Below are 144,179 nucleotides of genomic sequence, written 5' to 3'. Positions count from 1 at the left end.
CCCTAAGCATATGATTCTTGTCTTTGAATTTTCTCATCCTACTACTCCCCCTTTGGCATCAATGACAAAGGTTTAGTAGAGTTTGTAGTTATACCAGTCCATATCCTCAACCTTGTAGTTGGGTAGTTATTATCTAAAAAAGATCACCCATAATTAAGTTTATACTATCCATAAAATTTTTGCTATCTTTTATTGTTGTTTCATTCCTCTTCACAGTGTCGGTGAGATGCTACAATTGTTCTGCTGGTGTTTTACTTCCTAGTGTTAATGCCTCTAAGATTTCCTTCCATAGAGATGCTAGATAGTCCAATCTTGGACTCAGTTTAGATATCAAGTGTTTTGCCTTATTTATTATTGTCTCTTTCTCTTTCTCCTGTTTAAGTAATTCTACCTCAAAATTTGCTAACTTATCTTCAAAAACAGATAGTGAATCCGATGAGTTGACAAAATTGTCTGCAAGCTTGTTTATCTCTTCCTATGTCTTGCTTATTTTCTTGTCTATATCTACAGTCAGGAAGTTTTTTTTGCATGTGTCTTTGTATAGGGTTTTGTACTCTTTTAACAAACTACACAGTTTTGGTAGAAGTGTGTCAAAGTCTTTGTTACACTTCTTAATTTCTTCCTCAAAAATTTTTTGTTTCTCCTTTTCTACAATGTCCTTTACAGATTCTACCTTTATTTTCTCAATATTTCCAGAGATGTATTTACATAATGTATCCAACTATCCTAAAGAATCTTTATTATCTATATTACAATTAGGAGCGATTATCTTCAAAATTGGTATTGAATCATCTATTGCTTTATAAGCTTGTGAACTATAGTCAGTTATTTTCTTGATGGATTCAAGTAATACCTCAGTCGCATTTGTTGACTTTGATGGTGACCCAACAAACTGAGTACTAGTGGAAGTGACCATGCTTGTATTAACCTCTGGTAGGTTAGTTTGTGTCTGCATTTCCTTTAGCACTGGTTTTCCTGCTTCATTGCTTACCGGTGGCATCTGTTCTAGAGCCTTTAGCTCTGTCGATTTCTCTGATTGTGCCTCAAATTCCATCTTTTCCTTTGTATCCTCTATCGGTTGTTCTGTATTTCCTATTACCAGAGGCTCTTTAGCCATATCTAATTTTTCACTTGAGTCTTTATCAACTATTATGTTGATCTTTTGGGTATCAACATTTACAGTGAATAGGACTTCAGGATTTGTATTGCTATCCTCTTCATCCATGCTTTCAGCTGCCGGTTGGTTTTTAAGGATTGTAATTTTTATAGGTGGAGGTAGGTTATCTTTAACCTTTATGCTTGGAGGTCCACCAATTTTCCCTTTCCCTTTGTCCTTATCCTTTTGATATACCTTAATAGGCTTGGGATTCCTATATTCTTCTTGTTTCTCTTTTTCAACCAAAAATATGTCCCAGCCATCTTCTATTTCCTCTGAAACCTCTGTAACTCTTCCTACCATCAGTGAAATATGCCGGTGTGCAGTGGAAAAAACTATCCAGTTGGCCTAAGCTATCAGATCATCAATTTCTTTTGGGGAGTTTACCGGATATACAACAAGTAGTTTTTCTATTTTTATTTTCTTGTCTAGTTCAATTACTCCTTGCCTTCTAGCCTCAAGTCTTTTGTATAAGTCATCAAGAATTTCATTTATGACTTCCATCAAGACCTTTTTAAACATGTCCATGTGTAGTATTACACTCTCCTCAACTTTCCCTTTCTCATCAACCAATAGAGTGTCATAAATTTTCCTTATGTTCTTCAGTTTTCCTTCCTCTGTGATCTCATTTAACAAAATTTCTAGAGGTGCCAAGTCAGTTTTTGCCTTTTTCTTTTTCTTAGGAGTCAGCTTCTTTTCAGGTGTGACCTTTCTGACCGGAGATCTCATAGCTTGTTGCTTCTGCCTTGTCCTTCTAGGTGAAGGAGTGGTTGCCGATGAGGGATCTCTTTTCCTAACAACTCTAAAGGTTGTTGGCATATCTCCTTCTGAAGAAGTACCTACGGGTGATAGATGAGCTTCAGGTTGTGGGGCTGCCAACTCATCTTCAGTTATGCTGGTTTTCTTTAATACATCTTCCTTAATGGCTTTTGCTTATCTGGATCCTTTCCTCACAACTACCTCAACCTTTTTCACTCTTTTCTTTGATTGAATTTGGCTTTCTATGGTTTCAACACTACCAAATATTTCTTCTTTAGGTTCATTGGGGGCTTCCAAAAGTGCTTTGGCATAAGTTTCAACTATGTGGTCATCTATTTCATAGCCCATTTCTATTACCCAGATTGTCCTAGGGATGACTACTTCCATCCATATTTCATCCTTTTTGATAACAAAGCATATATCATCTTTGTATTTGTCTACAATCTTCTGTGATAACCTTATCCTTTTCTTCATTTTGGTCTTTAATGCTTGGAAAAAGTCATTAATATAGTTTTCCTTATTCTCACCCATGGTATTGAATAGTTCTATCAGTTGCTTTCCTACCGGTATGTCATATCCAAATTCTTTGTAACCTATGTCGGGAACCTATTTTGTTATGTGTAGCATTAGACATACTAACATATTTCCAAATTTGAAAGTTCCTTTCTTGTCCTTCTTTATCTTTCCAAGGTTGTCAATTTTTGCATTGTCTTTGACCATGTCATAAGCACTCTTAATGCATAAACTTGAAACTGAATTAAGTCTATTAGCATGAGTAGCTTTATAACCTAATATCATGCTTATGAATCTCAAATTGATATCTTTTACATCATTAACCCTTAAAGATCTTTTATTAGATGTTGCACATGTTAGGTCTATGACTAAATCATTTGAAACTTTCTTGTTTTTGTCTGGTCTTTTACCGGTGGCTGGTAACCCTATGACAGCCTTTATTGCTTGTTTGGTGATTTTATGAATTGCATCTAACCAGAAAAATTCTCCATGAACTCTACTTAACACTATCCTAATCACATCCTTAGGAAATTCAGGAAACTAAGGATTTCTATGAATCCTAGGGTTTCAATGATTTTGTGTTCAGCTTTGATATTGCCGGTATCATCACATATCTCGGTTTTGTACATGGTTTTGATTTTCTCATCTCCTAGCTCTTCAATATTGCAGTGAATATACATTCTAGGGTCTTCAACATATACAACACCTTTAGGGATTTGAGAGAATGCACCTAAGGTATCATCCTTCTTTGCTATTTCAGGGACCAACTGAAATACAGGCCTAAGTCTTTTAATTACTTCCACAATAGTAGGGTTCACTATGTATTCAATTGCAGAGGTGGATGCCATGATAAAATACCTTTTTCTGTCTTGGATAAATGATTGCCTGGAGTGTGCTTGCTTCTTGCTCAAAATGCCTTAGCTCAGAAATCTTCGCGCTCTCTGAAAGTTTGAAATCATGGTGAAATGAAATGGAGCCAAAGACTTATTTTATAAAGTCTTTTTCGCTACCTACCACATTAATTGTATGTTGGTTATGTATTCACTTAGCTTTATTTGCCGATAATAAGTGATTTTCAACTTCTTTTCTCTAACCAAGGGAATAATAGCACATGTGTCATTAGATTGCCAAACCCTCAAGACAATTTTCTTCAATTAGATGAAGAACTTCTTTCTTGTGGAGCATTGCTCAGTCCTGCTGGTGGAGCATCACTTTGTCCTGCTTGTGGAGCATCACTTTTTCCTGCCGGTGGAGGAGTATTCCCAATATTTAGATCAGTTTTTCTAATCCATTGCTTTGAGAATTATTGCTTAACCTCCTCAATTTTTTCTTTACCTTTCAAGCTAGCATTTTTGTTGTCTACCGGTGTACCTTTACTTCTACAAAATTTAGCAATATGCCCAATCTTGTTACATGCATAACAAGTTACATTATTTTTCTGAATAGCTTTCCCATAACCTATGCCGGTTTGTGTTCTACATTGATTTGATAGATGTCTAAATCTTCCACAAACATAACATCTTACATTCATTCTACAGTTTTTAGAGTTATGACCAACTTTTTTGCATTTGGAGCATTGACCGGTGGGAGGATTGATATTCTAATAATTCCTAGATCTACATTCATTTGCCCTATGACCATATTTATTACAGTTAAAGCATTTTCCATTGAATTTATAAGTATTAGGTGGTCTTACCAGTTTGCTGTGATCCTGAGTATTTGCAGTATCAGAACTTTCTCCAACTTCAAATCCAATTCCAGAAGTGTTACCTTTGGGTTTTTGATTCTTCAATAAGGTACCAAGTTCTTTTGAGCTTTTCTTGAGTTTTTATTTATGTTGATTTGTAGTTTCCAATTCTCTTTCCAAGATTTCTTTTTGTCTCATTAGTTCGTTTGAGTCATTCTGAGTATGCATCAGATCTGTCTTCAACATGTCATTTTCATAGCTAAGTCTTGTGTTCTCATTTGCTGCATCACTTAGTATTTTGGTCAATTCTTCTTCATTCTTCTTTTTGTCCTCGATCTCTTTGCAAAATCTCATAGTCATATCCTGCATTTCATTTTTTGTTGTCATGATCTCTTGTTTTAACTTGCTTATCATATCATTAAGTGATTCCTTTTCATCATTCTCATTTTGAAATTTTTCACAAAGTTCTCTTCTCTTATTTCTTGTAACAGTAAGATTTTCTTGAAATGCCTGAATGATATCCTGAGCTGCTTTTAAATCATCTTCTAATTTGATATTTTTCAACTTCTCTGCATCATAGTCAGTAAGAGCTCCTTCAAGTTGCTTCATCAGATTTTCCATCTTTACCGGTGTCAAGATCTTCCTCAAGCTGTTAGGCTTCTAAAAATAGAGGACCAAGCTTTGATACCAATTGTTAGGGTTCCCATAGATACTGAGAGGGGGGGTGAATCAGTATTTGACCGGTATTCAAATTTTCTTAAGATAAAACATGCAGAACATAAAGTAGCAGTGTACCGATATGCAAGAATTAATGTAATAAACAAAATCAAAAACATCCACATGAAAAGAACACCATAACACAAGATGTTTAACGAGGAAACCTGATGTGGGAAAAACCTTGGTGGGATTTGTGACCCACAATATTCACTTACTGGCCAATAAGAGAATATTACTTACAATAGGGGCCTACACATGCAGGAAGGCCAATTGCCTAGAGCTCACTACTCAATGAGAAGTCGCACTGACTTACAATAAGGATTATACTAATCCAATGACTTGTACTACTCTACAATAGCATCTCCAATGCTAGATTCAGTATTGGTTCTTCCTCTGATCTTTACATATACCCTTAACCTATATTTTGCACATTAGGTCTGCCTAATAATTTTCCTTTTTGTTCGCTTGCTTACTTACACTTTAAAATGTTTGCAATGATCTCTTTTATATACAAGAGTCATTTTACAATTTGCCAAGTCGGCTTGCAATAATAATCAAACTATTACATATCAAAAATCCTATCAGCCTTTGTGCCAGTATACATCTTTTCTTCTGTGTCGGTCCCGGTGCTAGTGTAGAGTGATCTTGTTGATGCTGGTGCACTATCTTGCTTGAATAGTGCTTTGCCGGTATGATGTCTTGCCAGTGCCATAGGATTGCAAGGATGCCATCAATGAAAAAACCTTCAATCACACACAATGTCTCATTGGAGTTTCCATATGCCAACAAAGGCAACGTGGTACTTTTAATCATTATTTCTAATGACCTTTCTACCTTTTTTGATGCAGGGCTTGCTTGAAGATAATGAGCTATTAAATAGGTGTCATATCATTATTATTTGGCATGGATTATGGGTTCTCTTACAGAATAACCACAGAAACCAGAGGAAAAGTTATCAAAATGAGAGAAGGCATTGCAAGGAAGGTGCTGGAAAAATGCGAGGTAACAAGAAGAGATTTGAACCTACTTCCTGCTCTGAATGGAGAAAGAATGAAGAAGTCTGGGGTATCCTTCAGTAGGGGGGTCTCAATGTTTTCATGGAATGACTAAATGGGAAGGACCCCACAATCATCAATTATTTCATCAAGAACTGGAAAAATGGAAAAATTCTAATTGGATCACATATGATGAATGTAGATGAAGAGGTTACCACTAAGGCCACGGGGATGACTACCGAGGGTATGAAATTTTATAGGGACAAAGGGATATCAGATAAAGCAGCAAACAAGTTTCCTATTACGGATGGTGAGAGAAGAAAGATGATCAAAATTGACAACTCCTACCACTCCCTGAAGATAATTTGCAGGCCATGGAGGTTTGTCTTATTTGCTTCTATTGAATATATTACCTTAGATGGTAGGTTTACCAGGGCATATGGGCATCACTTCGTCCTTCTCAACCATTTCTATCATGGAGAAAGGGTTAGCCTTCCCTATTACCTTGCCTGTTCAATGGATCATACTATAAAGGAGATCTAGAAGGACCCTAAAGGTGATCATGCCCTCCACTAGGGGCTTATGGTCTTGGTTTATAAAATGCTAAAGGGGAAGTGCATTGAAAAGCCTATTAAAGGCAAAAATGCTAGAGATGAGACTACTGAAAGTAAGGATAGTGGTTTCAACTTTGATTAAGAGATCGAGGGAGAGTCGGAAGAAACTAGCAAAAAAGGGAGGATTAGGGCCAAGAAGAGGAGGATTATTGTGGAATCTGAAATGTCAGATTCTGAAACTGAATCCCTTGAGGGAAAACCTATTAAAAAGGGGAAATAGAAAGCCTCTAGAAAGAAGGCTCAGAAAAGAACACTAAAAAGGGTAGCAATTCTGATTTTAATTATGTTTTGGTTGAATCTAAGGAGGAGGATGATGAAAATAAGAGGATCAATAGTCAGGACAAAGAAGGGGAGGGTAACCGTAGTAAGGATAATTTGGAGACCGTGAATACCACTAGTCTGCATAATGAGGAAAAAGGGGGTCAAAGTGATAGTGGTGACAAAGATACTATTAAGGCTTTCTATGAGACCATTGCTACTATGGTGAAGAATATTAATAGTTTGAAAATTGATAAATAGGCCATGGCAGGTATTACAGTTGGTGACAAGCCCTTGGCGGAGCATGTTAAAGAGTTAGTCTCTGTTCTGCATAATGCACAAGCTATTGAATGTATGGTTGGAAAAATCTTAGCAATGGAAAAAAAGGTCAATGAGATGGGAGATAGAAAGGAAATGGAAAACAAACTAAAAGATTTTGGCAGTAGAATTGACAAGCTAGAGCACAATGTCAAGCAGATTGCGGATCAAATTTTCCAAATCCTCAAATCTTCGGTGGACAACATGAACATCTTTATCAATAGGTTTGAGAATAATGCAAAGAAGGATGGTGATAAAGAGCAGGTGAACAAGAAGGGTCATGAAAGGAGAACCAGACCTAACATAAAGAATATGGTCGACATCGATGGTCGTGAGCTGGAGGATATGAAGACCTCAGCGAACAACATGAAACAAATGGTTGTTCATGCCAAGGAAATTCTGAATGGTATTTAGTTCCAGTTGTTATTCTTGGTTCTGTCTCTTTCCTGTCTTTGTGCTTTCCTTTTGCTGTCTGTTTTGAGTTTTTAATGTAATGATGTATTAAGTTGTGCCCTTTTGGTGGGTTCATTTTGTCTTTTTGAAGTGATCAGGCACTTTTTTTAGCATTTTTGTTTTCCTGGCTTGTAAAAGGTTCGGGTACCTTTCAAATACCTACTTTTACTTAATCAAAACATTAGACCAGAAAAAAGTAAAAATAAAGGATGCATCTAATGGTGAAAACCTCCTTGAGGCACAAAAAGATGGGAGATTTGACACTTTACCTAAGCATTATCAAGAAAGGTCATCCATCTTGATCGAACCAACAGAGGCAATCAACATTGGCACAACAAAGCAACCAAAGATTCTTCATCTAGCAACATCTTTATTAGAGGTAGAAATGCAACAACATGTGGAATTCTTCAAATAAAGGCAAAACAATTTCACCTGGTCATATGCAAACATGCCAGGGTTAGATCCAGAGCTTATTATGCTTCACTTGAATGTTAGCCCAGGAGCTAAACCAGTCAAATAGAAGTTAAGGAAAATTCATCCGCATATTGCTATTTTAGTCAAGGCAGAACTAAAGAAATTATTGGATGTAGGATTCATCAGACCTGTAGCATATCCTTAATGGGTATCCAACATTGTTCTTGTTTCAAAACCAAAAAAAAGCATCAGAATGTGCACATACTTTAGAGATCTTAATAAAGCATGTCCAAAGGATGAATTTCCTTTGCCTAACATCGACATCATTGTAGATTTAACTATAGGAAACTCCATGTTTTCTCTAATGGATGGTTTCTCTAGATACAATCAAATCAAAATAGCACCCAAAGATCAAGAAAAGATAGCTTTTACATGCCCATGGGGTACTTTCTGCTGGAACGTCATGCCTTTTGGATTAAAGAACATAGGTGCTACATATCAGAGAGCTATGACAACTATATTTCATGACATGATGCATACATTCATGGAAGACTATGTGGATGACATATTAGCTAAATCATACAACAAAGAAGAACATATAGAGATACTTGAAAAGATCTTTGATAGGTTAGAACAATACAACCTAAGGCTAAACCCTAAGAAATGTGCCTTTGGTGTTACTTAAGGAAAGCTATTGGGATACATTATTTCAGCAAGAGGAATCGAAGTAGATCCAGCTAAGGTTAAAGCAATCATGGAAATGGCATCTCCCAAGAATATTAGTCAACAAAGATCCTTACAAGGAAGACTCCAGTCAATCAGAAGATTTGAGTCTCAATTAGCAGATAAATGTCAACCATTTACTCACCTATTGCACAAACATGTTAATTTCAAATGGGACCATCAATGTGAAGAAGCATTCAACAAGATCAAGGCATATCTCATGCAACCACCTGTTCTAGTGTCACCAATTCCAAGAAAACCATTATTACTCTATGTATCAACTACCAAAGCATCATTAGGAGTTTTACTCACACAAGAGGATAAGGAAGGAAAACAATGAGCTATCTACTACATCAATAGAACACTAGTGGGATATGAGGTCAACTATTCATCAATAGAAAAAGCATGCTTGGCAGTAGTTTTTTCTTCTCAAAAAATATGACACTATCTACTATCTCACTCCATCAAGTTGATAGCCAAAATCGATCCTCTAAAGTATTTGCTCAGCAAAGCCACATTGATAGGATGACCAACAAAATGGATCATGATTCTAAGTGAGTTTGATATCAAATATGTTGACAGAAAAGCTATCAAGGGACAAGTTATCGCATATCAACTAGCAGAAACACCACTTCAAGATGACAATCCTCTACAGATTGAATTTCCTGATGTTGATATCTTAACCATTACAACAAAATCATGGCAACTATACTTTGATGGTACATATACACAACATGGATCAGGAGCAGGAATTCTATTCATCACACCACAAGGTCATACAGTACCAGAAGCATACAAGTTAAGCTTTATGTGTACAAATGATATAGTAGAGTATGAAGCATTAGTAACAAGTATCAAAATGGTTGTAGAATGGAACATTAAACAACTTCAAGTCCTTGGAGACTCTCAACTCATCATTAATCAAATCAATTATGACTATCAAACAAAAGATGATAAACTCATGCCTTACAAAAAGATGGTGGATGATTTCAAGAAGTACTTTGTGGAAATAACTTTTTAACAGATCCCAAGAAATGACAACAAAGAAATAGACGCCATGGCTACACTTGCTTCTCTATTGCAGACATAGGAAAATCAACAATGTTATGAATTCCTGGTTGAAGAGTTGTTTCATCCTGCCTATAATTGTCCCGATTCCTGAACCATCTATCAACTTATTAGACATGATTCCTCCTACTATGGCCAAACTTACACATACCTAAAAGATAACATCTTACCTCCAGATTTATCAAATAACCAAAAGCGAAACTTTATTCGTCAATCCTCTCATTTTACTCTCGTCGCAGATACCTTATTTAAACGAGGTCTAGATGGTACTCTCTTAAGATGTCTCAAACAAGAAGAATCTGAGAAATCCTTACATGAAGTCCATAATGACATTTGTGGCACTCATTCAAGTGGTCTTACCCTTTTGAAAAAACTCATATGCTTGGGCTACTATTGGTCGACTACAGATCGAGATTCTTTTAAGATAGCAAGAACATGCAAACAATGTCAAATCCATGGGAACTTGATCCATGCACTAGCACAAGAACTACATGCTTTAGCAACATCTTGGCCTTTTTTGTCAATGGGGACTTGATCTAGTAGGAAAGATAAATCCTTCCTCATCTAATCGACACAAATTCATTCTTGTAGCTACTAAATATTTCATAAAATGGATTGAAGCAGCACCTCTCATCAATATCACAGAAAAACAAATTGTTGCATTTATCTTGAATTACATCATCTATCGCTATGAAATGCCAATGACCATTATCATTGATAATGGGCGACCATTCAAGAATCAGGATGTACAAGAGCTATGTGAGAAGTTAAAAATCCAACATAGATTCTCCACACCATATTATCCATAGGGAAATGGGCAGGCAAAAGCATCTAACAAAACTATTCTAAAAATCCTTAAAAAGATAGTGAACGATGCTGGGAAAGATTGGCATATTAAATTAAACCCTGCTCTATGGGCTTACCATACTAATATCTGCACACCGATAGGTGCCACACCTTTCTCTCTTGTACATGGATTAGAAGCCATATTGCCAATCAAAGTAGAGATACCCTCTCTACGTGTATCACTAAAAGGATTCATCCCAGATGAAGAACAAAGAGTATCTAGACTACAAGAGTTAGAACTGATCCATGAACGAAGACAAAATTCCTTTGATCATCTAAAGGTATATCAGCAAAGAATGTGTCAGAGCTGTAATCATAAGGTCAAACCATGAATCTTTCAAGTGGGAGAACTAGTGCTAAAGGAAAATCCATGCAACCAGGTAGATTGAGAAAAGAAAGGAAAGTTTGAACAAAACTGGTTAGGCCCGTTTGTGGTCACAATAGTATTTGGGTTAGGAGCATATTAGCTATCAACACAAGATAGGGATTAGCTTGAGAAACCTATCAATAGCATGCACTTGAAAAAGTTCTATGTGTGAAAAAAATAAAAATAGTGAAAAATCAGAAAAATAAAAAATAATGAAAAATCAGAAAAATCAAAAACAGGGAAAAATCAGAAAAAATCAAAAATAGTAAAAAAGCAGAAAAATTCTAAAAAAAAGAAAAAGAAAAAGAAAGAAAAAAATCAAATATAAAAAAAAGTGCAATAAAAACAGATGGTGAAAACCTGGCAAATAGGCGCTATCTGTCAGCTAGCTCTTCCATCTATTAGTTCATGCATTTTTTTTTGCTTGCATTCATCTTCCATCAGTGCTAACCATCATAAAGAATTTGTACATACTCAGGCATCACAGCTGCTCTCTCACCATGGTTTGGATAATTGGATATATCATAACAACTTTGTTTCTAAGATTGGGGCAAAATCCTGCACCTAGCTGGGGGCAAAACTCTTGATCATTTTGAGGTTAATCAAATAGGTAGAACAAACAGTTAGACAACACTTAACAAGTAAAAACTGAGACACATCCAACATTGAACATGAGATCAAACTATCAACTATCAAGCTATCATGAAATCAATCAAAGCACATCACACACTTTTCAGTGGAATAATATCTTTTGGATAATGATTTTAACATAATTGTTCAAATTTTCTATATTTCTTTTCGCTATCATGATTTCTGAGTGACTCTAGGATGTCTTTGACTAGAGGAACAAGGAAGGAACATGACATTTTTCTTGTCTGCTGTCTGAAAATTAATCATTAATATGTGCAAATTCGTCTCGGGACATGATCATCAGAATATCATTGAAGAGATTTTTGTTTTGCATATTGAAATGATTAATGTTGCTTGTTTTATGCAAGCAACACTTAGGTCATCTTGGTTCAATTATACCTTGATGCTTGTGCTAACTTGCTATATCAAAATCCAGGAAAGTAGTTCTTAGGTCATCATGGTTTAATTATACCATCGATGTTTGCACTCACTTCCCATATTTCAAAAATCTCAATGATGACAAAAATGCAAAATAATCCAGTGACTGGTTTAATCATTCCTTTACATTTCATTCTTGAATTTCATTCTTGCATGGGATCATAAAGACTCCTTTTATCCAAGGTTAAATATATCACAGGAATCATCAAAGTATCATCACAAGTGTATACGCAATCAAAATAATGACTCATATCTCTCTCATGATATTATCAACCTAGCCCAAATCTTATGCTATCTCTCTCAACAGAATCAACATCAGCATATCAACATATTTCTGCATCTTGATATCAACAAAATGTTAGTTTTTTATCTAATCAACCTTATCAAATCAAATCAATCAATCAAACCTAATTGATCCTATCATGTCTTATATAGGATGTATCCTTCTTGAAACCAGACATTTTGATCATGTCTTATACAAGATGTATCCTTCCTGAAACCAGACGCTTTGATCATAGTTGTCTTATATAGGATGAATCCTTCTTGAACCAGACTGAATCTCTATCTTATCAATCTAATCGATCAAGGTTTTTCAATCTTATCAATCTAAACAATCAAGCTAATTGAAGAACTCGCATTTTCATCAACCAGAGTTACAGAAATCAAATCAAATCTATCAGGACATCAATCTCGCAAAAACTCCAAAGATCAATTATCTCAATTGATCTCCTCAGGGGGCATCATCATACTGGAATTTAGCAATCAAGAGCTGGGGCATCCTATCAGACCAATATTAGCATCAAAATGAGATTATTCTTTGAATCAATGCGTCATCACACTTCGCTTCAAAGAGCGGCAAAATGTATCCACCTAAAAATGGTTTGAAGATAATTAATTAAATAAGCAATTATTTAATTAATATCCCTTCCTAATTTAATTGAATTCACTAAGCAATTTGATTAAATTTCCCCTTTAATCTACTTATTAATAAATCTAAGGATTTATTTAATAGGTACATTTTATCCCCTTTAATTAATTAATTCCCTGCATCAAATTCATTTCTTCTAAATCCTTTAATTAATTAAAACAAATCAATCATGAGTTGTTGAGATTAATTAGCCTTTTCATATTATTTGAATTTTTAAATTCTAATTCTCCTAACTTCTACCACTCCTAAACCTAACCACTCCTAAACTTAACCCATTCTACCTACCATCATGTCCTCTTTTATCCAACATCTTCTAGAACCTTGTGACACCTATCTCTAAGTGTTCCCTTTCATACTAATCCTTCTAGAAGCCTCTTGACACTTGTCACTGCTGGTATTTTGGTATGTTTTGTCATTGATGTCAACACCTACTAAAGCACTAGTACTCTGGAGATCCAACAACATTCACCGGAAAACAAGTAACTATTGCACAGTTACTGGTATATGGTTCACTCGCAGGATATAATGATCACCAACACTTGGAATGATATGGAAGACACTTGGTAATGTCAAAGACATTGTGTGGACACTTTGTTTTGAAGAATTAATCATTTGTATAATCATATTTGCATATTTTCTTTTACCGACAAATAGGTCCAGGGTTACCTAGGGTTACACCAACAGGTTTATCTTTTCCAGATCAGCATGGCACACTATGGAGATGATTTATTATTGTTTTAAATGCTTTAAGCCGACATGTTTAATCAGATATTGCATTGGATATTATATTATTTGTAAAATGTTTTATTGTAATATCTTGTAGAGCTGTTCTACTAAAATTGGTCTTAGGTTATGGTATAAATGTAAGATCTTATTTGTAAGATCTAATGTGGGAATGCGAAAAAGAACTAAGTAAAGGTATATGCGAGATTAAGAAGAGCTATACACAAAGACATCATTTGAAGGAGAAGCTAGGTTTTTGTGGAAGCATATCAGCATTACACTGGTACTAAATCTAGCATATGAAGATGCTATTTTGTGCAATACATTCTTATTGGATTTAATCATCCAATTGTAGTCAGTGTGACTCCCATTTTTTGATTGAGTAGTGAGCTCTAGGCTATTGGCCTTTCTGCATGTGTAGACCCCATTTATGTACACTTACTATCTGTAGTAGTATCATCTGATTGTGGGTAAGGTTTCCCACCATGGTTTTTCCCCTTACATGGTTTCCACGTACAAATATTTGTGTTATGTGTTGTGGATGACTTTGCATTTATGTTTCATGCATTAATCTTTACCGGTATAGCAATTAACTGTTAACACTATCTACCGAAATACTTAACTAGTTTACCAGTATTAAGCATTAAGTTGGTTGAGTTGTTTTTGGTTTGATTTTATTAGACAACTGATTCATCCCCTCCCTCTCAATTGTCTTCGGGACCTAATAGTCACCATAGAGATGATAGATGTTCCCTTTAATTCAACCCCCTTTGCCATCCTCCTCCAATTTAACCATTGATTCTTGCCACCTCACCCCTAGCCTTGGGAAATCCTATAAATAGACCTCATTTTGGAGCTTAAAGGGTCCCAATTTCATATGATTTTTGCATATCATTTGCATTCAATCATTATTACTATAGGCATCTAGTTTATAGCTTATCATTTCAAGCATTGTTATCATGTTCAAATCTTAGCTTAATTGCTTCTTCATTCTAGCCTATTTTCTAGAATTATCATGAAATCATGTAGCTTAATCATGCTATTCTTTCTAGATCATGCATTTTCTTCATTCAAATCCTCCATCTAAGTGTATTCAATTCACTGGAATTTGCATAATAAGATCTAAGAGAAAAATTCATACTCGCATTTACTAGGAGGCAATAAGTAGATTAGCTATGGTTTTGTCTTTCATTGTTTCAATTTTCTAACCATGCTTGTAATGATTTATTGAGTGCATTGTGTTTGCAGATACAAGTACACTTCATAGAGCACGACACTAATTATGTTAGGATAGTCCTAATGCATCTATGACTGTCCTAATTAAGCATATGTTAAAATGGATATATGAAATTGAAATTATTTCATGTATTCCTTTTTTAAATTATTTCATAAGATCTTAAAAAGGATGTATGAAATTGCAAATTTTGTTTTAAACCACTAAACAAATAATTTTCTTGTGCAACTTCCTTCAAATGCATTGTTAAATCTAATGTAAATCTAATAGGATTATAATCAATTTTGACTCTTTATTTTAACATTTAAACAAAATAACACTTAATAAGTATTTGAATTCTAAAAACAAGAAAATATTACCTCAATTATTCAAAGTTGATTAAAAAAAACTATGTTCTTCCTCTTTGACGTTACCAAATGAAAAAAAAGGTGGTGGAGAGCTGATGGAATGTATAAAATAACCTTGCATAAAATGTCAATACCATGCAAAAAGCATTCTTTTGTCTAATCATGTGTAGAAAGAAGACAAAATAAGAGAATGTGGGCTTGGATCACGGGTCAAGGGTCCCATATAACCATTTTTTAGTGCAGCTCATTTGGCTAGCACCAAATATGGCGCTAGCCAAATGACTTCCATTGAAATTTTTTAACCTTTGATAAATTTCTACTCTATACCCTATAATCTATACTCTATACCCTATAGTTTGATAGCCACAACCATAAAAATTAAACCATTTCAAACCTATAACAAATACCCTAGATTGTATGACCAAATATGCTAAATCCTCGACCCTTTGGCGCTAACCAAATGACTTCCATTGAAATTTTTTAACCTTTGATAAATTTCTACTCTATACCCTATAATCTATACTCTATACCCTATAGTTTGATAGCCACAACCATAAAAATTAAACCATTTCAAACCTATAACAAATACCCTAGATCGTATGACCAAATATGCTAAATCCTCGACCCTATACAATAACCATGGCCCCAATAACCCAATATGCTAAACCATATGAGGTCGTTATGGGTCATATGGTGTCCTAAGGGTTCATATGGTGTCCTATGGGATCATAGGACACCATATGACCCCTTAGGTGTCATTAGGGATCATATTGTATCTTAACGGGTCATATGGTGTGTTATGACCCCTTAAGACACCTAATGACCACGTAGGACACCATATGACCCATAATACCATATGGTGTCCTAAGGGGACATATAGTGTCCTAAGGGGTCATAGGACACCATATGAGCCCTTAGGACACAATGTGAACCCTAATGACATGTAAGGGGTTATATGGTGTTTTAAGGGGTCATAGGACACTATATGACATGTTAAGACACCATATGACCCCTTAGGACACCATATGACCCATAACAACACTATATGGTGATCTAAGGGGTCACGTGGTGTCCTAAGGGGTCATATTGTGTCCTATGACCCCTTAGGACACTATATGACCCCTTATAACATAACATGGTGTTGTTATGGGTCGTATGGTGTCGTAAGGGGTCATATGGTGTCCTATGGGGTCATAAGACACCATATGACCCCTTAGGTGTTGTTAGGGCTCATATTGTGTCTTAATGGGTCATATGGTGTGTTATGACCCCTTAAGACACCATATAACCCCTTAGGACACCATATGAGGGATAATGACACCATATGGTGTCCTAAGGAGTCATCTAGTGTCCTAAGGGGTCATATTGTGTCCTATGACACCTTAGGACACCATATGACCCCTTAGGACACAATATGGTGTTATTATGGGTTGTATGGTGTCATAAGGGGTCATATGGTGTCCTATGGGGTCATAAGACACCATATGACCCCTTAGGTATCATTAGGGATCATATTGTGTCTTAATAGGTCATACGGTGTGTTATAACCCCTTAAGACACAATATGACCCCTTAGGACACCTTTTGTTGTGATTATGGGTCATATGGTGTCCTAAAGGGGTCATATGGTGTCCTAAGGGATCATAAGACACCTAATGACCACTTAGGACACCATATGACCCATAATGACACCATATGGTGTCCTAAGGGGTCATATAGTGTCCTAAGGGGTCATAGGACACCATATGGCCCCTTACGACACAATGTGAACCCTAATGTCACGTAAGGGGTTATATGGTATCCTAAGGGGTCATAGGACACTATATGACTAGTTAGGACACCATATGACCCCTTAAGACACCATATGACCCATAATGACACTATATGGTGTTCTAAGGGGTCACATGGTGTCCTAAGGGGTCATATTGTGTCCTATGACCCCTTAGGACACCATATGACCCCTTAGGACACAATATGGTGTCGTTATGGGTTGTATGGTGTCGTAAGGGGTCATATGGTGTCTTATGACCCATTAGGACACTATATGACCCCTTAGGACACAATATGGTGTCGTTATGGGTCGTATGGTGTCCTAAGTGGTCATATGGTGTCCTATGACCCATTAGGACACTATATGACCCCTTAGGACACAATATGGTATTGTTATGGGTCATATGGTGTCCTAAGTGGTCATATGGTGTCCTATGGAGCCATAAGACACCATATGACGCCTTAGGTGTGCTTAGGAATCATATTATGTCTTAACGGGTCATATGGTGTGTTATGACCCCTTAACACACCATATGACCCCTTAGGACAGCATACAACCCATAATGACACCATATGGTGTCCTAAGGGGTCATATGACATCATATGACCCCTTAGGACACAATGTGAACCCTAACAACATGTAAGGGGTTCTATGATATCCTAAGGGGTCATAGGACACTGTATAACATGTTAGGACACCATATGACCCCTTAGGACACCATATGATCCATAACGACACTATATGGTGTTCTAAGGGGTCACATGGTGTTGTAAGAGGTCATATGATGTCCTATGACCCCTTAGGACACCATGTGACTCCTAAGGACAAAATATGGTGTTGTTATGGGTCGTATGGTGTCCTAAGGGGTCATATGGTGTCCTATGGGGTCATAGGACACCATATGAGCCCTTAGGTGTTGTTAGGGATCATATTATGTCTTAACGGGTCATATGGTGTGTTATGACCCCTTAAGACACCATATGACCCCTTAGAAAACCATACAACCCATAATGACACCATATGGTGTCCTAAGGGGTCATATAATGTCCTAAGGGGTCATAGGACACTATATGATCCCTTAGGACACAATGTGAACCCTAACAACATGTAAGGAGTTATATGGTGTCCTAAGGGGTCATAAGATACTATATGACCCATTAGGACACCATATGACCCCTTAGGACACCATATGACCCATAATGACACTATATGGTGTTCTAAGGGGTCACATGGTGTCTTAAGGGGTCATCTAGTGTCCTATGACCCCTTAGGACACCATATGACCCCTTATGACACAATAGGGGGTTGTTAAGTGTCATAGTGTCGTCAGGGGTCATATTTTGTGTTATGACCCCTTAGGACACCATATGACACCTTATAACACAATATGGTTTTGTTATGGGTTGTATGGTGTCCCAAGGGGTCATATGGTGTCCTATGAACCCTTAGGATATCATATGATCCCTTAGGTGTCATTAGGGATCATATTGTGTCTTAACGAGTCATATGGTTTGTTATGACCCCTTAGGACACCTTATGTTGTCATTATGGGTCATATGATGTCCTAAGGGGTCATATGGTGTCCTATGGGATCATAAGACACCTAATGACCACTTAGGACACCATACGACCCATAATGACACCATACGGTGTCCTAAGGGGTCATATAGTGTCCTAAGGGGTCATAGGCCACCATATGACCCCTTAGGACACAATGTGAACCCTAACAACATGTAAGGGGTTATATGGTATTTGAAGGGGTCATAGGACACTATATGACCCATTAGTATACCATACGACCCCTTAGGACACCTTATGACCCATAACAACACTATATGGTGTTCTAAGGGGTCACATGGTGTCCTAAGGGGCCATCTAGTGTTATATGACCCCTTAGGACACAATATGGTGTTGTTATGGGTTGTATGGTGTCATAAGGGGTCATATGGTGTCCTATGACCACTTAGGACACCATATGACCCCTTAGGACACAATATGGTTTTGTTGTGGGTCGTAAGGTTTCCTAAGGGGTCATATGGCATCTTATGGTGTCATAGGACACCATATGACCCCTTAGGTGTTGTTAGGGATCATATTGTGTCTTAACGGGTCATATGGTGTGTTATGACCCCTTAGGACACCTTATGTTTTCATTATGGGTTGTATGGTGTCCTAAGGGGTCATATGGTGTCCTAAGGGATCATCGCACACCATAAGACCATAATGATCCCATATGGTATACTAGGGGCTCATATGGTGTCCTAAGGGGTCATAGGACACCATACAAACCATACTGACACCATATGGTGTACTAAGGGGTAATATGGTGTCCTAAGGGGTCATAGGACACCATATAAACCCTTAGGACACAATATGACCCCTAATGACACCTAAGGGGTCATATGGTGTCCTATGACCTATTAAGACACCATATGGTGTCATTATGGGTTGTATGGTGTCCTAAGGGGTCATATGGTATTCTATGACCACTTAAGACAACATATGGTGTCGTTATGGGTCCTATGGTAACCTAAGAGGTCATATGGTGTCCTATGACCCCTTGGGACACCATATGACCCCTTAGGTGTCATTAGGGGTCATATTGTGTCCTAAGGGGTAATATGGTGTCCTATGACCCCTTAGGACCTAGAGAGAGGAGGGAGTGAGGAAGAAACTGAGGGAAAGAGGTGAGAGAGGGAATTAGATGGGTGTAAGGATGGAGAGGGAGATATCTCGAGGGTTAGGAGAATAAGTGAATTGTGAGAGCTAGAGAGGGGAGGGACAAAGAAGAGTTTGTATCTGTAGCGTCCTAAAATTGCGACACTTGCAATTTCGACTGCATTTCAGTCTTCACGATGGCGACGCAACACGCACCCTGAATGGAGACCCCGAAGCTTGCTCACGACACCAAAAACTGCATTTTTCAAGTACCCTGGCCTGAACCTCCTTGCACCCTGATGTCCCGGGAGGTGGGACCAGAGCTCCCAGCGCCCTGGTCCCCAGGACCATGGTGCCCAGCGCCCTGGTCCCTGGGTCCTATTTTGGGCCTGGTCTCCTAAGGGGTCTCGGGTCTTTTTGTTTGCAATTTGGAAATTATCTTTCCTGGTCGGCCTAAGGTTGGGAAAATCAGTCTATCAGCCCTAATTGACAAGTATATAAACTACATTTTTCTCTCTCATTTGGAGATAACACAGACATGATGAAAAAGGCGTGGAAACTATACTCAAGCATTCAAGCATTCAAGCATTCCTTCTAAGTCTCCATTCAAGGCTAAGTGTTGCATTCAAGACAAGGATTCAACCATTGAAGAGGAGATCACTTACTACATACTACTACAACATACAACATACAACATCTAAACCTTCGCACATAAGGATACAAACATCCTTAGAACAAGGTATTAGTACTTGTTTTACAGTCATTTACATTTACAGCTCTTGCTCATTTCTTGGTTAATTCCAAAACTGGGGTTTGACCTAAAGGCAAACCCCTAATCCCTAACCCCCCAATCGTCTTCGCTTTTCTGTGTGTAGGTTGCAGGTATGCGGCTGAGATTGAAGATCTGGAATCCTTGTGCAGAGAAGAACAGATCCCCCTTCGTTTCGCGGATTTTTCGAGGGACCGTGGCGCCGGGCGCCATCGTCCTGACAACTTTTGCTCAAATTTGCAGGACAGCGCCGTATCGACATTTTACTGCTAATTCCAGGTCCGCAGCTTCATACTATATTCCTATCTCAGTTTATAAGTGAATCTTTGTCACTTTCTATGCATTCCTAGCTCAATTCTTCTATGCACATTCTTTACAAAAGAGGGTAGCCTTGCTTTCTTAACCCTTGAAATTCATTTAGCATCCAATCTTGCATTGCGTGGGATTGGATCTTGTGGGTTTCAACCCCTCTTTTGAATGTAAAGTCTCCCCCCTAAGTGAAAACCATCGAATCCTAGCGAACCTCCCTTCTCTCTCCTTGGAGTTGGAAGAGGGGAGAGCAACTAGGGCTCAATCGTGATTTTTCCGCTTTACATTTTGGTGAACCCGACTTGAACATCCTTTCTGATTTTTCATGCTTAGATCTGAAAAAATTGATTACATTTCCATGTTTGATCTTTTGCAAAATTTTAGAGGTGATTGCATAAAAACCCTAAAATTTCTTTTTAGTAATTAAACTTGTGAAATATTTAATGGTTAATGCTTGTTTCAGATCTGTCCTTCTATTACAAATTATCAATTCATATCTATGCTTTAATTTTGAAAATTAAGTGGTTAAGTGTCAAAACCCTAATTTTTGAAACCCTCTTGATTCAACCTTTGTTCGACAATTTCACTGATCAAAACATCTCCAAATCAGCTGTAACTTTGGATTCCGCAATAAAATCACAATATCTTTCATCCCTGAAAATTTGGAAAAAAGTTGCGAGGACCGTGGCGCCGAGCGCCATCATCCCCGACATTTTTTCTGAAATTTCGGGAGCGAGATCTTACTGTATTTTTTTGCTAAAATCCAAAATTTTGGCTGATTTTATCAATTTTAACACCTTCAAAATTACAGTCAAAGTTGGTCTTGTGATTGCTTGGATTAAGGCTTTTAAACATTTAAAAATCATTGAAACTAAAATTTTGTGTCAAAATTGTGTTCTTACTGTCCTAAATCTGAAAAGTGTGTTTGCATTCATTAAAAATTTCAGTGCTTTATTCAAATTCTTGCATTTTGTGACTTTTGAAATTAAGTGCTTAATTACAACAACTTTGATTTCCGCTTTCAAAATTGAATTTTGCGTGAAATTGAGTCAATTTTTAAATTTCAAAATTTGCATTGCTCTTAACATTCCCTCTAAAATCATAAAATTCAAAATTTCAGTTTCCCTCTCTTTTTCAAAATTCAAATTTTGCATTTTTCGACAATCTGGGTAGGGTTCAATTTTGAGATTGCAACTTTAATTTGGCCTATCTACAGATCGTAAAATCACTCAATTTTTTCAGATTGGCTTTAAAATCATCATACCTTTCATCCCTACAAATTTCGAAAAAAGTTGCAAGGACCGTGTTGCACTCCGAGCGCCACGGTCCCGGACATTTTTTCCGAAATTTTGGGAGACTGTCGTGATTGCATTTAACAGCTTAAATCCAGAAGATTGGCTGATTTTACTGAAAATAGCTACCTCTAAAATCAAAATTTTCTCTCCTTCTCTAGTGCATGAGTTTTACAACAATAAGCCCTACTTACACTATTCCCGTTAGACGAAGCCGTAGAATTAAGTCTTTCTGAGGTTTAACTACTGAGGAGATGGAACCTAATTTGAATAGCCTTTTTAACGAAGACATGGGTAATTCCTCTAATCCTCCTAATGATGAAGAAGCTCTCCATGAGGTTTCTGAAGAACAAATTTTGAAATTGGATAACCAATTTGACGATTTTCACCAATGGATGTCTCATGAGTACCCTGATAGTCAAGCTCTTCCTTTAATTGAGGGTCTAAAACATATGCTTCAAAGTGATAAGAATGGAATTGATATTTTGCGTGGTATTTCACATATTGTGGATTCGAACGTGATGCCTATGAAGAGTTGTGCCGAAACTTTAGGTTATACACAACCTCCTACACAAGTCAATCATTCTATTCCTTTGATGACTTCTATTGCTAGCATACCTACCTTTACATCAAACATAATGGCTACTTCTACACAAGAAATTCCTCCTGTGATCACTAGTCATGGGGGCAATCCTTCCTTTTCAATTAACCCTCTTCCTTCATTCAATCCGACTTCTTCATTCATTCCTTCAATGAGTGTTCCTATTACATCTTCACAAATGAACATGACGCAAGGGGGCAATTCATTTAATCATTCCATTCCTCCTTGTAGTGTTCCTCCTATCCAACCATCTCCTATGACTAATTATCATAGGGTCCCACCACCTTACTCTTTACCTTCTTTCAATAACATAACACCTCCATCTCAATCTAACACATCTAATATGAACTCTTCGACTGAAGCGACCATTAACAATCTTGCACAAACTGTCTCTTCTTTACAGCAACAAATTGCCTCTATGAATCAATCTAAGTTTAGTGTGCGGACATTTGATGTTGCGAGCCCACTTTCTCTTGACATTGTTCGAGCTATTCCCCCTAAACATGTTGAAATTCCACATTTGGAACTTTATAATGGTAAAGGTGATCCTCTAACACATGTTAAGACTTTTCAAACAATATGTACTGATTTTGCTTATGACCCAAGGTTGCTTGCAAAACTATTCACGAGAACATTAAGAGACAAAGCCCTACAATGGTATTGCTCGTTGCCTTCTTATTCTATTACTTCTTTCGAACAACTTGCAAATGCTTTCATTCAACAATTTCAAAACAATATAAGTCCTAAAGTTACTTTGATTGATTTAATGCATTGTAAACAAGGTGTTAAAGAAAAAGTGACTGATTTCATTGGTAGATATAAGCATTTGTATGCTCAAATTTCTTTTCCAGTGCCTGACAATGATATTCAAAGAATCTTTATTTCTAATTTACAAAAAGATATTCGAGACAAACTTCTGTTTTCTGAGTTTACTTCTTTCCAACAGTTGTGTGCCACTCTTCACAATTATCAACTGGCTGTGAGTCAAATGGAACAATCACATCCTATGGCTCCGAGTGATAAGGGTGATAGCAGTCAACAACCATTTGGGAAGTTTAAACCGAACAGAGACTCCATCAAATTCAATGAAAACATCATCAACAACAATGTGAATGCAGCATCAGGTGTGCCTCCTATTTCTAAATTTTTCAAGAAAGAAAGAAAGTATACTCCTTTGAATGAATCATTACATAGTATTATGAATAAATTATTGGAACAAAATGTGCTTATTCTTCCTCCTATAAGACAAATTGATCCTGCAAAGATTACTTCACCTTATTTTGATAACAAAGCCTTTTGTCAATTTCATCGTCAGCCTGGGCATGATACTGAAAAATGTTTTTCTTTAAAGGGTAAAATTCAAGATTTGATTGATAATAATACTATCTCTATTTCTGGAGTGAATGATAAAGGCAATACATCTGTAGCTCCTCCTAATCAAAATCTTCAGATTTTCACTGATCCATTACCTTCTCATACCTCTAATGCGGTTGAGACTAATGATTCCTCTCTTTCATCTGATGGTCTTGTGTCTATGACTCCAAATGTGATTAACTTTGTAGAGCAGCAAGAAAACCCTAAAGAACCTTCCATCACATTTGATTCCAATGAAACCATTAGGGCACCTGATGGTCCTTTATACATAGTTGCAAAAGTCAAAAATACACCTTGCCGTGGAGTGCTTATTGATCCTTCGTGCATGGTTAATGTTATTACTGAAGAATTTCTTTTTACTTTGCAATTGAATCAGGTGATTTATGACAAAACAGATGTGATTGTGAAACTATTTGATGCATTTTCTTCTCCCGCAATTGGTTCTATTACATTGCCTATTGAGGTCCATAACAAATCCCTTGATGTGAACTTTGCTATTATTCCATCTTCCGAACAATTTCATGTGAAGCTTGGCTATCCTTGGCTATCTTCCATGAAAGCTATTGCTTCTCCTATTCATAAGTGTTTGAATTTTCCCATAATGGTGAAATTGTTACTGTCAATCATAGCCTCTTTAAACCAGCTGAAAGAACCTCTAGTGTTCCTCTTGATTACTTTTGGCCTAAACAATTCCAATCCCTTCCTCCGCGAAGTGATCATCTTTTCAAATCTTATCAAAAGTGGAAAACAGATATGATCCTATCTTTAAGTGAACCTAGAACACCTAAACTTGACATTCCTATCATTCTTGAGAAGGAAGTTCTTCCTTTGAAAGATAAAACTAATGTCTTTCCTCAAGAAGATTCCCAACCCATCCCTATGGATGTGACTATGTCTATGTCTAATAAACTTCCTACAAGTAGACCTATACCTCCTCGTCATGATGGACTTGGTCTTCTTCCTAAACCAAAAATTCCTCCTTTATATGGAGCGGTTCCTCCTCCTTCCTTTTATAGAGAGAAGAGACCTTCTTCTTCTCCTATTATTCAGCCTAAGAGACCACAACCTAAACACCCAAGTGATAGGGATGAGAACATTCCTTCTCCTCAATCTTCTTCACTTCCTACTAAGACTAGACGAAATCGTTCTGCACGTGAACGCCGACGAAAGCGTTGTCTTAGAGCTCAAGCAGTTGCTTCTCAAACTTTTCCATCTCCAAAAACACCTTCAACGAGCATTATTCCATTTTCTCCTCAGCTGGACATTGAGCCTAAATCTCCTAAACATAAGATGCAGGATGGTCTTGATCCTGTGCGAGTTAAAGATCCTATTTTTATAAATCTTGATGATGATATAGATGAAAATGTTATTCATGATGACAATATTACTTCTCTTGCTTCTGATAATGAATATGAACTTGTTGATATTGATAACCATTTATCTAATGAATTTTCTAAAGCACTTATCCTAGCTCCTAGACAAGAACAACGTGGCTCGGAACATGAACATAGCCCTTGTTTGGATCTTGTGATAGCTCCATCTGCTGTGTTGAATGTTCCTCCTCTAGCGTGTTCCCTGCCTTCCCAAAACATTGATCAGCAAGATCGGGGGGTAGATGACGTGCTAGACTAGTTACATTAGCATAGTAGATTCTCTCCTCCTCTCTTGTGTTACTTCTTCTATATGTTATTCTCATTCTTCTATTTGTTTTCCTTAGTGTTGTCTACTTGAGGACGATGCAAAGCATTGAGATCTCTCGATCTCTCTCATGTTGACTCAAAAGACACATGTGTTCCCTTCTTCTAGGTGACCTTCCTTGATTGGGGAATGAAGAACAATTATGCATACATACATATGATATATATACATGACTTATCATATAGCATACTGACCCCAAGGAAAGCGAAGTCACCTCGTGCTTTGTGTTTTGTGTCTATTATCCTTGGGCTTATCTCACATTTGGGGGCTAAATCCTTGCGTTAACGTGCTCCTTTCCCTTCTTATGTGTATCACTACGTTAAAACAATCACCCCCGGTGAGGCGTGTGCGATCGCTTTAACGTAGGGGGGCATACATCCCGTTCATATCTTTTCAAGATACTCGAAAATTTCTTGACAAATTTAACCTTGCCTTGAAAATTTTTGATATCTTTCTTGCATGACTCATAGTGAGGGAACCTTACTACTGACAGTCATGGTTCTCCCTCGTGATCTTCCCTTTTACTTTGTCAATCGAAGTCGTAAGATCCTTAGTCCACTGGGGGCTTGGTGTGTCTTGCCTCCTTGACGTGGTGAAAGTCTTTCAATGTTGTTTCCTTGTACTTTATCGGAAGTATGAGCATACATACTCCCGCTAAAGTGGGGGCTAAATGTAGCGTCCTAAAATTGTGACACTTGCAATTTCGACTGCATTTCGGTCTTCACGATGGCGACGCAACACGCAACCTCAATGGAGACCCCGAAGCTTGCTCACGACACCAAAAACTGCATTTTTCAAGTACCCTGGCCTGAACCTCCTTGCACCCTGATGTCCCGGGAGGTGGGACCAGAGCACCCAGCGCCCTGGTCCCTCAGGACCAGGGCGCCCAGCGCCCTGGTCCCCAGGACCATGGCGCCCAACGCCCTGGTCCCTAGGTCCTATTTTGGGCCCGGTCTCCTAGGGGGTCTCGGGTCTTTTTGTTTGCAATTTGGAAATTATCTTTCCTAGTCGGCCTAAGGTCGGGAAAATCAGTCTATCAACCCTAATTGACAAGTATATAAACTACATTTTTCTCTCTCATTTGGAGATAACACAGACATGATGAAAAAGGCGTGGAAACTATACTCAAGCATTCAAGCATTCAAGCATTCCTTCTAAGTCTCCATTCAAGGCTAAGTGTTGCATTCAAGACAAGGATTCAACCATTGAAGAGGAGATCACTTACTACATACTACTACAACATACAACATACAACATCTAAACCTTCGCACATAAGGATACAAACATCCTTAGAACAAGGTATTAGTACTTGTTTTACAATCATTTACATTTACAGCTCTTGCTCATTTCTTGGTTAATTCCAAAACCGGGGTTTGACCTAAAGGCAAACCCCTAATCCCTAACCCCCCAATCGTCTTCGCTTTTCTGTGTGTAGGTTGCAGGTACGCGGCTGAGATTGAAGATCTGGAATCCTTGTGCAGAGACGAACAGATCCCCCTTCGTTTCGCGGATTTTTCGGAGGACCGTGGCGCCAGGCGCCATCGTCCCGACAACTTTTGCTCAAATTTGCAGGAGAGCGCCGTATCGACATTTTACTGCTAATTCCAGGTCCGCAGCTTCATACTGTATTCCTATCTCAGTTTATAAGCGAATCTTTGTCACTTTCTATGCATTCCTAGCTCAATTCTTCTATGCACATTCTTTACAAAAGAGGGTAGCCTTGCTTTCTTAACCCTTGAAATTCATTTAGCATCCAATCTTACATTGCGTGGGATTGGATCTTGTGGGTTTCAATCCCTCTTTTGAATGTAAAGTCTCCCCCCTAAGTGAAAACCATCGAATCCTAGCAAACCTCCCTTCTCTCTCCTTGGAGTTGGAAGAGGGGAGAGCAACTAGGGCTCGATCGCGATTTTTCCGCTTTACAGTATCTATAAGAATGAAGAGCCTGAGAAGAGGTAAGGGGAGAGAGAATATGAGATCTATTTCATAGAGAGAGATGGAACTGTGAGGGAAGGGAGATAAAGAAGGGAGAGGTGAGATGGGGGTTTCTATGTACACATTTGGCGCTCTCCCTATTTGGCGTGTGCCAAATGGAAAAATCCATTCATCACATTTGGCGAACTCCAAATAGGGCGATCGCCATATTTGGCACTTGCCAAATGACCCACTTTGGGAAACATCAAACCTATGGGTTGGATTTACCTTAGGCATCCAAACCAAAGGTTTGGATGACCATTTTAGGGTAGAGATGTGTTTTTATCAGAACATTGAAAATTTTGACATATTTTTGGTCATGCTCTCCATTAGGTATGCACGTGTTTCAATGAAGTTAAAATAAATATTGTGGTAAATTTGAGCTCCCTCTTAGCTATCCAACAATGTAATTTATTTCAAATTTTGATTTCGTTAAGTCTTTCATCTATAATTTCTTTTGTCAGTGTGTCCATCTTTTGTCAAAAACCAACATGCACTATTTTGGGTATATATTTCTACAAGTTCATCAGATTTTGAAAAAACTTACATTTTTAGAAACTAGACTCCATTGTACACAGTTTAAATTTTTTTTTTTTGATTTTTGATTAGTTTTCAATGATTTTAGGGGGGAGCATCCTCAAATTTTTGTTTTTCAATTTGTGTCCACTTCGAAAATTAGTAAAAAATTATATACTCATTAAAAAATTAGCTGAAAAATCTGGCATAAACTACAAGGTGTTAGCTAATTTCTCACTGAAGCGATTTTAAAAATTCAAAAAAGAAGTGAACATTTTAGGGGGGCCACAACAGACACTATGTTATGTTTTTTTTCATAAAAGCAAGACCGCTCTTTGTGGCCCCCCTTTTTGAAGCCCTTAATCTCCACCATTTTCAAAAAAAAAATAGTAGTTTAGAAAGTAGACTCGAAGCACTCTGACTCTTGTTCTTGTTGCATCTTCAAATTTGGAGTGTAACTATCTTCAATTTGTTGTTGAAGTTCAGACTTTGCTGATTTCAGAAAGAGAGAGAGAAAAAAAAAAAGAAAAAAAAGAAGTGGCATCTTAAGACCTCCTTTTGGTACCACAACTTGGTGCACATACCCTTTAGTGTCTCTTGTCACTTGTATAAGTCTATTTGATTGTGGTCACAATGTTTTCATTCACAAAAGGATAGATAACACTGAACCATAATGTTGTCTGAGTTTGTTGAAAGATTTGATTTGTCGAAGCTCATTGTTGTTGTCGTGTCTCATCTGAAACTGACCGAATCCATGAAAGTGATACTTTATTGTGGAGAAGATGAAACTTTATTGTGGATTTTTGATGCAAGTGTTGCTTTATTGTGGATTGTGCATGGATAGATTGAAGAAAACTGGAAGAAATTATACTCCACGGAACATTTGATGCTCATAGTTCCACACCCATCACTAGACGTAGGATTTGCCTTAGCCACAGATAGGAGCTAATTTATTATGGATGGAAAGGGGTAAAAGGAAGTTTTATTATGAATGGCTAACCAATCTTAGGTAGATCAATAACAAGCCATGATGGGAATGGGTAAGTTTATTATGGATGGATAGGGGTGTGAGTGTGTGCAAAGTGAAGGAGGAAATGGAACCCTAAAGGAGGGAGGAGAAATGTCTCTACACATGGTGCCAGTGACTTGTTTTTCACCAGGGTACTTTCCCAGGGCACCACTGAAGTGGTTTTCACCATTGGACGAATTTATTTCTCTTTACTTTTTTTTCAATTTTTTAATTTTTTTTGTATTTTTTAATTTTTTGATTTTTTTTGTATTTTTTAATTTTTTTAATTTTTTTTGTATTTTTGATATTATGATATGCTGAAGAGGTATGTATAAAACTTGCAAAGGTGCATTCTATTGATAGGATCTTCCAAAGGTTCGCCATCTGGAGTGGAAAGCTGATATGTACCAGATCCATAGGCTATTGTAATGATGTAAGGACCAAGCCAATTTGGTTTGAACTTGCCCTTCTTCTCTTTGTCTTGCTGATTCTTAGGATTTTCTTTTAGAACTAAGTCACCTACCTCAAATGTGTGAGGGTTCACCTTGTGATTGTAACTGTGACTCATTCATTGTTGATAAGCCTTGAGATGATTAAAAGTAGTTTATCTTCATTCCTCCAATAGTTCTAGTTCTTGCAAGCGAGAGACCCTATAGTCTTCATCACTGATAATGTTTTGCAAAGAGACTCATAAAGATGGTAACTCAACCTCAATAGGCAAGATAGCTTTAGTGCCATAGACAAGTGAATAAGGTGTGGCTCCTATAGGGGTGCGAACACTTGTGTGATAAGCCCAAAGTGCAAGATTAAGTTGGATATGCTAATTGTAGCCAACATCATCGACTATCTTTTTTAGGATTTTAAGAATGGTTTTATTAGATTCCTCAGCTTGACCGTTACCTTGGGGGTAATAGGGCATGGATAAACAATGAGTAATATGGAAGTGATCACAAAGTTCATGAACATCTTGATTTTTGAAGGGATGTTTGTTAATAGTAATGATGGAAATAGGAATACCGTACCAACAAATGATATAGTTGAGAATGAATGTAGCAATCTATTTTCCAGTGACTTGTGTAAGGGGCATGACTTAAATCCATTTTGTGAAATACTCTATGGCAGTGATGATGAATTTGTGGCCATTGGAAGGAGGGTGAATCTTACCTATGAGATCGAGTCCCCACTGACAAAAGAGCCAAGGAGTCGCAATCGGTTGAAGTTCTTATGTTGGTGCATAAATAAGGTCTCCATGAATTTGACATTGCTTACATTTATTAAGAAATTGATATGAGTCTTTTTCCATATTGGGCCAGTAATATCCAGTGCTGATAGGTTTCTTGGCTAAGGTAGGACCACTAGAATGTGGACCACATATCCCTTCATGAACTTTGTGTAACACAATCTAAGCTTTGTCCCTTTCTAAACATCTAAGAAGAGTGTCATCTAGACCTTGACGATATAATATATCGGCTAAAATGATGTATTGAGAAGATTGGTGAATGAAAGTGTGACATTGGTTGTTGGATAAGTCAGGAGGAAGGGTATTATGATGAAGGTATGTGAAAATGGAACCATATAACTGGGAATTAGGACCAATGGCACATATCATCTCAGTAGGAGTGATCTCATACGAGGGAACCAAAAGGTTATCCACCAAGAACTCATAACGGGTTTCATTTTGCGGTAGATTGATCAGTGAGGCAATAGTAGCCATGGCATCTACGACTTGATTATGCCCTCTTGGTATCTGCTCAAAGGTTAAATTCATGAAATGTTTCTTCAGGTCATCCACCATTTTTTTTGTAAGGCATTAATTTTTCATCCTTTGTTTGGTAGTCATCAGTTGCTTGACAAATTACAAGTTGAGAGTCCCCAAAATCATAAAGTTCTTCAATCTTCCACTGAACTACAATCCGTAATCTAGTTATTAATGCTTCATATTCTGCTATGTTATTAGTGTGGGGAAATGATAGTTGATATGATTTTGGAATGGAATCCCCTTGAAGTGTGATAAAGAAGATGCGAGCTCTTGCACCATACTGTGTGTATGAGCTGTCAAAGTATAATTGCCAAGGCTTTATGTGTGATATCGTCAAGATGGATTCATCTGGAAATTCTAAAGTTAGAGGAGCATCATCTATCATGGGAGCATCTGCTAACTGATCTATGATAGCTTGTCCTTTTATTGCTTTTCTATCCACATATTAAATGTCAAATTCACTCAAGAGCATCATCCATTTAGCTAGTCGACCAGTAAGCATTACTTTATTGAGAAGGTACTTCAATGGATCGATCCTTGCAACCAACTTAGTTTTATGAGTTAGTATGTAGTGTCATAATTTTTGTGAAGCAAAGACCATAGCGAGACACACACACTCAATTGGTGTGTAGTTTAGCTCATAGCCTACCAAAGTACGATTGATGTAGTAGACTACCTTTTCTTTTCCCTCAACATCTTATTGTGCTAAGAGTGCCCCTAGTGCTGTTGATGTAGCTGATATGTAGAGTAATAGGGGTTTTTCTAGAACTAGTGGCATCAAGACTGATGGATTCAAAAGATAATCTTTGAGTATCTAAAAATCCTGTTGATAGTTATCATCCCATTTGAATTTGATGATTTTGTGTAGCAAGCGCTAAAAAGGATGACATTTATCTGCAAGTTGTGCTATGAATCTTCGTATGGACTAGAGTCTTCCTTGCAAAGATCGAAGTTGACTGATATTTCATGATGGTGGCATCTCTAGAATCACCTTGGCTTTTGTTGTATCAACTTCAATTCCTTTTTTTGAGACATTGAATCCCAGGAGCTTCCCGGAGGTTACTCCAAAGGCACATTTCTTGGGACTTAATCTTACTTTGTATTTTTCTAACCGATCAAAAATGACTGAAAGTATGTCCAAATGTGTATCTTTGTCTATTGATTTTCCCAAAAGGTCAACAACATAGTCTTCTATAGTTACATGCATGAGATCATGAAAGATAGTAGTCATGGCTCTTTGATATGTAGCGCCTACATTTTTAGCCCAAAGGGCATGACATTCTAGCAGAAAGTTCCCCAGGGACAAGTAAGTGCAATTTTGTGCTAATTCTCAGATGCAATTTTGATTTGATTGTAACCAGAGAATCTGTCCATCAAAGATAACATCACATGACCTGTTGTGAGATCTACGATCAGGTCAATATTTGGCAATGGAAAATCATCCTTAGGACAAGCTTTGTTGATGTCTCTGAAATCTATGCATATTCTGATGCTACGATCTAGCTTACTGATTGGTACTAAGTTGGAGATCCATTCAGGATAATCAATTGGGCATATGAATTTGACATCTAATAATTTTTCAAGTTCCACCTTGACTAATAATACCCTTTGTGGATTCATCTTTCTTAATTTCTATTTCACTAGTTTTGCCCCTGGTTTAACTATCAAATGATGCATTACTAAATCTAGATCCAGTACAGGCATATCAACATATGACCATGCAAAATTGATTTGTCAATCTATGAAGAAACTTATGAACTTTGGTCTTTCTATCTCTATCAGAGATTGTGCCAAGAATATGTTATGTGGAATTTCTTCTGTACCAATGTTTGTTTTGACGGTCTCATCTACTAACATAGATGATTTTTCTTCATATGATGCCAGGAGACTATCAAGCCTTCCATCTTCTGGTGCCTCAGAGAGGTTTTCACCCTCAGATACGTCCTTTCTTATTACTTTTTTGGGGTCAGACAGTGCCACAATGTGGTTTTCACCATAAGACCCATGATTTGTTTTTTTATTTTATTTTTGTGACTAGAAGGCCCAATACCCTCACCAAAATATTCCACGCTGTTGAGTTCTATAGTTTATCCTACCTTATGGTCCCCAAGTGGAAGATCATCTCGTATGCCTAGATAGTCAATAAAGGCTTCATTATTTTGGAATGTGTCAAACTATATAGGTCCTTTATGGTCCCAGTCAATAAGTTGGTGGTGAACAAGGGGAAGGCTTTCAATGTTTTCAAAGTCAGTAGGACTAAGGGTGAAGATGCAGTTATATTCAGGTATGTCAAGGTAGTTGTTGAGGTCACCATTGGCACTCTCCTCATCTATCTCAATCGTGAATGATTCCAAATTGTCATCACTAAAAGGGCATTTGGGGATGGGTGTCATCGTCCTTCATGATTTTGACCTAGAACCTAGAGGCAAAGACTGTGTGAGATCCTCAGGGGTTGTTTTTTGAGCAAATTTGAATTTTCCATAAAATTCCTCTTCTTTTGTGGGTTTACCTGGTTCTCTAAATGTCTCAGTGAGTTCATAGCCACTGGAGGATTTGTCCAAACCCCATTCCCATTCATTAGAGTCAATGGAATAGCAGTTCTCTTGTTGATCATTGGACCTCATGATTTGTAATGCTTCTTCTGATTTGTGAGTGTTTTCCTTGGAAGAGATGAAACCAAGCCCTTTTGAGCACTGATTTTTCAATGTCAATTCTGGTTGCAAAGGTTGAGTGATACCTTCTTTTCTTAAGCCAAGAGGACTTTTTTCATCATACCCAAATGTTTGTAGGATCTTGAATCCTTTGCTATATTTTTCACATGGTATGCTGATGTGATCTTGTGTACCATCTTCATGGTCTTTGTAAAGCATTTTGTATAATTCTTCTTCTTCCATTTCACCCCACTTTTGGAAGATAGTAGGATCCCATTTGAGTGTAATGATAGATACCCGTTTAGAAGGATGTGGTCATCCATATTCTTTTAGTGAACTCATAACTTGTCATAAGCACATGGATTGATTCAAAGTGTATTCATGCATGCCTTTGTCCTGATATTTCCTTTTAAGCTCACCTTACTTTGATGTTGAAGGTTTTAATGATTCAGGGTCAATGTATGCAGAAGAAGGGATAACTTCTCTATTAATTGGAATGCTTGTCTTAGCTTTTGGTCTCAAGTTATTGGAGTATATAAATGGATTAGGATCACCATTAACTGTTACTTCAACTCCATTGTGAGGAAAATTAATGCATTGGTGGTATATATATGGGATTGCCCTCATCTCATGAATCCAAGGATGTCTTAGCAATATGTTGAATGTGAGATCTAGGTCTAGGACTTGACAAAGCACATCCTTTGTAATTAGCTCAACTCTGAGAGGCAAATTGACTGTGCCTTTGAATGAAAGCTCTTCATCATCATATGCCTTGATGGTAATTTTGTTTGTAGCATTTAAAAATTTGTTTGAATATCCCAATTGTATTATTGTGTTCAAAGTACACATATTAAGACCATCCCCTCCATCTATCAGGACTTGTTTTATTTGATGTTTTTGTAGGAAGGCTTCAATGTGTAAAGGTGCATTATGTGGTTGTCTCACGAAGGCATCGTCAACTTTTGTGAATGTAAGGGAGTGTGGAATGAAAAGGTATCCCACCATAGCTTGAAACTAGTCCACATTCAGATCAGTGGGGATGAAAGTGTCTCTCAAAGTTCTGTCAAGAATGGCCTTATGTGTAGGGGATATGCATAAGAGCTCAAGGATTGAGATAAGCATGGGTGTCTTCCCTAACTGTTCGACAAGGTCATACTTAGGTTTGGCTGATGAAGAAGCAATGTTTTTAGTTGGTGCAGCTTGCAAAGTGAATTTACCTTGATGAGCTGTAACATTACATTCAAAGGTAGGTTGGGAAGAAGATCCAATGCCTTTTAGGACAACATTGGGTCTTTGGGTATAATTTTGAGGTGTTTTGTCCTTGATGATAATGGTAGAGACATAATTGTCCATCAAAATGTGATTGACAGTTGAATCATAGTTATAGGATGCTTTGGTATAGTTGGTCTGGTCATCTGTGGCTTTGGCTTTTCCCTTGTCATGTTTTGGGAATGGTTCTTTAAACATTTCATGTTCTTGGTTAGATGAGTGTCCCTCGATCTCAATGTCTCCTCTATCCATAAGATCTTGTATAATGTTTGTCAGTCGATGACAATTTCCTATTTTATGGCCCTTGCTCTTGTGATATTCACAGTATTCATCATCTTTCTGTCAATTTGGTTTGACCTTTGGCTCAAATGGAGGCATATCTGGAATTGTTATTATTTTGTTTTCCACTAGCTTCTTGAAAGCTGTCTCAAGTGGTTATCCCAATGGGGTGTATTTCCTTTGTGGTTTTGAAGTTGTTTGAGTATTCACTTGATTGTTTGTAGAGCTTGATCCTGAAAAAATGATTTTGGGTCATACTGTATTGGCATCAACAACACCATCATTGACTATGTTCTTGTTCTTGTTCCAAAATCTTGGCTTTTCTTTTCCTTTAAAGTCCTCTTTGTTTTTTTTGAATATCTTAATTACTCCTTGTTCAATTAGGACCTTCTCTGTTGCTAAGCCTTTTTCAAAGACATCCTTGAAGGTGGACAAACAATCTTTTCTTAGATCATAACCAATTTCTCTATGGATATTCTGGGTGAACATACTACCATTTGTTTTTGTGGAATGTCACAAGAGCATCTACTAGCTATATTTCTCCATCTTTGTAAAAATAATGAAAAATATTCTCCATCCTTTTGTTTGGTGTTGCACAAAGTAGTGACTGATATGTCTGTCTCTATGTTGTATGAGAAATGTTGGATAAATTCCTATGCTAAGTCACCCCATGACTTAATTATAGGTGGTAGTTGGGAGAACCATTCCATAGCTTGATCACCTAAGCTCTATGGGAATATTCTCATCAAATATGTCTCTTCTGCTACTACCTCAATGCAAGTGGTGAAAAACTATCTTGTATGTGCCTTAGGATCTCCTTTGCCTCTGTACTTATCAAACTTAGGTGTCACAAAATGTGTAGGAAATGGAGGCATTGGAATGCTTTTGTCAAATGGATAGGGACATATGTCTCTCATTGCATAAGCTGGCTTTGGTGTATTAATGTCCTCCATTTTCTTTTGTAAGTCCTTAATTTGCTGCTCCAAATTGTTCTTAGGTGTAGACCGATTTCCTGGACCATACCCGATTCCTGAACCACTGGGTGGAGGAGGAGCATGTTGCATATATGGATGGTATTGATCATACACATTTTCATATGGAGGAGGTCTATAATGATGTTTCATATAAGGACCACTTGGTATAGAGTCATGATGAGGAATGTAATATCTGTTTTGTCCATGTATACCATAGTCTACAGGCATGTCATGGGTTTTTTCTAATGTGTTGCTGCCAAATTTGGCACGGGGTTTCCTTGTGTCCAAATTTTGAACATGCCTTTGGATATCCAATTTCTTTGGTGGTTGGTCCTTAGCATTGGTATGTGATTGAGTATATTTTTCTACATAAGACTTCCATAATGGTCTGCAAAGGTGAGTATCATATGCTTGACCATGTGTATGTAGGACCTCAGGTTTTTGAAACAAAGATGATGGCGATTCGGGAGCAAGATGTGGTCCTCTATTACCTCCATTATTAGGCCTCCTTTGATCCATGTTGAGTTAAGGTTCTTGCAAAGGTTAAGGTTCTTGCAAAGGTCAATTACTTGTAGAAAATATTGTCCATCTCTCCTCATATTTCCTCAACCAATCGATTAAAATGGTGGTCCATAATGGAGTCTTCCACTTCTGCTGAATGTACATAAAAGTTGTCCATATTTTCATTATGTGTATCATTGTTGTTTGTGTTATCCATGTTCTTAACATTTTGAATGTTTCTATAGATGTCCATGTCAAGTAATTTGGTATGATCAGAATTGAAGAAGATATCATTGTCATACTCATAGGCACTCATGTTTGCGGACCTGTAATATCCCTTGGCTAGTCTGACCTTGTTTCGCTTATTTGAACCCCAAGGAATATTGTCAAACACTTGGCATACAATGTTTGAAGCCGCTGTAGTGAATTCTTTATTTGTCTTCTTTGGGTTTGTAGGCTGCAAATGAAGTTATGGAAGGCTTCTAACAATGCAAAGTTGTTATAGAAATGATATACTAGCTATTTTAGACCTTTACACACACATGTAATGACTAAAATTAACTAGTACAGCTAGTTGACATTAAGACAAACACTTGTCATGCATCCCAATGTATACCTACAGCCATTAGGCATTTAAGCAAACAATTGGCATGAAAGCTAAGTGGCTGATCAATGTTGAATGTTACCATGAATGTGGAATATGCAACTTATATATCCATTAAACATATGAAACCTCCAAGTATTTCATGATATAATCATAATAGAAAATGATGCAATGAAGTAATGATTTTCTAATACAATGACCATAGATAGAAAACCTGGAATTTCAATGGCTGCCTTGATATATTGGTTTGATTCTCCTCATACGCAAAGCCCTTGTCAAATATATATAGCTATTCACTCTTCTAAATCCCCTTCTATAGAATTCAAACTACTGTAGCGCACTGTTCATGTGCACTGTTCACAGCACTGTAGCGCACTGTTCATGTGTACTATTCACAGCACTGTAGTCTCTTTCAATTTGCAAACAAAATCTGAAATAAACTCTCCAATTAGCTCAATATTGACTTCTGAATGAAGCCAACTCTCACAAGCATAATCAGATGATATTGCACACCCTCTATATGCTGTTACAATGAAGAAGCCACGCTCTCCAACCGACAAGTCTTGAATCCTGTAGAAACCCTTGGTATTCGACACTTCAATGCTCCAGAGAAACTTCAATCAAAAACTCTAATCACATAATCAATTCCCCTTCTCTTCTTTTCAAAAGCCTTATATATATTTCCCATGAAGGTTCGATTTTTTCCAATAAGGCATTAAATCAATTAATGATATTAAATGACATTTAATGATATAATATTTTCACTTTGTCATTTAATATTTCACCTTGGTAAAAGAGCCACAATTAATTAATTAAATGGTCCCCTTTAATGATACTTGGGCCCTTACTTAAGTTATAATATAAAATTATATTATAACTTAATAATATAACTCAAAACATTAATGTTTATTTAAACTAAATAAACATTAATATCTCCATTAATATTCAACACTTTTGAACGCCGTCTAAAGTGGGAGCTGACATGATGAATTTGCATATGACCATACCCCCTTTACTAAAAATAGCAGGGGTCCATCTCTAACATCCCAAGACTTACTAAAAATAGGAAGTAGAGCAAATGATGTCTGAATGATGCCAAATGAAGACCAAACTGAAGCACTCTAAACACTGGAGATGATACCAATCCTCAAAAGACCCTCTATCGAACACATTATCCTGCCAGGGTCAGGATAATTAGCTAATCTCACAAAATCCAAGTCTACTAAAATGGGGACATTACAATCCGCCCCTCCTGAAATTGCTTGTCCCCAAGCAATATCGACTGCAAAAAAACTCCTCCACCTGGATCCCAAATGAAGACCTGTGTAATGTCCCTGGTATTACCAAGCAACTCCTGTAATGCCCAAACCAAGGGCACAACTAACAAGACTTGCCAAACTAAATCAACCTCAAGAGTAGGTGTCACAAGAACATGAACATCAAGTGGAAGCAACTCTGAAAACTGACAATGTTTGCTTCCCAAAACAGGGAACATTAACCGGAACTCGGATGCACACAAAGGATCCCTCAACATACTCGCTAGTGTCCCACATAGTATACCTGGATTCCAAATCCAGGGTAGAAATCTGCCATGTAAACCCCCCTCAGACTTTCGCTACTCAACACTAATCGCCACTTCACCATGCGAGATGTGGTGAAGCCAACCCATGAGACCTATCCAAACTGCAACACCAACTCTATCATCACCTGGATCCCAGTGCAATCTATACACACATCCATCTATACTGTGAAGATAGGAGTGTCTGGAAACATCTGCTATGCAACATCTCTCCACAACCTCTGCTAAACCCTCATGGATGTGATATCCAACTAAACCATCATGCCCATTGTCACCATGGTCTCTCTGAAGCCATGTATCCAAAGATAGCCTTTGTGTCATAGGAGTAACAATCTCCATCGGATACACATCAACATGATGGGAAACTGAACACTACTTGAGCAAGTAGCCACCAACAATCAACTAAGTCAGGTACTTGCAACTGCTAGTTCCATCTACTGAAAATGGTAACTCTCCATCCCACAATGGATGGTATAATCCTGAAGCCAATCCACATCAATGCATCATCAAGTCCTCCATGTGTGGATCAAAAGAAAAGTCATGAGCACTCCTCACTATGTAGTTGCAATAAAATGCTCCAACCTTAGTCAAGGGCTCATCTCTAACAATACTGGAATCATGAGATGGCTCCAATCTCTGACCTCAAACACTTGATTGGGTAGGGGCTCTGGTAACCCTCTCTGCAAACCCAATCACAAAATCTCTATTAGGAAGCATTGTAGTCAGAGTATTAATAATTACTCCCACACCACGCCTGATGGCGAGAGAACCTTGGATGAGAGTATCCTTGGTGGCTCCAAATGGACCTTCTCGAAACTCAGGACTCTCAAGAAGGTACTCAATAAATGAATCTGTGCAGTAAAAACAATATAAGGCTGAGTCAAACTTATCCTCTAAGACCTGCAGCTAATCACTCTGACTATGAGAAACAAGCTGGCATCCAAAATCAGCTGCATGGGATGAAGTAACAGATTTGCTTCCAAGAGAGGGAAACAAATCTACATGAGAGCCATACTCCCAACTAGATGACACTATGTGAGTTCCATGTGAAGTGGATGGAGTAACGTCGCGTACTAACACATAACTCTCTGGAGAGTCCACCACTGCCACACAAGAGCTATCAACAATCTGACCTGTATCATTTGTCATAGCACTGACCTTGGGAGAACCTGATGCAACGAGTGGTTCTCTGCTACTCTTAACCCAAATACTCATCCCAGCTAAGTCACTTGTACCTGCATCAATGACGGATGTAACCACATCGTCAACATACCCATCACTACAACCTGTGGGTGTAAACTCATCACCAAGTGATGCTATAGGAAACTTAACTGTATCCATAGATGGTGAAGACTGTGCTAAACTCAATGCCACGGTAAGTTCCTCAACCTGTGACTGTGACTCACAAAGGGCTGACTGAGTGCTCTCCAATGAGTCCATAGTCACCTCAAGCTCATGGGTGAGCTCATCAACCTCCTCCTCCTTTCCCTTCAGTGCATCATAGCAAGTGCAATCCCACTCGAGAAGATAATCCCTATCAGCAAGTAACTGCAAGTAATTCTATTTCATTATCCCAATAGCTGCTCGGAGTGCATGGAGCTCTGCTAGGGAAAGGATACTATCACCATGCTCATATGTCTCAGGAGTACTCCAACCAAAGGTCACCAACATTTGTCGAGCGACATCAAAATGCTCCAAAGCTGTAGCAATCATACCATCATTAACTTTCAATTGCCCAGCCAAATGATGATACCTCTGTGACTCATTCTTTCCACCCAAATCTGCACTATGGTATGAAACTGAATCAACATCACTCACCTCATGATCAACAACATCATGCGTGCAATCAATTGTGCACACATCAATATCTAAGGTACTGCTGCTATGTACCTCATAGGATGGCTCAACTGGCAAGGTAGAAGTTGTTGTTATGACAATATCTTCACACACTTCCACTTCCAATGTAACTACATGGCCATCCAACTCATGATTCTGGGATCCTATGCCAAAGCATTAATTTTCAAACTTGTTTTCTAAGGTCTGATCTGAAAAATCAGACTCTAAATGACATGAATCCACATCACACATTACCCTATTAGTACCCAAATCTCGAGTACCTTGATGCGGCAACTTAATAGAAGCATCTTGCACATGTGTAGTCACTACTCTCTCATGCTGATGCAAAATTTCATCACTGCTATCATGTAAATTAGAACTCTTATGAGCCAAAATTCCCACGCAATCCTCATTCTTGACACTTGTATCACAAGGGCCAATACTCAAGGTCACTCCCACAACACTTTCTAAACTTTCCATGACTTTCAAATCATCATTACACTCAAGGGCAAGGCTACTGTCATGAAAATCAGACTTGTTATCATGACTGATAACAACTTCTTGAGTGCCAATAATCACCACATTCTCTTCAAGTTTCACCTTTTTATCCTTAAAAATAGATGTCATATACCGAGCAACTCTATCAAGTTTTGTAGGGTGTGAAATCAATTCATCTAGCTTCTTCTGGTTTTGTTTTAACTTTTCCAATGAGGAATACACTTGCTTCCTATTTTGATTCCACTGATTCTTGGTACTTGAAGTAACTATGATTAACTAGCTGAATCAATCTACCCAATAGGTTGGTAGAAAACCGCTCTGATACCACTGTAATATCCCTTGGCTAGTCTGACCCTGTTTCGCTTATTTGAACCCCAAGGAATATTGTCAAACACTTGGCATACAATGTTTGAAGCCACTGTAGTGAATTCTTTATTTGTCTTCTTTGGGTTTGTAGGCTGCAAATGAAGTTATGGAAGGCTTCTAACAATGCAAAGTTGTTATAGAAAAGATATACTAGCTGTTTTAGACCTTTACACACACATGTAATGACTGAAATTAACTAGTACAACTAGTTGACATTAAGACAAACACTTGTTATGCATCCCAATGTATACCTATAGCCATTAGGCATTTAAGCAAACAATTGGCATGAAAGCTAAGTGGTTGATCAATGTTGAATGTTACCATGAATGTGGAATATGCAACTTATATCTCCATTAAACATATGCAACCTCCAAGTATTTCATGATATAATCATAATAGAAAATTATGCAATGAAGTAATGATTTTCTAATACAATGACCATAGATAGAAAACCTGGAATTTCAATGGCTGCCTTGATATATTGGTTTGATTCTCCTCATACGCAAAGCCCTTGTCAAATATATATAGCTATTCACCCTTCTAAATCCCCTTCTATAGAATTCAAACTACTATAGCACACTGTTCATGTGCACTGTTCACGACACTGTAGTGCACTATTCATGCGTACTGTTCATAGCACTATAGTCTCTTTCAATTTGCAAACAAAATCTGAAATAAACCCTCCAATCAGCTCAATATTGACTTCTGAATGAAGCCAACTCTCACAAGCATAATCAGATGATATTGTACACCCTCTATATGCTGTTACAATGAAGAAGCCACACTCTCCAATGCCGACAAGCCTTGAATCTTGCAGAAACCCTTGGTATTCTACACTTCAATGCTCCAGAGAAACTTCAATCAAAAACTCCAATCACATAATCAATTCCCCTTCTCTTCTTTTCAAAAGCCTTATTTATATTTCCCATGAAGGTTCAATTTTTTCCAATAAGGCATTAAATCAATTAATGATATTAAATGACATTTAATGATATAATATTTTCACTTTGCCATTTAATATTTCACCTTGGTAAAAGAGCCATAATTAATTAATTAAATGGTCCCCTTTAATGATACTTGGACCCTTACTTAAGTTATAATATAAAATTATATTATAACTTAATAATATAACTCAAAACATTAATGTTTGTTTAAACTAAATAAACATTAATATCTCCATTAATATTCAACATTTTTGAATGCCGTCTGAATGGGGAACTGACATGATGAAGCTGCATATGACCATACCCCCTTTACTAAAAATAGTAGGGGTCCATCTCTAACATCCCAAGACTTACTAAAAATAGGAAGTAGAGCAAATGATGTCCGAATGATGCCAAACGAAGACCAAACTGAAGCACTCTGAACACTAGAGATGATACCAATCCTCAAAAGACCCTCTATCCAACACATTAGCCTACGAGGGTCAGGATAATAGGCTAATCTCACAAAATCCAAGTTTGCTAAAATGGGGACATTACAAGACCCTTGAGCCTCATTAGCTTCTCTCCTAGATTTTTGGGAATGGGTTTCAACCATGAACTAGGTATTGACCAAGATGTGTGAGACTAGATGAAAATGGAAAGAGTATGGAAGACCAAGAGTTGGATGAAATGTAAATGAATTTGAGGTTTACTTGCAATGTCCAAAGTGTAAGACCAAGTATGTATGTAGTAGAGTAGGTGTTGATGAATACTAAGAGGGGGGGGTGAATTAGTATACCAATAAATCTTGCACTTAAACACTTAAACAGTCTAAAGATAAACCAGTAAAATAGTTCAACAGATAGACCAGTTATCACACATGCAAACCAAAATGCAAATAACGCATTCACCCATAAAAGCAATACAACCATAACACAAGATATTTGATGTGGAAACCCAAATGGGAAAATCCATGGTGAGATGGAACTCACAAGTCACTATCTACATAATAGAAACCAGACCGGTTAAGGTCTTACAATTTTCTTCACCAGAATAGATCCTGTTAGGAATCTCAATCTCTATTAGGAGATAAGTCCGATCAAGGACTACCTTGCTAGAGGATTTTAGATTCACAGAGGTGAACCACCTTGTTAGAGGATTTTACAAAAGGCTTTTGGGCCTACCTGGTTAAGGGCTACAAACTTGTCAAAGATGTGAGTAATCAACAAGTGTTTGATATATCTAGTAGCATGGACTGCTCAATTAGATCCTTGATAGCTCATTCTTAATGCACTCTTGCATTACTTCAGTCTTCTACACATTCATATTCTTTTGTACTCCTCAACCACCTTAAACCCTAGTCACAACATAAACCCTTTCAGCAACAACCTAAAACCCTATACATGATATCCTTTTAAAGGAATCTAATTTCATGTCTGTCCAATAGGATTAGATTTCAATTTCCTAGGTTTAATGAATCTAGACATACTCAGTAACACGACACAAGAAGCACCACTAGTGTGTCAGCACCGTCAAACAATCGGTGGATTGATAACTTATCACAAAATGCTGGTTGGTAACTCATCACAGAGTATTGCCGGTTCATGCAAAATACCGGTTGCTAGTTTGACAAAAATGAAGACTAGTTGAAATGTGTTATGTCGCTTTAATCCCTCATACCACTTGAGGTCAACATGCCCCTTTAGATCGGTAAACACATTTTGCAAACCATCAATAGTCTAATGACTATAATACAACATACTTGTAACATACTAGTTGAAACAAATACCGGTTGTGCTCTAACTCATACATATAAAGAGGATCTTAATGCAAGTGTGTGTCCATCAATGACAATCATAACATAAACATCAAAAATGCCAACAATATCCCCCTTTTGCATTGATGGCAACACTTAGGAAATAAAATTTGGACATCTAAGTGTTTTACAACAAAATCATACCATTAGCAAAATTGCTCCCCCTAAGCATATACACTATCCCTTTAACAATGCAATGAATAGCAATTTTGCATACAGAGCATAAACATTGAGATATCAGAGCATATATCAAAGCATATAGAAAAATTTTAAAACCAGATACTTCTCCCCTATACTTCTCCAAAATAGAGTACTTCTCCCCCTTTGCCAACAATGACAAAGTACCGCTGAACAACCCTGTTTCCATTTGATATGTAAATATAATAAAAGTTTATGACAACAAGGAATAGTACTTGTCAAAAATAGATTTATAGTCCTGCAAGAATTGCTTCATTGATAGAGACCAAGACTCTTAAGTAGGGAGGCGGCCACTTCTTTCTCTGTTTGCATCTGGGAGACTTGCTCTTCCATGGCATCAACTATGCTCATCTCCTATGTAACTGTCAAGGAATCTAGGTTTAGATAACACTTCTAAAGAATTTGCAGACATGGAAGTAAAACCAGTTGAAGTTCCTACAAATCTCTAGACCATGTGTTGATTTCTTGCTCCATTTTGGCTGACTGGATATGAAACTGGTGAATGGTTTGACCATAAGTTGTGAAGGAATCATAGGGTAGCTTGAATATGATCAAGTAGGACTACAAGTCCTATTAAAGTTTTTTCTTCTGAGCTAGCACATCATCATAGAATAGATGGGGTTGACAGATTTTGCTAAGTAGAATATTCCCCTCATCTAGAGCGTCCCTTATATCCTTTTGTTCTTTCTTCAGTTCAAACCAGAGCTCATTCAACTTTTTAACCAGAGCTATATTAAGAGCCTTTTGATGCTCCTTCTTGACATTAGCCTCTGCTAACTCTTCAAGACTCTACACTTCATCATCTACTACTATGCATAGGAGCTTTAGTCTAGCTAATGAAGAATCGGTGTTTGGAAGATTTGTACTTGGTATCAAACCGGTAAGCGTATCCACAGCAGCTTGGATTACATCTTGCTCCTTCTTCCGTCAAATGTTTTCAAGGTGCTCTTGAGCTACCTTGATGCTCTGCATTAGCTCCGATTCACTTGCAGACTGGAGATTGATAGGATTGGTGATATCAGCCAGTTTGGCTTGACTCCCGGTTGCTTTTGGAGTTTCCATCTGTGTGCTCTTCTCCGCTTCTCCTGTCTTGTCCTTTTCTGCTTTCTTTTTCTCTGCTTCTCTCCTTTTCTCCGCTTCCTTATCTTCTTCTTCCTTCTTCTTTTTCTTAGCTTCCTTCTTCTTTTCCTATTCCTTATCTTCTTGTTCCTTCTTCTTCCTCTCAGCTTCCTTCCTCTTCTCCTCTTCTTTCTCTTCCTCTTCCTTCTTCTTCTTTTCTTCTTCCTTCTTCTTCTTTTCTTCTTCCTTCCACTTCTTCTCTTCTTTATCCTCTTCTTCTTTCCTCTTCCTCTCATCTTCTTGCCTCTTCTTCTCTTCACCTTTTCTTTTCTCCTCTTCCTCTTTTCTCTTCTCTTCCTCTTTCCACTTTTCCTCATCTTCATCCCTCTTCTTCTTCTCTACCTATTCCCTAGCTGCTTCCTGTCTATCCTCAGCTTGCTCATTGCCCTGTTTGGCCTGATGCTCCTATCCTGTTCCCTCAGAAGTTATGTCCTGAGTGACATCTTCTACATCCAAGGCATCAACATCAATAGTGTCGATTGGTTCTATAACCAAATTTCCTTCATCATCAAATGCTTCATCTAGTTTGGATATAACTAGTTCTTCTTTTGCTTGCCAGTTGGCCAAACATGCTTTGTGAGTCTAGACAACAATTTGCATAAATAGATGGGTGTCCTTTTCAACATCAGCAACTCTACCTTCTAACAGCCAGAGTCTTCTTTTTCTAGTGAAGAAGAGTCCTTTATTTAGATCAATAGCATCATATAATTCAGAATTTGATAGGTCGGGAAAGTATTGTGCAAAAACCTTCTCTCTAATTTCCTATTTTTTCTCTATGGCAATGCACCATCTATTATCTAATGACATATATAAAGAATCCGATGTCTGAGACTTAATCTCTGAGGGTGACCGATCATTACTATATAGATACTGAATTATATCCTTTTCAACTGCTTCCTTTTCATCCTCATTGAAGTCATTGAAACACTCAAGTAAATCATTTAACACTTTTCTCCTAATATTCTTTATTGTTCTTTGACAATGTGTCAAAGGTTATAGGAGGAGATATCTATATTTACTAGTGCTAAAGATGTGGGTTCATTCTGTGTCTTCTTTCTTGTCTGTCTCACCTTTTTGGGTTGCTCCTCAGACAGTTTCTTTTGAGTCTGGATAGTTGCTTCTCATCTTCCTCTTCTCTAGAACACTTTAGCTAGTGCAACTTCCAGTTTCTTCTTAGCTGGTGACCACTTGGTCACTTTTGGAGTTGCAGTAGTAACCAGTGCTGATGCTACAGGCATTGCCTTTGCCTTCTTCATTGCCAGTCCTTTCTCTTTCACTACTGGTGGTTCCTCAGCCGGTGCTACCCGTCCAGCATGTCGTACATCACTTCATATCCCATTGGTTCCACTTCTTCCATTCAAGGCTCAACAGCCTCCATTATACATTTGTCTACTTGGATGATGAAGTAGATATCATCTTCATATTTCTTGACAATGTCTCCTGATATCCTCACTCTTTGGCTCATCTTCCTTCTGAACTCATCAAAATACTTGTTTAGAATATCAGGGTAACCGGTTCCAAGTGTTTCAATGCTTTCCTTGATTTGCTTGGTTACTAGTTGGTCACCAAACCACTGAACATCTCCTACTCCTGGTAAGTATCCTTGAAAGTAAAAGAACAACCCAACCAATAGTTGTCCAAACTTGAACCTTAGTGTATTATCTTGTCTAATTGATTTCAATTTTAATAGGAGTTGCCTCTACATACCGGTGCATAGGTCAAATGATGCATCCTCCTTTATCATTCGATAAGCGACATTTATTGCTGCAACAGATACAAAGTTGATTCTACTGGCTGAGAACATCTAGTAGCCTATCACCATGTAGGCATACTTAACTAGATCATCCTTGATTGAATTTACAGTCATGCCTCGTGAGTCACTTACTGAATTGATGAGCTTGGACATCTCAGTTTTGCTAACTATCCTTAGGGCTGGTACTTCCCCTATATTGCAAAAACTGGTGACTGCATGAATTGCCTGTGGCATGATATCATGTATCCTCTCCAAGTACATTTTGTCACAATGAACCCTACTTAGAATAATCCTTATATGATCTTCTGTGAAATCCTCTAGAAAGTAAACAACATTGTGGAGTTTCTTCTTCTCTAGAATACTATACTCTGGTTTGATCATCTTATCTTGTCCACAAAATAGACCTACTTGGGTATGGATAGCAAGAGACCCTAGGTCTTTGAGTTTACAATCAATATAATCTAAGATTCCCTTTTCTACTATCACTCTAGCTAAAACTTGTGATAAGGCATTATACTTTGACTTCCATTGAGTAAAACTTTCAGACTCAATAGATGCACTAGAACTGGTATGAGATGCAGAAGCCATTGTAGAAATTTTAAGAGCTCAAGAAATACCTTTCAAAACATGCAAATTTAGGGCTTTCCAATTCTCCTTTACTCCTCACTTTGTGTTCTCCACTTGACCATTTTCTATTTGAATTTGAATCTCCTTCATGGTTTCTCAATTTCTCCCAATCTCTGCTCAAATCACCTTTTCATCACTCTGCTCTTTGAAAAACTTTTCTTCGCTCGAAAACTAATAGTGAGAAATGATTTCAAAAATGCTTTTAAACATAGTCCTCACCTACCATCATTAATTCTCCTCCATTAGGGCATAAACCCTAATTTTCCTTTTTACCATTTCCGGTCTTCTGCCAAGCGACAGGTATCATATATCAGTTAAAGTCTTTTACCGGTATAAATCGGGGGTTCGAAAACATTTTGCCATTTGCTTCCCCTAAGCCTTTTGAACCATAGTTTGCTAGTTTCAATATTTCCACAGTAGGTGCAGAAACTAGTTCCTCTTCCAACATTACTGGTTTCCTCTTCCAGGTTTTGTTCATGTCTGCTTGTACTATTTCAACATCAATTCCTCCTTCTTGAGTGACCGGTATATCATCAGATATACTCTTTCTACTTCTGTAGAATCTTGTAATGTGACTCGGTTTGTTGCAGTGATAGCAAACCAATCCAGGTGCTCTCCAAGGTCCATTGTTCATGTTTCCATTCTTCCTTCTGCATGTTGCAGCAGTGTGACCATGACCATGATAGATCATACAATTTTCTCTCCATCCAGTTGCCGCTTGATAGTCACCGCTTCTTGGCTGATGATTGAAGACATTAAACCGGTTGTGATTCTAGTTCACAAAAGGTTCAGGACCAACTCCTTGGGTCCTCTAAGGATATCTTCTAGTGTCATTCATGACAGACCTTTATTCAAATGCTCTATGCCCATACTTGTTGCATGCATAACAATGGCCATTGAACTTATTGGATCTAGGTACATTGTTAATAAAGTAAGGAAAATTATTGTAGGCTTTGCTCGTACATACATTGGTAGTGTGTCCTTCTTTAAGACAGTTAAAGCAAACAGGTTTGAATTTTTGCTTACCTTTACCTTTGAATGTCGGTTGCTTCTTTGATGCTTCAACATTTGTTCCTGAGGATTCTCCTTCCTTATGTCCAGAGAAACCAAGTCTATTGGTATTCTTTACCGGTCTAGCCAACTTAAGCTTTTGCTCTAGCTTGATAGTACTTTTGCTGAACTTAGCAAGTATTTCCTTTGACTCAGAGAGTTCTTTGGAAATAGCAGCATTTGTTTCCAACAAATTTTCATTCTCAGAGATGGTAGTGTTCATTTCTCTTTGCATGTCTTCCATTTCCACCTTGCTAGCATGGAGTTGAGCATTTAGGGCACTCATCTCTTGTTTCAACTTGGAGATCTCACAATCTCTTTCTTTCACTAGGTCTTCAATTTTTCTCCGGTTCTCAAGCTCTTGACACATCTAGATAGTCAGTCCTTCCAACTCCTTTCTCAGGTTGGAGTTTGATTCATTGAACTTATTTACTTCTACAATTAGGGCTTCCATGTCTGCTTCATCTACAGAACTACTTTCAGATAGCTCCATCAACTTTTCTGCATGTTCTCTCCTTTTTGCTTGAGATGCCTTGCATTTGAACATAAGATCATCATAGGCTTGCTTAGACTGAGTGAGCCATTGAGTAAGTTCCCTCAATGTGTATTCCCCCATATCTCTTTCCAAGTGGTTAAACTTATAGAAAGGTTGGCTCTGATAACAATTGTCGAATACTAAGAAGGGGGGTGAATTAGTATACCAATAAATCTTGCACTTAAACACTTAAATAGTCTAAAGATAAACTAGTAAAATAGTTTAACAGACAAATTGGTTATCACACATGCAAACTAAAATGCAAATAACACATTCACCCACAAAAGCAATACAACCATAACACAAGATATTTGACGTGGAAACCCAAATGGGAAAAACCATGGTGAGATGGAACTCACAAGTCACTATCTGCAGAATAGAAACCAGATCGATTAAGGTCAGACTAGTTAAGGTCTTACAATGTTCTTCACCAGAACAGATCCTGTTAGGAATCTCAATCTCTGTTAGGAGATAAGTCCAATCAAGGACTACCTTGCTAGAGGATTTTAGATTCATAGAGGTGAACCACCTTGTTAGAGGATTTTACAAAAGGCTTTTGGGCCTACCCAATTAAGGGCTACAGACTTGTCAAAGATGTGAGTAATCAACAAGTGTTTGATCTATCTAGTAGCACAGACTACTCAGTTAGATCCTTGATAGCTCATTCTTAATAAACTCCTACATTACTTCAGTCTTCTACACATTTATATTCTTTTCAACTCCTCAACCACCTTAAACCCTAGTCACAACATAAACCCTTTTAGTAGCAACCTAAAACCCTAGACATGATGTCCTTTTAAAGGAATCTGATTTCATGTCGGTCCAATAGGATTACATTTCAATTTCCTAGGTTCAATGAATCTAGACATACTCAGTAACATGACACAAGAAGCACCACCAGTGTGTTGACACCGTCAAACAATCGGTGGATTGATAACTTATCACAAAATGTCGGTTGGTAACTCATCATAGAGTATTGCTGGTTCATGCAAAATACCGGTTGCCAGTTTGACAAAAATGAAGACTGGTCGAAATGTGTTATGCCACTTTAATCCCTTGTACCACTTGAGGTCAACATGCCCCTTTAGATCGGTAAACACATTCTACAAAACATCAATAGTCTAATGACTATAATACAACATACTTGCAACATACCGATTGAAACAAATACCAATTATGCTCTAACTCATACAATTAAAGAGGATCTTAATGCAAGTGTGTGTCCATCAATGACAATCACAACATAAACATCAAAAATGCCAACAGGTGTCACTTCCAAAGAGATGATAGTTTCTCTTGATTAGGTAAGTTGACCTTGACTCTAAGTAAGACCAAATGAGACCCAAAGGTGGTAGACATTGATGAGGGACCACTAAGCAAAATGTTGTTGTATGTAGTGTGTTGAGAAAGTAAGAAGAGGACAAGCAAGTGACCTTGTGACTCAAGTTTAGAAAAATGTGAATGTAATGTAAGGTGTAAAGTAATGATGGACTTTGTGGGACTCAAAAATAGGTTGAATTCTAGATGAAAACCTGGAGAGATAACCTAGGAAGCTCAATAAGTCTGAAACTATCTGCTCTTGTTTGCTGGACTGTAAATTTTTCCAATTCTTAACACATATGTGCTTGTATACTTCACACATGTGTTTAAATGACATAGATGTGGTTGAACACTGCAAAGACGTGTTTCTGAGATTTTGTGAATGCAATTTTCTTTAGGATGACACAGACGCATTCTGTACTTCACAGATGTAGGTAAATGACATAGACGTGTTTCTGTCAGACATAGACGTGTTGAAAACTGAGTGCAATTTTTCCAATTTGTGAAGTTGTTGTTGTGACCAAATCTGAATTTGTTTGACTATTTTTTCATGACAAGAGGATACAATGTTGATTAAGACTCAATGTTTGCAAGTGTTTAGACTCAAAATGACTCAAAAGAAAGTGTGTTGTTTGATGTAAAAATGTTTTTCATACACTTGAAGACACAAAGGACACAATGTTTTGATGTTTGATCTTGAATGTTTGAATGTTTAAAATAAGACAAGCACAATTCTTATGGCTGGCCAGGACAATAGTTGTTGATCCCACATGGGGTTTCCCCTGAGGCTAAGCTATTCAGAGCAGATACTTATATGCTTGACCCCACTTGGTCCATCCTTGACACTCACTTCTTCAGGGCAACCAAGCATCAGTCCCCATGAAAACTCCTTGTGGTGAACTTTGTATCTCTACTAAGAACCGTATGTGTGTGGGCCACTCTAAAGGTCCGACCTCCTACCCCAACAAATAGAAGGATTTTGGCTTTCTAAAACAAAATGGTGCTAGTAAGGGAATCTGCTCTTGTGGCCATACATGCGGCACTTTCAGCTCTGTAAATACAGAAGGCTCCCAGCTAGTAGGGGCTACACCCTATAACTGATCAAATAAATTTGATCAAATGGATTTATGGGGAGACATGGTGTCGGTATAAACTAATCAACACACGTTACCCATGGCTTTCACCATGGATACAGTTATTTATAGTGGTTTAGAGGAGGTGGGTTTTCGTCACTACCACCTAGGTCATTCCCTCCTCTCTAGTAGTCCTAATGACCACATGGGGAGACAGGCCCTCTAGAGTTTGAATAAAAAGATCCTATTGCTCAAGACACAAAAGACACTGGTTCAATTTTAGTGCACCAATTGAAGTGTTTGATAATCTATGAAAATAAGGCACATAATAAAGATCAAAAGAAAACCCTTGTCAAGATCCTGCAACAAAGATTTGTTACTAGTTTGGATTGTTTCAAATGATTACCCCTTCCTGCAAGCAAATAAGTTAGGTGAATTTTAGATCCAAAAGACTTTGTGAAATAGGGGCCTTTGACAAGATGATTCTCTTTCAAGACAAGCTGCACCAATTTTGTTAGCTAGATCACAAGGTGTTAGTCGAAAATAAACTAGATCTGAAATCCAAATGATGAAATAAAGCCCCAAAACTAGATCAAAAACTGAAAAATCCAAGATCTGAAACACAGACGTGGTAGAAAATCACAAACGCTCCTAGATAACACAGATGTGACTCTCGAACACGGACATGTCTGAAAGGTGCATAGACATGGTTTGAAAATGGAGATGCAAACCTGCAATCTGCAAAATAAGATAAAATAATGCCGAACACAAACACGATTACAGAGGTCACAGACATGGCAGAAAAGAAAAACGTGGTTCCAAGATGCGCAAACACAAAAATGCTGAAAGTTTGTCAAAAATATTAGACCTACAACTTCAAAAGCACAAAATCTGCAACAAAAGATGTTAAATACAAAAGGGACAAGAGTCCCACTGAGAGTGCCAAAATGTTAATGGTGAAAATGGAATAACAATATCAAAAGACTAAAATAGATTCCACCACATAACCCTAGCCTAACAACAACAAATATCCTCCATAACATATGAAGATTACCTAAGACAATGCAAATCAAATGAAATCACAAAGATTATACCATCACATATCCAATAGGGTTTTTATCTCCATTCTTCCTTATCTCCATTGATCTTGCTTGATATATTTGCTCTCAAATTTTTTGTGTGCACAACATCTCAACAAAGAATGGAAGTGTGGTTGCAAGTAGGCTTGATCGCATATGAAAGTTTGAAAGCATAGTTAGGGGTTGATAATGAATGAAGAATTTCCTTATATACAAGACACAATAAGAAATGGAGGGATAAGATTAAGAGGTGTAAAAGATAAATGGTCAGCTACAATTATAAGGTAGGTAGAGAAAATAAGAAAATAATGAGAGGGTAGGTAGTGTAGGAATTAAGAGATGAATGGCATGTGTCATGGGTAGAAAAGGATAATGAATTAATTAAATAAATAAAGATTTATTTAATTAATAGGAATTAGGCTAAAATAATTAAATGAATAAAAAATATTTATTTAATTAGACAGGGCAATTTTAGGTGTCTACAATTTATACAAATCATCAACCTTAACCTTAAGGTCAGCTCCACATAAGACCTAATTACAAAATTACACCTAAATACATAAATCCATGTGTACCAATACAATGTTAGCAAGGACAACATGGACCTAAATCAAATCCTTGAACATGCCACACCACCTAATATCTTTCCAAGATCATCCACAACATGCAAGAACTATCGAGTCAGTCAAAATTTGTATAGCATGAAGAATACCACCGAACCAATAAAATATTCAATAAAATGCACCATGATCAACACAAACCACCAAAATTCATAGAACATGATTAGAGAACATCAAAAAGCAATATAAATTCCACTGCAATAACTGCAACGACTTGGATAACAAGAATCATCATTATTCTATCACCAGATCTCAAGAACACCAACAACAAAATAAAAGATACTCTTGTGAAGTTCTAAATCATTAACCACCCAAACAAAGGATACACATGAACTTCCCAAACACTCTCCAAAATCCACACAACATAAGGAATCAATTCTAGAGAAATACAATCCAGAAATCACAACTTTCCAATACAAAACCAACAAAAAAACCAATCATCACACCAAATAACATAACTCGATCAAATCACCTTTTGGAACACAGAAATTCATACCAAATCAACTAGAGATAGGTATCTCAAAACCCATTAATCCACATCGGCACATCTACAACCAAACCAACTCTTTGCAATACAAGAATATTTGGACATCAATGACAACAACACATTCCAACAACTCTAATATCCAACAGAGAATCAAAAGAAATAATAACTATTCTCATTCTCATCCAAATAAAATATTTCTTCATTCTCTATAGTAAATTATGATGTATAATCTCACTTTAACATTAATTAGCATGAAGAAACATATTTTCATGATCACCAAAATAAAATATGTTATGTTCAAGTGTAACCTCATACTTGGCTAAATAATGTTAGTGCTCTCAACAGTCAAAATACTATAACCCAATTTCACCATAAATGTTGATGAATTTTTTTAATAATTCAATAATAAAATTGATTCAAATCAAAATATACACGTTTATTGCAAATTTGAGAAAATCTATGTGAAGGTACATTGGCATAATATTTCATTACTTTTTTTTACTTTTCAACAAAAGCTACTATATAAAATTTTCTACCAAAAAGGATTAATTATTTTCTCTCCTTACTCCTATATAGGATAGTAGCATGATCTACTTGTCAACATAGAACTTTAGAATCTACATGCTCGATCAATGAGCCAAATATTGTTTCCTCAATGTAATGGTCATTGAAAAAGCACAATGTCTATCAAGCTATTAGTTCAAAAATATATTCTATATTAAAATATTAATGGCTGCAAGTAGTTGTGTAATGAAATAACTTGCACAACAAGACTATAATAAGGAATATGGTACAAATAATTGATAATAATATGCCACTTTGAGGTGGAAACTTCCTAATTGAATTCAAGGGGGATACCTCCAATATTATTTAATATCAACTCAATTCTCAACATGATGATAATAACTAACCTATACCTCCTATATATACCATGTTATGTCTTGGATACCACATCGATCAACTTAGATACTTAAATATGACACTTAGGATGACCTAAATACCTAAATATTAGTAGAATAATAATTATGCAGCTTATTTAAGAGTTAATATAGACAAACACAAATGGACTACTCATAACACAATACACACTATAGGGCTAGGGATATAACATTTCCCCCCTCTTTACAAAAGCATTGTCTTTAATGCTAACATTTTCTTCTTCTTCTTGATCTATTTCTCTTTCTTGTTATTCTTATTTTTGTTTATTGGTCTTCTTGCTTTTTCTCTTACTCTTAGTATCAGTCTTTCTTTTTCTCTTTTTCTTTCTTGTCAATTTTTCTCTCTCTCTTTATCTTTATCTTTCTCTTGCTCTTACTCATGTTCTTGCTTTTTCTCTTTCTCTTTTGCTTTCTCTTTTCCTTCTACTTTTTTATTATTCTTATTATCATAATTCTTGTACTTTTCTTTATTATTCTTAATATTATTTTTCTACAATGACTATATATCACTTTCACAAAAAATCTCTAAGAAATTAGCTAAATCATAGCCTTGAGAGTGAAGTTATTGGAAACACTAGTTTTGCAATAAGCACTTTTTTTTTCACCAATGTCTCTCAAATTTGGATTGCATATTATTCAATGACTACCTCAAAAACTCTTAAAAAACTAGGAAATTTTTTTCTCAAATATATGAGATATGTGCTTCACAAAAATTTAGAGTAGAAACCCTAATTTTACAATAAATTACTTAATTTTGTTCAAATCTCAATACAAATTGGACTAAAGCTACTTCAATATGGTCTTCCCTAAGTGTCTCATATGCAAACTATGATGAATGCATTATCCTAAGTGAACTTAAGTGTAATTATGAGACATAATTTACACCAACACCCCACTTTAAGTGCAACTTAGGGGAATGTAGACTCAAGCTAACAATGCAAGGTGGGTCTTAGCTACTAGGCCATATTAGGTAGCCATGTACAAATACAATGCAATCTCTCACAAATGGAGAAAGAGAGAAAAACCCAATGGAAAAAAACTCCCCCCCGCCCCCCAAAAGAGAGATGAAAGCACACAATGATCTCAATTATGAATGAGACTTGAACAAAACCTCATGTGAAGAAAATGTTCCCCCAAAAGAGAGAAGAGAAAAGACCATGAAGCCCTCCCCCAATGTAGAGTCTCCTACAAGGATAGTCCAATGATGTTGACCAAAATTGTTACCCATTAGGAAGAAATAGATCCAATTGTTGGCATATGGACACTCCAATGAGACATTGTATGTGATTGAAGGTTTTGTAATTGATGGCAACCTTGCAATCCTATGGCACCAGCAAGACATCATACCGTAAAAGCATTACATAGGCAATATAGTGAACTGGCATCAACAGATCACTCTACACCGGCACCGACACCAGCACAGAAGAAAACATGTATATCGGCATAGAGGCCGACAAGATTTTTGTTATGTAATATTTTGTTTATTATTGTAAGCCGACTTGGCAAATTGTAAAATGACTCTTGTATATAAAGGAGATCATTGTAGACATTTAAAAAGGTAATGTAGCGAGCATAAAGAAAATTATTAGGTAGAACTAATGTGCGAATTATAGGTCAAGGGTATATGTAAAGAATAGAGAAAGAACCGGTACTGAATCTAGCATTGGAGATGCTATTGTAAAGAAGTACAAGTCATTGGATTGGTATAATCCTTATTGTAAGTTAGTGTGACTTCTCTTCGAGCAATGAGCTCTAGGCAGTTGGCCTTCCTGCATGTGTAGGCCCATGTTGTAAGTCATATTCTCTTATTGGCCAATGAGTGAATATTGTGGGTCACAAATCCCACCGAGGTTTTTCCCACACCGGATTTCCTCATTAAACATCTTGTGTTATGGTGTGCTTTCCATGTGGATATTTCTGATTCTGTTTATTGCATTAATTCTTGCATATCGGTACACTGTTATTTTATGTTCTGCATGTTTTAACTTAAGAAATTCTTACTACCGGTTAGATACTGATTCGTACCCCCCCTCTCAATATCTATGGGAATCCTAACACCAATGTTGCACCATGAATATCAAAGTGTGACAAAACCAAGTATCAATATCGATGAAGAATGACTGATGAATCACTCACTAGAACAATTTATAGAGATCAAGAATGGAGACACCTACTTTGAGAATCAACTAGATACTCATCAATGGCATGTTGGTATAATCTATTTTTCACTAGAGCCATGCACAAATTTATACAATCTAAGTCTCAACTGGAGCCATGCACCAAGTCTCACAAGATATATCTTAATCTATGGTGTACAAGAGGATTACATCAAATATTTCATCAATGACAAAGTACAAAGAAGAATGGCACTTTATATTAGTGAATGTATAACATAGCTTATGCAAGAGAATAAATGACAAAGTGTGAATCTAGAAACATGAAGATGATGCCACCAAAAAAGTGCCTTGTAGAAGACTATAGATGAAGATGCCTCTGATTGGAATGTCGTCAAGAAAAATTTAGGAGCAAACTGACCCCTACCCCCTTGGTTGCTAGTTGGAGAACATTGGAGGACAGGTATGTAAGTGACACAAATTTGAGTTCCCAATTTTGCTTTTTTTAAAAAAAATTAGTTTTGAAAGATTTAAAAAATCTTAATAAAAACATGTATTAAAAACCATGAATTTTTTTTTATTAAACACATAATAAAGAAAAAATTGAATTTTGTTTTTATTTTTTTGATAATTATTGAAAAAAACATTATTTAAAAACTAAATAAAAGCACAAATTAATTTTTTTTAGAATTATGAATTAAAAAAATTTATTAATAAATTAATAAAGAAAAATATATATAAATTTTTCAATTATTTAAAATCTTAATAATTTTTTTTTAATAAAATTTATTTAAAACATTAAAAAAAAAAAATTCATTTTCAAAGCTTTAAATTTTTTTTTTTTTTGTTTCCCTTGCGGGTAAGGGGCCACAAGGCCCTGGGTCACCTGTAGGTATTCTACGGGGGTCGTAGGGTCCTGCAACACTTGCAAAGAACCTACGGTACTCACAGGTAATACGGGGCTCCAGGTGCCCTTTGGGCTACCCAGAAAAAAGCACCAAAAAATTTAACAACTTTCAAAAAAATGCGCCCCCCAAGTGACCCTCGACTAAAAATCAGATTTTTAATCCAAATTTTTGTTAATTTTTTTAATTTTAAATTTGAAAATAATTTTAAAAATAGAAAATAATTAAAAAACAACATTTGACTTGCAAATTCATACCTAGATTTCTTTTCTTAACTTGAAGTGATGAACTTCGATTTCGATGAATGAATAGGCGATCTTAGGGTTTTAGGGGCTTCTAAGCACAATGGTAATGTCAGATTTTGCCAAAATGCTCCAAAATTGCAAATTGCTCCTAGGATAGGTAATCTCCCTCCACCTTCAAATGACTCTAGATTTGGCGTGCAATGTTGGATTTGGACAAAACAAAAGGCGATTATGACTTTATCGAACCTCCTGAATCCAATGGTTCCCTTAGATTTTATCCAAGAAACTCCAATGCTGACCTACAATAGAAATGTCCAAAATACAAAACCCCAAACTACATCAAATTTCTCTCAAATGACTATCCATGGCACCCTATTGGCTCTGATACCATGTGAGAATTTGACAATAATAAACAAGATCTAGATTCCAATGGAAATCACAATACAAGATAAAAATAATATTTGACAAGAATAAACTTTATTCTCATCAAGATGTAAAATACCCAACTAACTATGTTCATTTAATTGAATAATATATGCAATTATGTAAATGAGCCTTCTTATAAAGGCAACAATATAGATAATAGAGCACACAATCATGACATGTGGTTGAATGAGATACAAGGGTAGGTAGAAGAAATAATAAAATATTCCATAAGAGGTGGTTCACCCACCGAAGGAGGAATGTAACACCAAGATTACACCATAAAAGATTGAATTTCTCCTGCAACCATGTTCCCTAGATGCACACTTATCTAAGTGTCTCATACTCAAACTACAATGAATGCATTATCCGAAGTCAACTTAAGTAAACTGTAATCATGAGACATAATTTACACCAACACTCACCCAGTTTTATGACTAAGTCTTAGCTAGCACAACCTATCATAAATATTAAGTTGTCAATTTGGGAGCTATCTTCTCCTCCTATTGTACCACCTATGGTAATAAACTTGGACGATGATTATGATATTATGGTTGAAACTATAGAGAATTTTTTTGAGCTATCTATGATATTTTCTATAGCATTAACCATAGCTCCTAATAACACACATAGTTATCCTTCCTTAGGGAATGGTCCATGTTTGGAACTAGACATAACTCCTTATATTGTTGAAGTCATAGCTCATTTATCATCTTAATTTTCATATTCTTATAATGATGAACATGATTAAGAGGTTGATGATTTTCTGTAGAATAGCTAGCTCATCTACTACCTCTTTGTTTTTATGTTTTTTATTCAATGTACTATATTGTGATGTGCCACTTGGCATGTCTTTTGTTTGTTAGGTTCTATTTGGATAACCCTTGAGTCTACTTTGCCACAAGGATATAAATAGACTGATCCTATAGTGGCATTTCCCTAATTGTATATTTTTTCTTCTTTTTGTTGTATAAATATTGTGTTGTAGTTTTGCTTTTATATTATCTTTTAGGAATGATTTATAGCATTGATGAATTTTTGTCTCTTCCATGTTGACCCAAAACTATCTTTTATAAAATTATTATGTGCTCTTTCTACTTTGTACTCATAGTTCTACAACCTTTAACGACTATGGTCAATTAAAAAAAAATGATATAGACTTATTTTATGGCAATATTGACACTAAAAAATTTGATAATTTATATGAGCTCTTGCATGTATGTGATGTCACGTCAATTTACCTATTTGTAGTGTTATTTTTGTTGGCAATTGACACTCATCCGGTAAGGGTTAATGGTATTTTGGGTTGTCATTGATGTCAACTCATCTCCAGGTGTAATTATTGACAACTAATCTCTTGGTGTAAATATTATTTATTGGGATTCATTGATTTATCACTTTGCTTTGTTTGGGTTAACCAACATTCACTAAACTCAATCAGCATTCACTTTACTTCACAACCGGTTAAGTTCTAATTCCAGTAACGTATATTTGGAACCCATTTATGGATAGGATCTGGCTAAGAGATCTTGCGGCCCTGATTATTTCTTTCGTGAAATTTATGGTAGCATGGGAAGGCCAACATGATCATTGGGATTATGTATGAAATACATTGTGACCCGACATCAAATAGGATTATACACCTCATTGACACCGACATGATAGAAAGATAAAAGGATATTTAAGGAGATCCTTTCAGCGATGGATTGAATAAGTTTTGGAATGCAATTTTGGTTGTGAATCTTTTAGAGATTGATGATATGCTTTTTGGTTAGTGAGAAGAAAATTTTGTGTCTTGTTTCATGTGCAAAGTCTAAACTAGTAGTAGAACAAAGCAGAACAGAGCATAAGAAAAATCGGTACACATTGAGGGTTAATAGAGCTTAAATCAAAACTTATCGAGCATGGTTAGATGCATATTATGAGTTCATTTTTATTTGTAATCATCTTATAATACTGTGTAAGTCAGTGAGACTTCTACTTGAGTAGTGAGCTCTAGGCAGTTGGCCTGATTACATGTGCAATCCCCTTAATGTAATATTTATATACCTTGATCAAGTATATAGATATTGTCAGTATCATCCCCACAATGGTTTTTCCCTTTATAGGGTTTTTCATGTATAGATATTGGTGTTATGGTGTTGTGTCTTTATGTGTTATTTTTTGTATGCACTTTAATTTTATTTACTGTTAACCGGTTTATAAGAAATAAGTTCAAAATTAATATTGCCAGTAGAACACTGATTCACTGCCCCTCCTAGTATTCTTGGATTCCAATAATTTCATTATTGCAATGTATTTGCCTTTGAATCTGTACTAGCTCAAATATGATTGCTCTAAATTAGTTTGCATAGTTACTTTAAGGTAGTGGCATACATTCCACAATGGGTTCCACTTTGTGGATACACTTGTTGAGATTGTTTTTACAAATTAATAACACATAATAAACCCTTTTGTGCTACTACAATAGTCTTTTGTAGTATGATGGACTTGTAAAGAACTGAGAGGGGGGTTGAATCAGTGACACAAGAAACAAAACTACTTTAAACACTAACTGGTAGAAATACTTAGCAAGTTTGTTAAACAATATGCATGTAATCCAAAATGATATAACAACATCCACAATAAGTAAAACATCCACCATAACACAAGTGTTTATATGTGGAAAACCCAAATAGGTAAAAACCACAGTGAGATGAGACTCACAAGTTAACTATTGGTAGTAATAGATAACCGACCAATTAAGGTCTACAAAGTGCTTTGCTAGGAGCGAATCCTGTTAAAGATCCCAAAGCTTAGTTGAAAGCTATACCTGTAAATGGTAGTACCTTGTAAGGAGTAACCTCGGTGGAGGATTTTTGAATCCAAACTAATGGATCACTTGGTTAGAGGATTTGTACAATGTAGCTTGTTAGGGCTTACCTGGTTAGGGGATTTGACTATTGCAATGATTAGAAAACAACAAGTAGTGTGATCTAGTAGTAGCACAACTTGCTTGTATAGATCCTCTTCTGCACACTCAACACTTCTTTACCATCATACTCTACAACTTAATACTTCTGCCTTCACACATAACATATCTCCTTCACTCATACAAAATAATTCATTGTGATGTCAATATATAGATATTTAAATTTCATGTCGGCCTTTATAAATCATATCACAATTACCTAGGTGCAGTGTATCTAGTCAAACAATCATAATGCATCACAAAAATACTGCCAAAAATTGTCAGTAAGGATAACTCATCACATAATCAATGAATACCGGTTGGAACAATCAATACTGGTTGGAGTTAAACATATAAATAGTTTATCCTTTGATGGTCCTTTGATAATCTCTACTGGATCTTCATGTTGATGTCGAGTTATGTATAATCACTGGTTGTCTCCATGCATATACTGGTTGTCACCATGTACCGGTTAGATATAAACCTCTAGTATACCGGTTGTAATATAAACAACTTTGAAGTCACATAGGTGGACAATATGAACATATTTGTGTGATGTGTTTCATCAATGACAACATATGATAAAGTTAATCATTACAATCATCATCAAGCCAACAATCTCCCCCTTTGGCATTGATGGCAACACTTAGAAAAATTTATAGTAATACCGCTAAGTGAGCTTACAAAAAAAATATACACATATACATATACTACCCCTTACTACATACATCATACAAAATTTTCATAACACACATACATATTTATACTCCCCCTTTGAAAACAATGCCAAATTGAAAAGCAATATATATATATATATATATATATATATAGGAAAGTTTGTATCAAAATGTTTTACATATACAAAAACTTGAAAAACTGAATCAAGATTCATGCATTGCTAGCCTCATAAAAATAGCATTAAATTTTCTCTTCGAGTGAGATAAAGCATGTTCCCATGTCTCCAACAAGTTCTTAGTGACTTCAAGTGTAGACATAATTTGAGTATGGAACTCTTCCATTGAATCAAGTGTATAGGTTTCTAGAGTAGCCAAAATAGCTTCTACATTCTTGTAGGCTCTTTGCAGTTTGTCCACTTGGGATGTTAGTAGACTCTTCAATTCCTTTAGTGTCCGAAGTCTTTTTTATTTTTCAAGATCATAGGTATCTAACCTGTTTTTCATATCATCCATAGTTTTGCTAAAATAAAAAATAGAATCTTGAAGTGGTACATATGCATTGCATATATTCTCTAGCTCTTGCTCTATTTCAGTTTGCCTGTTATTGATATCAGAATAAAAGAATGAAAAATTAGAAGTAGAAGCAAGATATTTCCCTCTTGTTTCAATAGCTTTTCTTAATAAATCTTTATTAAGAGATAGAGAAATTTTTCCTGTATCAATCTCTTTCATAAGCTGCTCTCCACGCTTCTTATTGTAACTCTTCTTAGCATAATTTTGCACTACTTCTTCTAGGGATTTAATTTGGTCAGATGCATCAGCCACCAATTGACCAAGTTTACTAATAGGTGTTATCAAATGCACTGTAGTAGTTTTCGGTAGTAGACTTGTTATAATATCCACAACATTCTGAATTGTTTCAGCTTCCATTCTCTTTTGTTTAAGTCTCTTCTTGTCTGCCCTAGATTGCATAACAGTTGCAATTTTCATCATTTCAGATGCACTCATATTATCAACAATTATAGGCCCTGAGATGCCTAATGAGTCATCATCATCTTCATCAGTCTTCTATAAAACTAATGTAGTTACCGGTTCAGAAGATGTTACCTTAACAATCTCTTCTTTCTCTTTTTCTTTCTCCATTTCCTGTTCAGAAATCTATGTATCAACTTTTTCATCAAATTCCTTCTAAAAGTCTTGTAAAATTGGTGGTAGTTGGGGTTTCACTGGTGGTTCCTTTGCTGGTGGAATATCCACTCCTGGTTGAGTTGCTGGTTTCTCAACTAAAGTAACCTGTGAGTTAGATATTTAAGGTGGCTGCATATCTGGTGTAGTAATGTCTCTAGATAGATCTATAGCATCATCAATATCATCAACAAGTATGACTCATTGGACAATAGTGTCATCCTTCTTCTTGATAGGATAGACAACACCAGCTTGCACAATTTCTTGCTTATCCATTTCAGGTCAATCAACAATATGTTTCTCATCCTTAGACGAATGTATAAGTTCTTCCATCTATTGGATATTATGAGAAATCTATGTTGGCATTACAATAGAAAGGAGATTATTGGCATTTCATAAGGATATTGAGAAGGTTGTTGGAGATTATTGATATAACTAAAGAAGGATGATAACTATCTTTATAACATTATTTTGTCATTGATGTCAAGAAATTGATTTTCTGATTTAGTATGAAGTTGCCATATTTTGAGAAGTATGTATTGATGAGTATTAAGATGTCGGTAAAAGACAAAGAAAGAATGTGATGAAGAAGGGGAGAAATAAGTTATTCAATGGGCAACTATTACCAAGTTAGACAATGATGAGATCATGATGTTTAGATTGTTTTGATATCCTACATATGTTGTTGATTGTAAGGTTAATACTATACTATGTCACTGAGCAAGGAACCTAGTCAGTAAAGGCTAAGGAACCTAGTCGGTAAACCCTAAGGTTATTGATATCGGTTAATGAAGGCAGAATGTCTACCTAGTAAAGTTTAGTATTTATTGAGTTGCAACCAAGTTATGACAGATCGCATTGGATGGATAAAAGCATTATTTAATGAAGGATGCTGATGAGCTGGAGATGAATAAATGATCGGTATGCCATGCATGAAGTTTGTTAAGGATCTACGGCAATGGAAAATCAAGAGGAAGATCTATAGCACAGATTGAACAACAATAACCTAGCACAAGTTCCAAGAATGGAATGCAAGTTCCTAGGCAAGGTAAAATGTTTTTCAGATCGAAGGATACATTGAACCTAGTCAAGATTGATCATGGGAAATGTGATCAATGAGATTTAGCAGTTAGCAAATTGTTTATAAATAAGGAATTGTTGATAAACAATGGATGTGGGAAAGTGTAAGCACAGAGATGCTACATAGTGATTACCGAGAACAGAAGCTTGAAGACCTGTTTGAATAATAGAGCAGGGAGCCTAGTAGAGGGACAAGATAAGTCCCATGACTAGATTGTTTTGAGCAAATAGAATCTGCTTTAGCATTTTAGATGTGAAGTTGTAGATATATTTTTATTACTGTTATTTTGTAAGTGACAGAAATCTCTTAACTGAGTGGACTTAACAGTCTTATTTGTAAACCCTCTAGCAAGGTAACTTTCTAAATGAGTGTTTGAAATCCTTTGATAAGGTCACTTCTAACAAAGTGAAGATCCTAACAGATCTGAGGGAAATCCCTTAACCGGGTCACATCAAGCAATGTGTTTGTAATCTTTAACAGGATTTGCTTTTAACCAATCATACTCTAGATGAGTATATTTCTTAGTGGGTCCGCAATCCCACAATGGTTTTTCCCTATTTGGGTTTCCACATTAAATTTGGTGTTATATGTGTTATGATGATTATGTGTTTATGAGTTAGCATGTTTAGCAGTTTTTGGTTATATTGTTGAAGTATAAGTTACCGAGGTTGAATCTGTTAATTTTATGAAAGGTTAAGTTTGTATGATTCACCCCCCCCCCTCTCATTTTGTTAGCTATTGGCATCAGAACTTTACAATTGGTATCAGAGCATATGGACTCTAGAAGAAAAGTTTAAAGGTACTTGAGGCAAAGATCCGAAGATGTATAAAAGGGATGCATCAAAGCCGAACAAGTCAAGTTTCTCCACATGGCAGAAAAGGATGAAGCTGCATTTATCAGGAATTAGATAATATGCAATATATTATCTGGAGAATGATTATATACCTCCAAGCACCAACCTGATGACCTTGGAAGAGATAAAGTCAAAGAAAGAACATATTCAAGCTATGATTGAAATAACATCAACATTGACCGACTCAGAGTTTAATGATCTAGAAGGCTGTAATGATGCAAAAGCAATGTGGACCAAGTTCATATCTGTGTATGGCGGTGATGAACATGTTCAAAGAGAAAAAGTAGATAGTCTAAGAGGACAAATTGAATCCATGAGAATGAATGAAGGTGAGAACATAGCCCGATACAATACAAGGTTAAAGGAGACTATCAATCAAATCAAAGGAGCAGGAGGAACTATTGAAGAAAAGGATGTAACAAGTAAGTTGTTGAGAACCCTTCTACTTGCTTATGCCATTCGAGTCTCTGAAATCAATGAACTAAGGTCTGTACCAAATATGCCAGTTTCTTTGGATGCTACTATTGGTAAGCTACATGCATTTGAGTTAAGTAATTTTGATAACATTGGGTCTTCGATAAATAAAGTAGAATCTGCATTTAGTTCTTTTCATATTGGTGAATCTAATGATTATAATGATAGAATGAGTAAGTACTATGAAGGGAATCATAGTGGAGCAAGTGAAAGATTTCACAAGAACATGGAAGAAGTGCACAAACTGTATGAGGAAATCAAGAAGCAAGAAGAGTTTGAAGCATTATTAGCTAGAAGGTTACCAAGAGGAAAAGGTAAGTATAAAGGGGAGCTACCTTTAAAATGTTTTAATTGTGATAAAATAGGACATATGGCTTCTAACTACCCTAACAAAGAATCTAGTGAAAAGAGAGATTACCGAGATAACAGGCAGAAAGACAACCAATACAGAGGACACCGAGACTTCAGGAGAGACAGAAAGACGTGCCTAGTAGTTGATGAGGAATCCATCGATGATAAATTTGATGAAATTGATACAGAGGAAGTTGTTTATGTGGCTATTAAAGATGGATTAGATGAAGAAAGGTATGAAGAAAAATCCCTAATATCTCACATAAATAATAATGATTCTTGGATCATAGACAGTGGATGCTCACATCACATGACAGGTGATAAACACAAATTTGTTAAATTAGAAGATTATGATGGAGGCTATGTAAGATCTGGTGATGATGCATCCTGTCTGGTGAAAGGTAAAGGATCTATAACACTTCTTGACAATGCTAAATGTGATGATGTATACTAGGTTGAAGGTTTGAAATACAATTTGTTGAGTGTAGCACAACTAAACAATATAGGATACCATATAGAATTCTAGAAGGGATGTGTCAAAGTTCATGACAAGCATGGAAAGTTAGCTGCTACCGGGACACAAATAAAAGGTAATACATTTCATCTTGACTCAAATCGGAACAAGTGTCTTTATGCAAAGATAGATGATACTTGGTTATGGTATAAAAGGTTTTGTCATGTAAATTTTGATAATCTGATCAAAATAAGTAAGAAGCACTGACTAAGAGGTCTACCGAGCTTAGAAAAACCTAAGAATGCTATGTGCCAAGGATTCCTGATGGGTAAGATGACAAGATCAAGCTTTACAAGTAAGTCCTACACTTCTAAAGTAATTTTAGATCTAGTACACACTGATCTTTGTGGTCCCATGAAAGTTCAAAGTTATTATGGTGATAAATATTTCATATTATTTGTGGATGATTACTCAAGGATGATGTCAGTTATGTTTTTAAAAGAAAAATCAGAAGCTTTTCAAATGTTTAAATGGTACAAGGCAAGAGTTGAAAATGAAATAGGAAGACAATTGAAATGTCTTAGATTTGATAGAGGAGGAGAGTTCACTTTTGATGAATTTAACGTATTCTGCAATGATCATGGTATAAAAAGGCAAGTGTCTGCACTGAGAATACCTCAGCAAAATGGGATAGATAAGAGAAGAAACAGATCAATTGTAGATTGTGCCAGAACCCTGATTATAGAAAAGAGGGTACCTCAAACATTTTGGAGAGAAGCAATTAGCACTGCAGTTTACACCCTGAATCGAATACAACTAAAGAAAGGAACTATGAAGATAGCATATGAAATCTGGTATGACAAGAAACCTAATGTAAGCTATTTTAAAATCTTTGGAAGTAGATGCTATGTACACAAAGATGACATAAATGGAAAGTTTGATCAGAAAAGTGAAGAAGGAACATTTCTAGGTTATTCTTCTACAAGTAAAGCATTTAAATGTCTGATAAAATCATCTAACAAAATAGTAGAAAGTGCAAATGTGAAAATTGATGAATTTGTAGAAAGAAATGATGAAGGAAATTCCAAAGAACCAGAAGATTATGAAGAATTTATTTATTTTCAATCGAGAAACCCTACTGAGAAAGTTGCTGAAGAAAATGAAGATAATGTCCAATTACTGTGTGATGAAGAAGATCATACAGAACCTACCGAGCCTATATTAGCCAAATATGTCAGAAGACATCATGCATCAAGTCAGATTATAGGAGATAAGGATGATCTAGTGATGACAAGGAACAAACTAAGACAAAACACGTCTGATATCTGAATTTGAATTGAGAATAGTAAAAGAGACATTTAACAATGAAGATTGGGTAAATGCTATAACAAAAGAGATTGATCAAATCAAGAAGAATGACACATGGACACTGATCCCAAGATTGAAGGACAAAAATGTAATTGATACAAAGTGGATTTTCAGAAACAAGCTAAATGAAAAAGGTGAGGTCATTTAGAACAAAGCAAGACTAGTTTGCAAAGGTTATGCTCAAGAAGAAGGAATATATTATGGTGAGACTTTTGCACCTGTGGTTAGACTTGAGGGAGTAAGAACATTGTTGGCATATGCTGCTTTCAAAAATTTCAAGGTATATCAAATGGATGTTAAATCTGTATTTTTGAATGGTATACTAGAAGAAGAAGTTTATATTGAATAGCCTGAAGGATTTGTTGAAGACAAGAGTAAAGATCAGGTATGTAAATTAAGCAATGCTTTATATGGTCTGAAACAAGCACCTAGAGCATGGTATGAAAGACTGCACTCTTATTTGATCAAGATTGGTTTTAGAAGGACAAGTGAAAACAACAACATGTACATGAAGAATGATGAGGACAATGGAATACTGATCTCAGCCATATTTGTTGATGATATTATTTTTTGTGGTAATGACTCCTTATGCAAGAAATTTGGAAATGAAATGTGCAAAGAATTTGAGATGTCATTAATCAGTGAGATAAAGTGTTTTATAGGTTTATAGATACTGCAAATGAAAGATGAGATTTTCTTTACTCAATCCAAGTACATAAAGGAAATCTTGAAGAAATTTGGAATGGAGGATTCTAAACCTGTAAGTACTCCTATAACTACTAACTCTAAACTATCAAAGAATGATGAATCTACATCTGTTGATGAGATAGTTTAGTGATCTATTAATGGGAAGTTGCAATATGTTGTGCACAGTAGATCGGATATAGCACATGCAGTAGGTATTGTTGCAAGATTTTCTATAGATCCCAAGGAAACCCATATGACAACAATTAAGAGAATTTTCAGATACCTGAGAGGCACTGAAGATATGGCTTAGTATATGAGAAGAGGAATGATTTTGATGTAAATGTTTATATTGATGCTGATTGGGTAGGCAACATTGATGATAGGAAAAGCACAAGTGGTGGAGCTTTCTTTTTGGGTGATAGACTAGTAAGTTGGCTTAGCAAGAAACAAGGATGTATTTCACAGTCAACAATAGAAGCTGAATATGTTGCTGCAGCATTGAATTGTACCAATATAGCATGGATCAAGAAACTATTGGAAGGTATAAATGAGAAAGTTACCGAGCCAGTAACTATATTCAGTGATAATACTAGTGCCATTAACATTTCAAAGAATCTGGTAATGCACTCTAAGACAAAACATATTTCTATAAAGTATCATTATCTCAGAGAAGAAGTTCAAGAGAAGAAAGTTGTGCTGGAATATATTAGTTCAAATGAGAAAATAGCAGACATCTTCACAAAGCCACTGCCAAGGGACACTTTTGAGTATCTCAGAAGCAAGTTAGGGGTCCTACCCCTATCTTCTACTCAATGACAGAGTTTGGTGAAAGCATCAATTCGATGAATCTACAAGATATTATTTGTGGATTGATGTTGATTTACGCACTTTAGGAGGTTTTCTAAAGGTGTGCAAGAAATAGTGAATAGAGACAAGTTGTTCTGACCGAGATTGAGATGATACATGTTTAACACAACAAGGCAAATCACTTCATAGGGGAAGAGTTCATGATTTAGTTCTTTTACCTTTTGGCATTGTTGTCAAAAGGGGAGAAGACTAAATGGTAGACTAAATGGTAAAGCCCTAAATGAAGAAGATAACAGAAGACTAATGACAGGGGGAGAAGATTACTGAAAAAGGGAGAAGACTTCAAAACATTTTAACAACTCAAGGATAACAGGAGAAGTCTAAAAACAATCTAAATCTTAATCAGTTGGAATAAATCAAGTTGGTATTGCCATTTTAATTATTGGTTTTGCCATCAATGCCAAAGGGGGAGATTGTTGGCATTACAATAGAAAGGAGATTGTTGGCATTTCATAAGGATATTGAGAAGGTTGTTGGAGATTATTGATATAACTAAAGAAGGATGATAACTATATTTATAACATTATTTTGTCATTGATGTCAAGAAATTGATTTTCTGATTTAGTATGAAGTTGCCATATTTTGAGAAGTATGTATTGATGAGTATTAAGATGTCGGTAAAAGACACAGAAAGAATGTGATGAAGAAGGGGAGAAATAAGTTATTCAATGGGAAACTATTACCAAGTTAGACAATGATGAGATCATGATGTTTAGATTGTTTTGATATCCTACATATGTTATTGATTGTAAGGTTAATACTATACTATGTCACCAAGCAAGGAACCTAGTCGGTAAACCCTAAGGAACCTAGTCTGTAAACCCTAAGGTTATTGATATCGGTTAATGAAGGTGAAATGTCTACCAAGTAAAGTTTAGTATTTACCAAGTTGCAACCGAGTTATGACAGATCACATTGGATGGATAAAAGCATTATTTAATGAAGGATGTTGATGAGCTGGAGATAAATAAATGATTGGTATGCCGCACATGAAGTTTGTTAAGGATCTACAGCGCAGATTGAACCACAATAACCTAGCACAAGTTCCAAGAATGGAATGCAAGTTCCTAGGTGAGGTAAACCATTTTTTAGATCAAAGGATACATTGAACCTAGTCAAGATTGAAGATCCGATGGCTAAGATTGATCATGGGAAATGTGATCAAGGAGATTCAGCAATTAGTAAATTGTTTATAAATAAGGAATTGTTGATAAGCAATGGATGCAAGCAAGTGTAAGCACATGGATGCTTCATAGTGATTACTGAGCACAGAAGCTTGAAGACCTATTTGAATAACAGAGTAGGGAGCCCAATAGAGGGACAAGATAAGTCCTATGACTAGATTGTTTTTGAGCAAATAGAATCTGCTTTAGCATTTTAGATGTGAAGTTGCAGATATATTTTTATTACTATTATTTTGTAAGTGACAGAAAATCTCTTAACCGAGTGGACTTAACAGTCTTATTTGTAAACCCTCTAGCAAGGTAACATTCTAAATGAGTGTTTGAAATCCTTTGACAAGGTCACTTCTAACAAAGTGAAGATCCTAACAAATCTGAGGGAAATCCCTTAATTGGGTCACATCTAGCAATGTGTTTGTAATATTTAACATGATTTGCTTTTAATCGAGCATACTCTAGATGAGTATATTTCTTAGTGGGTCTGAAATCCCACACTAGTTTTTCCCTATTTGGGTTTCCATGTTAAATCTGGTGTTATATGTGTTATGATGATTATGTGTTTATGAGTTAGCATTTTTAGCAATTTTTGGTTATATTGTTGAAGTATAAGTTACCGAGGTTGAATCTATTAATTTTGTGAAAGATTAAGTTTGTATGATTCACCCCCCCCTCTCATCTTGTTAGCTATTGGTATCTGAACTTTACAATCTGATGTGTCTCAGTCTCAACAAGTTGCACCTTTCCACTAATCAACTTTAATCTTCTTGTTTTGTAAGCAAAATGAACTCTATACTTATCAACCAATTCATTTAGCTCATCCTTTGACAACTCAAGAAAATATTGTACAAATACATCATCTATGATCTCTTTTTCTTTCTTTATTGCTTCCTCCCATTTATTTAAAAGAATAGTATACAAGGAATTAGAGATATCCTTTTCAAGATCATGAGGTAATCTACTATAATGGCACAAATAATTGATTACCTGTTGAATAATTTGTTCCTTTTCATCTTCATTGAATGAATCAAAATGATCTTTGACATTATCAAATTTGTTTCTTCCCAATGTTTTCACTGTTCTCTCAAAGGTAGTCTTAGGCTTGTAAGTTAAGATATCAAAAGGCACAGTTGCCTTTGGCACTTCCTTCACTTTTTTGGCTACTTTACCAGTTGCTTTCATTTTCTTGGGTTCCTCCTTAGTATCAGTACCTTCAGATTCTTCTTGGAGAATTAATTTCCAACCTCTTTTCTTTGATGTAGTCTCCTTCTTTTCATATACTTTAGGTACTGGTTCCTTTTTGGTTTGGACCCTTCGTGTCACTCTTGTACTTTTTATTACCGAAGGTGCTTTCTCAGCCTTCTTCTTCTTCTTCTTCTTCTTCTTCTTCTTCTTCTTCTTACCTTTACCACTTATGGATAGAACACTACTGGTTTCAACTGTTGCAGTTTGAACTTCAACTATATCCAATCTTACCTTCTTTTTGTCCACTGGAGATGCCAACAGGTTATTGGCATAACCGATCAATAAGTCATATTTGACCTCATAACTCATGTCTTCCATTTCTTCTTTTCTAGGCTCAATAGCCTCCATCAAACAAAAATTAGTGGTAACTATGAAAATCATGTCCTTAGCAAAGTATTTTACCACATCCTCAGGTAATATTACTCTCATACTCATTTTCTTATGAAATTCATTGAAATATTTATTCATGGCAGTAGAGAAGGTATTCCTCACAACATTGATGCTATTCTTAATCTGGCCAGATACCGTTGCATCCTTAGACCATTCAAGATCACCAATTCTTGATAGGAAATTCTAGAAATAAAAGAATAGACCGATCATCAACTGTCCAAATTTAAACTTTTGACTGCTATCCTTCTTGATAGACTGAAGATTCAACAATAATTGGCTCCTTATGGCCTCACATAGGTCATAATTAGAATTTTCAGATATCATCTTATAAGAAGTATGCATCACTGTAGATGGAACACTATTCAATCTACTAGAATAAAATATTTGATAGCCTATAACCATAGCTACCAACTTTACCACTAGGTCCTTGATGTTATTGACAGAAAAATCACGCCCATCAGAGGTTGATCTGGTTAGAGTGTTTACTGTCTCTTTTGAAATACGCCTTAGCTTAGGTACTTCACCTATTGAGTAAAAACCAGTTACATCCTTGGTTATAGTATGAGTCCTTTCTAAATACATGTTTTCCCCATGAACATGACTCAAAATAATTTGGATATGTTCCTCTTCAAAATCTTCAAGAAAATATCCTGCATTATAAAAACCTTTCTCATAAACCCTAATATATTCTGTTTGAATCTTTCCATTTTCATCGCAAAGAGATTTCAACTAAGAATATATCGACAAAGATCCTAAATCCTCAATCTTGCAATCAATGTAGCTGGGCAAATACCCTTTCACTAGGACACCACTAGGAACTTGTGATAAAGAATTATAAGACATAATTCGTTCTTCCTTTACAACTTCCATAGGTTTATATGTAATCATCAATTTCTCTATTGGTTAAGAAGATGATACCATTTCAGATAAACTAGATTCAAAGAAGGATTTTTCAAAGAAATGCCTTATTTTACGTGTGCTGCCTCATTTACCAGTTGAATACTCAAGTGCACACTAGTTCAGTCTTCACCAACCTTCAAATCAGCTTGATCACTCAAATCACAATACAACTTTGACTAAAATTAGCTAACAATCCTTTCTTAGCTTTGGAAGTGCTCAAAAATTCTTTCTCGAATGCATTAGGGTAAAAATAACAAAGTGAAACTCACTTTTATCCTTTTTACCTACTGCATTAAATTCTCACCCGTTAGGATTACAAACCCTAATGACACTGCTTAATGATACATATAATTTTGACAGATGTAAAACTAGTTGATAACCGATTGATAGAAAGTTATCAAAATTTCATGCATTCAAATTCTCTTACCAATCATTCATCTCAAGGAGTCCATAAGTGGATGTTGGTATTATGGATGACTTCGTCATGTGTTGCATTGGTTTTTTCATTGATGTCAATACTTATCTTCTTGAAGGTCTACATTGCTGATTTGGCACTATGGTTATATTGGTTTATTGTTGAACCGACATATTGTGTTCACTGACATGGTTAGTGGCTTATGCACAGTCATCAGTATATGTTCACCAGCAGGATATATTGTTGACCAACAATGATGAAAACTTGTTATCATCTGGAGATCATTTGGTTATGTCGAAGACATGGATTGGATGTTTGGATATGGTGTTTTTCCTATTGGTGTAATAGGGTTGACAAATTTTCCTTTATTGACAGATAAGTCTAGGTTACGGACTAGTACATGATATCTATTCCATATCCACATGACACGTCCTGGAAATGGTTTATTGATTGGATGATGTGGTAAATATATTGAGATAACATATTGTACCACATCGAGACTTATTTATAATTGATTTTATTGTAATATCTCTAGTGAGCCGACCTCATGTATAGGTCTTAGGTTTTGTATATATTATTATAAGATCTTATTAAAGATCAACCATGATGAGTGTGTACAAATATTGAAGACAGAAAATAAGCAGATCCTTGTGTGAATCACACAAAAATTATTTGAAGGTTGAAGGAAAGGTTATGAAGGTGTTTGACACTCATGTTAAGATATTAAACCAGTACTGAATCTAGCATTGCATATGCTATTCTGAAGTAGTACATTGTTATTGGATTTAACCATCCAATTGTAGTCAGCATGACTCCTATTTTGTGATTGAGCAGTGAGCTCTAGGTGGTTGGCCTTTCTACATGTGCATACCCCATTTGTATACACTTACTATATATAGTAGTATCATCTGATTATGGGTAAGGTTTCCCATCATGGCTTTTCCCCTTATAGGGTTTCCACATCAAAATCTTTGTGTCATGTGTTGTGGATGTTGTTTCTCTTTTTATTTTATGCTTTAAGTTAAACCGGTACTGCTATTGCTGTTAATTTGTTTTACCGGCACTTAAGTTTGGTTTACCGGTACTAAGTTTCAAGTTGGAATAATCTGTTTTGATTTATAAATTATTGATAACTGGTTGACAACTGATTCACCCACCCTCTCAGTTGTCCTTCCCAGATCCTAATAATTGGTATCAGAGCTAAGTTCTCTTTTTGCAGAAGCCTAGCAACTTGAGGACATCCTATGATAACAAATATTTTTAGGAAGGACAGTCTGAAACTTGATGGAACTAACTATGGTATATGGAAGATTATAATGGAAACACATCTGAACTGCATTGGAAGAGATGTATGGGATATTACTAAGAATGGCTATGTTGGTCCTACTCCCAATCAACCTCATCCACCGACATTGGCTAAGGACTTGGAGAATGATTGCAAAGCGAGAGAAGCACTTATGAGTGCATTATCAGATAAGAAAATCATGGGATTATCAGACTGATCTATTGCTAAAGCTATTTGGGATAAATTGGAAACATTAAATGAAGGAGATACAAGTGTCAAAATTGCAAAACTGGAATGTTATCGGGTCAGGTATGAAAATTTAAAAATGGAAGAAGATAAAAGAATTTGTGTATTTATGGAAAGAGCTAATGAAATTATTTTGGGAATACAATCTTGTGGAGGATCCTTAAGTAAAGATGAAATTGTGTCTAAAGTTTTAAGAGCTTTGCCACCGGCTTATAAAATGAAAGTGACTGCTATTAATGAGTTGAGAATAATGCCCAAGGCATCAATTTCTAGAGATACCTTGGTTGAAAAATTTTCAGCATTTGAGCTTGAAGAGTTTGGTCTTGTTGCTACAATCAAGACTGATTAGCTTTCAAAGCATCATCATCATTATCATCATCATCATCATCTGACAAAACTGATTGGAAAGCACTTTATGCAAAAGAACTTGAAGATATGAGAAGAGAAAATGAACAACTAGAAGAACTCAAAGCACTATTTGCAAGGAAGATGCCTAAAGGTGTAGAAAGAAGTAAGTATGAAGGTAAAGCACCTTTCAAATGTTTTAATTGCAATAAAGTTGGTCATATGGCTTACAGGTGTCCTGATAGACATGTAAGATTAAGGGAGGAAGGAAAAAGAACATATAAGCCTATCCTTGAATATAAAAGATACAGATTTAAGAAAAACAAAGATAAGTCATGTTACTATGCAGATGAAGGTGTTACAGATGACTCAGATGAAGATCCAATAGATAGCAGATGGGTTTATGTTGCAATAAAAGAAGATCAACCGACACCTATTGTCAAACTCGTAGAGAAGCCACTAGCAGCAAAAATTGAAGAAAAGGATGAATGGATGATAGATAGTGGATGCTCGCATCATATGATTGTGATAAAAGCAAATTCTTATCATTTTAGGAAATTCATGGAGGTCTAGTAAGATTTGGAGTTGACAAATCTTGTTTAATCAAAGGAAGAGGCACTCTATCTTTGGATGGTAAGTATAATACTAACAATGTTTATTATGTAGAAGGTTTAAAGCATAATCTTTTGAGTGTTGGTTAGTTAGTGGAAAAAGGATTTAAGTTACAATTCAAGAATGAAAAATGCAAAATCATAAACAAAAATGGATTGGAGATTGCAATCGGTAATCAGACTGAAGGTAATATCTTTCATTTGAATACTAGTGATAAGACATGTTTGATTGCACACATTGATGAAAGTTGGTTATGGCATAAAAGACTTTGTCATGTAAATTTTGATTGCATTATAAAGATTAGTTCAATTAAGGTAGTAAGGGATTTACCTAAGATTGTGAAACCTCATAATCCATTATGTAAGGAATGTCAAATGAGAAAGCAAGTTAGAACAACATTTAAGAGCATTATTGAGAAATCCAATAATATTCTTGATTTAATTCATACTGATTTATGTGGTCCAACAATAACAAGAAGTCTTCAGGGGGATAGATACTTTATGCTAATAATTGATGATTATTCTAGAATGTGTTGGGTTACTTTTCTCAGGGAGAAATCAAAAGCTTTTGGAAGATTCAAGATATACAAGGCAATGGTAGAGAATGAAACTGGCAAGAAAATCAAATTCTTAAGATCAGATCAAGGAGGATAATTTACATCTAGAGAATTTAATGCATTCTATGAAGTGGATGTAATCAAAAGACAACTATCAGTACCCTAGACACCCCATCAGAATGGAGTTGTGGAAAGGAAGAACGAAACTATTCTGTATGGAACAAGAACCATGTTGATGGAAGCAAATTTACCTCATGTCTACTGGAGAGAAGCCGTGAATACAATGGTTTATACTTTCAATAGAGTTCACATCAAAAGTGAAACTGGTAAGACCCCTTATGAACTATGGTTTGGTCATACTCCTACTTTTAAATACTTTAGAATATTTGGCAGCAAATATTATATTAGAAGAGATGAGTATATTGGTAAATTTGATCCTAGAAGTGATGAAGGAATATTTCTTGGTTATTCTTCTAGAAGCAAGGCATATAGATGTTATAATAAAAGATTACAAAAAATAATTGAGACTACTAATGTGAAAATAGATGAACTTTTTAGAGGAGATTCAAGATCTGTAGAACTAGCAATTGAAATCATTATAAATGAACCAACACAAATTGCACTGGTACAGAGTGAAGATCCAATGACACCGACATCATTAGAGAACTCTACTATGACTGATAAACAACAACATGTAAATGTAAATTAGAATAAACCTAGGTATCTAAGATTGAATCATTAAGATAATCAGATAATTACAAATAAGAATCAAGGTGTTATGACTAGAAGAAGATTGGAAAATGAAGAGTTATGTTTAATTTCTCAAGTTGAACTAGCATCAATTGTTGAAGCATGTCAGGATAAACATTGGATAAAAGCAATGCAAGAAGAATTCGAACAAATTGAAAAGAATAATACTTGGAAATTAGTTCCCCGGCCTAAAGACAAAATTGGAACTAAATGGGTATATAGAAAGAAACTTAATGAAGATAGTGAAGTAATTAGAAACAAAGCAAGATTAGTTTGTAAAGGTTATTCACAAAAAGAAGGAATTGATTATAATGAAACCTTTGCACCGGTAGCCAAAATTGAGGCAGTTAGACTATTTCTTGCATTTGCAACTCATAAGAACTATAAAGTTTAATCAGATGGGTGTAAAATGTGCATTTTTTAATGGAGATCTTGAAGAGGAAGTTTACATTGAACTGCTTGATGTATTTTCTTTTATAGACAATAAGGATATGGTTTGTAGGTTAAGGAAGCTTTATATGGATTAAAATAAGCTCCCAAAGCTTGGTATGGTAGATTGGATAAATATCTTTTAAAGCTTGGTTGCACAAAAGGTAATGCTAATAGCAATTTTTATTACAAATTTACCAATGATGATATTTTGGTTATTGAAGTATTTGTCGATGATATCATTTTTGGAGGTGAAGAAGAGTTATGTAAAGGATTTTCTAACAAGATGCAGGAAGAATTTGAAATGTCTATGATTGGAGAGATAAAAAAATTTCTAGGTTTGCAGATTTCACAAACAGATAAAGGTATATTCATATGTCAAACAAAATACTTGAAGGAACTCTTGAAGAAATTTGGTATGGAAAACTCCAAACCAGTAAGCACTCCTATGACTACAACTAATAAATTGACATTGAAGGATGATTAAGCTCCTATTAATCTGACAAGGTACAAATCTATGTTTGGAGGATTACTGTATTTGACACAAACCAGACCTGATATAGTGAATGTAGTATGTATTGTTTCAAGATTTCAAAGAAATCGTAAAGAAAATTATGAATCAGTAGTAAAAAGGATTTTCTGGTACCTACAAGGCACAAAAAATCTTGGTTTATGGTATCCTAAGGATGAAAATTTTGAGTTATGTGCATACAAAGATGCAAATTGGGCAGGAGATGTAGATGACAGAAAGAGTACCACTAGTGGTACATTCTTTCTTGGTAGAAGATTGATTTCATGGATAAGCAAGGAGCAGACTTGTACATCATTATCTACAACAGAATCAGAATATGTTGTAGCAACAACTAATTGTACTTAGGTATTATGGATCAAGAAAATGTTGAAGGATATAAATGTAAAATGCAAAGAACCAATAATTATTTATTGTGATAATTCAATAGCAATTGATATATCAAAGAATCCAATATTTCACTCTAAGACAAAGCATGCTTCGATTAAGTACAATTTTCTGAAAGAGAATGTTGAAGCAAATGAAGTGAGATTGGTTTATGTGAATACTAAAGAGATAATTGCAGATATCTTTACAAAGCCTTTGCCTAAGGAAACATTTGAATATCTCAAAGAGGAGCTTGGGGTAATTTCCCCACCAGTAGAAACTTGAATGATGAATATTGGCATCAAACTAGTAGGGACTAACAGTAAAATATTTTTCCAGCTTTGATGAAGGAGAGCTACTTCTCAGGGGGAGTAGTTGGTTGTATGTTAAGTTTTGATTCTTAACTACTTTGGCATTTGATGTCAAAGGGGGAGAGATATCAATGGAAAAACTTTGTACTTTGGGGAGAGATGTATTTTTGGTTTTGGTTTCTCTTTTGGCATAGAACTTTGTATTGATCTATTTTGGGAGATTATTGGTTTATTGGTTTTTGGCATTCTATTTTTGGCACTTAGATGTTTTTCCATCTAGTGTTGCCATCAATGCCAAAGGGGGAGATTGTTGGTATTATGGATGACTTCGTCATGTGTTTCATTGGTTTTGTTATTGATGTCAACACTTAGCTTCTTGAAGGTCTGCATTATTGATTTGGCACTATGGTTATATTGGTTTATTGTTGAACCAACATATTGTGTTGACCGGCATGGTTAGTGGCTTATGCAAAGTCACCAGTATATGTTCACTAGGAGGATATATTGTTCACTGGTAGCGAAGAAAACTTGTTATCATCTAGAGATCATTTGGTTATGTCAAAGACATGGATTGGATGTTTGGATTTGGTGTTTTGCCTATTGGTCTAATTGGGTTGACAGATTTGCCTTTACTGGAAGATAAGTGTAGATTATGGACCAGTACATGATATCTATTCCAGATCCGCATGGCATGTCTTGGAAGTGGTTTATTGACTAGATAATGTGGTAAATGTATTGAGCTGACTATTGTATCGCATCAACACTTATTTGTAATTGATTTTATTGTAATATCTTTAGTGAGACAACCTCATGTATAGGTCTTAGGTTTTGTATATATTATTGTAAGATCTTATTGAAAATCGATCATGATGATTGTGTATGAATATTGAAGAGTGAAAATAAGAAGATCCTTGTGCGAATCACATAGACATTATCTAAAGGTTGAAGCAAAGGTTATGAAGATGTTTGACGCTCATGTTCAAAGCTTAAACCGATACTGAATCCAATATTGTAGATGCTATTATGAAGTAGCACATTTTTATTGGATTTAACCATCCAATTGTAGTCAGTGTGACTCCTATTTTGTGATTGAGCAGTGAGCTCTATGCGGTTGGCCTTTCTGCATGTGCAGACACCATTTGCATACACTTACTATCTGCAGTAGTATCATCTGATTGTGGGTAAGGTTTCCCACTATGGTTTTTCCTCTTATAGGGTTTCCACATCAAAATCTTTGTGTCATGTGTTGTGGATGTTGTTTCTCTTTCTATTTTATGCATTAAGTTAAACCAATAGTGCTATTACTCTTAATCTGTTTTACAGGCACTTACATTTGGTTTACCGACACTAAGTTTCAAGTTGGAATAATTTGTTTTGATTTATAAATTATTGATAACTAGTTGACAACTGATTCATCCCCCTCTCTCAGTTGTCCTTCCCAAATCCTAACAATGGATTTATCGTTAAGCTCCCCTTAGCCACATTGAAAAGGCTTAGTTCACTGAAACAGGATTCTCCACACTCGGTGAAGGAATAGTTTCTTCTCCAGGTGAATCATCACTCTTCTTCTTCCATATTCGATTCATTTCATCTTTAGTTTCTTCAATATTGACCTTTTTCTTGCCTTTCTGATCTTTAGAAGGATTGACCGGTTTGCTCTTTCTGGATCTACAATTTTTTTCCATGTGTCCCAGTTTATGACAATGATAGCAGGCCATTCCAAATGATCTCCAAGGTCCTACATTGCCTCTTCTAGTTCTTCTTCTGCAATTCATAGCCACATGACCAAAGTTGTTACAGATGGTTTAAATGACATTTGTTACCTTTTCCATCTCAAATGGACTAAATCAGTTACCATAGGGTCTTTACCAGTTCATGTTACCTTGATTATCATAGTTTCTCATCTAGTTGCCATTTGGTCTAGGATGCATATGTGGTAGAGGATTATTTGCTCCATATCTGCATTCAACTGATCCATGTTCATAAATTTTGCATGAGAAGAAATGAGCTTCAAATTTCTTTGATATATATCTAGAATTTGTATTGTAGCTTGCATTTCCATTAGGTTTATTTCTACAAACATTTACAGTATGACCAAGTTTATGGAAAACAAAACAAACAGGTTTAAAGACCTTCTTACTGGTAGGATTTTAGGCCTTAGGAGTAAATTTGTGAGTTTTATTCTTGGTATAGGAGGATTCTCCTTTTTTAGATTTGTTAAAACCAAGTCCAGAGGTATCACCATTCATTCTTTGTAATTGAATTTGTTCTTTAAGAAAGGTAGAACTTTTCCAATTTCCCATTTAATTCAATGAGTTGTTTAGTGAGATCTTCAATATGTTTTGACAGGTTCTCTCTCTCAGAGATGATGCTAATTCAAAATCTAGTTGTAAGTTCTCCTTTTCTTCTCTCTCTACATTCAAATGCTCATGCAAAGTAGCATTCTCTTGCTTGATCTTGGAAATCTCATGATCACTTTCCTTGATGAGATCTTCAGTAGTTCTCCTGGCTTCCAGTTCCTTATTCATGCGAATAGCAAGGCCTTCTAGCTCTCTCCTTAGATTTAGCATTTCACTATTTAGTTTTTCAACTTCCTCAGTTAAAGCATCAATATTGGCCTCATCTAAAGAACTCTTATCAGATATTTCTAATAGTTGTTTAGTTATCTTGCTCCTTTTGACTTGAGAAGCTTTCAGTTTGACCCTTAGGGTTTCAAGCTCATTTCTATGAGCCTCAAGCTCTCTAGCCATCTCAAAGTAGCTCATATCCCCCATGGTAGCTTTAGGGTTTCCTTCCAAGCGATTAGGATTTAAAAAAGTTAGGCTTTAATACCAATTGATGGACTTGTAAAGCACTGAGAAGGGGGGGTGAATTAGTGACACCAAAAACAAAACTACTTTAAACACTGACCGATAGAAATACTTAACAAGTTTGTTAAACAATATGCATGTAATCCAAAATGATATAACAACATCCACAATAAGTAAAAAATCCACCATAACAAAAGTGTTTATATGTGGAAAACCTAAATAGGTAAAAACCATGATGAGATGGGACTCACAAGTTACCTATCTACAATAATAGATAACTAACTGGTTAAGGTCTACAAAGTCCTCTGCTAGGAACAAATCATGTTAAAGATCCTAAAGCTTAGTTAAAAGCTATACCCTATAAAAGGTAGTACCCTGTAAGGAGTAACTTGAGTGGAGGATTTCTGAATCCAAACTAATGGATCACCTAGTTAGAGGATTTGTATAATGAAGCTGGTTAGAGGTTACCCAGTTAGGGGATTTGACTATTGCAATGATTAGAAAACAACAGGTAGTATGATCTAGTAGTAGCACAACTTTCTTGTATAGATCCTCTTATGTGCACTCAAGACTTCTTTGCCATTATACTCTGCAACTTAATACTTGTGCCTTCACACATAACATATCTCCTTCGCTCATACAAAATAATTCATTATGATGTCAATATATAGACATTTAAATTTCATGTCATCCTCTAGAAATCATATCACAATTACCTAGGTATAGTGTTTCTGGTCAAACAATCATAACACATCACACAAATACTGCCAAAAATTGTTAGTAAGGACAACTCATCACATAATCAATGAATATCGGTTGGAGTTAAACATATAAACTATTTATCCTTTGATACTCCTTTGATAATCTCCGTTGGATCTTCATGTTGATGCTGAGTTATGTATAATCACTGGTTGTCTTCATGCATATACCGGTTGTAATATAAACAACTTTGAAGTCACACCAATAGACAATATGGACATATGTGTGTGTATACATTTCATCAATGACAACATATGATGAAGTTAATCATTACAATCATCATCAAGCCAACATAGTATCCATAATATGGTGAAAAATGATGAGGGGAGATCAAGTGGAAAGCTTTACTCCCCTCAAAAGAGGGATGAAAGTTTCACAAAGGATTCCCTTCAATTTTTCACACACATTACATTTAAAAGAGGGGTTGAATTCACTAGATCCAAATCCTAATGATAAGAGATTGAATACTCAGTGAATTATAGTAAATTTCGAAAGTATTAGGAAAGTAAATTGACCCTCTTTTGTAATAGACTAGTTGAATTAAGCAAATTGAGACTAAGTGCATAAATGACAAAGAAACAATTATATCTTGAGATAGAGATGTGAGATGAAGTTGTGCACCTTAAATTAGCAGTAGAATGTCAAGATGAATATTCCCTACAAATCTGAGGAAAATTTGCAGTGATCATGTGTAAGTTGCACATGATCCTCTGAAAAATCCATGCAATGAAAAGGGTTTTTCTGTCTCTAAAAATGAAGCCTAAATATGCAATTACAGTTGCACACTTTCAACCTACACATAGAAATGAGAGGGAAATGTTGTTGGGATTGGGGGTTTTCCTTCAGGTCAAACCCCATTTTGGGATTAACCTAGTGGTTGTAAAATTCTGCAAGTAAATGAAAGGAAATGTCAGAAGTAAATCCACCTCAAGAAGGGGATGTAATTGAAATGTTGATACCTTTGTAGATTAATTTTATTGAATGGATATGTGAAATAGGATGTCTTGAATGTTGATAGAAATCTCATCTTCAATGTTTGATTCCTTGACTTGAATGTAATAACTATCCTTGAAAGGAGACTTGAAATGCTCAATGATTGAATGAATGCTTGAATGCTTGCACTTTATTTCTCTTATGATCAACTTTTCTTATCATTGACTTATCAACTTGTGTAAATAGGAGGGGAAATTATCCTTATATACTTGCCAATTAGGGGTTTTTAGGGTTTTCCCATCTTAGGCCGACATAGAGAAACTTTTCTCGCTTCACAATTGACAAGCTTAATGCAAGGGAGAACCAAAGGGGGGCCAAAATAGGGATAGGATAAGGGTGCCATGCCCCTGTCCTACCCTAATTTAGGATTGGAAACATCACAAGGGAATGCAGTATGATGAGAAAATGCAAGTTTCTAATGGCATAAGCATGTTTCAGGTCTCTGATCAGGCTTAGGGATTCATTGACTAACGTAAAGGCGTAAATGTGGTAAAAAATTGCAAGGGTCACAATTTTATCACAATACATTTAGCTCCCACTTTAGTAGGAGTATAAGTGTATGCCAATACTACTGGTAAAGTACAAGGAAACAAGATTGAAGTACTTTCACCATGTCAAGGAGGCAAGATGCACCAAGCCCCCAGTGGACTAAGGATCTTATGACTTCAATTGACAAAGTAAAAGGGGAGGTCAGGAGGGAAAGAAACATGACTGCAAGTAGTAAATTTCCTCTCACTATAAGTCATGAAAAGAAAGGGTACCAAAAATTATAAAGAAAAGCCAAGTTCACTAAGTAACTTTAAGTATCAAGAAAGAAAATATGAGCAGAGTGTATACCCCCATATTAAAGTGGTCACACACACTTGATTGGGAGCGATTGCTTTAATGTAGGATACACCTAAGAGAGAGAAAGAGAGAGAGAACATTATTGTAAGGATTTAGCCCCCAATTGGGGAATAAACCCAGGGATAATGAACAAAAAACACAAAGAATGAGGTGGCTTCACTTTCCTCGGGGTCAGTATGTTGTATGCTAACTCATGTTTATCATGTATATATATATGCATAGAATAGTCCTCATTTCCCAAAGAAAGGAAACCACCTTGGAAAAAAGGGAGCACATATGTCTTTTGAGTCAACATGAAAGAGACCAAAAGAGATCTCAATGCTTTGCATCATCCTCAAGTAGACATCACGAGGGACAACAAATAGAAGAATAGGGATACACATAGAAAAATGGTCACAAAAGAGAAAGAAAGGAGAGAGGTAAATGATCTATGATGCTAATGTGGCTAGTCTAGCACAACATCCACCTCCTGATCTTACTGATCATTATTTTGGGAAGGTGGGAAAAATGCCAAAGGAGCGACATCGATAATAGAAGATGGAGCTATCACAAGATCCAAACAAGGACCATGCTCATGTGCTAAGTCACTTTGTTCATTTCTAGGAGCTAGGATTAAGGCTTTTGAAATTCCTGTAGATAAATACTTGTCAACATCAAAATATTCATATTCACTATCAGAAGAATTAGGAGTTGTATTGCCATCATGAATAGAATTTTCACCTATTTCTTCATCAAGATTAATAAAAAGAGGAGCTCTAACATGAATAGAAGTAAAACCATCACATGTGTTTTGCAACTTATAATTTGGAGATTTAAGTTCAACATCTTTCTTAGGATAAAATGGAATCATGTAAACTATTGGTGTTTTGGGAGATTTAATAGTTTGAGGAACAACTTCACAAGCTCTAGCAAGACATTTTCATTGCTGTTCTCTCACACAACGATTCCATCTAGTTTTAGCGGAAGGTTGAGAAGATTGAGGTATATTTGTTGAAGGAGGAATGTTCTCATCTCTGGTAGCTTCATGGTTAGATTGGACAAGAGGAAGGAGGTGGAACTTCACCATATAAAGGAGGAATTTTTGGTGTAGGAAGGAGACTAGGTTGATCATGAGGAAAAGGTATAGTTCTAACCTTAGGAGGAATATTATTGTTCTGCTTAGGAGAAGGCATAGTTTCATCCATAGGAATAGGTTGGGAATCTTCCTTAGAAGGAATATTAGTTCTATCTATTAGGGAGAGAACTTCATCTTCAAGAATGATGGGAATATCAAGTGTTAGAGTTCTAGGTTGGCTTAAGGATAAAATCATATCTTTCTTCTATTTTTCATAAGATTGAAAGAGAGCATCACTTCTTGGTGGAAGAGATCCAAATTATTGTGGTCAAAAGTAATCAATAGGAACACCAGGACTCATTTTGGTTGGTTGAAATAAGTTATGGTTAACAGTTATGATTTCTCCATTGTGGGGAAATTTCAAATACTTATGGATTGGAGTGTTAGGATAACTAGTGGACAACTAAGAAGGGGGCAGTGAATCAGTTGTCAATAGATTATGAAAATTTAAGCACACAAAACCTTTTACTGGAATGCATAAACTAGATACTGAAATAGTAGATATATCAATTAAGCATAAACATAAACCATAAACCAAATACCAAGCATTCACAACAAATAACACCAAGATTTGTATGTGGAAAACTCAGTAAAGGGAAAAACCATGGTGGGAATCCTATCCACAATCAGATAATACTTTTGCATCAAGTATGTGATTATAATAAGGGGCCTACACATGTAGGAAGACACACTGCTCATCACAAAGGAGCCTCACTGACTATAAAAGATATCTAGACTACAATCTAGAAATAAGAATGAACTGCAAGAATAGCATCTCCTATGCCAGAATAGAGTTCTAGTTAAACTCAATACCATAGGTCTTAAACCTATTACACAAACCTAATTTGATCACCTATGATTGACCAAAACCTCTGCATATGATTACAACTTTATTCACACACAGATAATCCCATAAGCCATGACCATCCTATGATATACAAAGAGATCTTATAACATATATATATATATGAACCCGAGACCTAAAAAATTAGATCGGCCTTCAAAAATATAATACAATAAATCCATAAGGTAAACCCACAAACCAATGAAAGAACAAGGTGGCTTGAGACCAAAACAACCAATCAATAAGTTCAACCGATAGCGCATCGGGAGCATCCACCAACACGTTACATAAACCAATCCATAACCTAACAGAATAGAACCAGACCCAAAATAGCTCACCATAAGACAAATGAAACACCACCAATCATTTGGAACATGAATAAGATAACCACCAACATATTGATAACCTTCTAGAAGCCATACCAATACCACTTATCAAATCCACCAAAGGATCTTCAATATATCTCTATCGATAAAACCCTGACCAGTAACCAAAATATTTACTAGAACAAATGATAGCTTCTGTATCACCAAATCCCAAACCAACTAAATGTGATACATATCTAAATGACATGAATAGCCAATCCAAACCATTTCTACCAATCAGAACATCCCAAAGAATACCAGAGATAATCTCCATATCAACATCACAAACCAACCACTCTACTGGAACTCGGTAGATAGCCAAGAAACTAGTGTTGACATCAATGAAAAACATCAATGCAACACATAATCAATTCCTCCAAACTGCTAACATGGAGAAGCAATAGTCTTTATGGAAGATAGCCAAGGTTAGTCTAACTTCACACAAAATTGCTCAGATGAAGGAATGATAACAAAGTTCATGTCTATAGATTTAGTATGAACCTCAATAGGACATGTGATAGAACCAATAATAGGAGAAGAAAATACATCAAATAACTTAACAACCACATTATTATCATTATAGATTGGTTGATGCAAATGTAAATTATAAAGATATTATTCAATGATGACATTAACCATGCAAGTGGGATCAATAAGCACACAACGACAAGGTTTTCCTTGGATCTTCACAACTATGTATAAAGGATCATCAGGTTCCCTAATGGTCTCACTAGGATCAAATGTGATACATGGATCTCTACCATATTAACCACATCTTGAGCCATGAAAGTGACATTAGTGGGAGAGAAAGAGGTGTGTTCAGTCTCAATCACATCAGAGGTATGAGAAGGTAAAGGATAAGTGAAAATACTAAAATTTTGATTAGAAGGAGCTACTGATTTGTTTCCCTTATCATTCACACCTACCATAGATATAGTATTATTATCAATCAAGTCTTGAATCTTACATTTTGATGAAAAACATATTTTAGTATCATGACCAGGTTTACAATGAAATTGACAAAAAGAATTATTATCAAAGTTAGGTGAAGTTTCTTTAGAAGGATCAACTGGTTTTATTGGAGGAAGTTTGATAACATTTCTTTGTAACAACTGAGACATGATTCTATACAAAGATTCATTCAAAGGAGTAAATTATTTCTCTCTGTTGAAAAATTTAGAAATAGGAGGCACACATGTTGTAGCATTCACAATGTTGTTGTTGATGGTGTCATTGAATTTGATGAAGCCTTTGTTTGGTTTTAAATTTGCAAATGGTTGTTGAGCACTCTCACCCTTATCACTTGGAGCCATAGGAGTAGATTGCTCCATTTGACTCATAGTCATTTGATAATTGTGAAGTGGTGCACACAACTATGGAAATGAAGTAAACTCATAAAAGAGAGTTTTTACCTAATGTATTTTTGCAAATTAGAAATGAAAATTATTTGAGTGACATTATCAGGCATTGGAAAAGAAATTTGAGAACACAAATGCTTGTATCTACCAATGAAATCAATCACTTTTTCTTTAACACCTTGTTTACAATGTATTAATCCAGCCAAAGTGATTTTAGGACATATGTTGTTTTGAAATTATTGAATAAAAGCATTTGCTAATTATTGAAAATAAGTAATAGAATAATAAGGCAAAGAGAAATACCATTGTAAAGCCTTATCTCTTAATGTTCTAGTAAAAAATTTGGAAAACAATCTTTGATCATGAGCAAAGTTAGTACACAAAGTTTGGAATGTTTTGACATTTGTTAAAGGATCACCTTTTCCATTATAGATTTCCAATTGAGGGACTTCAACATGTTTAGGAGGCACAAATCTAACAATATCAAGAGAAAGTGGGCTCATAACGTCGAATTTGGGCACACTAAACACGAATTGACTCATAGAAGTGATTTGTTGTTGCAATTAAGACACAGTTTGAGCAAGGTTGTTAATGGTTGGTTCAGTTGAAGAATTTATGTTAGACATGTTTGATTGAGAAGGTGGCATGATTTTATTGAAAGAAGGCATTCATTGAGAATAAGGTGGTGGGATACTATGGTAGTTAGGCATAGGTGGTGATTGAGTAGGAAATGGGACACTAAAAGGAAGAGTAAAATTATTGAATGAATTGCCCCATTGTGTTACATTCATTGGTTGAGAGACAATAGGAATACTCATTGAAGGCATAGACAAAGATGGAGGATTGAATGAAGAAGAGGAATTTCCCCATGACTAATGGTTGTAGGTATGACATTTTGAGTTGAAGTAGCCATAATGTTTCAAGTGAAAGTAGGAATACTAATCATAGAAGTGGTCAAAGGAATAGAATGATTGATTTGTGTAGAAGGTTACGAATAAGTTAGGTTCCCAGCACAACTCTTCATAGGCCTAACATTAGAATAAACAATATGAGAAATACTACACAATATATCAATTCTATTCTTATCACTTTGAATAATGCATTTTAGACCTTCAATTAATTGATGAGCTTCACTATTAGGATATTCTTGGGGCATCTATTGTTGGAAATTATCAAATTGATTATCCAATTTTGAAACTTGATCTATAGAAACTCTAGTCAAATATTTTTCTTCATCATGGGAATCATCAATTGGGTAGGTAGAGATATTATTAGGATGTGAAGAATTAGCAATATCCTTACTGTAGAAGTCACCCAAATTAGGCTCCATCTCTTCAAGAATTAAAATTTGGGAAGCCTTAATTCTAATGCTTTGTCTAATGGGGATAGTATAGGGTAGGACTAATAGTTTTAAAACTCATGCACTAGAGGGAAAATTTGAAATTTAAATTTTGGGAACAAAGTTTTCAAAATTGAATAATGCAAATTTCAAGAAAATGATGATTATACAATTTGAACTTTGTGGAAAAAAGAAATGACACAATCTCCGAGAAAGATTTATAATTAAAGATATTTAAATTAAAAATTAGGGCCAATGAGATACCACTTAATTTCAAATTTGAAATTGACAAAATTAAGATCTTAAAATCAGGGCAGATTATAATTAACCACTTAATTTTAAATGTTTCCTTGAAAGTTGTAATGTTGAAATTGGGAAGTGTTTTTTTATTTTAGGGGGATCAAAATTTGACAAAATCGGCCAATTTTCTAGATTTAAGCAATTAAATACAGTCATAACAATCTCTCAAAATTTCAGGAAAAAAACCAGGGGTCGTGTGTAAGTTATGCACGGTCCTCCCAACTTTTTTGGAAATTTTAAAGGATGAAAGCTACGATGATTTGAGATCTAACCCCCAAAATTGATTGATTTTATGATCTCTAGATAGGTGAAATTAAGGTTTGAATGCTGAAATAGGACCCTATTAGGGTTTTGAAAAAGGGCAAACCTAATGAATAGGGCCACCTTAAATAATATTTAGAAAACTAAAATTGGTTGAAATTGATTGAAATTTGCACAAAATCCAATTAAATTTGAAAATTAGGGTTTTAAGACCTAACCACTAAATTTTGAAAGTTTGAATTTTGGGAAAAGGAGGAAAATTGAAAATTTGAATTTTAGGCAAGAAGACAAGTCTGAAAAATAGTCACAAATCTGAAAAATTAAATGTAAATCCAAATTTTTGCACAAGTTCAAGTTGATGTTTGAAAATTAGGATTTTGACAATTAACCACTTAATTTTGTAATTTTGAATTGCAAATTGAACAAGACAATGAAATAATTGAATTTGACAAGTGATGTAATTTTCAGATCTAAGACAATAGATAGCAATTTTTTGCAAAATACAAGTTCAATTACAATTTTAATAAATAGGGTTTTTGAATTAATTAACCACTAAGTTTGTGTAAATTGCAAGAAAATTAAACTTGTAAATAAAAAGTATGTAATAATTTTCAATGTAAAGCATGTAAGATGTCGGTTTCGCCAAAATGTAATATGGTGAAAAATGATGAGGGAGATCAAGTGGAGAGATTTACTCCCCTCAAAAGAAGTATGAAAGTTTCACAAAGGATTCCCTTCAATTTTTCACACACATTACATTTAAAAGAGGGGTTGAATTCACTAGATCCAAATCCTAATGATAAGAGATTGAATACTAAGTGAATTATAGTAAATTTGGAAAGTATTAGGAAAGTAAATTGCCCTTATTTTGTAATAGACTAATTGAATTAAGCGAATTGAGACTAAGTGCAAAAATGACAAAGAAATGATTATATCTTGATATAGAGATGCAGGATGAAGTTGTGTACCTAGAATTAGCAGTATAATGTCAAGATGAAGCTTCCTTATAAATATGAGAAAAAGTTACAAGGATCATGTGTAAGTTGCACACAGTCCTCCAAAAAATCCACATGCCGAAAAGGGCTATTCGGTCTCTAAAATTGAATCCTAAACATGCAATTACAACCGCACACCTACAACCTACACACAAAAAAGAGAGGGAAATGTTATTGGGATTGGGGGTTTTCCTTCAAGTCAAACCCCATCTTGGAATTAACCAACTGGTTGTAAAATGCTACAATTAAATCAAAGGAAATGTCTAAAGTAAATCCACCTCAAGAAGGGGATATAATTGAAATGTTGATACCTTTGTAGATGAATTTTCTTGAATGGATATGTGAAATAGGATGTTGTGAATGTTGATAGAAATGTGCTCTTCAATGGTTGAATCCTTGACTTGAATGCAATACCTATCCTTGAAAAGAGACTTGAAATGCTCAATGCTTGAATGAATGCTTGAATGCTTGAATGTTTGAATGCTTGAATGCTTGCACTTGATTTCGCTAAAATCAACTTCACTTATCATCGACTTATCAAGTTGTGCAAATAGGAGGGGAAATTATCCTTATATAGTTGCCAATTAGGGGTGTTTAGGTTTTTTCCCATCTTAGGCCGATATAAAGAAACTTTTCCCACTTCACAATTCACAAGCTCAATGCAAGGGAGGACCAAAGGGGCCCCCAAATAGGGCTAGGATAAGGGTGCCATGCCCCTATCCTGAGAGGATAGGGGCACCATGCCCCTATCCTATGGGGATAGGCACACCCCTGTCCCCTCCTAATTTAGGATAGGCAACATCACAAGGTAGTGCAGTATGATGTGAAAATGCAATTTTTTGATGGAATGAGCATGTTTCGAGTCTCAAATTAGGCTTAGGAATTTGTCCACTAATGCAAAGACTCTAGTGCAGTCGAAAATTGCAAGGGTCAAAATTTTATGATGCTATAGTACCCTACCAATATTAGCTAACAAATAGAGAGGTTTTCTTGGCCCTATAATGTCCATTGACATGAATCTCACCTAGCATAACACAACTTACCAACTATTGTGAGACCTTCACCTTGTTCATGAACCACCTATGATAATGCAACTTGCTAGTCTTGTGAATCCTTGTAAATATGGCTTTAAACAAGTATTCTAGGATATTACTAATACTAGACACCATTATTTATGTGTTTGTAACATAACTCATAGATTCTATGCCTTGTCCTTTTGATATGGATCCAAGTGAGAATCCAAGGATATTACTAGTCATAGATGTCATACCTTCATTTTTTGCATTCTCCATGTATGTTACGAGTGTTGACCATATTGCTTATTTTGTTCTTGTCTTTTGTATTTATGTTGTAGATGGACAAGATCCTAAGTCTTGGGGGTTACTTCCTTGCCAAGGTTTGTGTTGTCACATCTCTTTGATATCTTAATAAAATAATCTTTATCTTCTCCATACTTTATCGTGAGTATGAGCATATGTTAATGCTCTATTTAAAGTGAGGGATAAATATAGTTCCATAAATTTTGTCCCTTATAAATTCATGCTTATCTTAGACTCAATTTGGTAGTTGTGTGTAGCTTGTTCCTAATTTGTGTCTATTTTTGCTCAGTTTTAGGACCATTTTTGTAAAATAGTGTATTCCCCTATTAAAAAGCTATTTCATGGCTTAAAATACTATGACTAGGGTGCTAATCATCTTTGTCTATGTGATTTGACTCTTCATTTTGAAATATGAATGTTCTCTTTGCAAATAGTGGAAATTTGCCCTTGATGTTGGCCTCCTTCAAAATTTAAATTTGAAAAGGTGTAAGTTGCATATAAGTACAACTCCATCTCTCATTACAAACTCTTTCATCATATAAGAAACATTAATTAAATTCATTCAAGGTCAAACAATTTGATTAAGCACAGATCTGAAATCAAGGAGCAGTGTGTTCAAGCATATATACTTGTTACAATAATTATGGTCAATCATAATGTTTTCTTCATGATAAAACCACCCATTAACATATCCTTGAAACATTCAACCTTATGTGAGACTTCATGCCAAGGGTTTCATATTTAACGTGATATTTTCATTTCAATTTTTATTTATTATTGTTTATCCTTTACCCCACTAAGGACATGCTCTATTTTACATCACCATTAACTATTGTGGGGGTGGGAATACCAAGACATGGATTTAATTAGACTAGAACCTATACAATGTTGAAAAAAATGTACCACTAAGAGGGGGGTGAATCAGTGGTTTCTAAATTCTTTTCCTTATTAAACAACCTTAGAATATCGATTATTATCCTAAGCACTAAACAATCAAATCGGTAACACAAATGAGGATACCAAAGGAGACAAACACACAAATGCAACCCACAACACTAGATGTATGAGAAAAACCCAATATGGGAAAAACCTCAGTGAGCTAAATGATGTTGGAGACTACTGCTCCAATCTAGCCTCACAAGTAAAATAATGAATTACAAAGATTTAGGGCACCAACCCAAGGAGCACCAAGCTCCAACTTGGTGACATATAATGAAATACAATTTTGATACAGTTATAGCTTCTAGTTGCAAATGTGTTTTGTAACACTTGCACAAATGGATTTCTACTAGTTAACAGTCTTCTCTTCTTCACTGGATCTCACACTGTTGACTATGAGATTACTCTTTCTTATTCTTGGCTATTCTTCCTTCATTCTTAGCTGCACAACACACTATGTCACACTTGGATGCCATAGTTTACCAGTTCTCTATCTCTACCAGTTACACCCCACTGGCTAGCTCAAATATCAAACTTGCAATAGTTTACTGATTCTCTATCTCTGTCGGTTAAACCCTCTCACTGGTTTGCTCACTAACTCACTCTGCAACTTTCTTAAAATTAATTATAAGGAATTGTTGGCATATGTGCAAGAGTATGATGACATGATGATATTGTATGTTGTCATTGATGCCAATATGCTATGAAGTGAACTGGTATATTGAAGTTAAGCAACTGGCAAAGAGAACTGATATGGTGGTGTAAACCAGTATATGTGCAATAAGTGAAGCGGTATGCTTGTCCAAGTGAACTAGTATGATGTTCTGAACCGGAACCGGTATGTCAGAATGAGAACTGGTACATGGAATGTGGTAGGACTACCGGTTGGTAATCTTAGCTTCAGGGTTTTCGGTTGAAGTGTTCCAAGCTTGTGTGATTCAACCAATGATATTATGTGATGAGTTAGCATTATAATGGAGATCAAATCATGTTGCCAAGTTAGTCTCATGCACGTGAAGGATCTTGCATGAAGGATATTGATTGTATCTACCTCGGGAATGTGCAAAGTCTTTGCAAACGGTAGAGAATGTGTGATGGGTTATTGCCTCCATGAAGCGGTGAAGAATGAATGATGGAGAATGTCTTGACATCTGTTCAAGACCATTGTATTCAAATGCAAAGTGTTCAATGGTCAGGATTGAACTGATCAATTGCTCAACCTAAGTGTTTAGGGTTTAGGGTTTATGCTGATAACCTATCTATGTTCTATAAGGTCGATGTTGTGTTTCATGTTGAGGTTGTTGGCAAATATTGTGTGTGTATCTAAGTGCAGAGATACATGATTCTTGCCAAACTAGATGAGAGGATTGATACCTACATAGTGTGTGTGCAGAAGGAAGGAACTAAAGTGGATCTGTATTGGCATTGAGTGCTATTACCAGATCATTGTAATACCTGTTGATCTTTAACTACTTCAATAGATGGAAAATCCCTTAACCGGGTAGCTTTAACCAGCTTGTTGTAAATCCTTTAACAGGGTGACTCAAAGCCATTGAGTTCATAAAATCCTCTAACAAGGTAACCTCTAATAGGGTTTAACCCCTAACTAGGTATTCTAGCCATCCCTTAACCGAGTGATCCCTAACAGGACCGGTTCCTAACAGTACTTATTATAATAGTCTTTAATCGAACTAGGCTTCTAATAGAGTGAACTTCAAAAGAGTTCAAATCAGCTTGTGGGTATTCATCCCCACCATGGTTTTTCCTAGTTGGGTTTCCATGTGAAAAATATGTGTGTCATGTGTGATGCCTCTTTCATGTGATGCTTTGTTGTTCTCTATCAAGTGGTGAATCATGTTATACTAGTAAGTTATTACATTTCTGATGATAGATTATCTGTTTATGCATAAGGAAAAAATGGAAATGAGGAAGTAGGTTGTGTGGAAAGCTAAGAAGTTTGACCGGTTCATGTCTTTCATAGACGCACTATATTTAACCGGTAGTAGTCTGGTTTGAACCGATGTTAGAGATTGCCAGTAATTTACAATTTGTAATCAAACCAGTTAGGAAAAAGTTTTTGTACCTATACTGATTCACCCCCCCCTCTCAGTACCGGTTTGGTACTCAACATTCATCATTGAGTTATCAATTGGTATCAGAGCATCCTCCAAGTCCTTTGTGTTGTAAGCTTAACTTCTTGAGGGAAAGCTCCTATTGTAATGATGAAGAGGGAAGGTCCAAAGTTCAACAGAGATAACTTTAAAATATGGAAGGAAAGAATGAAGATATACATCAGAAGCATGGGTGGTAAACATTGGAGCTATGTTGAGAATGTTTATGTTATCCCTACCAGTACTCTCACTGATGACCAAAAGAGAGAGATTTAAGAGAATGGGCAAGTCATGGAAGCCCTAATCAGCAGCTTATCTGACATTGAGTTTATTGATGTCTAGGATAAAGACAATCCCAAAGAAGTATGGGATACTCTTGAGAGTATCTATCGCGGTGATGAGCATGTAAACAAAGCTAAGGCAGAAAGCCTTAGAGGGAAGTTTGAAGACATATAGATGGTTGAAGGTGAGACCATTCAACAATATGGAATACAAATCAAAATAGTTGTTGGAGATATCAAGAGTGTAGGTGGCAAAATGGAAGATTCCACCATTGTTAGCAAAGTTTTGAGATCTCTATTACCAATCTATGCAATAAGGGTTGCTACTATTTAGGAGTTGAGATCAATAGACAAGACTAAGGTATCCCTAGACTCCATCATTGCAAAATTAATAGCCTATGAGCTAAATAGTTTTGATGGAAGTGTTCAGAAGACTGAATCAACTTTTAGAGCATCTGCTACACCATCCAGAAAAGGAAAAGAAGCAAGCACCAGCAATGAACCAAGACAAAGCAGAGAAATGGATGATGAGGAGATTTTGATGGAATTTGGAGCTCTTCTTGCCAAGAGACTTCCTAAGGGAACCGACAAATACACAGGTAAGCTTCCTTTGAAATGCTTCTCTTGTAATCGGATAGGACACATATCTATAAACTTTCCTAATGGTGATAGCAAGGACAAACCGGAAAGGTTCAAGAAATTCAAAGGAGGAAACTAGAGAAACTATTTTGTAGCAATTGATGAAGGTGTCACAGATGAGGAATCAAAAGATGAAGAAAATGAAGATATTGTGTTTGTTGTAGTCAAGGAGGATGCATCAGATAAGAAGGCCCTTGTCTCTTGCTTTGATAATTCCAATGAGTGGATTATTGACAGTGGTTTCTCTCACCATATGACTGGTGACCAAAGCAAGTTTATTTTTGTCTTTAGGCCAAGGAACTAATGTCCAAGTATTATTCTCTTCAATCTATTCTAATTCATCTTCCATTGCTTTTATCCAATGTTTATCTTTACATGCTTCAACAACTGATGCTAGTTCAACTTAAGAAATTAAACATACCTCTTCATTTTCCAATCTTCCTCTTCTCATAACACCTTGATTTTTATTTCCAATTATCTAATTTTCTGAATGATTCAATCTTACATACCTGGGTTTATTCTGATTTATTTCCATTCACAGATTGTTCTTCAGTCATAGTTGAGTTTTTTGATGATGCCTATGTGGCTGGTTCTTCATTTTGTTCTGCTACAATCTATGCTAGTTCATTTATAATCGTTTCTACTACTGGTTTAAAATCTATAGATCTTGATTCTCCTCTAAAATGGTCATCTATCTTCACATTAGTACTTTCAATGATTTTCTGCAATCTTTTATTATAACATCTATATGCCTTGCTTCTAGCTGAATAACCAAGAAATATTCCTTCATCACTACTAGGATCAAATTTTCCAATAGACTCATCTCTCCTAATATAGCATTTGCTTCCAAATATTTGAAAATACTTAAGAGTGGGAATATGACCGAACCATAATTCATAAGGGGTCTTACCAGTTTCACCTTTGATGTGAACTCTGTTGAAAGTATAGACTACTATATTTACTACTTCTCTCCAGTACATATGAGGTAGATTTGCTTCCATCATCATGGTTCTTATTGCATTCAATATAGTTTTGTTCTTCCTTTCCACAACTCCATTTTGCTAGGGTGTCCGGGGTGCTGATAGTTGTCTTTTGATTCCATTCTCTTCACAAAAATCATTGAATTCCCTAGATGTGAATTCTCCTCCTTGATCAGATTTCAAACATTGGATTTTCTTGTCAGTTTCATTCTCTACCATTGCCTTGTATATCTTGAATCTTCCAAAAGCTTCTAATTTCTCCCTGAGAAAAGTAACCCAACACACTCTAGAATAATCATCAATTATTAGCATAAAGTATCTATCACCTTGAGGACTCCTTATTCTTGTTGGACTGTATAAATCAGTGTGAATTAAATCAAGAATATTATTGGATTTCTCAGAAATTCTCTTAAATCAATAATATTATTGGATTATGAGGTTTCACAATCTTAGGTAAATCCCTTACTACCTTGGTTGAACTGATCTTTACAATGCAATCAAAATTCACATGACAGAGTCTTTTATGCCATAACCAACTTTCATTAATCTAAGCAAACAAACATGTCTTATCACTAGTATTCAAATGAAAGATATTACCTTTAGTCTAATTACCGGTTGCAATATCCAATCCAGTTCGGTTTATGATTTTGCATTTTCCATTCTTGAATTATAATTGAAATCCTTTTCCCGCTAACTAACCAACACTCAAAAGATTATGCTTTAAATATTTAACATAATAAACATTGTGAGTATTGTGCTTACCATCCAAAGATATAGTGCCTCTTCCTTTGATTAAATAAGCTTTGTCATCTCCAAATCTTACTAGACCTCCATGATATTCCTATAATGATAAGAATTTGCTTTTATCACTAGTCATATGATGCGAGCATCCACTATCAATGATCCATTAATCATTTTCTTCATTTTTGGCTGCTAATGCCTGCTCTACCGGTTTGACAATAGGTGTCAGTTGATCTTATTTTATTGCAACAAATGCCCATCCACTATCTACTAGATCTTCATTAGAATCATCTGAAACACCTTCATCTGCATAGTAACATGACTTATCTCTATTTTTCTTAAATTTGTATCTCTGATATTGAGGGTTAGGCTTATATGTTCTCTTTGCCCTATCTCTTAGTCTTGAATGTCTATCAGGACACCTGAATGCTATATGACCAATTTTATTGCAATTAAAACATTTGAAAGGTGCTTTACCTTCATACTTACTTCCTGTTGGACCTTTAGGCATCTTTCTTGCAAATAGTGCTTCAAGTTCTTCAAGTTCTTTTGCATAAAGTGCTTTCCAATCAGATTTGTTAGATGATGATGATGATGATGATGATGCTTTAAAGGCTATATTAGTCTTGACTGTAGCAACAAGACCAAATTCTTCAAGCTCAAATGCTGAAAGTTTTCCAACCAAAGTATCTCTAGATACTAATGTATTAGGCATTGTTCTTAACTCATTAATAGCTGTCAATTTCATTTTGTAAGCCAGTGGCAAAGCTCTTAAAACTTTAGAAACAATTTCATCTTCACTTAAAGATCCTCCACAACATTGTATTCCTAAAACAATTTCATAAACTCTTTCCATAAATGCATAAATTCTTTCATCCTCTTCCATTTTTAAATTTTCATACCTGACCCGGTAACATTCCAGTTTTGCAATTTTGATAGTGGAATGTCCTTCATTCAATGTTTCCAATTTATCCCAAATAGATTTTGTTGTAGATTTGTCTTATAATCCCATGATTTGTTGATCTGATAACAGGCTCGAAAGTGCTTCTCTTGCTTTGCAATCATTCTCCAAGACTTTAGCTAAGGTTGGTGGATTAGGGTTATTTGAATTAGGAGCAACATAGCCATTTTTTGTAACATCCCATATATCTCTTCCAATTTAATTCAAATGTGTCTCCATTATGATCTTCCATATACCATAGTTACTTGCATCAAGTTTGGGACTATCCTTCCTGAAGATATTTGCTGCCATAGGATCTCCTAAATCTATTATACTTCTGCAAAAAGAGAACTAGGCTCTGATACCAATTGTTAGGAACTAAGAAGGACAACTGAGAGGGGGGGGGGTGAATCAATTACAACCCAAAACAAGTTATTCCAACTTAAAACTCAGTGCCGGTAAAATAGATTAATAGTTATAGTATTATCGATACAACATAATGCATGAAACATGAAGAGAAACAACATCCACAACACATGACACAAAGATTTTGACATGGAAACCTAGTAAGGGGAAAAATCACGGTGGGAAACCTTACCCATAATCAAATGATACTACTGCAGATAGTAAGTGAATATAATAATGGGGTCTACACATGTAGAAAGTCCAACTGCCTAGAGCTCACTGCTTAATCACAAAATTAGGAGTCACACTAACTACATAGTTGGATGGTTAAATCCAATAATCAATGTACTGCTTCAATTTAGCATCTTCAATGCCAGATTCAGTACCAGTTTAAGCTCTGTGCATGAGGACCAAACACCTTCATAACCTTTAACAACCTTTCTTCAAATTTCAAATGATATCAGAGTGATTTGCACAAGGATCAGCTTATTTTCGCTCTTCACAATGATCTTCAATATACACACATACTCCCACTTCTTCTAAATAAGATCTTACAATTATTTATACAAAACCTAAGACGTAATCATTAGGTCAGCTCCCAAAAGATATTACATTTATATCAATTGCAAAATAAGTCTTGGTGCAATACAATAGGTTGGCCTCAATATATTTACACATTATCCAATCAATAAATCATTTCCAAATCGTGTTGTGCTGATCTAGAACATGTTTTCCTATGCCAGTTCATAACCTAGACCTATCTACCGGTTAAGGCAAATATGTGAACCAGATCAGACCAATATGCAAAACACTAAATGCAAATATCCAATCCATGTCTTCGACATAACCAAGTGATCTCTAGATGATAACAAGTCATCATCAACTTCCTAAGCTATCGGTGAAACATATACTGGTAACTGTGCATAAGCCAGTATCCATATTGGGACCACAATGTGTCAGTTCATCAATAAACCAATATAACCAGAGTGCCAAATCAGCAATGTAGACCTCTAAAAAGATAAGTGTTAAAATCAATGACAATACTAATGCAACACATGATGAATTCATCCATAATACCAACAATTTCTCCAGTCATAAACATTTCCAATTCACTCTGCATATTATCAAAAAATTCCATGCACAAGTTTTCTTCACCTCCAAAAATGATATCATCAACAAATACTTTAATAATTAGAATATCATTGATAGTGATGTTATAATATAGGTTACTGTGAGCATTACATTTTATAAAATCAAGCTTCAAAAGATACTTATCCAACCTTTCATTCCAAGCTCTAGGAGCCCGTTTTAATCCATATAGATCTTTCCTTAATCTACAAACCATACTTTTGTCATCTGTTAGTAAAAATCAATCAAGTTGCTGAATTAAGACTTCCTCTTCAAGTTCTCCATTCAAAAATGCACACTTCACATCCATTTGATAGACCTTGTAGTTCTTATAGGCTACATAAGCAAGAAATAGTCTAACAACTTCAATTCTAGCTACCAGTGCAAAAGTTTCACCATAATCAATTCCCTCCTTCTGAGAGTATCCTTTGCAGACCAATCTAGCCTTGTTTCTTACAACTTGTCCATCTTCATTCATTTTGTTTCTAAAAACCCATTTAGTTCCAATAACATTCTTATTTTTAGGTCAGGGAACTAAAGTCCAAATATTGTTCTTTTCTATTTGATCTAATAGCTTTCATCCAACATTCATCTTTACAAGCTTTAATTATTGATGTCAGTTCAATCTAAGAAATGAAACATACCTCTTAATTTGCCAATCTTCTCCTTGTCATAACTCCCTTGTTTTTGTCTCCAATGATCTGATTTTTCAGAATGATTAAGCCTTACATACCTTGGTGTTTTATGAGCTTTCAAGTTCTCTATGCTGCTCTTAAGTTACTATTGAGTTTTCTAATGATGTTGGGGTAACTGGTTAAGTATTTTGTCTGATACAGGCACTACCATATTAGTTATGATCATTTCCACTGCCACTTCATTGTCATAAGATTTAGCTTGGTCGTTGTACTGCTCATCCACTTTCACATTAGCACTCTCCACAATTCTCTGCAATCTTTTGTTATAACTGATGCTTTGCAAAAAGGATTAGAAAATCTGTTTGATGGCAACACACACAAGAGCACAAGAAACAAACATTAGTGTTAGCAACAAAAGATTATCCTAAACAGGCATATCAAGAGAGATATTAAGCATGAAATAGAAAGCATATAAACATAGAATAAAATAGCTAATCAAGATGCTCATAGTTGCTCCTCCCTTGTTCCTCTCCTCTCCAAGTCCCAAATGAGCGTAGCTCTTAGCTTTTAGCACTAGCCATGGATGCCATATGGAGATTCAAGATGGTTGAATATGATAAGCAAATACTATGCAAGAGTAGATAGTGATGCTATGAAAAAGCTCTATGCTAATGCCAGTATAACAACAATACTCTAAATGCTTTTTTTCTTTGCTTGAGGAGAAGGGTTCTATTTATAGAAGAAATGGGAAATGAAGGGTTAAGATTGAATGGTTTAATAAAGGGCCAAGTTTGAAAGTTGGGGATCCATGTGCACAATTGGCACCAATAAAATGGTGACAAGTGTCAACATAGGATTGGGTTGAGAGAAGAGGTTGGAGGCATTAAAGGCCTGAGAAGACCTCATGGTTATCTAGAGGCTAAGGGTCAAGTCCAAATTAAGATTACCCACTGTATTAAGAGTTAATCCAAGTCTAAACCTTTGTGAAAATGTTTAAGAGATAATCATGGTCAAAGCATTAATGGCCTGATGAGACCTTTTGGTTGGGTAGAGGTTGAGTCAAAACAAATGTTTTAACCATGTGGGAGGGTTTGAGGTAACCATTAATGGTTATTGGAGACTTTGGGGATTAAGTGGTTGAAGGTTGAAAGCCTTCAATGGTTATCAAAGACTTTGAGCCATTTAGTGGTTGAAGATTGAAAGCCTTTAATGGTTATCAAAGATTTTGAGGGTTTGAGAAGTGACTTCCCTTTTGCTTAGGAATGTGACAAAGTTTAGAGAAGGGGTTAGGTTATTTAGAAGTGATTAGAAAATTCTAGAAGGGGTTTAGGCATGCAAGTGGATTTTGTAGGAAAATGTAAGTGGGAGAAATTTTGGTATTTTCAATTAAAATAAAATCATTTATTTCAATTAAATGGTGTAATTTGCATTTGGATAAATATTCAAATAAATATTAATTTATTTAAATGAGAAAAATGAAGATAAAGCATTAAAATGCTTGAAGACTTTGAGGGAAACCATTAAAGGCTTGAAGACTTTAAGGAAAATCATTAAAGTCTTAAGAAGACTTTAAGGGAAGCCATTAAGTTTGAAGACTTTAAAGCCATCAAGTTTGAAGACTTTAAGGGAAACCATTAAAGGCTTAAGAAGACTATAGAAGGAAGCCATCAAGTTTGAAGACTTTAAAGCCATCAAGTTTGAATACTTTAAGGGAAACCATTAAAGGTTTCAAGTGGGTGAGGATAAATAGGATTTTAAATAAATAATTTATTTAAAATAGTTGTGCAACTTGCTTTTGTAGGAAATTACAAGTGGGTGGAGGATAAAGGTGATTTAAATAAATTATTTATTTAAAATAATTGTGCAACTTGCTTTTGTAGGAAAATACAAGTGGGTGGAGGATAAAGGTGATTTAAATAAATTATTTATTTATTTAAATAAATGGTTGAGAGATGGGACTTTGGGGGAATTTAAATAAATATTAATTTATTTAAATGTGAGAAAAGATTTAATTAAATAAATATGATTTATTTATTTAATTAATGGTCTGAATTTGGTTAAGTGAATTAAATCAAATAAATTGAATAATTTATTTAATTAATAGGAGAAGAGGGTTAAGATGAATTAATTAAATATATTAATTTAATTAATTATTAATTGATGGTTAAATAATCAAATAAATACTAAGTATCCATTTAATTAAGTGGATAGATTTATGTGATTACATTTGCCCCTCTTTGAGACGGTGCAGTTTATCGCGTTGTTTCAAAGAAAGAAAAATAGGTGTGAAGAAATGCCCCATAAAATGTAAATTTAATGGGTGGTATGCCCCCTCGAGAGATGGGCCGAATTTTGTTTTGAAAAATCGGGCGATCTCTCAAAAAAGAATGAAAAGTGGAGGGGAGGTAGAATAGAAGAAATTAGAACTAACAAGCCAGCGAGTACCCTGAGGTCATGCAAGAGATACATAGTAGATGTAGTGTGGGGTTTTGATTGATGCTATACAATTGATCAAAATTGGTTGGACAATTTGGTGCAATCGGTTGAATTTCCTCGGTCAAGTCAAAGCATGACAGTTGATGTCAGTTGGTTGCTTGGACAAGATAAAGTCTGAGTAAGTGAATCAAAGTGACCTGATGGTGACTTAGACAATTGATGTAATTGTCCAATGAAGTCAAGGTATATGAAGCAAAATACTCGTTGAGACGTAGACAATTGATGTAATTGTCCGTTGGATTGTGTTTGATTGGTTGATCAATTGATAGTGTGTGCATGTGATGGATGGTTGTGGGGAATCATGGCAGCCCCGTTGAGACTAGGTCATTATGATAAATGCCTGATGTAGTCTAGGATTGCCATAATCGATTACCTATTGAGACCCGAAGATACTTGATCAGAGTATTTGTTGATAGTCTAGGTGTGCGTGAGTTGATGTATCTGTGTAGATAGAGTAACTGGCTTTATTTTTTTGGATGAGTGAGGATGGGAAGCGATGAAGGGATTAGGATGATGTTTGATGATCAAGATAGGGAGGGTGAGGGGGGATTTGATGTTAGATAGAAGATATGGAGGACTAGGACCGATTCCTATGGAGGAAGATGAGTAAAGTAGAGTATGCATTATTATGACTGTATGCATGATATGCAGCTATTATGAATGTAGGGATGGGTGGAATGTAATGAAATGCAATATATACAGATGAGATGGAATGACGATCCATGGTGCTTTATTTTTCATCATTGAGCTTTAAAATGTTGTAAGAAAATACAAGCAACTTGACATAAAGATTCAAGATGACCAGAGTATTTCTTACATGGATTTTGATATAGCAAGTTAATACAAGCAACTTGATATAATGGATCAAGTTGACCTGAGTATTCCTGCAGAACAGACAAGGGTTATCTTTTTTCATGCATGACTTGGATCGTCCTCCTTGATCTTAGGCTGATCAGATCCTGAGACAAGTGCATACCATAATAAGAGATAAAACCTTTATCCAGTTTGGATGAGGAGGAACCAAAGAAGGAGCATTATACCTGCAACAAATAGTATATACATAAAGAATAAAGAATATGGATCCTTGGTAATGGTTCATGCTCATATGGTCGAGGCATACGCTATAGTCAGCAAGTCGTAGTGATCTATGACTGAATTTTGCATAAGATCACATAGCTTAGTGAACTTCCCACGTAGACACCATTAGTACATGCCCTAGAACTTCATCGGAAATAATGCGCAAACGATACAAAATAATGCTGAAAGATCCCGATACAGATAAACAAATGATTGTACTCACAAATCAACCAAGTATTTGATAGCTTATCATAATTTTCTTGTCAAAGAAAACGTCACTTTTGTCTTTGTTTTGGTAAGGAAGGATGCATCCTTGTTTTAAAGACAGTTTCTGATTTGTTGGATGTGGATTGTGTGGTTGATTGATAAATGGTCATTGTGTGAGTATTGTGTTAATGTTGGTTTTGCATCTACTTGAATGAATATGTACAAGGTGTTGCCATGTTTTTGTGTGATTTTCGATGGTTTTTCGATGTTTTTGGATTTTGTGTAATAGTTTTTGAATGTTTTTTGATTTTGTATTGTTTTTGAATGTTTTTGATATTTTCTAGGACATTTTTGAATGTTTTTGATATTTTTGATGATTGCCTAAATGAAGAGCATAATGACACATAAGGCAATGTAGAATCCGCTTCCATCAATAGGTTAAGGGTATTGCCCCCAGTTTTTAGACCTGACTATGAAAAGGTGGGATGCTAGATGCGTGGAGTACTTTCTTAATGATAGATGAATAACAAGCCATGGCTTTGGATGGATGGATGTATGTATGAAGTAAATGTGATCGCAACAAGTCTGAAAAGATAATGGAGCCATAGCCCTTACGAGTGGTGCCTATTTGCCAGGTTTTCACCATCGCACTTACCCAAGGTGCCACCGGAGTGGTTGTTCACCATTTGGATGCATGATTTTTCTTTAGGACATTTTCTGAATGTTTTTGATATTTTCTGATATGTAGGGGAGCCTGATGCTATGTATACCTTAGGTATAAAACCGTTTGAGGTGCATGCTATTGATTGGATCTACGAGCGATTCTCTGTCTGATGTAGCCAACTGATATGCCCCAGACCCGAATACAGCAGTGACAACATATGGGCCCAGCCAGTTTGATTCAAACTTGCCTTGATGTTCTCTGTTTCGTTGGTTGCAAGGATTTTCTTGAAGAACAAGATCACCTACCTCAAATGTACGAGATCTAACTCGATGATTGTAGCTTCGACTCATGCACTGCTGATAGGCTTTGAGATGGTTGTATGCAGCTTGTCGTTTCTCATCAAGTAACTCTAAGTCCTAAAGACGGGATACTCTGTAGGCTTCATCATCAATGAGATTGTGCAAGGAAACCCGTAGTGATGGGATCTCGACTTCAATAGGTAAGATAGCTTCTGCACCATAGACCAATGAATAAGGAGTTGCACCTATAGGGGTTCGAATGCTAGTTCGATATGCCCATAGCACTGGATTTAGTTGAACATGCCAATAATGGCTGACATCATTGACTGTCTTCTTTAGGATTCTCAATATGTTTTTATTGGATGCTTCGGCCTGACCATTGCCTTGTGGGTAATAGGGAGTGGAAAAGCGGTGTTGGATATGAAATTTCTCACAAAGCTCACAGACATCCTGGTTTTTGAAAGGAAGACCGTTATCTGTGATGATGGACATGGGTACACCATACCAACAGATGATGTAGTTGAGGATGAATGAGGCGATCTGCTTGCTGATGACTTGGGTAAGTGGAACAGCTTCGATCCACTTTGTGAAATATTCGGTAGCGGTAATAATGAATTTATGGCCATTGGATGAAGATGGATGAATCTTACCCACAAGGTCAAGGCCCCATTGATAGAAAGGCCATGGTGTCATGATTGGTTGCAGTTCCTGGGCTGGTGTATGTATCAGGTCGCCATGAACTTGACATTTCTTGCATTTTCTGACAAAGTAGTAGGAATCCTTTTCCATAGATGGCCAATAATATCCAGCTCGCATGAGTTTCTTGGCTAGTGATGGACCACTTGAGTGAGTCCCGCAAATTCCTTCATGTACCTCTTCCAAAGCCTTTGTTATCTCATCTTGTTCCAGACATCGAAGGAGAGTACCATCAAGACCGTGTCGGTATAGGGTTTCGGTAATAATGGTATATCGAGCAGTTTGGCGAATGAAGGTTTTACGTTGGTTATTTGATTGGTTGGGAGGAAGGGTGTGATCGCGGAGATAGGTGTAGAACTCACTGTACCATGGGGATTCAGAACCGACAAGGTGACATATCATCTCGGATTCGGGGATATCATAAGCGGGGATCCAAAGCTGTTCTACCAAGAACTCATAGCGTGTTGAATTTTGTGGAAGATCTAGGAGAGATGCGATGGTAGCCATAGCGTCAGCAACTTGATTCTGATCTCTTGGTATCTGCTCAAAAGTGATAGTAGTAAATGATGTCTTTAGATTGTCCACCATTTGCTTATATGGCATGAGTTTATCATCCTTGGTCTGATATTCATCGGTTGCTTGTCAAATGACCAGTTGTGAGTCGCCATATACTTGCAGTTCTTGTAATTTCCATTGTACGGCTAGCCTGAGTCCTATGATCAAGGCCTCATACTTTGCTATGTTGTTTGTGCATGGAAATGTGAGCCTGTAAGACTTCGGAATGCTATCACCTTGAGGTGTGATAAATAGAATGCCTGCCCCCGAGCCGTGCCTAGTGTATGAACCATCAAAGTATAATTTCCATGGTTGTGCTGTTGTGATCATGAATATCTCTTCATCTGGAAAATTGGAAATGAGAGGATGATCACCTATGAGGGGTGCATCGGCCAACTGATCTGCAATGACTTGACCTTTGATAGCCTTATGGTCTACATACTCGATGTCAAATTCACTGAGAATCATTACCCATTTGGCCAAGCAGCCTGTCAATGCTACTTTGCTGAGTAAATACTTGAGTGGGTCAATCTTTGCGATGAGTTGTACCTTGTGTGTCAATAGATAGTGCCGCAATTTAGTGGCTGCTAAGATTACTGCTAGGCAAGCTTGCTCAATAGGTGTGTAATTGAGTTCATAGCCAACCAGTGTGCGAGAGATGTAGTATACAGCACACTCTTTGCCTTTTGCATTATGTTGTGCCAGTAATACACCTAATGCTGTACTTGTCGCTGAGATATAAAGTAACAACGGTCTACTTGGATCTGGTGGCATCAACAATGGTGGATTCATGAGATAGTCTTTAAGCATCTGAAATGCTTGCTGGCATCGGGCATCCCACTGAAAGCAAATGTTCTTGTGTAGCAAATGTGTGAATGGGTGACACTTATCAGCCAATTGTGCAATGAATCTTCGGATGGATTGAAGCCATCCTTGTAATGTCCTTAGCTGACTGATATTCTTTGGTGGTGGCATGTCCATTATTGCCTTAACCTTTGCTGGATCGACCTCAATGCCTTTGCTTGAGACAATGTATCCTAGAAGCTTCCCGGAGGTCACTCCAAAGACACATTTCTTTGGGTTGAGTCGAACATGGTATTGTTCCAGTCTATCAAAGATTTTATCTAAGATGTGGAGATGCCCATCTCTAGTGAGTGATTTTGCTAATAAGTCATCCACATAATCTTCCATCATAGTATGCATCATGTCATGGAAGATGGTGGTCATCGCTCTTTGATAGGTCACTCCTGCATTCTTTAGACCAAAAGACATTACATTCCAGCAGTATGTGCCCCATGGACATGTGAAGGCTGTCTTATGTTGATCTTCGGGTGCGATCTTTATCTTATTGTAGCCGGAAAAACCATCCATGAGTGAAAGCATCGCATGTCCTACTATTAGATCCACCATGATGTCGATATTTGGTAGGGGAAAGTCATCCTTAGGACATGCCTTATTCAGATCTCTGAAGTCCGTACAAATGCGGATGCCCCCTTTTGGTTTGCCAACTGGCATGATGTTGGAGATCCATTCTACATAATCAATTGGTCTAATGAAACCAACATCCAGGAGTTTCTTGAGTTCTGCTTTGACTAGCACTACAATCTGGGGATGCATCTTACGAAGTGTCTGCTTGACAGGTTTGGCTCCTTCTGCTACTGTGAGATGATGCATGACTAAATCAGGATCAAGCCCAGGCATGTCTACATATGACCATGCAAAGTTGATCTGACGCTTCTGGAAGAACTCTATAAATTGAGGTTGTTCCTTTGGAGTGAGAAGAGATGCCAGATGTATAATATGAGGATTTTCAGGAGTCCCCACATTGTATTCATTGGTTTCCTCAATAAGAATCGTTGATCGTTCCTATTGTGCATTAGCAGGGAGAATGTCAAACCCTTCATCCTCAGGCGCCTCAGAGAGGTTTTCACCATTGGATATGCTCTTTCTTTTTATTTTTGTCAGATCAAATAGCGCCACAGTGTGGTTTTCATTGGAAGATCCATGTTTTATTGTTATATTTTTGCAGCTGAAGGGTTTGGCATCTACCCCGAAGTATGCTGCGCTATTAAGTTCAATGGCGAATCCAGCTTTGTGATCCCCACTTGGTAGATTATCCCTTAATTCCAAAAAGTCAATGATAGCCTCATCGTTTTGGAAGAGGTCAAGACATGGGGGATTTGATTGGGTCCATTCGATGAGTTCAGGGTGGATAATGGGCATTACTTCATCGCTTAGGTTAAGTGCGTTAGATGTATCAGTGAGGGTTAAGACAATGTGGTGAAGGTCATTGATGGTACTCTCCCTATCAGAATCAGGCATAGGATGAGACGTAGGGTCTGTGGAAGATGTTTCCAGCTCAGGAACCCAAGTGGTCTTTATCTGTGCTTCTCCGTAAATAGGGATGTCTTTACATGGTGGAGGTGGTGATGTGTCATCCTCATCTGAAGTGTCAAGTTGTACCGAATCAAATTCCCACTCATGTGAGTCAGTCTCTGAGTCACTTTCCAACATCCAATTTCTATACCATACTGGGATGTCTTTGGAGTTAAACATGGTTGGTGTGATTGGTTTATGTATCTTTGTAGTGATCAGTGCTGCAGGAATTTTGATGGAGATTAAAGGATTTGGTACTGGAAGTATCGGCAGTGTTGACTCAGTGGTTTCTACTGGAACTGCTGGTGCCATAGATACTGTTGCGGGTTCGGATACAATTGTTGCTGTGAATGGTTTTATTGATGTGATGGCTGTCGCGGATGAGATTACTGGTTCGATTGGTGGGATGTTTGGCATTGGTGATGGTTGCGGTGGAGTTGTGAGCCTTGATGGGGCAGTGGGGATAGTGCTTGATGGTGCTTTGATTATGAAAGGTGTCCTCTTTGTAGTAGGTGGGCAAAATAGTTTGCTGGGTTTTCCTTTGAATCTGAGTTTAGGAAGGATCTCTTTTTCAAAGCCTAGGCCTGTATTACCTTTGGGCTTGAATTCTAGTAGCAGAGGTTCATATCGTCCTTGTTTGCAGTATCCCAAAGCACTCTGACCATCATATCCCATTCTTTGCATAATGAGGAGGCCTTTGCCATACTGTTTCGTAGGAAGTGTAACTTGCGGTTTATCAATGGTGATGGGATCTTTATAGATCCATTTCGCTAGGTCCTCATCTTGTGTCTCTTCCTCTTGACTCTTTCCAAGGATGAAAGGCGTCAAGGCACATGCTGGCGTGATTAGTGGTTGCTGGAGTAACTACTGTGGTTTACCATGTGTTCTAGGAGAAGTGGGCATTTGTCCCACACAAAAGAGCTGACTCAAGTTGTATTATTCAGGACCTTCCTCTGCTACTTTCATCTTAAGCTTTTCTTGCTTGGGTATAGGGGTGTTCGAACTAGCAAGAGAGGCGGGACTTACATATGATGTGGAGGAAATGGCTTCCCTATTATTAGGAACAGTAATTTCTGGTTGATGGCTGATATTATGGCAAAATGCAAAGGGATTTGCATCGCCCAAGATTGTGATCTCTGTACCGTTATGTGGGAACTTGATACATTGATGGTAGGTAGATGGAATAGCTTGCATGGCATGTATCCAAGGTCTCCCTAATAATAGATTATATGGCAGAGGAAGTTCCAAAACCTGATAGATGATGTGCTTTACCACAGGGCCCACTCGGATTGGTAGTACCACAGCTCCTTTGGATGAACGCTCTGCATCATCATAGGCCTTGATGGTGATCTTCTTGCGAGGATCCACTGATTCTATTGCATATCCCAATGCTATGACCAACTATAGTGTACAAATGTTTAGGCCTGCTCCATTATCTATCAAGACTCGCTTGATCCTGTGTTGGTTGATAAAGCCTTCAATGTGTAGCGAAGCATTATGAGGTTGTTGGAAAGAAGAGTTGTCACTTTCAAAAAAAGTGAGACAAGGTGATGACTTTAGATTTCCAACCATGGCTTGAAAATGATCCGTATTCAGGTTTGCAAGGACTGACGTCTCTTGGAGTGCTTGATCCAAGATTGTTTTATGAGATGGCGATAGGCGCAATAGCTCTAAAATGGATATAAGCACAGGCGTTTTATCTAAGTGTTCCACAAGATTGTACTGCTTTGGGATGAAGGTGGTGCCCTGTGGAGCTGCCTTGATGGTGACCTTGCCACGATGTGTAACAACATTGCAATTTGAGGTGGGATTTTTGAAGGTTATAGTTGCAATTTGTTCACTGGCATCATACAGGTGATTTACAGTATAGTTATACACAGCCTGTGTATAATCAGTGGTATCAGTGCCTCACCGAGAAGTGGAAGGACCCCTTTGATCTTGTGATGGAAGTGGATTCTTGAACATCAGATGATCATTATTAGTCGTTTTTGGGTCATGTCCTTCAATTTCAATTTCTCCTCGATCAATAAGATCCTGAATGAGATCTTTCAATCGGTGACAATTACTTGTCTTGTGTCCTCTTCCTTGATGGAACTCACAGTGTTTAGTATCTCTCCACCATGCCGGTTTTACCTGAGGCTCATAGTTTGATAGCTTAGGTAGAGTGATCAAATTTTGAGAAATGAGTTGTCGCAACACTATTTCAATGAGTTCTCCTAAGGGAGTGTATGTGCATTTTTGTTTTTGCTGACGAGGTCTAGGTTCATCGTGAGATGTGATGCGACCTTGATTAGAAGGAACATTTGTGTTGTTCTGAGGTGGACGATTTTGTCCTACAAACTGAACCATAGGTTGTGCATTTTGGATAGTTCAAGCATCCACAACCCCATCGTTGATGATATTCTTATTCTTGTTCCAGAAGTTTGGTTTATCACTATTGAAGCACGGGCAAGGACCATCTTTTGGTTCATTAAAGATTTTGATGAGTCCTTTCTTGATGAGTGCCCTTTCACATTTTAAACCCTTGGTGATCATATCGTTAAAAGAGTCTGTGTCTTTGACATCCAGGTGAAATTCCATTTCTTCGTTTAAGTTGGAAATGAAAATTTCCACTAGTTCTCATTCAGGTAACTGAAGAGAACGTCTGCTAGACATTTGGTGCCATCATTGCAGGAATACTAAGAATAGTTCACCTGGTTTTTGTTTGGTATTGCACAGATCAACCATGGTGATGTTGCGTTCAATATTATAAGAGTAATGAGATAGGAACTTTTGGATGAGTTCCTCAAATGTTCTAATGCCACCTGGTAGTCGGGAAAACCATGATGTGGTTGTTCCTCCCAAGCTTTGGGGAAAAAGGTGCATTAGGTATGTGTCTTCATATGCCACTTCAAGACAAGCGGAATGAAATTCTCTGACATGATCACGAGGATCTCCCTTTTCTCTATATTTTTTGAATTTTGGTGTTTCAAACCCGCATGGAAAGGGTGGCATATAAAGATTCCTATCAAAAGGATAGGGACAGATGTCGTTAAGTGATAATTGATTGGTCTTAACACCACTATGAAGTTGTTGGGTGAGATTCTCGACTTGTTGCCGCAACATCTCCATTTCATTTGGAGGAGGAGGTGGTGGGTTACCTCGAGGAATGTTATATCTGATGTGATTTCTACCTCTTTCCTCCTCATGGCGACTTTGTCTTTCTGATGCTTGTCTTAATTGGGCAAGATCAAAGTCAGAGGGGAGTTTGGCTCCTTCTTGAGCGATTTTTAAGAAGTGAGCATCCGCATTGCTCCTGAGTATTTCATCAAACAATCTGTTAAAGTGAGGGTTATGCTGAACCCTTTCAATTGTTGAAGGAGTGGGAGTACTTGGGTTTTCATCATTTATATTTCCTCCAAGTGCTTCTTGAAATTCATTGAGATTTTCGTCTTCTTCTTCCTCAATTTCTATTTCTCATTGCCTTGACCGTGATCGGGTTTGAGCCATTTTGCTTGCAAGTTTTTGTTGAAGTTGATTGAAGATGATGATGAGTTGTCGATGAAATGAAAGATTGATGGTTGGTGATTTGTGTTGTATGGGGATCTCTAGCACTTTAAGGTAGATGTAACTGAAATTCCTTCTTTGAATTGCTTGTTTGTTTTGAGGAGTTTGGATGTGATAAGGTGTAGAGAAATCTAAGATGTGTTACAGATTTTGACTACCTAGTAATGAGAGGATTCACTCATGAACTAGTTTTACCCTGCGTAGATGTGTCTCTTAGGATGAGCTTATCCTAGATGTAGAAACAATCTAAAAACTAATGTGATGTGTTTGATTTCAAGCAATATCTAAAAAAGGAATCTTGGGACAAGAACCTCTTAATGTTTTGAGAGTTTTGGGATGGATTGATGATGGAATAATGATGTATGAATGAGATGATGGATGTTTTGTTTTCAACTTCAATAGAAACTTTGTGTTACAAATGGAACAAACTCTACTTCTTCCCTTTCAGGCATTGGTGGCACTTCTCGAGTTGTGTTGTAGGTGATACAGATGTTTGGGAAGAAGTTGGGATTAATCTTTCCTCCTTGATTTTTGTGATAACTCAGAGCTCTATATTGCATAAAAGCTCTGTGGTTCAATGATTCTGAATCAAACTCGTTTGTTTTACCTTGAAGGTATAGATGCATGCGATGTAGAAAGACTCTATGTGAGACAAAAATTTGTCTATTGAGATAGAAGAATTTCCTCCTTTTGATCAAAGCCTTTGAGCTTAATGGTCTCCTTTTCAAGTTGATATTCTGATGACACTTCTTCTTTCGCAAGATGTGAAGAATGGTCATAAAATTTGTCTCTTTGTTGCTTGCACTTTGTTTTTGGTATTTTTGTTTGTTTTTGAGAGATGTTGGATGAATACTGTGTTTTGGGGATTGATTTTCTGATTTTTCTTTGACAAGAAAACAAAGCAAGCACACAAACACAAGAATGTTGCCTCAAAGGCACAAATGAGTATGGGTCTAGATCAACCCAATCCTTGGACTTGTTTTTGACCCTTCCTTTAGATGTATTTTAAGGTGTATTTCCAAAGCCTGAAGTCAGCTCAATTTGCACTTGGTCTTTAAAACGAACACACTTCAAACACTTTTTATCCCTAAGGTCAAATGGCCAGTTGTGATAAATTTAGCCCACATCTTGATATTTCTTCGACTTTGGTACTACATATCTTATGAATCCCACCATGGCAGGTAAGGATGTGATATACTAAGTCTTGCACGAGCATAACAAATAGATGATCCCTATGATGGGGGAGTCACCACTTTTATCAAGCCACAAGTGACTTTTCAAAAAGCTATGTTTCTACTCAAGGAAATATGTATGGTGAGTATCTTGGGAGCAAAACCATCTATGCTCTTGCACTAAATTATATCTCAAATATCCTCAATCAATAGAACGGGTGGGCTACTACTTAAAGGTGTTTAGTCATGTTCGATGTTTTTGGACATAAGTTCATTCTGCAGTGACTCACTTAAGAGCCTTGTAACTGGTGGTGGGGCCTATTTGTCCTTTCGGCCAGTTACACTGTAGGAACAGCTATACCCAAGGCTATAGCTTTCGCTCACACCTGATTTCTATAGTGGCTAGAAGGATTTACCGCTCGAGGTCATTCCCAAGAGTGATGTGTCTCTTGGCAGACCTCTCTTAAAAAGATAAAATTTTGAGTGTTACTAACACTTTTCTCTTGCACCTAGGACCACGAAAGCCAAGGGAGAGGATAGTATGTGTTAGAAGTAGGACCACTAGACCAACTCTTTGCACAAGTGTGCCAAGCACGAAAAACACTTGTTCTTTTTAATCTATCATTGCAATGTGATCCAACTATTTGGAGATGTTGCTCCAACAATCATGGTGTTCTTTTTAATTTTCAAAGGCAATTGTTTAAGTAAACTAGAATTTGAAAATCCTGGTCAACTTAATGAAAAAACACGTTTGCATGAAGCAAAATTGCTTTAAAAATGAGACAAGTTGATTGTGAATTTTATTTGCACCAAAAATGGAAGTGTGGATTGTGAGTTTTATCTTGATGCAAGAAATAAAATTTGCCTTGTTGATTTTAAGCACCAAAACGAACTTTGTTTCCTAACTTGCAAAAAAAATAAAGTTGTTTTTGTATAAGTTTGTGGTTCCTTTTACCTTGGAACAATGAAATTCTTTTTAAGAGCCCCAAACAAATGTGTGATTCTTTTTTAAAAGCCCAAATTTGAAATCTGAAGTTAATTTTAAACCAAAATAAAAAGTGAATTCATTTTTAAAACCAACTTCAAAAAACAAGTTCGTAAAAAATATAAATCTACTTTTTAATCTAATTTAAATCTGCACAAAAGAGAAAAATAGTTAGTAAAATCCACCTATTTGGTGGGCTTCTACAAGCCTAATTTCTTTTTATTTTTTTATTTTTACAAGGTGATTTGTACAATGTTTTGTTACAATAGCGCTAGTCTGCGTTTGAATAGAGACACTATTTAACACAAACACACTAAAAGAAAGGGAAAGACAGAGAAGGAAAAAGCATTGAAATAGGGTGAATAGTGCCAAAATAATGTCAAATGCACCAAAACAGTGTCAAAAGCGCAACCTGTGTGACATTTTCAACATTCAAACATGTTATTGGTTAAAAAAAAAGTTGATCTTTTTGGTGTTTGGATTCACGTCAGGTTCACCAAATGATACTCTGCAAAAAGGATTAGAAAATCTGTTTGATGGCAACACACACAAGAGCACAAGAAACAAACGTTAGTGTTAGCAACAAAAGATTATCCTAAATAGGCATATCAAGAGAGATATTAAGCATGAAATAGAAAGCATATAAACATAGAATAAAATAGCTAATCAAGATGCTCATAGTTGCTCCTCCCTTGTTCCTCTCCTCTCCAAGTCCCAAATGAGTGTAGTTCTCAGCTTTTAGCACTAGCCATCGATGCCATATGGAGATTCAAGATGGTTGAATATGATAAGCAAATACTATGCAAGAGTAGATAGTGATGCTATGGAAAAACTCTATGCTAATGCCAGTATAACAAAAATACTCTAAATGCTTTTTTTCTTTGCTTGAGGAGAAGGGTTCTATTTATAGAAGAAATGGGGAAATGAAGGGTTAAGATTGAATGGTTTAATCAAGGGCCAAGTTTGTAAGTTGAGGATCCATGTGCACAATTGGCACCAATAAAATGGTGACAAGTGTCAACATAGGATTGGGTTGAGAGAAGAGGTTGGAGGCATTAAAGGCCTGAGAAGACCTCATGGTTATCTAGAGGCTAAGGGTCAAGTCCAAATTAAGATTACCCAATGGATTAAGAGTTAATCCAAGGATAAACCTTTGTGCAAATGTTTAAGAGATAATCATGGTCAAAGCATTAATGGCCTGATGAGACCTTTGGGTTGGGTAGAGGTTGAGTCAAAACAAATGTTTTAACCATGTGGGAGGGTTTGAGGTAACCATTAATGGTTATTGGAGACTTTGGGGATTAAGTGGTTGAAGGTTGAAAGCCTTCAATGGTTATCAAAGACTTTGAGCCATTTAGTGGTTGAAGGTTGAAAGCCTTTAATGGTTATCAAAGACTTTGAGGGTTTGAGAAGTGACTTCTCGTTTGCTTAGGAATGTGACAAAGTTTAGAGAAGGGGTTAGGTTATTTAGAAGTGATTAGAAAATTCTAGAAGGGGTTTAGGCATGGAAGTGGATTTTGTAGGAAAATGCAAGTGGGAGAAATTTAGGTATTTTCAATTAAAATAAAATCATTTATTTCAATTAAATGGTGTAATTTGCATTTGGATAAATATTCAAATAAATATTAATTTATTTAAATGAGAAAAATGAAGATAAAGCATTAAAATGCTTGAAGACTTTGAGGGAAACCATTAAAGGCTTGAAGACTTTAAGGAAAACCATTAAAGTCTTAAGAAGACTTTAAGGGAAGCCATTAAGTTTGAAGACTTTAAAGCCATCAAGTTTGAAGACTTTAAGGGAAACCATTAAAGGCTTAAGAAGACTATAGAAGTAAGCCATCAAGTTTGAAGACTTTAAAGCCATCAAGTTTGAATACTTTAAGGGAAACCATTAAAGGTTTCAAGTGGGTGAGGATAAATAGGATTTTAAATAAATAATTTATTTAAAATAGTTGTGCAACTTGCTTTTGTAGGAAAATACAAGTGGGTGGAGGATAAAGGTGATTTAAATAAATTATTTATTTAAAATAATTGTGCAACTTGCTTTTGTAGGAAAATACAAGTGGGTGGAGGATAAAGGTGATTTAAATAAATTGTTTATTTATATAAATAAATGGTTGAGAGATGGGACTTGGGGGAATTTAAATAAATATTAATTTATTTAAATGTTAGAAAAGATTTAATTAAATAAATATGATTTATTTATTTAATTAATAGGAGAAGAGGGTTAAGATGAATTAATGAAATATATTAATTTAATTAATTATTAATTGATGGTTAAATAATCAAATAAATACTAAGTATTCATTTAATTAAGTGGATAGATTTATGTGATTACAATAACATATATATGCCTTTCTCTTAGTTGAATAATCAAGAAATATTCCATCATCACATCTAGGGTCAAACTTTCCAATGGAATCATCTCTTTTGATATAACACTTACTTCCAAAGATTATGAAATACTTAAGAGTAGGGGAATGACCAAACCATAATTCATAAGGTGTCTTATCAGTATCTCCTTTGATATGAGCTCTATTGAATGTATAAACTACTATACTTACTGCTTCTCTCCAGCAGATATGAGGCAAATTAGCTTCCATCATCATGCTTCTAGCTGCATCCAAAATGGTTATGTTCTTTCTTTCCACTATAGTATTCTATTGAGGTGTCCGGGGTGCAGATAACTATCTCCTAATGCCATTTTTCTCACAATAGATGTTGAATTCACCGAATGTGAATTCACCACCTTGATTTGGTCTTAGACACTTGATTTTTATCCCTATATCTATCTCAACCATAGCTTTAAATATCTTGAATTTCTCAAAGGCTTCATATTTCTCCCTTACAAAAGCAACCAACATCATTCTAGAATAGTCATCAATAATTAACAAAAAATATCTATCTCCTTCAAAAATTTCTTGTATTAGTAGGACCACATAGGTCTGTATGAATCAAATTAAGAATATCATTATATTTATCAGGTATTCTCTTAAAAGAAGTTCTGATTTTCTTACCCATTTGACATTCCTTACATATTGGATTATGAGGCTTCCCAATCCTAGGTAATTCTCTAACCTTCTTAGTTGAACTCATCTTTACAATGTAATCAAAATTTACATGACACAACCTCTTATGCCATAACCAACTTTCATCAATATGAGCAATCAAACACGTCTTTGCACCAAAGTTCAAATGAAAGATGTTACCTCTTGTCTATTTACCGGTTGCAATCTCCAATTCTATTTTGCTAATGATTTTGCACTTTCCATCCCTAAATTATAATTGAAATCCTCTATCTACCAATTCTCCTACACTCAAAAGATTATGCTTTAGACCTTCAACATAATAGACATTATCAGTGTTATGCTTACCATCGAATGGAATGGTTCCTCTTCCTTTGATCATGCATGCCTTATTATTACCAAATCTGACTTGACCACCATCAAATTCTTGCAGGGTTAAAAAATTTCTTTTGTCACTTGTCATATGATGAGAATATCCACTGTCTATTACCCATTCATCTTTGTCTTCAACTTTTTTTGCAAGGGCCTTTTCCTCATTTATGATAACTGGTTCTGGATCATCTTTCTTCATAGCATAAAATACCTAGTCTTTTCCATTGTCAGATCCACTAGCTTAATCTCCTGTCAGTTCTTCTTCTGAGTCATTAGGTACTCCTTCCTCATCAACATAGTAGCATTATTTATTTTTGTTTCTTGAGTACTTAAATTCTTGATCTGATATTCAGAGTTAGGCTTAAAAGATAGATTCTTTCTCTTTCTTCTGATTTTGAATTCCTTTTAGGACATCTAGATGCAAAATGACCTATCTTATTACATGCAAAACATTTGAAAGAATATTTTCCTTCATACTTACTTCTTGACAGACCTTTAGGTATCCTTCTAGCAAATAGGGCTTCAAGTTTCTCAAGCTCTTCGTCTACTTTCCTAATCTCTTCCAATTCCTTTGCATACAAAACTTTCCAATCTTTCTTGTCGATTGATTATGTAGATCCCTCAAATGCAGTATCAATCTTTGCAGCTGCAAAAGGATCAAATTCCTCAAGCTCAAAAGCAGATATCTTCCTAACAAGAGTATCTCTATTGACAAAAGAATTAGGCATGGTTCTTAGCTCATTAATTGCAGTTACCTTCATCTTATATGCCAGTGACAAAACCCTTAACACTTTTGAAACAATCTCTTCCTTGCTTAAAGATCCACCACAACACTGGATTCCTAACATAATTTCATTTACCCTTTCCATGAATGCATAAATTATTTTATCGTCTTCCATCTTCAAGATTTCATATCTTACTTGGTAACATTCAAGTTTTGTAATTTTAACAGTATGATCACCTTCATTTAGAATCTCCAACTTGTCCCATATAGCTTTCACCGATGATTTATCTGATAGTCCCTTGATTTGTTGATCTGATAAGGTGCTTAAGAGGGCTTCTGTAGCTCTACAGTCATTTTCAATGTTCTTTTTCAAGTCTACCAGTGCAGGATTGCCATATGACGAATTATGAGGAGTGTAACCATTCTGAGTTATTTACCAAATTTCCTTTCCAATGCATCTTAAATGAGTTTCCATCTGAATCTTCCATACTCCATAGTTTGTTCCATCAAGCCTAGGGTTCTCCTTCCAAAAAAGAGTAGTTGAGCTATTAGTTGCCATAAGATATTCCTCAAGTAGTTATGCTTCTACAAAAAGAGGACCACACTCTGATACCAATTGTTAGGATAACCAGTGAACAACTGAGGGGGGGGGGGGGTGAATCAGTTGTTAAAAGATTATGTGAATGAAAGAACTTAAAACCTTATACCAGAATAACTAATTAATCATTAAAGCATAATTGAAAACCACATAATCAAGACCATCAAACCATAACACATAACATCATGATTTATACGTGGAAAACTCGATAAAGGGAAAAACCATGGTGGGAAACCCTACCCATAATCAGAGGATACTTCTGCAAAAAGTATATGATTACAATAGGGGCCTACACATGTAGGAAGGAACACTGCCTAGAGCGCACTAATCATCATAATGGATTCTCACTGACTACAGAGATTTCAACCACCTCAAGATATTTGGACAACAATCCAGAGAGAAGAATTGTCAGTGATAGCATCAAACATGCTAGATTACAGTTCCAGTTAAGCTCAATACAGAGGTCTAAAACCTTTTACATAAACCCAAATCAATCACCTATGATCGACCAAATCCTCTGCACAAATTATTATTACATTATTCACTCCTTGCAATATGATCTACAATAAGATCTTACATATATTTATACCAACCCGGGACCTAACCAATTAGGTTGGCCACCCAAATGATAATTCAAATAGATCCATTACATAATATTTAAATAAAAACATAAAGCATGTTGTCCCAAGGCCAAAAAAACATCATCCAATCAATAAAACATCTTGGAAATGCATTAGAGGATCCACCAACATGTTACATGAAAATGGGTCCATAACCTAGATAGCACCAAACCTAAATTAGATCCACACACTCCAAAGAAATGACACCAATTAGTCGAGGCACGAACACAATCACAATCACCATCAGCATCCTGAATCCCCTCTAGAAGCTTCACTAACACCACTTATGAATTACATCAAACATCTTCAATAATGCTCTATCGGTGAAACCCTTACCGAACCAACAAAGAAGGATTACTAGAATTTAAGATATCATCCAATCATCAATTTAATACCAACTGACTGAAATATACTTTAGAACAACATGTACCATCCATACAAACTTATTCCATCATCCAGATCATACTAGTGACAATCAACTGATAATCTTCACAATCCAATCCTTCTACCAGAAGTTGATAAACAACCATAACAACTAGTGTTGACATCAATGACAAAACATCAATGCAACGCATAACCAATTTCATCATATGGCCAATAGATAATACTTCTGCAGTAAGTATGTGATTACAATAAAATGGGCATGCACAAGTAGGAAGGAACACTTCCTAGAGCATACTGCTCATCACAAAGGAGCCTCATTGACTACAAAATAAATCCAAACTACAATCTATAAATAAGAATGAACTGCAAGAATAACATCTCCTATACCTGAGTACAGTTCCGGTTAAGCTCAATATCAAAGTCCTAAAACCTCTGACACAAACCCAATTCGATCACCTATGATTGACCAAATTTTTTGCATATGATTACAACTTTATTCACCCATAGATAATCCTATAACCCATAGTGCATGATCTACAAAGAGATCTTACATCATATTGATACCATCCCTAGACCTAGACAATTAGGTCGGCCACCATAAAGATAATACATTAAATTCGTAACATGAACCCACAAACCGATGATAAACCAAGTTGGCCTAAGGCCAAAACAACATAAACCAATCAATAAATTCAACCAGTAACACATCAAAAGAATCCACCAACACGTTACATAAACCAGTCCTTAACTTAGCAAAATAGAACCGGACCTAAAATAAGTCGTCATAAGCCATATACAACACCACCAATCAACTAGAAGATGAACATGATAACCATCAGCATCCGGATAGTCTTCTAGAAACTGCACCAAGACCACTTATCAAATCCATCAAAAGATCTTCAATGAAGCTTTGTCGGTAAAACCCTTACCAATAACCAAAAGGCTTACTAGAACAAAACATAACTTTAGAATCATCAAGTCTTAGACCAACTGAATATGATATGCATCAGGAACATATGAATAACTAATCCAAACCAATTCCACAAGCCAAAGTATACCAGAGATGATCTCCAAATCATTATCATAATGCAACCACTCTACCGGAACCCAGTAGACAACCAAAACAACTAGTGTTCACATCAATGGCAAACATCAATGCAACACATAGTCAATTCCTCCAAAATACCAACAATATATATATAATCACATTTTCTTTGACATTCACCAATTCCACAATTGCATCATCTACATTCATCCCTATCCTTCATGGTCTCTTGATTGTTCTTCACTTCTATAATCATCCAAAAGTAGATGCTTCACTATTTTTCAATTGTAAAATCACTATTCTTCTATCTCTTTGTTATTTTGCATCTTTTCTATATTTTCTTCAATTTCTTTATGTTTCATGAGCTTCCTATATTTATTTATTTTAAAAAAATTTAATCCCATGATTACGAGAACCCCTTGATTAAAAAATGTAATTTAATCTACTTTTAGTAACATAACTCTTTTAAATCTACTTTTAGTAACATAACAAAGCACTAAACTAGTGGAAGAGTCTCTTCCATAGGACCTGTTGGACCTTAAGGAAGCTTCCAAGGCTATGTTGATGCTTGAGAAGGAGGCCTCCCAGGATTTAGACATTTTTAAGTTGGTGGTCTGTGTTTGCTATTTTAGCTAGCATCTCACTAGCCTTTTGCTTGCTTTTCTGTGGCTGTTGGGTTGTATTGCTTTTGGATTGCAGCTCGTTTTGTTTCTTAGACCTAGGTTCTTTGATGATACTCTAATGCTTTATTTTTAACTCTTGGATGTAAGGGGTTTGGGGTCCCCTCAAAACTTGTTTTTTCTTAATAAAAAACATAACTCTTTTAAATTTAAAAGTAGAAAGTTATCTATGAAGATCCTTTGTTACATAAATTCTAAAGTACAATTGCATGTGAATAGCTAGAAACCTCCTTTTTATTTTCCCTTGAAAATAGTCCATGATGTACTTGATTCTAGTTCAAATTGTTTCAATGGTTGACTCCTTTTAAAATTTAATAGAGTATGACATGTTAGAAGGTTGCATAAGACAACTGTCAATTAAAAACATTATATAGAATATCATTGATGGGTTAAACCAATTGAAGAATAAGTTGTAGAAATACAATTATATTATGTCTTTACAAACAATAAAAAATAAGGAATATATTTGAAATAGATTCTAGTTTTATATTAGGTACCCATTTTTTAAATACCCATTATTTGAAATTTGAAAACATGCCCTGACTCATTTTATAATTGGTCTCTATCATTAAAAATTTGAATTGCTAATGAATTTTCTTCTTTGGACTTATCCTCCTAAAATGCATGGTGAGAAAAACCTTAATCTTGAACCTACAAGTACAAGGTCATGTCAATGTTAGGAGACAAGACTAACTTTGAACATACGTTTGATGAATTCCTTCACTATTTGTTTGTTAAATCAAAACCCATTAAAGGCGACAATATCAAGTTTTCAAATATGTAATTTTTTAAGAAATGGATTATTTTTTTGAATATTTTTATTAATTTTCATTGAAACTCATCCATAAACTTGAAATATTAGGTTTTCATATTTTTAATAACTTTTAATTTTTTATTCTTCTTTTAAAAGAAATTATATGACATAAATCTACACAATTTTACACAACGAAAAAATAAATAAAAAATTTATTTTAGATCAAATTATGGTGGTCATACATTAGGGGTTTTTAGAAGAACAATTATGGCCAATGAAAAATCAATAAACAATAATATTTAAAAGAAATTTTTTATTAAATATCCTCATAAATACTTAATATGTTACACATATTTTTGTAAAATTATTTACAAAAATACTTTTATTTAGGTCAAATTATGGTGGTCATTCACATGCATGGTATGGTCCTAAAACAATGACCTTTCAAAATCATTTTTAATACATACCTATTAAAAATCAATTTGTATCACCTTAGTATTAGAAATAATATGTAATTGAAAATTAGACTTAGCGTGCTATGTTTTATACTAGTATAATTTTTTAAGATTCAATATTTAAGTGCTCCAAATTTTCAGACATATTTTGACAAAAGTTTAAAACTAGGAAAAATATTTCAACTTTTTGTACTTTTTGGGGACCCAACTTTGTGCACTTACCTTGAACAAGAGAATATCAAAGAAAACTCAATTTTTAATTAAAAAAATCATCATGAGAAAAAATAGTTAACTCATTTTGAACAGTATTAAATTCCACCCCATTTCTAGAAAGTGTTTTTTGAATGGTCTTTGTGTAACAAAGAAGATACCTCCTAAAGTTTAACTCTTTGATTATAAAACCTCAATAGAGAGTTTGTATGATGGTCATAATGGTATATTAGCTTGTGGGCTATGTCTAGGTAGTAGAGTGGTGGCAATAAGGAAACATGTTATTTTGTCATATATTTGGTAGTGTATTTGTGGAGAGGTAGTGGTGGGTGATGGAATAGACAAACATAGTCATAGATATTATTGGACCTAATGCTAGGAAATGATGCTTAAAAATCATAAAGGTTATAATAAAATCGAGGATGCTAGATTCAAAGTTTTAAAATGATGACTAAAAGGCCTAAGGGATGATCCCTAGCCTAGACCTTTCCACCTATTTTTGTGGAAAATATACAAGGTATATAATGCAAAAGGGACCCCCTCCTTCAAGTTTAACTCACATAAATCACAAAACTCACAACAAAATAGGATATATAAAATATAAAACTATTATCAATTTCATGTTTCAAAACTAGATTTGAATTTGATTGCAAATCTAAGCTTATTGGCTTCACATTCAACACAAGAAAATGTGATTGCACTATCTTCACAACTTGCAAATTATTCTTCATCATCTTAGCTGAATTTGTTTTGCCACATCATTAGAATATCAATTGTACCAATTTCCTTACAAGATACTGCATATTCACATCACCCTAAAGTGCTAATAGAATTGGACTTTTATAAGGTGAAATTGGTGAATTAAAATTTCATTAAGTTTAAGTTGAAAAAAAAGGTAGAGCTTAAGAAAAAAATTGAAGTAATTGAATTTTGAAGGAAAATAAGTCACAATGGTGTTTTCATGATCACAAAATAGATAATTGTATAAAATCCCAATCTTCCTTGATAAAATTAATGGTATGGAATCTATTGTGTAGACATTGAAAATATAGGGGATAATATAGTATAGACCCATATTTACCAATAAACAATTACAATACGTATAACATATAGATACATTATTTATAATATATAAAAAAGTCAAGAAAGGTTGCCTAAATGGTCATCATTACCAACATTCCTCCTCAAAATGATCATTTTGAACAATATGGAGTAGATCTTTTAAGCTTTTAGAATCTTTTATGTGTTATATTGTTCATTAATATATCTGTTACCTTATATTCTATAATGTAATACATAATTTTAATCAATACCTATTAAAACAATTCTCTAGTATGGTGTTGTTGATTCTGATTATGTTAGGTCCTATCATGAAACACTAGATTTATTTCATATTTAGAGCACTTTTCCTATCGTAATATGTATGGTAGGCTCATTATGTATTTCATTTAAATCCTCTATAAGTATTCTCAAGCACACAATTTTGTAGGCTATTGATGTAGCTTTATAATATTCATCTATTATAAAAAGTGACATTGTTGGCTGTTTATTGGACATATAAGAAAATACTACAAAACAAATAGTAAAATTGTAGAAAGGGGTATAATTTTGGTCATTTGTGGATTGTACCAAATTTAAATCTATATAGCCATAATCCTCATACCCCTCCTTCTCGAGCCCATGATACTGGTAATGTGGGTGCGGCAGCTCATGAGGACCTTCACCTAAAATGTGTAGAGCTTAGTGATAAAAAAGAAGATTATAAGAATATGTTGGGTATGGTTCGGGAACATGAAATTGACATGTTCAACATGTTTAAATGGTTGTTTCATGAATTAGAAGAGGTTAGACTCAATCAGAGAGCCCTAAATAGTAAAATGGAGGCCATCCCTATTGGGAATGATCAAAGCAATCAAAAGGATGTGGAGCAATGGATGTCAAAGGAGAAGAATTTGGTACTAGAATGCATTAAAAGTATGGGTGAAGAGATTGATCAGGTAAATAAAGGGTTTGAAGATCTCATCTCCAATGTTGAAGATAGATACAATAAGATCTAGGCTGGGCTTAAGGCTATCATGTCAAACATTCACAAGATTGTGAAGAATACTACTGACATTATGGCTATTATGGTGCAAAGTTGGGAGCAATAGGAAAGGGTTGTTGTCACCATTGGAGATGAAACTGATGTGACTCAGGTTAAAGAATGACCCAGAGAAGGACCCATGGTAACATGAAGAAGAAGGCAATCATTCGGAAGGTGGACTACAAAGAAATAAAAGTTGTCGCTGAAAAATGAGTGTCCTTGAGGTTGAGGTAACTGAGATCTTGAAGATCTTCATGTAATTGGGTATGTGTTTTTGTTGTCTATTGTTGTTGTTGTTGTTGTTGTTTTTGTTTTGCTAGTTTTGTGTTTTGTTCTCTTTTCTACTTTTTTGTTTCTCGACTGGGCTTTTGTTGTCTTTATGGCTTTCGTTTGTAATGTCTTTCTCTTGCAACTTTCTTTATTTTGGATATATGTTAAACTTTGATTCTAACTCTCTTAAAATATTTTTGTAATGGTTTTTGGGGTCCCTTCAAAACCTAGTTTTTCTTTAAACCAAAACTTTCTATCCTATGAATGCTAAAATTTGAGACCTATTGGATATTGTTGAGAAGTTTTTCTGGAATTATGTGTTGTCATTGATGTCAACATATTCCTCTGTTTGTTCCAGTGTTGTAGTCAGATAAAAAGAGTTGGTTCAACCAGTGTGTTGTATATGAGTTGTTGCAGATTAAAGGGTCTTGAGATAAGTATCTTTAGTTGATTCAGCTAAAGTTTCAATGGTCTACATGATGATTTGATTGAGTTATATGGTTCGGTATTGCGGTGGGTTTCTCATTTGTTCAATGTTGATAAGAGTTCTATATTTTTCTCCGCCTTGCTCTGCTTTGCAATATCTTGGTTTGCAGATTTGGTAGAGTATTTGAGACATTCATATGTGTCCTCAAGTCAGAAGGTTCATGATTTGGAGGTCTGTAAGTGCATCTTTCAACTTGATAGTCAGTTCAATGAGTGTTCTTGAGGTTTGGTATAATGATAATGGAGATTGTAGTAAGTGGTGATATTGCAGTTGTTGCTGTGGTAATTCATGATTGTTGTGAATGTTTCTAGATTGTGTTCTATCCATGTTGATGGTCTGCATTGATTCTTGTTCTCGTTATGGATGATTTCTCTGGTATGTTCATGTCACGTGATTTTCTTGGCCGACCAGATGATTGTAGCATGTTGCAGATATTTTAGGCTTAATTCTTGGAGGTGTTTTGTGTTTGATGTGGTGATTTAGGTCCATACAATGTCTTAGCTGACATTGTTTTGGTCCACATGTTATATTATAGTGTGTGTGGCTGTAGATTTGTAATTTGTGTTGAGTGTTGAGATGACCTTAAAATATAGGTTAATGATTTGTATAAAAACATGTAATAATCATGTAAGAGATGTATTTATATGGTATCTATGAGTATATCCAAATGCGTGTGATTGGATGAGTGTGTGAACAAATGTTTTGATCTTTCAAAATTGTGAATAAGTGTGGCAGAGAAGATCAAACTGTGTGCTTAACCAAAACTATAACTAGGCTTGAGGAGATACTATTCTATCAGTTCATGATCTTTTAGATGCAATACAAATATTTTTGTAAGACAGTGTGTCTTCCCAAGGGTTGTAGACCTTCTTGTTATGTGATTTGAGCAGTGAGCTCTAGGCAGTGTGCCTGAATGCATGTGCATTCCCCATTATAATATTTCATAGACGTCTAATAGGGCATCATCTCATTGTGGGTAGGTTCCCAATGCACTTTTTTCCCTTAACTACGTTCTCCACATCAAAAATATTGGTGTTATGTGTGTTATTGATGTGGTGTTGATTTGTGCTTTCATTGTTAATTATCAAATTGAATTTGTGTTTGAGTTGTGTACATTTTGTGAGCAAACTGATCCACTCCCCTCTCAGTTTGTTTCCTTGTTGCCAATAATTGGTATCAATGCTAGATCCCCAAAAGAAGCCTGACCACTTGAGTTGATCTGGGATGACAACCTATGCCTATAAGAGGGATAGTTTGAGATTTGATGGAATGAATTATACTATTTGGATGAACCAGATGGAATGTCACTTAAGATGCATTGGTGAAGATTACTAGAAGATTACTAAGAATGTGTATAATGTTCCTCCAAATGGTCCTAGTACTCCAGATGAGATAAAGTGGGTTGAATTCAATTTTAGAGATAAGGAAGAATTGTAGAGTGCCTTTACTGATTTTGATATGACTACTGTGATGGATTCACAAACTACGCATGAGATTTGGAAGAAGTTGGAAACTTTGTATGAAGGTGATAGACATTTGAAAGTTGCTAAGTTGCAGAGATTGAAGGGAAAGTATGAGATGTTGAAGATGGGCGAAGATGAAAATGTTACTTCTTTTATGCAGAAAGAAAATGAGCTTATGTTGAGTATCAGATGTGCTAGTGGAGTGTTGGAAGAATTTGAGATCCTTTCCTCCTTACAAACACAAAGTTGCTATTATTAGCAACAAAGTGGAGGAAAAATGAGAGGGGGGGGGTGAATCAGTCTTCACTGGATCTACAAACTTAATCACAAAAATAGATCTAATGCACTGTAGCAATAATAAAGATAAGAAAATTAATGACACAACGCAACACCAAGATTTTGATGTGGAAAACCTAGTTAAGGGAAAAACCATGGTGGGAACCTACCCATAGTAAGATGGTACTCTACAGTAGTATGTTAAAATATTACAATGGGGAATGCACATGCATTCAGGCACACTGCCTAGAACTCACTGATCAAAATATAATGACCCAAATGGCTACAACCCTCACGGATTTTTCACCGACTTACAACAAGATTCAGACTATAGTCTAGATGAAATGAACTGAAGGAAGAATGTCTCCAAATGCTTGATTATAGTTACGGTTAAGCATAGTTGTATTCTTAGCAACACCAATCTCCACATAATCATAATATCAAAGGATAAGTCACTTCTTCAAACATACACCACTCTCTAATAATGCAGACACAACATTGACAACTAAATTATATGAATATATCACTTATATATACAATTCATCAACCTTGATAACAAGGTTAGCTAAACCCTCAACCCTCAATTACAAAATTACATCACATGATACAAAGGTTGACCACTGGACCAATATAATGATTTACATGACATAACATGGACCTAATTCAAATTCACAAATGCTCAACCACACCTGAAATCTCGGCAAGATCAACTACAATACATTACACCACAAAGAAAACTGCATAACATGAAAAATCATTACCAGTTAATAGAAACCATAAAACAATTGCACAACAATCAATACAGATCACCAAAAAAAATAGGACATGACTAGGAAACACTAGCAAGAATGTTAGAATCAATAGGAATAGTTGTACCAACACAAATCAACAACTATCAAGAAGAAAGATAAATTGTGAAGCACCAAATCACAATCCATCTGAAATAAAGATACACAAGACCATCCCAAACAATATCCCAAAATATCAGCATAGGATCTTATCACACTGGAATATATCGGAGGAAAGACTAAACTATGCGATATAGTGATAGGTAAAATAATATTGCAATCCAGATCATAAGATCTTTCTAATCAGTACACATCGAAGAAAATCATAGGAATGTGTTGACATCAATGACAAGAACATATATTAGCAATAGAAATGACAAAAAATATCCAACAATATCCCCCTTTGGCATTGAAGGCAACATATGAATGTGAAAAAAAAATGTCAATGCAAAGAAAGAAGATATCTTCGGCAAACTCCAACAAACTTCCCCTAAGATCAAGACATATAAAGAAGGTTTTCACATGATTTCTCTCCTCCTTTGACAATAATGAAAAAGATCTCAAAATAGTAAACCAAAACCTCTCTCCTCAAAACAAAATCATGAATCTCAGGAATCTCTCCCCCTAAAACATAAACTACTCCACCAGATGAGCAACACCAACTCACCAATCCAGATAAAATAATATGGCTCTATAATCTACTGGATTGATGTAACTCAATAAATATAGTTCTCATTAGGAGGGGTAGATACCCCTAACTTTTCTATCAAATAGACAAATGTATCTACAGGCAAAGGCTTACTAAAAATATCAACTATTTGTTCCTTTGTAGATACATACTCCAGCTTCACCTTCTCTTCACTGACTTGCTCTCTCAAGTAATGATATTTGATTGACACATGTTTAGTCTTTGAATGTTGCACCAGATTATTTGACATATTAATAGAAATGAAATTATCATAGTAAATGATAGTAGACTCATCATAAATAATTGTGACGCCTTTCAACATTTCCTTCATCTAGACTACCTGAGTGCAATTACTAGCAACAACAATGTACTAATCTTCAATAGTAGATAAGGACATGAAATCACGTTTCTTTATAGCCCATAAAACTAATTTCTTTCCCAAAAATAATGTTCCATCGGTAGTGCTCTGCCGGTCATCTACATTACCAACCCAATTTGCATCAGTGTAGGCAAACAACATGAAATTATCATTCCTCAAATACCATAAACCATAGGATATAGTCCCTTTTAGGTATTGGAATATCCTCTTAACAACAATGATATGACTCTCTTTCGAATCAACTTGATATCTAGCAGCCATACACATAACATACATGATGTTTGACCTAGTCTAAGTAAGATATATAAGTCCACCAACCATAGATCTATACAAACTCTGATTAGCTTTTAAAGATTCATCATTCTTAGAAAATTTAGAACCAGTCACCATAGGAGTTCCAACCGGTTTGGAGTCATCTAACCCAAACTTCCTTAGAAATTTCTTGACATACTTAGTTTGAGATATAATATACCTTTTCTAGTCTGTAAAAGTTTTAAACCTAAGAAAAATTTCATCTCTCCTATCATAGACATCTCAAATTCTTTCTGCATATCATCAAGAAACTTCATGCTCAAGTCATCATCACCTCCAAAGATAATATCATCAACAAATACTTCAACAATCAAGATATTATTGTTCTCTATCTAAAAGTACATATTACTATCAGCAACACCTTTACTAAATCCCAATTTTAGTAAATATTTATCTAGTCTATGATACCAAGCTCTAGAGGCTTGCTTCAATCCATAAAGAGTTTTCTTCAGTTTACATACCACGTCTCTATCATTTGATAATTAAAATCCATCAAGTTGCTCAATGTAGACTTCTTCCTCAAGATCACCATTCAAAAAGCCAGATTTGACATCCATCTGATATACCTTGAAATATTTATAAGCAGTACATGCAAGCAACAGTCTAGCAGCTTCACGTCTAGCCACCAGAGAAAAATTCTCCTCATAATCAATTCCTTCTTTCTAAGAATACCCTTTGCAAACTAGTCTAGCTTTATTTCTGACAACTTTACTAGCTTTATTCAATTTGTTTCTTAATACCCATTTTGTACCAATAACATTTTTATCCTTAGGTCTAGGCACAGGTTACCATTTGTTATTATTTTCAATTTGATCTAGTTCTTCTTCCATAGCCCTCATCCAAATTTCATCTTTACAAGCTTCAATAACATCTTTAGGTTCAACTTTCAAAATCAGACACACTTCTTCAATAGCTAACCTTCTTCTAGTCATTACACCTTTATTCTTATCACCAATAATCTGATTTTCTGAATTGTTCAATCTTGCATACCTCAGAGTCTTCTGATTATTTTGATTATCAGGTTCCTGCACCTCTACACTAGTAATGACGACATTCGAGTTAACTGCGTCTACTAGATTATTCTCCTTAGGTTCTTCAGTCTAAACAAGAGTTAAAACAACATATGGTCCATCATCATAACCACATGCTCTGATCTCTTTCTCAAGGCTCTCATCCACCTTCACATTTTCACTTTCCACTATCTTTCTTAGTCTCTTATAGTAACATCGATAGACTTTTCTCTTTGTGGAATATCCCAAGAAAATTCCTTCATCACTTCTAGCATCAAACTTTCCTATATCCTCATTTCTCTTGAAATAAAATTTTCTACCAAATACTCTGAAGTATCTCACAATAGGAACATTACCAAAGCATAACTCATAAGGAGTCTTACAAGTATCACCTTTGATGTGAACTCTTTTGAATGTATAAACAATAGTTCTAATAGCTTCTCTCTAGTAGATCTTTAGAACATTGCCTTCAATAAACATAGTCCTTGCAACATCCAAGATAGTTCTGATCTTCCTTTCCACAAGTCCATATTGGTGAGGGGTTCTAGGAGCAGATAATTGTCTTCTAATCCCATGCTTCTCACATAATGAATTGAACTCACCAGAACATAATTCTCCACCTCTATCAGATCTCAAACAATTTACCTTCAAACTAGACTCAGTCTCCACCTTTGCTTTAAATATCTTTAATTATTCCAATGCTTTTGATTTATTCTTCAAAAATACAACCCACATCATCCTAGAATAATCATCAATTAGTAGCATAAAGTATCCATCACCCTGCATGCTTCTAACATTTGTAGGTCCACATAGGTCAGTATGCACAAGATCTAGCAATCCTTTTGATGTATACTACTTTCTCTTGAAAGAAATCCTTGTTTTCTTACCCAACTAACATTCCTTACATACCAGATTAGTAGGCTTAACAATGTTAGGTAGATCTCTAACAACTTGTGTAGAAAAGATCTTAATCATTGAAACAAAATTAACATGACACATTCTCCTATGCCACAATCAGCTCTCATCAGTCTGAGCAATCAAACAACTTTTCTCATTGGCATTCAAATGAAAAATGTTACCTTCAGTCTTAGTTTGAGATGCAATATCTATACCTGACGCATTTAAGATCTTGCATTTTCCATTCTTGAATTATAGATCATAATCTTTATCAACCATATATCCAACACTCAAAATATTATACTTCAAACCATCAACATATAAGATATGATCAGTGTTATGCTTACCATCAAAAGAAATAGAACCTCTTCCATGGATCACACATGCTTTGTCATCTCCAAATATTACTATTCCACCATCATACCTTTCCATAATCACAAATTTTCTTTTATCACCAATCATATAATATGAACAACCACTGTCAATCACCTATTCATCTTTCTCTTCAACTTTAGCAGCTAAAGCTTTCTCCTCAATAGTGAAACTTGTGGAATCAATAGGTACTGGTCTATCTTGCTTAATAACAATAGACACAACTTCATCTCCTTCTAATTCTTCATCTGTAACACCTTCATCAGTATCATAATTATAGGTCTGCTTATTCCTATACTATCGGTTAGGCTTGTAGGGCTTATCATACTTCTTATGTTTCTCATATCTATCATTCCTATCATGCTTATAAAACTTATCATGTCTATCATACTTAGCCATTCTCTTTGGGCATCTAGAAGCAAAATGTCCTATCTTATTGTAAGAGAAATATTTCAAAGGTAGTTTTCCATCATACTTACTGGATCCTTTAGGCAATCTCTGGGAAATCAATGCTTCAAGCTCATCCAACTCTTTTTCTCTCTCTTCTGTCTCTCTTCTTTCTCTTTCATATCTAGATATTCTGCACTCATCAAGATCATATTTTTTCTTTTCGAATACAGATGTTGATGCTCTAAATTTTGTCTCATACTTTCCATGTAATTCTCCAATTTTTCTTAGCTCAAATGTAGCGATCTTTCCAACCAGCATATCTCTTGTCACTGTAGTCACACTCTGGATCTCATCAATAGTAGAAACCTTATGTTTGTAGGAAGGAGGCAAAGATCTCAGTACCTTAGTAACAATTCCATATTCCTTAATGGTTCCACCAGCACATCTAATACCTAGGACAAGGTCATTCACCTTAGCCATGAAAGAGTGTATGTTCTCATCATCTCCCCTCTTTAGCATCTCATACTTTCCTTTCAAAATCTGTAACTTAGCAACTTTCACTTGTTTATCACCTTCATATAGGATTTATAAGCTTCTCCTAGATCTCATGTATGGTCTGAAGTCCTATTTCATTTGTCATCTCAAAATCAATCAAGGCACTAAGCAATGCTTCCTTCTCTCTAATGTTATGTCCATCTTCCTTGACCTCATCAAGAGTAGTTGGTCCATTCGGAGAATTAGAATAGACATTCTTTGTAATCTTCCAGTAATCTTCTCCAAGATATTTCAAGTGCACTTCCATCTCATTCTTCCAAATAGCATAGTTACTTGCATTAAACCTCAGACCGTCCTTCTTAAAGATAACACCTTGAGTTGGCACCCTGAATCTCCTCAAATGGTTAAGCTTCTTCTAGAGGATCTAGCTCTGATACCAATTGTTAGTAGAAAAGGAGGAAGACTAAGATGGGAGAGAGAATCAGTCTTCATTGAATCTACAAACTTAATCACAAAAATAAATCTAATATAGTGTAGCAATAATAAGGATAAGAAAATTAACAACACAACACCAAGATGTTGACCTGGAAAACCTAGTTAAGGAAAAAAAGGTGGAAACTTACCCATAGTAAGATGATACCCTGCAATAGTATGTGAAAATATTACAATGGGCAATGCACAAGCATTCAAGAACACTGCCTAGATCTCACTACTCAGAAGATAATGGCCCAAAAGGATGCAACCCTCAGGGAAGTCTCACTAACTTACAAAAAGATTTCGACTACAACTTGGATGAAATGAATTGAAGGAATAACATTTCCAAATGCCCAATTATAGTTCTAGTTAAGCACAATTGTATGTTCAACAACACCAATCTCCACACAATCACAATACCAAAGTATAAATCACTTGTTTTCACATACACCACTCTCTAATAATGTAGACACAACATTGATGACTAAATTATATGAATATATCACCTATATATACAATTCATCAACCTTGACAATAAGGTTGGCTAAACCCTCAACCCTCAATTATAAAATTTAATCACATGATAAAAATATTGACCATCAGACCAATATAATAATTTACATGACATAACATGGATCTAATTAAAATTCCCAAACACTCAACCCCACCGGAAATCTTGCCAAGTTCAACCACAACATGCTACGCCACCAAGAAAACCATATAACACAAAAATCATCACCGATTCATAAAAACCATAAAAAACTCGCACAACAATCAATATAGATCACCAAAAAAAATAGGACATGACTAGGAAACACCAAAAAGCACGTTAGAATCAACTAGAATAGTTACACAAACACCATTTATCAAATCTTCATCGATCAACAACTACAGCTCAGGAATATAATAAAACACCAACTGTCACGAAGAAAGATAACTTGCAGAGCACCAAATCATGATCCATCTAAAATAAAGATAAACAAGACCATCCCAAACAATATCCCAAAATCTCAGCACAAGATCTGATCACACTAGAATATACTAGAGGAAAGACATAACTCTGCAATACAGTGATCAGTAAAACAACATTGCAATCTAGATCATAAGATCTTCCCAATCAGCACACACTAGAGAAAATCATAGGAATATGTTGACATCAATCAAAATAACACATCCTAGCAGTAGCAATGACCAACAATATCCAACAATATCCCCCTTTAGCATTGATGGCAACATATGAGTGTGAAAAAAAAATAGTCAATGCAAAGAAAGAAGATATCTACAGCAAACTCCCCCTAAGATCAAGACATATAAAGAAATTTTTGACATGATCTGTCTCCTCCTTTGACAACAATGCCAAAGATATCAAAATAGTAAACCAAAAACTTTCTCCTCAAAACAAAATCATGAATCTCGAGAATCTCTCCCCCTAAAACACAAACTACTCCACCAAAGAAGCAACAACAACTCACCAATCCAGATAAAAGAATATGGCTCTGTAGTCCACTGGATTGATGTAACTTAGTGCATCTAGTTCTCATCGGGAGGGGTAGATACCCCTAGCTTGTCTCTCAAATAGATAAATGTATCTTTAGGATAATGCTTACTGAAAATATCACCTATTTGTTCCTTTGTAGATACATACTCCAGCTTCACCTGCTCTCCATTGACTTTCTCTCTCAAGTAATGATATTTGATTGACACATGTTTAGTCTTTGAATGTTGCACTATATTATTTGACATGTTAATAGCATTGGAATTATCACAGCAAATGATAGTAGGCTCATCATAAATAACTCTGATGTCTTTCAACATTTGCTTCATCCAGACTACCTAAGTGCAATTACTAGTAACAACAATGTACTCAATTTCAACAATTGATAAGGACACCAAATCTTGTTTCTTACTAGGGCTCCCATGAAACCAATTGCTTGCCCAAAAAGAAATTTTTCACCGGTAGTGCTCTTTTGGTCATCTACATCACTAGTCCAATCTACATTAGTGTAGGCACATAGCATGAAAACTATCATTCCTTAGATACCACCAACAATAGTCCATAGTCCCTTTCAGGTATCTGAATATCCTCTTAATAGCATTGATATGACTCTCTTTCGGATCAACTTGATATCTAGCAGCCATACACACAACATGCATGATATCTAGTCTAGTCTGAGTAAGATATATCAATCCACCAACCATAGATCTGTAGAAACTCTGATAAGCTTTTGGAGATTCATCATTCTTAAATAATTTACAACTAATCATGATAGGAGTTACAACTAGTTTGGAGTCATCTGACCCAAATTTCCTTAGCAATTCCTTCACATACTTAGTTTGAGATATAAATATACTTTTTCCAGTCTATGAAATTTTCAAACCTAAGAAAAAAATTCATCTCTCCTATCATAGACATCTCAAATTATTTCTGTATATCATCGACAAACTTTATGCTCAAGTCATGATCACCTCCAAAGATAATATCATCAAAAAATACTTGGATGCTAATGTTGAGGAGAAAGATAAATGGGTTATTGACAATGTCTACTCTCATCATATTATAGATGATAAGAGTAAGTTTTTGAGTATGGAAAAGTATGATGGTGGTGTAGTAAGATATAGTGATGACAAAGTTGGTACAATTTGTGGTAGAGGTTGTTGGCAAATGCACACTCCAGTGAGACATTGCAGGTGATTGAAGGTTTTGTCATTGATGGCAACCTTACAATCCTATGACACTGGCAATACAATTTACCGGCACCAGCAAAGACAGACTCTACACCGGTACAGAGACCACTGGCAATAAAAGGAAGCATATCGGCACAAAAGCCGACAGAAATTGTGTTTGTAATATATTTTGTTTATTATTGTAAAATCATTGTAAGCTGACTTGGCAAGTTGTAAAATGACTCATATATATAAGATATCATTATAGAACATTTGAAAATAGATAGGAAGAAAATATATAGACGAAATAAGGCAGACCTATTATGCGAATTATAGGTTAAGGGTTTATGTATGAAGCAGAGCTATAAATCTGTACTAGATCTAGCATAGTAGATGCTATTTGAAGCAGTACAAGACATTGGATTTATATAATCCATTTTGTAAGTCAGTGAGACTTCCCATTTTGTAATTGAGCAGTGAGCTCTAGGCACTTGGCCTTCCTGTATGTGCATGCCCCTCTTGTAGCAGTAGTATTCTCTTATTGGCCAGTAAGTGAATATTGTGGGTCACAAATCCCATCGAGGTTTTTCCCACACTGGGTTTCCTCATTAAACTATTGTGTTATGGTGTGTTTTTCATGTGGTTGTTGTTATCTCTATTTATTGCATTACTTTCTATTTACTTGTATACAGTATTAATATGTTCTACATATTTTAAGTTAAGAAAATCAATTAACCGGTTAGATATTGATTCAGCCCCCCCCTCTAAGTATCTATGGGAATCCTAAAAATTGGTATCAGAGCTTGGTCATCTATTTTCAGAAGCCTAACAACTTGAGGAAGATCTTGATACCACTAGAGATGGAAAACTTGATGAAGCAATTAGAAGCAGCTCTCTCAGACTATGATGCAAAAAAATTGAAAAATATCAAACTTAAAGATGATCTAAAAGCTGCACAGGATATTATTCAAGCACTTCAAGAAAATCTTACCATTACAAGAAATAAGAGAAGAGAACTTTGTGAAAAAATGCAAAATGAGAATGATGAAAAGGAAACTCTTAGTGATCTGATGAATAAGCTGAAACAAGAAAATATGACAACAAAGAATGAGATGCAGGATATGACTATGAGATTTTGTAAAGAAATTAAAGATAGAAAGAAGAATGAAGAAGACTTGACTAGAAGACTGAATGAAGCTGCACATGAAATCACAAGACTTAGCTATGAAAATGATATGTTGAAGATAGATCTGATGCATTGTCATGCCCAAACTTTGGGCTAAACACAGACGACAATTTTTTTTTTTTGACACTTAATTACATACAACCCTTTCTTAGATAGTTGTGACAACTTAACAAATTGTTCCAAAATGAAACCTTAATTAACATTAAAAGGAAAATGGATTTCTAAAGAGAATGGTGAATTAAAGTTTAAATAGAAACCTAAAGTTTCGATAAAACTCCTAGATGATAAAGTCAAAATATTACTTACATAACAATTACGATAACTCTAATAATCAAGAGGTCAAATTAACTTTATAAAGGTACAAATCAATTCACTCAAATGTCCCTTTCTTTTCAGTTACATTTCTTAATAATAATTAGATCAACTTCTACTAAGAAGACATTAATGTAATTACTTGATTCGATAATATCCATTATTTACTAAACATCAACACTATTATTATTTCATTGCATTAATATTACCTAATTGAGCCGATACAATTAAGGTGCCAAACATCATTATGATAATTAAATTATCAGATAAAACTATCCTCTTAGGTTAACAAGGTTCGCAAGACTTAGTCCCTTAATTTTATTATAGAGAAATTATATTGCACCATTACAATATCCTCTTAAACTAATTATTTTGCTACATTGAATCATTCCGTTTAATTATAAAAATAAAACCATTTAGATCTCTAAATGTAATTACATAATTTAAATCAAGTTGTTATATATTACTTTTTCCAAACATCAACTATTTAATATTTTGTATTCACTAATCACATTACCTCTTACTTTAAATCCAATTCGATTAAACTTTTAAAATATATTTACCCAAATATGGTAACTATAACATTGTAGAAAAATTCATTACATTTTCCATTAAATTCCAAATTAGCTTATGAAAAACCCAAAATTAACTTACCAAATTCATTAAAATTCCCCATAAGATTGGACCCCAAAAACAATTAGAATTTAAACATCCTTTTAAAATATGCCCATGTGATTATTAAAACATATATACCTAATAAAATGAATAACTCTACAAGTTTTCCTATACATTATATTTGAATGTTTATTTAACATTGATAAAAATAAGAATGTTTTAAATGAACCAATACATCATAGTCAATTCATGCATTCATGTTTAAAACTACATATTCTTCTTTATTCAAACACATATATATGGAAATATATATTTTTTAATATATACAAGTTCCATATAACTTAACCTAAATATTAAATAAAAATGAAACCCTAATTTCTTTATGATTATAAAATAAACCTTTTTTTTTCTTTCATACCTTATCATTTCTATTTCCTTTCGAATACCCTAACCCAAGCTGGGTTAGGGTTTCAAAATTTCCTTTTGGTGCAGGGCTGAGCACATGAAACCAGCGGAGGCGATCGAGGGTTTTAACGGGGCTGAGGTACACACACAATGGAGTGGAGAGGCGGAGGATTGGGATGGTGACGGTGGTGGGTGCCGCTCACTGTGGAAACCACAGTGGCAGCCATCCACTATGGGAAGCCACAATGGTGGCCGACCACTGTGTTTAGCACAGTGGTTCAGCCCGCCAATAACCCTCTATTCTTTTTTTTTTTAAATAAACATTTTTTTTATAAATAAAATATAATATATATATATATACATATATATATATATACATATGTATATATATATATATATCTATGTATTTATATATATATATATATAGATATATTATATATATAAGTATATATATATATAAAAATGAATATATATATTTATATATGTAAATATATTGTATATGCAAATGTATTTTAAATATAATTATAAGTATATATTTTTATACATTCGATGCATAAGAAAAATTAGAGCTAACATTACTATGCATTTAATTTTATTTTTTTAAAAACTTTTAAAACAAATTGATTACAATATTATGAATTAAACCCATGTATTTAAAAAAATAAAAAAATACCTTGTTGCTAAATCATAGATGAACTATTTTAACCTTAGATTTATTTTCTACATAAGGTAAATGACAAATTTAAATAATTTTATACAGCAACTATAAAAAATATATTTCTATTTAAACTAGATAGACTATCTAACTTAGATTTTAATTTCTACAAATAAATGAAAGGGACAATGACAAAATTTTAATATACTACATTTGCTTTTCCATAAACAAGACTAAATATTTTATTTCCAGCTTTCTATCATTCATGCTTTTCTAATACTTTCTCTTCCAATGTTTCAAATGCATAAGGAAATAAATGAACCCTTATTTACAAAACAACATGCATACAATGAATATTATTTTAGTAACTATAGGAACTTAATCCAAGATAAACCTTTCAGTTTTGCAACAAAATAATAGTTAACAAAAAAAACAATGTATCTCCTCAAAGTATAATTAAAATACATTATAGTCAACCTTACAAATGGATCTGTTATTTCTAATAAGTGAGGACTTTAAATAACAATGGATACATTTCCTTTTCAAAGTAATTACAATATATAGTTTCCCTTTTACATTGTTGCAACTTAAAATATAAGCTATTCCATTTCCCAATCTTTTTTCTGCAAACACATAAATCCTGCAACTTCTACTAGTTCTTTTCTTTTCTTCCAACAACTTGCAAATGAATCAAAAGGCTATGACCATGGAGTGCTCACCTCCCAGCCTAGGCTAACTAGTAGCCACCCCCGAGCTTGGAGAACCAAGCCCTAGATAGGTTACACATATGCAAACACATCCAGTAGGGGGAAAGCAATTACAAACATATTCCCAACCAAGGCTACACTGCACAACACAATGTGATGTCTTTTCTAGGGTGGTAGTGGACCAAGTACCGTGAGGAGACTGCAAGAATGGTAAAACACAAAACCACCTCATGGAAACCAAAATATATCATAAGTTTAATAGCCCCACATCCTTATGCCCCCCAAGGCATGCAAGCCTTATATTCCTCCTTATGACCCACAAATGCATAAACATGCCATGTAGCAAGGGTCACATAAATATCCCTTGAGAACACTCTCACAACGAGAGCCTCTCACTCGAGGGCTGTCAAACTTCTACCACCCACAAGACCATCCTCTCTCCCAAGAGTAGGAGGCCTTGGTTACTCCCAAAACACAGATTTCATTCAAGAAATAAGAATACAAAACGCATAATAATTTTCCAAAGAAAAATGCAAGAGAGCAATTTCTTTTTCACACAAAAGATCTTTCAACATAATCATGCAACATGAAATAACATAGGGAGAACATAAACCAACCTTCAAACTGCCCAAAGGTATGCTAGTCTAGTTGAGGACGAGCTGCCCAATTCCACAAACCTAGTTTCTCTACACTTAGCCAAATTTCCTACACCAAATCTCTTTCACTTTTCAAAATTGCATCGTCTCCAAAAATGGAGAGTGGGTGATTACCCACTAATTTTCTCATTCTTGCTTAAGAAGGCCTTTGTGAGAGTTCTCACAGGTTTCTAAAACTGAAAAGGAAAGGTAGGGTAAAATGGGAAAGGGATCTCACATCCAAAAGGGAAGGTTAACAACTTAGATGATGCCTTCTAATTTTCAATTTTCGCTCAACTTAGGAAACCTACTTTTTAGGGTGTCTAAATGGTCACATGGGAGTTGGTACATGCCTAAAATTACTCCTAACCCTTAGGTATACCTTATGGGCTTTAGGAAACACTCTTAAACTACCCCTAGGTGTCCATTTAACCCCTTTTAAACCCCTCAGAAGTTAATTTTCGGGTCAAACCTAAGTTGACCACCCCAAAGATTCTTTGCCCTAGAAAAATATGGAACCACATTAATTTATTTGATAAAGCTATGGTTAAACAACTCCCTCCAAGAGACAATTCAAAAATCAAAACATAAATCAACACGTGTCAAGTGACACAATAAAAATACTTTTACAAAATTACACTTGAAATTTGTCTCTTGTTGGATTTACACAATTTAATAAAGTCAAATTTAACACACATGCCACATTCACTTTCACAAATAAAAATATGATACAAGCAGGGTGTTGTCTCTCCAAATAGACAAACCCTGGTTTTATGAATGTACATAGGTCTAGGTTTGGTTCTCCATAATGTTTCCATGGTCACATGGATAATTTTCCTGTGCATCTCAATTACCCATTAGTACTTCCAAATATCCTCATAAAATATTAAACACATGAATAAGAATACACATCAAACACTCTGCATACAATTGACATTAACAAATCAATATCTCATATATCCCAATTTATCCACATAGACCATTATCATTATTCTCATAATTTCATTCACTTATTAGATACACATCATATTTCCAACATCATAATAAAGTTTTGCAAAATCTAGATATAGCTGACATATGTTCAAGATTATCAAATCAGTGGATCTTTTAGGATTTCAAATTTGTAACACATCAAAATGTACACCACAAGGTGAAATAAATTTATAACTTGATTCAATTACTTTTCTCACCAATCTATCTGTCTAACATAGTCCATTCTATTGAATTATATAGCATTTATTAATAGGGTCAAACATGGTCAACTAAGTTAATCAAAGCTTGGTTTGGGGAAGGCCTTACATCCTCCTCCCCTAGAGTTCGACTTACTCCTAGAAGTCACATGAGTAGAATTTCGAAGTAGGGACATAACATTTCCCCCCATTTCCATAAGTTACTCAAAATCTTACCTTACCTACTAGGAGGATGAAATACCAAAATCAACTTATTATTGTAATTAACTTACTATCTTCACAAGGTTAAATTCTTCGTATTTTTATTACATTTCCCTTCGATCTCAGGTAGGTGTTTACAAAGTTCTATCTTTCAACCACTCACATTAATGCGTCATCCAAATCATATCAATAACACACATCAACTCCCACAATCAAGGTTACACATATTGAATTTTCTAGGAGTCCTACTTTGTTTAGGATTTATTTTAAAACATGTTTATCCTACTGTATTCTTGTCCATGCATGTTACTTAAGAAAATTGACATCACACTTAACCAATATGAATCTACTTATTCTACATCAAGGCACCTCATTGGGGTGTTAATAAACTATTTGCTAAACCATCCTAGGTGCATAATTTCTTCCAACTTTCTTAGGTAACAAGGCATAATCAAATTTAGGTTCTTCAAATCCACCCTTATATAGGGTAGTTTTCTACCACTAGGGATTAAAATGATTTTATATTTCTAGGCTCCAAGGTTTAAGTTTCATAGGGTACATTATTCGCAATCCCAAATATTAAGGTACATAACAATCCCATTCCAAGGGAGTGATGGAAATTATTAAAACTTATTTTAGATATCATCCATGCAATCATCTTCATACACATGCTAAATTTACCAGTCGACTATTATTACTTTCACAATTCATTAGGTCTAGATCACACTATTGTTATAAATTTTTCTCTTTTAGGTTACTCACAATTAATTTTATTTAGGAGGATCTGCCTTCCTTTATCTTGATTTGATAAAATATATTCTTGTTAATTCTTTGTGCCTAATTTCACTCCTTGTGGTATCCTCCCTTGACACACTATCAGTGGTTCAATGAACATGGTAGATATTACACAAATCATATCACTAGGGCTAGTTATATCAACCATCAAAATGACCACTTGACACTTTACAAGATCAAAAT

Source organism: Cryptomeria japonica, chromosome 10, assembly GCF_030272615.1.
Source record: "Cryptomeria japonica chromosome 10, Sugi_1.0, whole genome shotgun sequence".
Classification (NCBI taxonomy): Eukaryota; Viridiplantae; Streptophyta; class Pinopsida; order Cupressales; family Cupressaceae; genus Cryptomeria; species Cryptomeria japonica.
The sequence above is the reverse complement of the archived record's forward strand: the minus strand, read 5'-3'. Positions refer to the sequence as shown.